This window comes from Ahaetulla prasina, chromosome 13 (assembly GCF_028640845.1).
Source record: "Ahaetulla prasina isolate Xishuangbanna chromosome 13, ASM2864084v1, whole genome shotgun sequence".
In the NCBI taxonomy this organism is placed as follows: domain Eukaryota; kingdom Metazoa; phylum Chordata; class Lepidosauria; order Squamata; family Colubridae; genus Ahaetulla; species Ahaetulla prasina.
In genome coordinates, this window is record NC_080551.1 from 25018881 (window position 1) to 25140776 (window position 121896).

Sequence of the window (121896 nt, forward strand, 5' to 3'; positions counted from 1 at the left end):
TCCACGTTGCACCTGCAGAGGGAGCTCTGGGATTCCTTCATGATTGGTAGGAAGGTCTTGCTAGCTGTTCAACCCCTTCTGAGATGTTCTTCCTTTTCATGTGGACATGAAGTCCACCACAAACGTCTTGCTTGAATTTGGAAAGAAAGAACAGGCACAGGCTTTAGTCTGCCTTTACTATTACAGTTTTCTAAGGCACATCCCCAAATCTCCATCCTATTATATGTCTGTTATGTGAATTTGGAGGGGTGGAGTGTGTCTTATCTCAGCCCTCCTGTTATGCAACCAGTGTTGACCAGGCCAACTGCACAATAAAGGGAGTGAACCCAAAAAAGGTTGCCAGACCAGGAAGAAATGCAATGTAGATATAGCTTCCTATCAGGGTGGACTAAACAGAAGGCCTTTCTCAGCAACTGTTGGGTTTCAGGCTTCCTTTGTGCATGAGTTCGATCCTGGCTTGGAGTGGCTAAAACCTCTGTAAGGAGTTAAGTTCTGTTGGGAGGAATTTTTGGTTCTGTTTCCAAACTCTGCTGGGGGATAAAAATAAGGGTGGTTTGTTTGTACAGTCCTCCCCATAGGAAAAAAATAGGAAAAAGTTTCTGTTTTTGAAACACACACACAGAACATGCATACACACACACACAAGCATTGGACAAATATTTGGAAAGTCAGAGAACGGGAGGGGTGCCAGATCAGTGCTGGAAAACACAGCCATGTGTGTTTTAGCACGCTGCCAGTTGGGCAGGAAAGCATTCCAGACCTGCCGGTAGGTTTTGGGTGGGAGAGGCTGTGAAGGTAACTGTGAGATGCTTCCAGCACAAGATTCATTGTTCGCACAGGGGAGCCACGGGGTGAGGAAGCCACGGCTTGTGAGCTTCTTCTCCGAATCCGTGGCGAGTGGTCTTCTCTCATGGTTCCTTTGACCACCATCGAAATGAGCCTCTTTCCCTAGCAGGCTAGGATGCCAACATTGTTTGTGTTCATTACGTTTAAATTCTAAGTTCTTCACCATTAAGGACAAACCGGCAGTGTAATAACCCACAGGAGTCTTAATGGAAATCTCCAGGATAAGCATAAGGTAATAGCTGTCTATTCAGAATAACAGAATCACAGAATAGAGTTGGAAAGGACCTTGGAGGTCTTCTAGTCCAACCCCCTGCTTAGGCAGGAAACTCTACACCACCTTCAGACAAATGGTCATCCAACATCTTCTTAAAAACTTCCAGTGTTGGAGCATTCACAACTTCTGCAGGCAAGTCGTCCCACTGATTAATTGTTCTAACTGTCAGGAAATTTCTCCTCAGTTCTAAGTTGCTTCTCTCCTTGATTAGTTTCCACCCATTGCTTCTTGTCCTGCCTTCAGGTGATTTGGAGAATAGCTTGACTTCTTTGTGGCAGCCCCTGAGATATTGGAACACTATCATGTCTCTCCTAGTCCTTCTTTTCATTAAATTTGACGTACCCAGTTCCAGCAACTGTTCTTTATATGTTTTAGCCTCCAGTCCCCTAATTTGTAATTTGTCCCTCATTGCTGCCTTCCCCTGTGGAGTTAAGCCACAACCTGCTTAACTCTGGCTTATTGAATAAGCCACAATGGGCTGGAATTGTACAAGGTGTGCAATGCGGTCGTTGGGTCTACCAAGACAGAAGGTTGCAAGGAAACTACACCCATAAAGCTCGCAAAGTTTTCTGTTTGACTTCAACACCTTGAGAGAAACGTGTAATTCTTCACCCACCATCATCCTTCAGGGTGCACTTCCTTCTTAGAAGCTCAGGGCTTTCACCTTTTTTAAAATCCATTTAATTCTTTTGTCTTTTCCTGAAGAGGGAGGTTCTTCCTTCCAGTTACCCCAGCCAGAAACACCAGCTGGGCTGAAAGAGAGCGACCGGTCCAAAATGAACCAAGGGAGACCTTGCGGTTGAGAAGGACTTCAACTTCCAACTTCCCTCAAGTTCAACAACTCAACAGCTCTGCCACCTGGCTCTCTTTTTGTAGCAACAAGGCTCCTATTCTAGCCATCCCTTGCTCTGAGTTCAAGAGCGTACCTGTCACGCCTCCCATATTAAAGGAAATTCAGTTTGCAAGAAAATAAAATAGGACCAGGCTTGATTTCAGTGGTTGGCCACGTGACACCCACTCCCTGAAGTCAAGAATCAAGTGAATTAGAAAACTGAGTAACAATGCAGTAAACATTATATATTAGTTAAATATGAAGGCTGCAAAGTGCTTGTTTTCAAGTGAAATATGTGGATATCCAAAAGTGTGTGTGCCTTTCTCTCTCTATTCTTTCTCTGTCTGTCTCTCTGTCACTCTCCCCCCCCTCTTTCTCTGTGTCTCTCTTTCTCTCTCCTCCCTCCCCCCTGTCTGTCTGTCTCTTTCTCTCTCTCTCTCCCTCTCCCTCTCTTTTTATCCCTCCCTCCCTCCCTCTCTCTCTCTCTCTGTCTATCTGTCTTTTTCTTTCTCTCTCTCTCTCTCCCTCTCTTTCTCTCTCTTTTATCTCTCCTCTCTCTCCCTCCCTTTCTCTCCCCCCCTCCTTCCCCCACCTCTCTCTGTCTCTTTCCCTCTCTCTCTCTCTCTCCCTCCCTCCCTCCCTTCCTCTTTCTCTCTCCTCTCTCTCTCCCTCCCCCCCCACACTCTCTGTTATTCCAGGGCACAGCTTCTGATTAAGTCATATGTTCTTGTCTTGTTTTTTCCCCCTTAAGCTGATGTGCTTAAGCATTCTTTGTACTTTTAGCAGCTGACAAGAGATCCTGTTTGTTTTCAGCCAAATTATCTACTTCTGTAAGGTGTGTGTGTGTGAGAGTATGTGTGTGTGTGTGTTAGTAATCACACAGCCCAAGGAAACTCAGGTTCCCCCCCCCCCGCCCCACGGAAAACAAGAACTTTCCAACAAAGGGAAAACTTTTTCTCACGAGAATCTTTGTCATCACCAGGCGCTGTAGACCTGTATTAATTTTCCAAGATCCTTCCCCCCCTCCCCATCCCCCGCTTTCTGATTATTCGTTTTGGTTGTGGTGAGCTGAACCACAAAGGTGACAGGGTTCTGCTCCCTCGGTGTCCCCTCTAGATTGTTGAATTTGGGGGTAAATGTGGTGTGATTTGCCCCTTCCTCCCCCATCAGGGAAATCCCCATTAGAGAGCGGATGCTTGTGCATGCCTGCCCAAACACAAAAACACACACACACACACATACACCCTGCTGCAGAGGAGCCTTTCCAAAACAGGAACCAGTCAAAGCAGGAGTTGTAGAGTTGCCATCTCAGTACGCCTGGGGGCAGCAAGCCACTCTGGACTCTCGCTTGGTCTGCTCTGGATAGGAAGCAACCGAGCAAGGAATGCAACCCCCAAAGAGAAAGCAAATTCGATTTGCTTGGTGTGGTAGCTGCTCAGTGGAGTAAGATACATACATACATACATACATACATACATACATACATACATACGCGTAAGTTGGTGGGCGTCCATTGGCTTCAACCATGCATCGGGCAACACAAAGAAAATGTACATCCTGGTTTTGTTTTGTTTTTTTGTCACAACAGTATACATAAGCATAAAACAACCATACAACATATAAGCGTATATATAATGAAAGGAAACAAGAGGACAGGAACGGTAGACACTTTTGTGCTCGTATGCATGCCCCTTGAAGGGTTTTTTTTTGGCCCAAAGGTTTTTTTGGGGCGGGGGGGAGGGGGAAGGGGTTGCAAAGCAACTCATCCATTCCTCCCAAGCAAGTAGGAAACATGGCTGAAAGTTAGTCCAAGTGCGAAGTTCATCCTCTGACCAGGAGGGCGACGGAGCATTGCTCAAGCCTATTCTTGTGTGTGTGTGTCCATCCATCCCCAGAGGCAGGAAGAGAAAGAGGTGAAAATAAAGGAAGATGGCTCCTGCACTGTTAAGTTCGGGAAGTAACGAGGCTGGAGACCAGGGTAGTGACAACAGCTCTTTAATATAGGGTGAACCCAGCAACAGGCTGGGGGAAAAACCTCTCCTTTTATACAGTTCTGCTGGAGGCTTCGTCCAATCAGCAACGTGCTGATTTCCCGCCCAAATATTTAAAGGCACAACTGTTAATACATAACACTCCTCCCCTCCCAGAAAACACTTGGTCTTATTTACATATCTATTTACATGTTATTTTTCGACGTAGTCACGCAAATAACCTGGGCGTCTCCTAGTTCTTTCTGACCTGCGCGGTTCAGTTCTGGGTGGTGTTTTGAGCTGGTCGGAGGGGCTGTTTTCTCCTCCCAGCTCTTTTTCTGGGCCATCGGGCTCTGGATTATTGGCCGACTCTTTTTCTTGGCCATCCGGCCTTGGATTAATTTTGGAATTTTCCTTGCTGTTTCCCTCGGGAACCTGATGGCGTCGCTGGAACTCTGGGACCTCAGCTAAGTCTTGCGCCTCCCCCGGGTCATTGTCAGCTGTGGATTCAAAGTGGTATTGGTCATTACCTGTCTCTGTTGGTGTGGTTTGGTCAGTTATTCGTTTCCTTAACTGATCTATGTGGCGTCGCCACATTCGGTTGTCTGGTAGCTCTACCACATACGATTTTGGCCCTGTTACTTTTGTTACTTGTCCTGCGAGCCAACTAGGGCCGTCCCCATAGTTTCGGGCCCACACCCGGTCGCCTATGCTCATTTCCCTTGTTTTTTCTAGCTCCCCCTTGTAACCCTCGGGTGTGTAATGGGGGTTCAAACGGTCAAGTGGGCACCGGAGTTTTCGTCCCATTAGCAATTCGGCTGGGCTTTTCCCAGTGGCTGTGCTTGGGGTTCTGTGCTGGACGGCTAGGAAAAAGTCTATTTTTGTTTGCCAGTCACCTGGCTTGAGCCTGGACAATGCCTCCTTAGCGCTCCGGACGGAACGCTCTGCAAGGCCATTCGACGCAGGGTGGAAAGGTGCAGAGAGGGCATGTCGGATGCCTTCCTCTGCCAGGTACTCTTCAAACTGGGCTGCCGTGAATTGGGGCCCATTGTCGGACACCAGAGTGTCCGGCAACCCGTGAGTTGCGAATAGGTGGCGCAGGGTTGCGATTACTGCTTCGGCTGTGGTGGACTTCATAAGTATGATCTCTAACCATTTGGAAAATGCGTCCACCACCACTAGGAACGTTTGGCGTGAAAGGGCCAGCAAAATCAATGTGGATTCTTGACCAAGGCCCTTGGGGCTTTTCCCATTCTCTGACTGGGGCTGTTGGGGGTAGCGGTCTGGACTCTTGGCAAGCTTGGCATTTCCCTACCCTCTCAGCAATCTCTGCGTCCATGAGTGGCCACCATACATAGCTTCTAGCTAACCCTTTCATCCTTACGATGCCTGGGTGACCCTCGTGGAGGAGGTCCAATACCTTGCCCCTTAACTTAACAGGAATTATTACACGATCACCCCATAACAGGCACCCCCCTTGAGCCGAGAGCTCATCACGTTTCTTAACAAATTCTTTGAACCGTTCGCCCGGCGCAGCGGGCCACCCTCTCTGTACCCAACCGAGTACAGTCCTTAACACAATGTCGGTATGATGCCCGAGCCACTTCCTTTGATGTGACTGGGCCAGAGTCCAACGAGTCAATAAGGAGGATGGGTGTCCCGGGTGGGGTCTTGATCGCCCCTGGCAGTGGGCATCGGCTCAATGCGTCTGCATGCCCCACTTCTTTTCCGGTCGATGCTGCAGCTTGTATGAGTAAGCGGCTAAAATATAGTCCATCGAGTCAAACGTGGCGAAAGTGCCACAGGCGTTGGCCGGTCGCCAGCCAGTAATCCCAGTAACGGTCTGTGGTCAGTCACGATTTCAAAATTCCGCCCAAAGACATACTCATGGAATTTTTTGACCCCTGATACAATGGCTAATGCTTCTTTGTCTAATTGGCTGTAGTTCCTCTCTGGGGAGGACATCGTTCTAGAGTAGAACGCTATAGGGGCTTCTGTGCCGTTTGAAGTCTATGGCTGAGTACAGCCCCACCCCATAAGGGGACGATCGCAAACCAGCACTAGGGGTAGTGAGTCGTGATATTGGATGAGCAGGCTATCACTTGAGAGCAGGTTCTTTACTGCTTCAAAAGCCCTATTTTCTGACTTTCCCCAAGACCAAACAGTATTTTTCCCTAAGAGCCTATGCAGCGGTTCCAAGAACGGTTGCTTTGTTCTTTAAAAGACCGCGTAAAATTAACCAATCCCAGGAATGCCTGCAGCTCTGCTTTGTTTTTGGGCGCTGGAGCCTTCCTAATTGCCTTAACTTGCTCTCAGTAGGGTGAATTCCTTTCTTGTCTATCCGGTAGCCCAAGAAATCGACCGATTCGACCCCTATCTGACATTTATTTGTCTTGACTTTTAATCCGGCTGTCCGGAAAATGCTCAAGACCTTTCTTAACCGCTCCCCCAATTCCTCCATGTTTTCCCCTGAAATTAGGACATCATCAAGTAGGAACTACCCTGGGAGCCCTTGCAGTAGTCGTTCCATCAGGTTTTGGAACAGCCCTGGTGCCACACTAACCCCAAATTGCAATCGGTGCACTTGAATGCCCCCTGTGCGTCACAATCGCTTGGGCTTCGCTGTGCGGGCGTCTACTGGCAGTTGTTGGTAGGCTTGGGCCAAGTCTAACTTTGCAAAGACTTGCCCTTGCCCCAAGGAGTGCAATAAATGTTGCACCACGGAACCGGTACGCTTTTCTGTAAGGCTTTGTTAAGCGTCGCCTTGTAGTCAGCGCAAATTCTAATTGACCCGTCCGATTTGATGGGGTGACGATTGGCGTCTCCCACTTTGCGTGATCGACTGGCACCAAAACCCCTGATTTATGAGCTTGTCCAGCTCCTTATCAATTTTGGTTTTAGGGCAAAGGACTCTCCTCGCCTTAAGCCTAATGGGGGCTACCTGGGGTCTAAGTTGAAGGAAATAGGGGTCCCTTGTACTTGCCCAGGCAGTCCTTGAAGACATCTTGAACTCGTTAAAGAGAATGTCTTTCAAATTGCAGTCACTTCTGTAGATGCCAGTCACTCCCATGCCCAGGGCACGAAACCAGTCTAGTCCCAACAGACTGGGCAGAGTTCCTTCGACGATCGTGATGGGCAGGGTCTTTTGTGAGGGCCGTACTCGACTCGGACGGAGGTGGTCCCTCGAACAGGGATGCGATTCCCTGGTAGTCGTGGCACTCGTAGCCGCTGTGCTTGCAGATGGCGCCGCGACGGACGGCAGCGACTTCGCCAGGGTGTCCCAGGACATGATGGTGATCGCTGATCCGTGTCTACTTCAAGCCTGCACCGTACTCCCTCGATCTTGGGCTTTGTGAAAATCTTCTTTCCACTTTGGTTGAGGCGCGCCTATAATGACAGTCGTTTGGTTAGACTTCGCGCCTTTCTTGTTTGAACCAATCGCGGGCCGCCTTTCCGGTTCCGCTTTGATTGGCCGATTTGAATTTTCGGCGGAAGGTTGGGCGCTCTGCAAACCTGAGCTAAGTGTCCTTTCTTCCCACACCGCCGCATGTTGCGTCTTTAAACCTGCAGCGTTGGCGCTGATGCTGCCCTCCGCAGCTTCCGTGACTCGCCACGGTCCTCAGTGTCGCGTTTCTCGGTCCGGCAGACCCTTCCTCATCCTCGCCTCACCTTGATTCGGACTGAATCTCCTCCTGGTGTACTGGCGTTGGCTTTGCGCCGCCTTGGATTGAAGAGGCTTTTGCAGAGTCTCTGCTGCTTTAGTAGACATTTCGTGTGCTCTGGCCTCGCCCAGAGCGGTGGCTAGTGTCAGGTTGCTCCTGGCTAGCAGTCGTCGCCGTGGCGGATGTCCTTGACCCTCGGATGAGTTGCTCGAGTAGCACTGCCTAAGTCTCGGTATCCGCAGTCCTTGGGCGCTCTTCTTAAGGCGGCCATGTAGTCACCGATGGACTCGCCCTCCATCTGTCTACGTTCTCCGAATTCAAACCGTTGCACGTATTTGGACGGCGTCGGTGCGAAATGGTTCTTCAGTAAAGTCTGCAGAGTCGGCCACGATACCGATTGTATCGGCGTTGGCTCTGCCAGGGCTTCCGCAATCTCGATTACCTCCGGCCCGCAATGGCTTAGGAAATAAGCCCGTTTGCGGTTATCGGGGATCCCCTGTAGTTCGTTGGCTTCTAGAAAGCTTTCGAAACGGGTCATATATGTTCCCCATTTCTCCTTGCCCGGGTTGTACGGTGCGGGTGGCGTGTTTGCCATTTCCGCGTTTCTGCCCTGAGTTTGCTGGGTTCGGGACTAGCGTGCTTCAGCTCGGTTCTGGTTCTCCTTAGCCTCGGTATCCCACCTTCGTCGCCAATGTTAAGTTCGGGAAGTAACGAGGCTGGAGACCAGGGTAGTGACAACAGCTCTTTAATATAGGGTGAACCCAGCAACAGGCTGGGGGAAAAACCTCTCCTTTTATACAGTTCTGCTGGAGGCTTCGTCCAATCAGCAACGTGCTGATTTCCCGCCCAAATATTTAAAGGCACAACTGTTAATACATAACATGCACCATCTGGCCAGGCGAGGGAGCCCCTCCACAGACTGCTGGTTAGGGAGCAAAGAGGAAGAACTGAAAGCCACAGATAATTTTTATTTATTATTTGTATTGTTGTTGTTTTTTACAAATAACTCAAGGCGGTGAATACACACAACTTTCCTTTCCTCCTCCTCTTTTCCCCACAACAACAACCCTGTGAGGTGGGTTGGGCTTAGAAAGAGGGGGACTGGCCCAAAGACACCTATGGATTTTCATACCTTAAGGCGGGACTAGAACTCCCGATCTCCGGTTGATTGGCCCAAATGCACACAGCTGGCTTTCGTGGGACTAGAATTCACAGTCTCCCTCTTTCTAGCCACTCTGTAACTGTTTTGCAAAAACGAAAAAAATGGACGGTGATTTAGTTGTGTGGTTTGGAAAGAGAAGTTGAGGGAAAGCCAAGGAAAGGAGGGGACTGGGGTTTGGGAGGCCAGAAGAACAGGGAGATCTTTGGTGACCCAGATGGGGTGGGGTGGGGGGCCCTAACCCAGGCTCCCCCATGAAGCAAACACATGCAGCTGGCTGTAGCTGGACATTTGCCTGGGTCTCTTTTTTTGTCAAAAACCAGGAACTTCCTTCCCCTTGCCTTTAGTCAAGAGCAGCCAAACAATAGTACCCGAAAACAGCTTCCTGGATATTGTTCGTTTGCAAAGATGCTAAGAAGAGCTGCCTTTCTGGAACACCTCGAGGTGGAAGAGAAGAGTCGAACCTGGGGCGGAGGGCTGAGAGGAAGGACTCGAGCACATCTGGCTGTGGAGTTTTGCTCCGGTTTGCCGGGTGGTGAGTGCCACAGGCTCCGCCATGCCTTCTCCGGACCCTTTTGCTCTTCCTTCTCTGCTGGGCCATTTCTCCCAAGGGGTCCTGCTTGGTCCTGCCCTGCCAGCTCACTCGGATGGCCTCGTTGCTGGCGCTTAATGGGCCAAGCCAGTTTTCAAATCGCTTTTTAAAAGGTTTGTCTTTGAGGAAGTTGTGCGGCTGTCCCGAGTATCGGCATCCTGTCTCTTGCCGGGAAGGGAGGAGTTGCTGCAAGAATGAAATAATTAGATAGGCAAGGCTCCGGGTAATTAGAAGAGGAAGTGAAGAAGATCCTTCTGGAGAAAATGTCTTTTTTTCCCTAGGGTTTAGTCCTCTTTGCCTCCTGGGTCTTCTCCCCAGGGACAAAGCCTCTTCCTCTGCATTTATGGCCAGGATCCTGTGATCACAAGATCATCCGGGGTTTCCAGCAAACAATAAACGAAAACCCTATTGTGGAAAATAGGTTCACTTAATGACTGCAGCATTTGTTTAACGAATAAAAAAGGACATAAAATCAGGCAGGATTCAGCAGTGACCACTTAACACCTGACCTGTGACAATAATTTGGAGCTCAACTGTAGGCATAAGTTGAGTAATACTTTTGTTATGTTGTGTAACATTTCCTCTTATACCCACTCACACAAACACACACACACACACACAGAGAAACACGCACCCCATATCCAAACTGATATTTCCCCAAATCCCAAACTCCTCCAGACGGGAGTTGCAATAAATCACGGATTTGCTGACACGGCAGAGCATTCGCTAACATATAGCATCTTCCTTGAGGTTGACACCCCATTAATCTTACTCTGCTTTCTTCTGGAAGAAGGAGAAGGAAAAAAAGCTGGCTCTCTGGGCCCCGCCTGGCTCATTGGCCATCGTGAGGGAGCGTGTCAGCCTCGGCTAGTGTGGAATTTGAGGGGGAGGAACTGTAGGTTAAGGCCAGTCGGGGCACTTGGTGACTTTTGACACCCAAGAGTCCATCTTTTGATCGAGGGTGTAGCCCAGTGATGCCGAGGGCGCGAGAATGCATACTCGGGTACCTGAACCCCAAAATGCAATGTGAGTGCCCAACCACGCATGTGCACTGGCCCCGCGCATGTGTGCGTGTCCCTGCACATGTGCCCTGGGCCCTCCTGCGCATGCGCTCTGCCCCCGTGCCCTGTTTTGGCTTCCAGGTTGGTACAGGGTGTGGGGGGGGCCCTCAAACGCGCAAACCCCCCAAATGCAATGCGAGCGTCCCCCGTGCATGCGGCCCCCACACACACGTGTGGCAGAGACCCAAAGAGCAGCTGGTTGGTGGGAGGCGCACACACATGCACGGTGGAGCTGGGCTGGGGCGACAGCTGGGGTGCCCACGGAGAAGGCTCTGAGTCCACCTGTGGTACACGTAGTCACCATCATGGGTGTAGCCCAAGGCTGTTCCTGCTTAGTGTACCATTGCAAGGAGATGTCCGATCAGGATGAGATCCAGGGAGGAAAATGAGGCATCCCCAAAAAATGACCAGGAAGAGGAGGAGCAAATTCTGATTTCCTGAACGATCCGGCAGAGATCTCAAACACGCTGCGTGTGGAACATAACAGAAGCGCCTGACACAGCAGCATTTCCTGATGGTACACGCAACAACTTAGAAGAAAATCTTGCGAATTCCTTAGCAGAGGTTGGCCTACTCAACGTTCAAGCTCCCAGATGGGGCAGGCAGGGGCTAATTCATGCAAGATCACCTTGGGGAGCCCTTTCTGTTTTTCTACATTCCCAGCACCCGGCCCTCCTCCAACTCTGGAGAGATTCAAAAGAAGCCCAGTAGCCCAGAATTACACACACACACACACACACACACACACACACACACACACACACACACACCAAGGCCCACCAGGACTCGTGATTCCCACGGCTTTGCTAGCAGCCAAGTGGGGTTGTCTAAAAATAGATGCTTTGGTTTTTTGACAAAAAACAAGCAGGCTTAAAAAGAGGCAGAAATAAATGAGGCACTTGCGGGCGAGTGTGTGTGTGTGTGTGTGCGTGCATTGCACAACAAAGAACAATATAACACATCCTGGAAAGGTTAGCTTTAAGCACAGTATCAGAGAATCTGATGAGTCCTCAGGAAAAAGAGGGGCAAGCGAGCAGAGGGATAAAACCTCTCTTAGAAAATGAGTCATTCTTAAAACAATAGAAGGCTGGGATGACACATCACCCATCTGTCAGGGGAGCCAGGCGGACAAATGGCCATTGTTCTCCCAAGATGCATGGAACAGGACGATTTGATGCTCTGTCTTTCTGAAATGCCTTTATGGCAGCTTCTTGGGGTGGTTTTTCTTCAAGGGTGTTCACCAGACATCAGCAAGCAACCATTCGTGGTCATGAAGCATCCCCATGGCATTGGGGAGGGTTATGTTTAAGGGGTGTCTGCGAATCGAGAGAATCCAGGTAAGAAGCACATTGAGATGAACTAATTCTGGTTTGCTGTAACCTTACATTAACACAATCTTGCAAGTGTGAAAGACTCTCTCTTCCCCCACCCCTCTCCTATACAGTCAAAGAAAGTAGAGAGGGTCCCTTCTGAGTTGTTTGCCATACTCACATCCTTTCTGTGGTCTCATCTGCCTCTTATCCCACCGTTCTGCTTTTGTGGCTTTGCTCCCCACCCCCCCAATCTCACAAGGTCATAATTTTGTAAGACATTTGTGTGAGATGGGCTGCTATGTAAACGACAACAGTCAATCAATCCACTGTCAGACTGGCCAGCATTTAGGGAGATATTGAGAACTGTGGTCCAAAACATCTGGAAAGATGCTGTTATAAAAAGGAGGTGTTGGAGCAACTCTGTTGCACCCCTGGAGCTCTCCAAGGTTCTGAAGCCTTGCTGACATGGGTCCCAGCCATCTTGTTAGCTCTGCTGTCTCATCACCTCAACTGAATGGTTCCATACCTGTAGCTTTTCATTTCCATTGTCCACCATCCCAGTACAACTTTATACCCATAGACTGTTCTTTCCTGTCTAGAATTGAGCAGGGGGCTAGGCTAGAAGACCTCTAAAGTCTCTTCTAGCTCTATTCTGAATCAGAATCTTGAATGAAATCCTTATTGTTTTCAGCACCAATTTAAGAATCATTTTGTAAATAAAAAATGCAAATTATATCCTACAGAATGGAAATACTTGTTCCAAGTATTGCTGTAAATGTGTGTGTGTGTGTGTATTGGGAGTCAGTTCCTGACCAAGTTTCTGATGTTGCAACTTGTGCTTACTATTTATTTTTATTTACTTTATTCAAAGCATGGCCTCCAATTTTATAACTGACTATTTATAAGAAATTTGCATGTCTGTTCTCCTATCTGTCTTTTTTGTCAAAGAATTTGCTCAAAGTCTCTGCAAAATATCCTGTTTGTCGATTTCTCCGGTCATCTCATGAATTGGGAGCACCAATCCTGATTTTTGTCTTTTTAAAGAACAGACGTACTGTTCTGCTCTACAGAGCAAGGGCAAGGGATGGGAAATTGTCTTTATCGATATATTCCCATTGTGCTCAGGTTAAGAAAGCAGTGGTGTCACTGGATTTTTGGATGTACCAGGACTAGATAAACAGCCCTAACCTCCTGTTCTTCCTATGGAAGAAGAGAAACTCAGAACTGGAGAAAAAGAATATTAGCTTTGAAAGATCAGGGCAGGAATGGCTCGCGGGGTTTATATCCGAGGACTTAATCTGAGAAGATACATGCCAACTTGTCTTTGTCTAATGTCCTGAATGAAAGCTAAGAGCTCAAGATTGCTGCTTGCCCAGAGGGTCTATCAGTCTCTAATTTTGGTTGCTTCAACAGAGAACTAGACAAATGCACGGAAGGGGATAAACTACGGAGTTACTATTTATACCAGATCTCCATACCTGTGAAATAGACCAGAACCAGGAATGGTTCTCCTGCTCAGCTTGGAAGCTTCTTAGATGCATGGAACTGGCCACTGTGGGACACCCATGCTGGGCCAGATGATCCACCTTTGGTTTGATCCAACAGGCCCCTTTCTATAGGGTAGCAGCTCAGAGAGGATGGCTAGGTGAACGGGGAGCTGAAGTCACTCCCTTTCATGAGTCCTCTGGGCTTAGACGGGGGTTGCTTGAGCAAGAAAAGAGCTGTGACTTCTCCAATATCTGCCCCATTGACACTTTATAGAAAAAGAAACGCTTTAGCAGCAGTGCCTGTGAAGACCAGGGTCGTGTTTATGCAGGAGTTCATCGGTGCACAACCTTGGGGAGGGGGTGTGTGAAGGTAGAATCTGTGTCTCATTTTGCCGATGGTTGTGGAGTGTAGCTGAGAGCAATTGCCTGCAGGAGCAAACCGTCTCCTTCTGCTGAGGAAAAAGTAGGACTGGACCCTTCCTAGAAGTGTCCTGCATTGAATGTTGCTTGGATGTCTCCCTTCCAGCCTTTTGTTGGTTAGTCAACTTTTCTCTCTCTTTTCCTGAACTTTGCTTGACCGGAGGATTGTAGTGGCAGCATAAGTCAATAGCCTTCCCACACGCATTCCTGATCCCGGGTGTGTGGGTGGGACACCTAATCCAAGAAGAATGTGGGTCTCTGGCCCAGCTCCAAGATTTGCATGGGCCAAACACAAGCCCCCACCCGAACCACACCAGCTGCCTTTGGCCACGTTTCACGCCTTCTTCAAATCCATGTTGGTCTTTGGGGGCTGGTGCTCATGGTTCTTTCTCTACTGGAAGGGGGCGGGGGGGAAAGGAGCATTAAAAAAAGGAGGAAAAAGTGTGAGCAAAGAGGAGGTTGGACATTTGATGTGGAAAAATAATGATTTACCGCAATGGGTATAATTTGCCCAAGCTGGTTGAAGGTAGCAGTCATTGAACATAGAGTGACTTGCTGCAATAAAATATTGGAATAAGAAGCTAGCTAATTTTCTTCTTGGTTGTAGTATGTAACAGCCTCTATTTTCAGAACATTTTTGTCAATGTTGTCGTTCACCCCAGTCCAAGCTCGCTCTTAAGAAGCCATCCTCCAATGGGTGGCCAAGGATGGTGTAGGATGTCTCTAATCCAGTTATCCCTAGCAGTCAGGTATAAACCAGGGCTGAATATGATCTACCGTTATTCTGATATCAGTAAGGTAAAGGTTCCCCTCGCACATACGTGCTAGTCGTTCCCAACTCTAGGGGGCGGTGCTCATCTCCGTTTCAAAGCCAAAGAGCCAGCGCTGTCCGAAGACGTCTCCGTGGTCATGTGGCCAGCATGACTCAATGCCAAAGGCACACGGAACGCTCTTACCTCCCACCAAAGGTGGTCCCTATTTTTCTACTTGCATTTTTTATGTGCTTTCGAACTGCTAGGTTGGCAGAAGCTGGGACAAGTAACGGGAGCTCACCCTGTTACGCAACACTAGGGATTCCAATTGCTGAATTGCCGACCTTTCGATTGACAAGCTCAGAGTCTTAGCCACTGAGCCACCGTGTCCCTACTGATATCAGTACTTTACTGATAATGATACTTCACAACCTGCCTGGTGTGAAGTCCGTCTTCCCATATCTTCCAAGGAAGTGGCTGCAAAGATCCAAGCATCTTTGCCCTAGCATGGCAGTTGACCACAAGTTGGCCTGAAGTTGGCTTGAATTGAGTGCTAAGTTCTGATTTGGCAGAAGGTAGCTTTGAACTATACCAGTAAAAGGCAGAGGTGAACAATTTCTCTAACATTGCCCTAGAGTTTGCATGAACATGGTTATGTGTCCATGAATTAACCCTCTCCTTCCCTCCCTCCCTCCCTCCCTCCCTCTTTCTTTCTTCTTTCTTTCTTTCTTTCTTTCTTTCTTTCTTTCTTTCTTTCTTTCTTTCTTTCTTTCTTTCTTTCATTTCTCTCTCCCTCCCTCTCCCCCCATTCTCTCAAGCATGTTTCTTTTCAAGGCTGGGATACAATAATAGGGTTTTTCAGAGAAATTGATCAACCGTCCAGTGTGCATTTTGGGGGGGGGATCTGCAGGTGGGCCTGCCCTGTCCCATCTGCCAAAAACATTATCTCTGCCTAAAAACCCGGGCCTTGAATTCAGGCTCAGCACTGAAGCTAGAAATATAAATAGCAGGCCCTGAATTTAAATATAAAAAAGCCGTCTATCTCTCTACACAATAGCAAGTTCATTGTGATTTCTTTGTCTTGTAAGAGCTGAAAGCTCATTCATTGCTGTTGGGGAAAAAACTCTGCTATTCAGGCTAAAGGCCTCACCAGACATTATGGGTCATAAAGCTTCCTGCATGGTTTGGCCTCCTGCATCTGTTTAACAAAATATGTATCACTAAGCAAAGAACAGAGAGATGGAAAGGAGGAAAATGTTAAATTATCTTGGCATCATACTAGAAAATACTGGGCAGAAAAGTTACTCAAAATATTTCACCCACCCAGCCTCTTTCCTCTCTCCACTGATGCATGAAAAATCACTGAAATCTGGGGAGTGGGTTTGTGGAGGGGATGAGGAGGAGGGGAAGGAGGACCGTGGGGTCCTTGGTGTTCTCTGAGCTTGGCTGCTTCCTTGCAGATGTTCCATGACCCAACTAAGTCACATCATCAGTCCTAGGAGGGAGTGGGGTTTTCCTAGGAGAGAGAGGGGTTTGTGGAATGGAGGAGAAGAAGTTGGTGTGGAGAAGGAGAAGGAGGAAGAGGAGGAGGACCATGGGGTCTTTGGTGCTCTCTGAGCTTGGCTGTTTCCTTGCAGACATTTCATGACCCAACTAAATAACATCATCCATGATTCAAGGGTCTCCTGCTTGGGTTGGACTTGAAGACCTCCATGGTCCCTTCCAGCTCTATTCTGATTGATTGATTGATTGATTGATTGATTCTGATTATATACAAGTGGCTTTGCCTGTCAGAGTTGTTGTTGGTGGTGGTGGGTGTTCTTGGTGGTTCCTTGATTAAGATGGGAAAGCCCCAATTTCCCCACCCTTCAACCTTGAATTACAGATATCCTCTTCTCTTGAGAGCCCTGAACCGTTGGCCATTATCCCAAGAGGAACCTCCATCAATGGGACAAGAATTCCAAGATGTTCCCAAGAAGTCTTGGGTTGTTGCCTGAGTTGACTTACTGCAAGGAGCAGGTGTGGTGGAAGGGAGGGTTTTCCATGTTGATCAGCCACTGATAAATCCACGGTTCCTTCTAAGTGGGTTTTTTTTATGACAGACTTCAGTGGCTGGTTGTCAGTGGCCCGAAAGCGAGGACTCCACAAAGAAACAAACCCAGCGAAGACATGCCTGCAGTTCTAATCCTGCTCATGCATGAGGAACATGATCCTTTCCTCCCCTCCAGCCATCAAATTAATTGCTCCTCAGACTGCCTGATCTTCTGGCCAGTCTCTCTCTCTCTCTCTTCTTCTTCTTCTTCTTCTTCTTCGTCTTCTTCTTCTTCCTCCTCCTCCTCCTTCTCCTCCTCCTCCTCTTCTTCTTCGGCTTAGAGCTGTAACTAACCTTCAGCAATATATATATATATATATTTTGCATTTATATCCCGCCCTTCTCCGAAGACTCAGGGCGGCTTACACTATGTCAAGCAATAGTCTTCATCCATTTGTATACTATATACAAAGTCAACTTATTGCCCCCCAACAATCTGGGTCCTCATTTTACCTACCTTATAAAGGATGGAAGGCTGAGTCAACCTTGGGCCTGGTGGGACTAGAACCTGCAATATTGCAAGCAGTTGCTGTTAATAATAGGCTGCATTAGCCTGTTGCGCCACCAGAGGCCCTCTGGTGGCGCAATATGGACTGTCAGGGGAAAAAAATGTCAAATTTGTGCTGATGGCCTGCAAGAAAAAAAAAGATGTATGCGGTAACAGCATGCAAAGCTCCCGGGACATGTCATGGAAAGAGGGCAGTTCTTGTGATCCTCCTGGGTCTCCTGAGGGGGTCTGCTTGGAGGTTCTCAACATCTCCTGAGGAAGTCCAGGTGAAGATCGCAAACTTTTCTTTCCCTTTCGTCTTCTTTTTTTTAACTTTCGGTTTCGGTTTGTATCCTTTTATCTAATCGGGGTTAACATTTTCAATAGGGGAAGGTTGCAAATGATACGCAGTTGTCGTAAGTCACTTTTTTCAGTGCCATTGTGACTGTGGATGGTAGACGAACGGTTGTACGTTGAGGTCTACCTTTGTAGCTCCCGGTCTTGCCTGAGAAGAAAGTTTGGTTCTGCAAGTTCTGGCAGATGCAGAATTCTTGTGTCTTTGTATGTTTTTCAGAGAAGTAGAAGAAGCTAAAGCACGGGTGGTCCAACCTTGGCAAATTTAAGACTCGGGGCTAGGAATTCTGGGAGTTGAAGTCCAGAGGTCTTAAAGTTACCAGGTTTGGACACCTCTGACCTAAACTGGCTGGAGAATGCTGGGAGTTGAAGTCCACAGATCTTAAAGTGGCCGAGATTGGACACCCCTAACTTAAAGAGTGGACAGCAAGAGAAGCTTGGGAGAATAGTAGATACTGTATGTAGCTTAGGAAGATAGTTGGATGGCTGAGTGGTCTTTGGCTGGCTAAGGCTGGCCTCACATTTCCAGCAGCAACCAGAGCAGTTGGTTGCAGATCTAGGGCCACCAGGTCTCCTTCTCCGGGAGATAAGTAAGAAGAAATTTCCTAACAGTGAGGACAATTAACCAGTGGAACGGCTTGCCACCAGAAGCTGTGGGTGCTCCACCACTAGAGGATTTCAGGAAGAGACTGGACAGCCACTTGTCTCAAATGGTATAGGGTCTCCTGCTTGGGTTGGACTAGAAGATCTCCAAGGTCCCTTCCAGCTCTATTCTGATTGATTTGAGATTCCTGAATTTCCTGGAGGAAGAGACGTGGTGGCCCCAGACACCTTTGCCTGCAGCAAAACTCATTGGGAGTGGGCTTAAGAAAGAGGACCATCCAAGGAGCCCCATGAGCCAGAAGCCCATGAAATTGCATCCTGTCGCTTCCCACACACAATGACAGACATTGGTGTCATCTCAGTGATGGTTTGGAGGAAGCATTTTCAGATTTTGGTGTCCAAGAGGGAGAAAACTTCCTCGCCCTGTCGGGAAATCAATTATGCACGGTGCCTCTGTGCTCTGGCTGTGCACTTTTCTGTTGGGTTTTATGATTTTCCTTCCCTTCCTCGGACCTATAAATAGCCATCACAAAACGCGGAAGCCACAGCTCCCTGCATTGATGCAGATTTATAGCACCTATTGGGGCCGGCCAGATCCAGAAGAGAGGCAACGTGGGGCTGATACATTTGGGCTTTGCCTGGGTGACTTTTATCTGATCGTTGGTCGGTCTCCATGTTTGCTTCTCCTTTGAAGTTTCCTGGAGGAAAAGGGGGATTTGGGGAGAGGAGGGGAGGGGAGGGCAACGAAAACAGGAGGAGAGATGCTTTGATAAGGAGATAAGGGCCCTGTTGGGCTTCCCTGCTTGATGAAAGCCAAAGGTATTTGTGTCTGGTTCAAATAAAAAGACAAGCCAGGCGTAATAGGAGCTGGTGGATCAAAGCAGATCATTCTGCAGGCACCGAAGCTTCTTTGCAAGTTGTCCACACATGCAACCATAGCTGGTGCCCATGGACCATGGCTGGCTGGGGAACTCTTGTCCTGGTTGACTGAGGATCTCCGTAGACATCTGTGGAGTTGAAGTCCACAGCTCTTAAATTCATCAAAATTGGACACCCTTGCTGGACAAGGGGGGTGGATTGTGTTGTCCCTCGTATCTGGCCTAAGGCATCTGAGAAAGGGTTACAAGAGTTGATGTTGGAGGGTTCTCTGTGAGACCCACTAAAAATTGAGCGCCATGGGCCTTGCGTCTCCTCCTGGCCTACAATCTTTGGGGCACTGCCTCAAGTAAAGGACCTCTGGCAGTCATTGGTTGAATTGCTCAGGGTTCAAATTTTAAATGCAGGCTGCTTCAATATTTGCATTATCCTTTTTCAACGTCCTTTTTCATATTCACCCAAAAACTAACGGCCATGGCTGCATAATGATAGTTGTGTGTGATTGACTACAACAGTGGTTCCCAACCTTTTCTTGTTTGAGGCACAACCTTTTCTTGTTTGAGGCACCCTTGGAAAGCCTTTCAAAAGTTCCCGGCACCCTTATAAGGAAATAGATATTTAAAATCTCCGTAGCTCAAAAGTTCCCGGCACCCTCAAAAGATCTCACGGCACCCCTTAGTGCCGCGGCACACTGGTTGGGAACCACTGGACTACAAGTTCTGAGAACCTTCAGAGTTCTTCTGATGACTGATTTGAACTTGATTGGTGTAGTCTGCAGTATAAATACTCCAGCTGTGTTTTCTTAAGCTGGGTTTAGTTTTAGCCTCTCCTGTGAATGAATCCAGGTTTGTTTGTTTTTTTGGTGGTCTTTCTATTTGCTATCATCCACTACTCCAGCTGGAGTTTACCAGGAAAACGTTCCTTTTGATTCTCACTCTTTGTATTGTCTTGGATCTCTGGTTTTGTGCCCTGTTCCATGAAACGGAAGAATCAGAAAATTCAAAAGTAGTCCGGCAATTGAAAAATGGCATCTTGTCAGACAGAGAGACAGGAATTTATCTGGACAGATGAAACACAGCCATTCCTGATCATCGCTGCTTTTGATCTGGGTGGTGGTGGGAAAATAGGTATTCTAGATTTATTTAGTTGCTGTCTCCGTGTTTGGCTTTCTCTTTCAAAAGCTATTTCTATTTTCTATGAAGTCCCCCCCCACCCCTGCCAAACTCTAAGCTGATAGATGTGAAACTCATAAAACTTTGCCTGCAGTTTCAAACCCATTGGTAGCAATCCAGAATCATTAATTTCTCTTCCTGTAGCTCCCATCCTCCATAGCCTTGATCTTCCAAAGTTATTTTAAACTCCACGGGGCTTAAGCCCTGGCCTGCAGTTTGGGGGAGAAAGACTTCAAACAGAAAAGTCACATGCACAAAAGTGGAAGGAGGACGAGGGGGGAGGGGCGGGCTTGCCAAATCTTTGCTTAAACCAGCATGCTTGAGATGGAGGGGTGCCAAAACAGATGAAGTCAAGAGTCCAAAAGTGGGTTTATTTGTATAATAGGCATTACAAGTCGTGCTTGCTGCTTTTTCAAGGAGATAGATCTCCAAGCAGCAATTTCTCAGAGCTTGATTTATGAAACAGAACCAGACCAGCTATAACCAGCCTGTATATTTTGCACAAAAATGCAGCAGAATTCAACGTTGCGTTGGGTTGCAAACTCTTCAAAGCCAGAGAGGAACAAAAACAGTTTTCACAGTCTGTACTCTTTCTTTCTTTCTTTCTCTTTCTTTCTTTCTTTCTCTTTCTTCTTTCTTTCTTTCCTTCCTTCCTTCCTTCCTTCTTTCCTTCCTTCCTTCCTTCCTTCCTTCCTTCCTTCCTTCCTTCCTTCCTTCCTTCCTTCCTTCCTTCCTTCTTTCTCCCTTTCTCTCCCTCCCTCTCTCTCCCTCTCTCTCCACTTTTCTGACCCTTTCCTTCAGCACTCTTTCTGAGGAGGAAACACAGTTGCTGGGGCCAGAGATAAGAATTAGTCATGTGTGCAAATGAAAACCAAACAGAGATAGAAGGAGGCTTGTGTCAACCACGTGTATCCACCCAGTGCAAGCTATTTCAGCTTCTGGCTTAACAAGAAGGCATTCTTGACATTTTTTCCGCTGGAAAAGAACCACCAGATCCCAGAGTGTTTCCAGATTGCACCAGGCTCCTTCAAATGAGCCATTTCTCCAGATTTTGTCAACACCATTCCTTCAACCTTTAAGAAAGTTCGGCCCTCAGGTGTGGTAGAACTATGAAGGGCCACCATCCAAAATTTGCAGGGGAAGGTGAAGCTCTTTTCTGCTTGTCTCCTTCAAGAGCCCTAAGGTGGCACTTCCTAAATTCCTCCTAAATTCTTCCTTAGTTCTTCCCAAGTTCCTCCTAAGTTCCTCTTAAGCTCTTCTTAAGTTCCTCCTAAGTTCTTCTTAAGGTCCCTTCATTGACTCTGCTGGTCAGAAGGTCACCAAAAGGGGATTGCAGGACCCTGGGACACTGCGACCGTCATAAATACGAGTCAGTTGCCAAGCATTTGAATTTTGATCACATCGTAAGTGTGAAAAACAGTCATAAGTCACTTTTTTTCAGTTCTGTTGTAACTTTGAATAGTCATTAAGAGAACTGCTATACGTTGAGGACTAGCTGTAGCATCCAGGCTCTTTCTCTAGCTCTCTGGGGTCTGCTCAAGGAGGCCACGGAGGTGTTGGGCATCTCATTCATCTTTGGGATATGCCTGGAGAAAGCAAAGTCCAGGAAGGTAGCATCGTTTGCATTGTCATCCTCACTAAAACATATAAAGATCGGTTGCTGGAACTGGATGTGTCTAGTCCAGGGGTCTGCAAACTTGGCTCTTTTAAGACTTGTGGACTTCAACTCCCAGAGTTCCTCAGCCTGGCTGAGGAACTGTGGGAGTTGAAGTCCACAAGTCTTAAAAGAGCCAAGTTTGCAGACCCCTGGACTAGTCTAATGAAAAGAAGAACCAGGGGTGACATGATAGCAGGGTTCCAATATCTCAGGGGCTTCCCAAAGGAGAGGGAGTCAAGCTATTCTCTAAAGTACCTGAGGGCAAGGAGAGAAGCAACCTGGAATTAAAGGGAAACCTCCTGACAGTGAGAACAATTAATCAGTAGAACAGTTTATCTTCAGAAGTTTTAAATGCTCCAACAGTGGAAGTTTTTAAGAAGAGATTGGACAGCCATTTGTCTGAAATGGTGTAGGGTTTCCTGCCTAAGCAAGGGGTTGGACTGGAAGACCTCCAAGATCCCAACTCTATTATTCTATTCTATTCTATTCTATTCTATTCTATTCTATTCTATTCTATTCTATTCTATTCTATTCTATTCTATTCTATTCTATTCTATTCTATTCTGCCCAACCCTACCCTACCCTACCCTATCCAATCCTATTTTTAAATGCTGCCTGCCAGCAACAACTTTGGGCAGTTGTGAGTGATGGCACCAGCCAGTAAGTCAATAAATAGAAGAAACCTTTAATAAAAGCCTAAATGGTGTGCAGCAGGCGAGCAGGAATGTGCGGCCCAAGACAGACCTTTCTCCAACATTGGTGGGAGATCGGAGTAGCAAATATAGGTTGGCTTGGAGACAGAGGAAGGCTGGCGATCTTCGGAGAGAGCGAAGGCTGGCGTTTGTGCTGATGGCACCGGCCCAGGAAAGAGAAGGAGCTTCTTAGAAGAGAACACACGTTATGCCCACTCAGCAGATTGGCCCCATCTGCAGTGCCTACGGAGAAGAAAGAGGGAGCAGAGAGGGGAGAGTTTCCTTTCCCAAATACAGGATCTGCAAGCAGGTGGAAAGCCTGGAGCTCCACAGAGCTCACCTCGGTGGCTTTAACCGTTGGGTTGGGGTAGCAGCCAAGCGTAGCAAACAGAGGAAGGCAGGGAAACTTATCAAGGAGAGATCCGAGCTAGAACTAAGGAGGGATTTCCTGAGAGGATCATTGGAATGACTTCTCTCTAGAAGTTGTGGGCGCTCCATCACTGGAAGCCTTCAAGAAGAGATGGGATGCCCGTTTGTCCAGAATGGACCATTTCTGGAGAAGACCTGATTGGAAAGAGTCCCATTTTCATGGCCTCTGATGAAAGCAGCAGGATAATAAAGTATCTCAGACACAGCTGAAAAAATGTTGAACTCAGTAAAGTTAAAAATTAGTATTTGGAAATGGATTTGATATTTTTTAGCATGATTGGAATCCCATCAGTGGTGGGTTTCAAATTTTTTTACTACTGGTTCTGTGGGTGTGGCTTGGTGGGCGTGGCAGGGGAAGGATACTGTAAAATCTCCATTCCGTCCTCAATCCAGGGGAAGGTTACTGCAAAATCCCCATTTCCTCCCCATCAGCTGGGACTCGGGAGGCAGAGAATAGAGGGGGGCGGGGCCAGTCAGAATTTTTACTACCGGTTTTCCGAACTACTCAAAATTTCCACTACCGGTTCTCCAGAACTGGTCAGAACCTGCTGAAACCCACCTCTGAATCCCATGTGAAGAACTTTTGTGTAAATTCCAAAAACTTTTCCATAGGAAAGGCCAGCATAAATACTCTATTCTGGGAATTAAAAGAAATTCCCAGAATAGACTTGGAAGGGGCCATGGAGGTCTTCTAGTCCAACCTCCGCTCAGGCAGGAGACCTTGTACCATTTCAGACAAATGGCCATCCAGTCTTTTCTTAAAACCTCCAGTGATGAAGCACCCAAGACTTCTGAAAGTAAGCCATCCCATTGATCAACTGTTCTCACTAACAGGAAATTTGTCCTTCCTTCTTAGATTAAAAGTAGATTTAGATTTTTCTGTTACATCTACAACATCAATAGTCTGAGATACTATGACTTGTTCTTTCACAGATTCACTATTTATGGTATTTATTCCATTTTTGCACTGCTTTCTTGTTTTGTAAGGTGAAATCTTACTTCTTTTCCAAAGGAAAAAAAGAAAGAAAGTTTTCCAGATGCTTAGTTTTACACCTGAGCATTATTGATCATCCTCACTTTTTCAATGTTTCCTTTTTCTAAAAGTCTCTGATCTCTTATTCCACATGTTGTCCAAAGCCATCAGCTGCAAATAGATTTTACCCACTCTGAAATCCAATTCCACGGCCATTCAGCTTTGGACTCTGTAAAGAAAGTGACTTTAAAAGCAGGGAGAAGAGTGAATTGGGCAGGACAGAGAACCAGGCAATTAAAAAACCTAAAATAAAATGCAAAATTGGAAGACTATCCTATTATTGTCCATCTCTAAAGAATCCAGTTTCCCCCCCCATTTTCAAACCCAAGCCTGCGATCAGAGTGAAATTGACCCAACGGTGCATAAATAGCCTTTCGGGCCCCTTGAAAAAAATTGCAAGAAGGTTGGCATTTAAAGTTAAACGGCTTGAAAAACCACCGGAAATTATTTCCTTGGTTGTTGCGGTTGTGTGGCTTCCCCTTTCGCCTTCTGTTAGTGCTTGAAAAGAAGTCAAAGGAACACCATGAACCTCAAAAGAAGCTTCTGGTTCTTTCAGCCCAGAGGCAGGATCTGGACCGTTTGCAGCTGGAAATAAATTGCCACCGAGACAAGAGATGGTTTTGCAGGGAGGGAGGAGACAAAATTCCAGAGGAAACAGCCGCTTTACCGTTCTAAAACTGGAAAATTGTGTGCAAAAGTTCCTTTGCTCACTGAGGAGGGGGAGATAACTTATCCAGCACACCTAAGCTTAATAGGGTCTCCTTCCCCTTCCCCTCCCTCCCCAGTGCTAAATTTCAAGGTTGTTGGTCCTTGAGTTATGATTTCTGAATTGTTTGCGAACAAGGTCGAAGCTGTAACTGGCATGCAAACCTCCATCCATTTGGATACCTATATCCCCCATTCCTCGTTTGAGGTCACTTCCCTTCTTTCATTTCTGGTTTAAAATGATAATAAGCCACCTCCCAAACTCACTGACCCTCCTGTACAGGAAGCTCTTGGCTTACGATCATTTATTTAATGATCATTCAAAATTGGATGCAGTATTCCAAGTGTGGTCTTACCAAGGGATTATAAAGCGGTAGTATCACTTCTCGTGATCTTGAGTCTAATCCTTCTGTTGAGACTACCTAGGATTGTATGGGCTTTTTTGACAGCTGCAGCACATTGCTGGCTCATATTTAAGTAATTGTCCACTAGGACTCCAGGATCCCTCTCGCAGTTACTGCTGTTGAGCCGGGTTTCACTTAATCTGTAAGTGTACATTTGGTTTTTCTAGCCTAAGGGTAAAACCTTACTTTTTTTTCTACACCAAATTTCATTTTGTTAGATGGGGCTCGGTGAGAACTACCTGTAATTTTCCTGGAGGGATGAAAATTGGGATGTCCCTTTTGTGTGGGCGCTGCCTTAAAATCCTTCCCTTCCAGGTGGAGATTCTGAGCATCGAAGCTCGGCTGTTTGGCCTGCAAAACCGGGTTCAGGATCCAGAAAATTGCTTCCATCTTATCAATTGCTCAGACGATTATAGCCACCCTTAATAGGAGCAGAGCTTTAAACGCTAAATTACATTTGTGCTGCGTCTGCAAGGCAAGAATGAAAACTAGCACACCACGCTGCAGCTTCAGCGAGATTTTCTTCCCTGCCACAGAAAGCTCAAATGATCCGCTGAGATCCTGGTGGCTCTGCAATTTTCTGGGTTGTTTTTTTTTTCTTTTTAATTTCCTTCCTCCAGTGATCCTGTCCTTCCTTAGTATTACAGGGGAAACACACAATGTTTGCCTTGTGGAATAAAGATAATTGCAGTTCCTAGGAAATCTCCAGTTCGGGCCAACTGGGGGAACTTGGCTACTGCTAAGTGTCAAGGGCTGAACGAAGGCATCCTGCAGCTAAGCCGTTGTTTGGTTTAGCCACAATTGGCTCAGGAAACCAACATTGGGCCGAGTTTGTACAGCAGATTCTGTGGTGAACCGGGATTGAGAAAGCACAAACCACCATGAGTGGACAAATACAACACACCAAGAGTAAACACAAGACATGAGAGCAACGTTTCTCAACCTTGGCAGCTTGAAGATGGGTGGACTTCAACTCCCAGAATTTCCCATTTACTCATCTCCCAAAAGATGGGAGAATTCTGGGAGCTGAAGTCCACAAGTCTTAAAAAATTGCCAAGGTTGGACCTCCCTGGTGTACTGTAGATGCTAACTTCTCATTGGTTAATAGAATTCTGGGAGTTGAAGTCCACCCGTCTTCAAGCTGCCAAGGTTGAGAAACATTGCATTATAGTCTGTGGTGGGTTTCTACCAGTTCGCCCCGGTTTGGATGAACTGGTAGTGGCTCCGCCCACCTGCCCGGACGTCATCACGGACGCTCTGCGCATGCGCAGAAGAGCCACGGACGAGCGAAGCGAGCGCATGCGTGCTCCCGATTCCAAACCAGTAGCGAAGGTAAGTGGAACCCGCTACTGATTATAGTCGAACGTGGCTTAGCCTGGGTGAAAGGAGACGACTTCTTGTTGGATGACTTGGAGGCAGGAGTGAAATCCAGCAGGTTCTGGAGAAGAGATAGCAGAAATTTTGAGTAGTTCAGAGAACGGGCAAATACCACCTCTGGCTGGCCCCAGAGTGGGGAGGGAATGGAGATTTTGCAGTATCCTTTCCCTGCCACGCCCAGCAAGCCACGCCCACAGAACCGGTAGTAAAAAACTTTGGATTTCCCCACTGCTTGGAGGGTCTGCCCCACAATCCTAGGGGGGGGCATCTTTTGCAGGTCTCTCATTTTAATATTAGCTGCTTATTTTAATGTTGATAGACTGGCCTCAATACGGAAACGCTGGTCCTGAATACGGAAATGCTGGTCCTGAAGCCGATTCCCCCTTAGCAGAGTTCAGGAGTGGCCCCAAACATTTTCTTTTCTTTTTTTTTACAGTTTTTTATTTTTATAGACAAACATACATTTAAAACATCAGTAATTCCTTCTGTGTGACGTCTCGGTATTTTCTTCCTGGCTCCATCATTTTATTGTTTCTTCTTTCTTCACTTCAATTTAAACTATTACCATTTTTCCACAAATACATTATTATTATTTTCTTACATACCGGTAATTATCCATTGCTTATCTGTACCTTTCTTCTAACCAATGGTAAAATTTATCCCATATCTTAAAATATTCTGAATCCTCTCTTTCTTCAATCATCAAAGTTAGTCTGTTCATTTCTGCACAATCTAAAATTTTTCTAATAATTTCTCCTTCCAGGGGTATTTTCTCTGTTTTCCAATTTTGCGCAAAAACAATTCTTGCTGCTGTAATTACATGTATAATTAAATATTTTCTTTACTAAGTTTCTCTGATAGGATGTCCAATAAAAACAACTTTGGTTTTAAATCAATATGTTGTTGGGGCCCCCAAACATTTTCATTTAACTTGTTTTAATCAATTCTTGTAAAACTGAATTCTAAGAATTTTTCAATGCATTCCAATACATGACATCATTTAGAGCCACCAGGAGAATGGGTGACTTATCTTTTTTTTTTTTTTAAATGATAAATACAATTGAAGAATGGAAGAGAACTTTATTAAGGGATTCCAATTCTGGAATAGGTTGAAAAGTCTGTTTTCTGGGGAGAAAGTTTTGCAAATTGGAGCCACTCTTGCATCAAAGGAGATTGTTCCTTGGATGTTTGTGTTTCAAGGCATGCCAGCGGCTTCTCTTGCAAAGGACGCTGCATCAAATATTAAACCCGGGAACATGATCCCGGGGAACAGAAGGCGATCCGATTACGTTACTCTGAGCCCGGAGTGGCCTTTATTCAGAAGAAAAGCCAAATGTTAAGACCAGGTCTAAAGGGATGTGGTCCAAAGTGCGTGGGAGAGATGGGACTTACTGCAAGCAAGCTCAGGAACTCCATCCTGAGGGTCACCGTGGATCAGGAAAGGCCAATCAGAAATAACGAAGGAACAGAATGCGATACTGGGCTGTTATATCTGAGCTTTGGAAATCATCTTAACGGCATTTAAACCTCCTGTCTTCAGGTCTGGGCAGATGGGCCGAGTTCAGATAGCCTGCTGGGATAGGCAGAGCTGACTCATTTCTGGCTCGGGATACGGTGCAAAAAAAGAATCTAGGTTCAGAAAATTCAGTGTGTTTGTTGATTCAGTACAGCAAGCCATGATTAAATGCACCACGGATGAGCGTGTGGTGCAACCTAGCAATTAGCCTGCATTCAAAACAATCTCAGTTTTGTTGGTGGACTTCAGCTCCCAGAATTCCCCAGCTGGCATGCTTTAAGATGCATGGACTTCAATTCCCAGAATTCCCTAGCCAGCGACTTCTAAGAGATGAACTTCGACTCCCAGAATTTCCCAATCAACAAACTTTAAAAGGGGTAAGACTTCCAGAATTCCCCAGCTAGCATGGTTGAAAAACACTTGCTTTAAGGCAGTGGTGAAATCCAAATTTTTTTACTACCGGTTCTGTGGGTGTGGCTTGGTGGGTGTGGCAGGTGAAGGATACTGCAAAATCCCCATTCCCACCACCCCCACTCCTGGGGGAAGGATATTGCAAAATCCCCATTCCCTCTCCACTCTGGGGCCAGCCCGAGGTGGTATTTGCCGGTTCTCCAAACTGCTCAAAATTTCTGCTACCGGTTCTCCAGAACCTGTCAGAACCTGTTGGATTTCACCCCTGCTTTAAGGCTTATCTAAGTGTCTCCTCAAATGATTAAAAATAAAAACAAAATGGAAACATTTTGTCCCCCCCCCCCCAAATTTACCATTTTGGAAACAGGAACAGCCCTGGATAAATAAATAAAGACCGTTAGGTAAACATGTAGGGCCGGCAAAAGATACCATGAAATATATACACCTCCAGCTGTGTTTTTGAATCAGGAATGTTCATTTTCGGATCGGAACACTCCTGGAAAATAAAGTGAATTCTGGAAAGGTTTTGAAGCCGGGGGCCTCTTGTACTTCCTGAGCTCCGAAGCAGGTTTCCTGTTGTGGCCCCAGCCCTTTCCTTCCCGGCAATTCACACCGAGCCAGCAGATGCAAACAATAGAGGCATAAAGTTTGCTGCCTTTTGTTCACAATATGGATTAATAGTGTGTCTAGGCTTGCATGTAAAGCTATGCCAAAATTCAATGCTGTTCTAACTTCAAACGGGTCCCCAATGGACCGTTTTAAATCAAGGACTACCTCTATCTAATAATCAGGCAATATTACTCTTACCTTATGGGAGAAAGGTGGTATTTTGTATTTTTCATGCGTTCAAGCCTTATTCTTTTATTTCCTTTCTATCCAAGCCTTTATTTCTCAGGGCTCACAAGAGAAGGGGGAAAAAAAAACCCTGGTATGTGACTAAAACTCCAGCAATTGTAATAACAGAAGAAAAGCCGCTAGGTCTGCTTTAATTTAGCATGACCTAAATTTGCTCCCGGAATGGGTAATTTAGCTGCAAGACGATCTCCGCAGGATTATTTGAAAGTTAGGCCTATTGAGTTCGGGCGTGATGAACTGCCTGGCAACCCTATATTAATCACAACTGGGCTCTTCTTCCCCATGGGTTTGTCCAGAAGGCTTTTGAGTTGGGCCGGGTCAGGCCGGGCATCCGTGCCCGGTTGGCAAAGTTTCCATCCTGTATTTTTGCTTTCGGCTGCCAGCCTCTTTTTTTTGCAAAAGAATCCGTATCTTAATCTGAATTTGGGGGCAGCGTAAGACTGTGGGTCGGTTGATGTATTTGGAGTTTGGTGCTAGGAGGTGGGGCAGGGTTTGGGGCCTTGGAGAGCAGCCCTGGAGAGTTTGTGGGAAGTTGGAGGTAGGAAGGCTGGCAGAAAAGCATTATTCAGACTTCCTCGGAAAGGAAGTTGTAGTTAGCAACTGCAAAAGAAATGGCTCCTTTAGGAGACATCTGTTGTTAAGGCCTGGGGAGGGGAGGGGGGCCATTGAGGAGGCAGGCATTGGACGCTTTAGCAAAGTACAAAAATTCGTTTAGTGACCGTCGGAAGTTACAACGGAAAAAAGTGACTTGGGACCATTTTTCCCATTTATGACTGTTGCGGAATCCTCAGGGTCACGTGATCAAAATCCAGCTGCTTGGCAAGCGATTCATACTTATGACCGTTGCAGCGTCCCGGGGTCACACGATCCCCTTTGGCGACCTTCCGGCAGGTAAACTCAATGGGAGAAGCCGGATTCACTTAACAGCCGTGTGACTAATTTTAACAGCTGCAGCGATTCACTTAATGCCCGTGGCAGGACAGGCCGTAAAATGGGTGTGGAGGGGGGGGGATGTCAAGATTCATTGAACAACCGTCTCGGTTAATGACAGAAACGTTGGACTCTCTAGTAGTAGGGCTTAATCCCTCGGGAGGTTTGGATTCCCTGCCTCTAAGCGGCCATCGGGAGGGGTTGGGGGGGCTTCTTCTGCCCATCCCGGTTAAGGAAAGCGCAGCTCCAGCGCTTTGCAAGAGCAGCTTCGGCGGAGGCTGGCCGGCAGAGGGAGGGAGGGAGGGGGCGGGCGGGCGGGTGGGCCGGACAAGCGCTGGGGCTCCGCTCCTGCCCAGCCTCCTCCTCCCTCCCTCCCCACTCCCCCGTGGCCGCTGATAGGCTCGCCTGCCCAGGAAACTCTCTGCCCCAGTCCGTGCCAGCTCCGCGGCCGGAACCAAAGCGCCCGCGAGGAAGGGGGCGGGGGCGGCGCGACCCCAGCGGAGCCCAGGTGGGTCTGGGGAGCGGCGCGGATGGGGGGGGTGAAGGGGGGGGAGATTTCATTGGAAGCTGAGCTCGGTTGGCAAAGCGCGCGATGCCTCCTCCCTCCTCCCTCCCTCCTTCCCTTTGGGGAGGGGGGCAGAGCCATGCCAGCTGGGGAGGGGTCAGCGCCTGGGGAAGGGGCCATCGCAGGCAGGCAGGGAGGGAGGGAGGGAAAGAGGCGCTTCCGTGCCCGCCCGACCCCAACTCTCTCCCCGGCCCCCGCGGGTGGAGAAGCGCCGCCGACCTCTCCAGCCCGGCCCCAAGCGGGGCCTCGGCGTCAAAGAGCCTCCGCTGGGCCGGCCCGGGTCGGGCTCGGCGGGGCTGGGCTGGGCGGCTGCGCGCAGGGCGGCGGGGGCGGGGGCGGGGAGGAGGAGGGAGGCGGCGCCGGGGGAGGGGCTGCAGCGGCAGAGCCCCCCCCCCCCGTCCACCTTCCAGCCCTCCGGCCAGGCCCCTCCGCGCTCCCGCTGCTGCTGCTGCCGCTGCCGGACCGGGCGCAAAGTTGGTGGCCGCCTCCTGCTCGTCCTCTGCGCCCGCGTGCCGGGGATGGCGCCGGGCGCCGCGGCCTGAGATCCGGCGGGCAGCAGCAGAAGCGACCGGAGGGAGGCCGGCCGGCCGGGGAGACCCCCGGAGCCCCTGCGCGGGGGCAGGAGGAGGAGGAGGAGGAGGGGGCAAGATGTCCGCCCGAGTCGTCGCCGCCTCCAAGGTGAGCCGCGCCGCTTCCCTCCCGGCCCCGAGGGAGACCCCCGCCCCCCCCCGCCCCTCCCCGCCAGTGGAGCCCCGTTGCCGAGCCCGCCGGATGCCCGGAGAGGAGGGGGGCGCCGGGTTGGCGGGGGCACCTGTGGGGGGGCTATTGGGGGGAGGGGCTGCAGAGGCGGGACCCCCTTAGACTGCCCCCCCTCCAGACCCCGGCGAGGGGGAGCTCTGGGCTTTCTTTGGGGGGGAGGGTCTCTGCGGGTCTCCTCCTCCTCCCTCCCTCCTCCTCCTCCTCTCTCTGACTCCGCTGGGAAAGTTTTGCAAGAAGCGGCGGGGCGGGCGAGGCTGTGGCTGCCCTGCCCGCGCCAGCCAGCCATGCCTGCCCAGCCTCCCCTCCCCTCCCCTCCCCACTCCCCCCCCGTGGCCGCTGATAGGCTCGCCCGCTCCAGGAAACTCTCTGCCCCAGTCCGTGCCAGCTCCGCGGCCGGAACCAAAGCGGCCCGGGGGAAGGGGGGGCGGGGGCGGCGCGACCCCAGCGGAGCCCGGGTGGGTCTGGGGAGGGGCGCGGTTTGGGGGGGGGGCTGAAGGGGGGGGGAGATTTCATTGGAAGCTGAGCTCGGTTGGCAAAGCGCCCCCTCCCTCCTCCCCTCCCTCCTTCCCTTTGGGGAGGGGGGCAGAGCCATGCCAGCTGGGGGGGGGTCAGCGCCTGGGGAAGGGGCCATCGCAGGCAGCCAGGGAGGGAGGGAGGGAAAGACGCGCTTCCGTGCCCGCCCGCCCCCAACTCTCCCCCCCCGGCCCCCCCGCGGGTGGGAGAAGCGCCGCCGACCCTCTCCAGCCCGGCCCCAAGCGGGGGCTCCTCGGCGCGTCAAAGAGCCTCCGCTGGGCCGGCCCGGGTCGGGCTCGGCGGGGCTGGGCTGGGCGGCTGCGCGCGCAGGGCGGCGGGGGGCGGGGGAGGAGGAAGGAGGGAGGCGGCGCCGGGGAGGGGCTGCAGCGGCAGAGCCCCAGTCAACCTTCCAGCCCTCCGGCCAGGCCCCCCCGCGCCCCCGCTGCTGCTGCTGCCGCTGCCGGACCGGGCGCAAAGTTGGTGGCCGCCTCCTGCTCGTCCTCTGCGCCCGCGTGCCGGGGATGGCGCCGGGCGCCGCGGCCTGAGATCCGGCGGGCAGCAGCAGAAGCGACCGGAGGGGCGCCGGCCGGCCGGGGGGACCCCCCGAGCCCCTGCGCGGGGGCAGGAGGGGGAGGGGGAGGGGGGGGGAAGGTGTCCGCCCGAGTCGTCGCCGCCTCCAAGGTGAGCCGCGCCGCTTCCCTCCCGGCCCCGAGGGAGACCCCCGCCCCCCCCCGCCCGCCAGTGGAGCCCCGTTGCCGAGCCCGCCGGATGCCCGGAGAGGAGGAGGGGGCGCCGGGTTGGCGGGGGCACCTGTGGGGGGGCTATTGGGGGGAGGGGCTGCAGAGGCGGGACCCCCTTAGACTGCCCCCCCCTCCAGACCCCGGCGAGGGGGAGCTCTGGGCTTTCTTTGGGGGGGAGGGTCTCTGCGGGTCTCCCCCCCCCTCCTCTCTCTCTCCTTCCCTCCGGGACTCCGCTGGGAAAGTTTTTGCAAGAAGCGGCGGGCGGGCGAGGCTGTGGCTGCCCCGCTTGGAGGCTCCGGGCGCCCTGCTGGCTTTGCGAGGAGGGAGGTTTGGGGGAAACGGGGTGGGGTATCAAATCTCCCGGCTGCCTCCTTGGCGGCGGGGGAGGGGGAGGCCGCTTCCTCCGAAGGAAAAGCCCCCCCACCACTTTTCTTGAATTCCCAGCCACTTTGTTTTCCTAGGGGAAGGAAGGAAGGAAGTCGTGGTGGGCTTTGTTGGCCAATCTGGCCTGGGGTGGTGGGGAGGGATTTAAGATCTGAGCCCCGCCCCGGCCTTAATCTTCCCCACCCTGACCCCCTCTTCTCCCCCAGCAGGGAAGGGCTGGGTTTCCTCTGGGCTCCGTCCTGTGAAATCTGGGCAGAATCAGCTCCCCCCCCCCTTATTTGAAATATGCACGCATGTCTTTGCAAATTGGGTTTATCAAGGCAGGTGCCCACCCTGGGTCCTCTCTCCACAAATAGGCCTGGGACTGATGCCACCCCCCCCCAGAAAAGCTGTTGGGAGACTTTGCCCCCCCCCCAACACCATTGAAACCAACACAGAATAACAAGAGTTGGAAGGGTGCTTGGAGGTCTTCTAGTCTCCTTCCAGCGTTGTGATCTGGGCTGTGAATGGAAATAGTGTGGTAGCACGTGGGCGGGGGGTGGGTGGGTGTTGTGTTGTTGTGGGCCCACAGGACGTGTCCTTTCTCTGGAATTCCACAGTGGCAATTCCTGAAACCCAACCAACAGGTTTGCAAAAGTCTTGACAGACGGGAACTTGACAACCCCGGGCTCTGAATCAGCCACTTCGCAGACCTGTTTGGGGTGGTTTCCTTGGGGAAACACCTGCTGGGGCTCCGAAACAGGTGCCTCCTGCAATGCGCCGAGGAGGACATTCATGCTTAGCAGCGGGTTTGCGTGCCTGGTACATGCCAGGGAAGAAAAGGATTCCGAAAGACATCCATCCACCTGTTGGATGTGCAGCCTGGCTCTTCGGCTTGGCAGAGGGTGGGAAAGTGGAGGGGGGGTGTTCCTCCTTTATAGACCTGTGGAATGGCAGCCTTAATTCTGGGACTCTCTGACAGAGGGAAGCATGAATCAATCTCCCTGGAGAGTCGGAGTGGCAGCTCCGGGGCGAAACTCTGCAGTTTCGGTGTGATCTCATTGCTGTGCCTCTGTTCCCAATGCAGCAGCCTCCGTGTTTGCAATCTGGCAGTCCTTCTTGGCACCTGACAGGGGCGGGGGGGGGTATTTGGTGGCAGTCGCCGAGACTCCTTCGCCAATAAATTATTGGATCGGCTTTCCGGAGCTTATTTTTAACCTCCATTCATTGGGTGGTGCCTGCAAAGGCCCTGGGATGGCCCCCCTTTGCAGAAAAAGTCAAATTTAGTCCTCGGTGGGGCTGTGGGGTGTGTGTCTCTGTGTATCACTCTGTCCTGTACCCCTTTCTTTTTAATTACTAAGACAATCACTTTCTGCTCCCTTTGCCAACATTTGCCAACTCTTCAGGAGAAGTGGGGGGGGGGGTTTGGTCCAGAATCTAAGCATTCATATTCCTGATTTTTTTCCTATGGAAGTCCATGCATTTATATTCCTGAGTGGAACCGGTTGTAGATCAGAAACAAAATCGCAGATCCTTTAAAAGGGGGAAGTGTTTTGTAAATCTAAAACTCTTACAAACTCTGCCGGATAGATCAGGGGTGTCCAACCGTGTCAGCTTCTGGATTTCAACTCCCAAAATCCTGGAATTCTGTGAGTTGAAAGTCCGCAATTTGAAAAGTTGCCACGGTTGGACACTCCTGACTTAAATAATAAAAGCTGGTATTTTAATGACCGTCCATTGTTTGGCCTGCAAGAATGCAGAGACTTGGTAGCTAAGGGTTTGCTCCGGAAATATGTGTGTGTGTGTAAGAGGACCTAGGCCCTGCTTTGTAGCTTATTATTTTTGGCAAAACAATGTTGTTAGGCCTCCTTTTCCATTGTGCAGTGAGAGAACCGGGTTTATTAAACCTGCCCAAGGAAGGAAAGCAATTCGAGCCAACTCTCTTTAAAGCTCTTTACGACATTTTACTCTGCTTTGTGGCACACACCCTGGTGTGGTGTGTTGGTTTAAGCACTGCATGTTGACCGTTTACCAGGAATGCTTTGGGTCAGAGATGGGAAAAGCAGACTTCAAATGTCCAGAGACGAAGGAAACATTTACAAAGGTTTGTATGGGTTCAAGTCGTGGTGCAAAATGACTCCCCCCCCCTTTTTTAAGGACACATCATAAGCAATTTGGAAGCCTTGAACATTTGGTGCACAGAAAAATTGGTGAGGAACACACCTGCACACACACACACACACACACACACACACACACACACACACACTATTTGTGTAGCAAATAGAATAGAATAGAATTTTTTAGTGGCCAAGTGTGATTGGACACACAAGGAATTTGTCTTGGTTCATCTGCTCTCAGTGTACATAAAAGAAAAGATACCTTCGTCAAGAATTCTAATGTGTTCCATACTAGAGGTGGTTAGTGGACCAGGATGAAAATCCCACAACCAACCAGTGTTATTCCTTTTCTGGCTTTTAACTCCTTTAATTTTGGGCTTGTTTAATGTTTTATACCTCCGTTTTGATGATGCTTGCAAGTCGCGCAGTGTGTCTTGTCAGTGAGATGGGAGGCCTATAAAATGTAATCAATTAATCATGGAGTGGAATTACTTCTTTCTAGCGCTGTCTTCTTGGTTACAACAGTGTCTGTCTGAGTAAATTCATGCATTGTGTTGAATTTGAGCTGGGGGTTTACACAGTCGAAGCAAGAAGCCGTAAAGTCTTAGGAGCTGGGTTCTTTTAGCTTGCCTTCTTTATATTTTGGTTTTTCTGTTTGTTTGTGTTTTTGTTAGTGCCATTGTCTGCATTGTGGATGGCCAATTTGCTTACTTCATTCCCACTCACTTTGGAGAAATATTAACCAACGTTGTCTTGATGTTCTTGAGATAAGGAAAAAAAAGTCCTGGTTTTCTGTTGCTGCATTTTGGAGCTCAAACGGGACCCGGCTCAGTAGGAGTGAAAGTCACTAATTAATGCTTCGTTTACAAGGGATGAGTCGGAAGTTCATCTAATTATCTGTTGTTTTTTTTCTGCAGACTTGAGACGTAAGCAATCTTTATTTGGGAGCAACCTTGGAATCAATCTGTCATTGCGAGGCTTAATATAGTAGTTTTGTTGTTTGCCTATTGTGGAAACACAATTCAGTTATTTATCATGGGACATGCTAATCCCGTGGGGTTTTAATAGCCTGTTGGATTGGGATAGTCTCCAGGGTTGTTGTTTTTTTATTCTGATATCAAGCTTGCAAACTACACCTCTCTCAGCAAGGAGCAGTTACACCTTAGGCTCCAAAAGGCACACATATAAATATATATTTAAGGATTTCTTCCCCACGGCCGTAAGTAAGACGGTCATAACTCAGCTTTTTTCGGGGCCGCTGTAACTTCGAACAGTCACTAAATGAACGGCTGTAAGTTAAGGACCCCCTGTAGTAGATGGCTTCTTCCATTGCTCTTTCCTCTATTGTCTAGAACTTTGGCCTGTCTAAGTGGGGAGGGTGGTTGAACCGTGTATGCATAACATTTGCTTTTGGCCATAACGGGTGACTGTAAAGGAAATTAGCTCATGCAATATTGTCAATGTAGTATTTTGAGTTGGGAGGGAACGTTCAGTTGGCTCTGGTCCTACAACTGTGTGTAATAATCCATGGCTAGACGCAGAGCATCGATTGAGCCTTCATGTATTGCCCCTCCGGGCTAACCCTCATGTCACGTTAACATCCTTTCCGTTTCTTTCTGTCAGTGGATTCCCACCCAGGCCAGGCCAGGAAGAACCCCAGGAGGATCTATGATGATTGTAGAAATGACTCAGGCCATTTTGAGACCCTGCCCAGAGAACCTACTCATCCGTTTCTGGTTTGCAAACTTGCAGCTCTGAATTTCCGGGTGGATAGACTTGGGCGAGGAACAAAAATAAACAGAAGGAGACTGCTCAATCAAAGGGGAGGGGTTGTTTTCGTGGGATTGGATTTGTGGAACCAGTTGAGAAAGAAGGACAACATTGCAGTAGGTGTTGGCTTCTCTAGCCTGATACACCTGTGCCTCAGGTTTCTGTCAGGTGGGGGTGGGGTCACCTGAAACATCATCAGTGAAGAACCACACACTTCCTCCTGGGAGTTGGCAAAGGCCTAGAACAGGGGTGTCCAAACTCAGCAAAGCTGGCTGAGGAACTCTGGGAGTTGAAGTCCAAAAGTCTTAAAGGGACCAAGTTTGGACACCCCTGGCCTAGAAAGTCTACCACCCTTCTTTTCTCCCCCAGCTTCAAAAGTGAATTTGGTAGAGGAGAATGCAATGGAAACCCTAGGCTGGAAGGGTTGGGTTGCATATCTTTTGTACGGGGAGTGGCCCTCAAGGTACAGGTTGTCCTTGACTTAACCACAATTCATTTAGTGACTGTTCAAAGTTAACAATGGCGCTGAAAAGGTGACAGGATTGTTTTTCACACAACCGTTGTAGCATCCCCATAGTCGGTCACGAGATCAAACTTCTGATATTTAGCAACTGGCTCATATTTATGATCGTTGCAGCACCCCCATGGTCAACTGACTTATAGTTATGACCTCTGCAGTGTCCTGGGATCATGTGATTACCTTTTGTGACCTTCTGACAAGCCAAGTCAATGGGGAAGCCAGATTCACTTAACAACTGTGTTACTTACTTAACAACCTGCATTAATTCACTGAACAGTTGTAGCAAGAAAAGTTGTAAAATGGGTCAAAAGTCCTTTAGCAAGCGTCGTGTTTAGCAACAGAAATTTTGGGCTCAGTGGTGGCTCACGATAGTACAGGTAGCCCTCAAAAGTTGAGAACTACCTGTACTTCCTTGATTCTAGATGGAACCCCTGAAGACTTAGGGTTGTGGCAGTCAACCGATAACTTTTAAGCTGTTGGTTCTGCAATTTCTACCTCCTCAGAAGTAAAATCTCTTGGCATCTAACAAGCCTTAGCACTCAACTTCATGAGATATGCAAGAATTGGCTCAGGTGAGGGACTCCATCTTGGGAGTTTGGCAATTGGTGTACTTGTATCAAAGGGAAAGAGCTTAAAATGTCCATTTTATGGGGCACCAGAATTGTTGGAATATTTCTGCTTACCACTGTAATTGGTGAGAATCTGTAGCTTGCTACAGCTTTTAATTTTTTAAATACAGTTTTTCAATGGTTTTCACTTCGGGGTGCTGATGTGTCTTTTTTACTGGCGTGATGAATGGCCGTAATAATTCTTGTGCTTACAGTGGATTAGACTAATAGGTTATTGCTTTTTCAGTGGGCATTTCATAAATTTAAGAGAGGTAGGCCAAGATGCTACTGTTGTAGCAATTGGACTTGAATTCTTACGACTACCAAAACAGGGGCTTGTTTTGAAAGAAAGGATTTTAATTAGCAGGGTGTGCAATTTCTAAGAAATAAACGCGATATGGATGAAAGCATAGGATTTAAGGAGAGTGTGATGTTTGTTTTTAAACATTAGTTAATTTGTGCAAATCAGATTTTGTTTGAATTATTGAGTAATTGCAGCAAATCATATTCTCTACTCTTCAGACAGATTTTTGCTTACCGTCCTTAATTTACTGATGATAGTGCTGAGTATGCACAAAGCAACAACTTTATCTTCTTCTTCTTCACCAAATCTGATCAATTTCATATTTCCTGCGGTTTACATTTTACATCAGGCAATCAAGAATGTTTTGGCTACCTTGCCTTAAATGTCCCAGGTTCCAACTTTTATCCTTGCTGTCTCCTTTCATTTCCATCGATTCTTAGAGATTGGCAGGCAGAGATTCAAGACAATTCTCACTAAGTTAATTTTATTATAGATACTAAAAAAGATACAATGCAGGATGGAAGCTTTCTCAGACTCAAGCTGTAGAAAGAGTAAACCCAAAGTACGTGTCCTAATAACCCTTCTTCTGCCATTAGATTCCTGTGGACCGAAGGATGGTCCTTTCTGATTGGAAAGAGCCAATTGGCCTTTTTTTGCATAGTCTTCTTCATGGACCAATGTAGTCTACAGCTCTTTGTTCTTCCCTTCATTGTATTGTCCCTGTCTTGGACATGATGGAACCTGGACAAAGCTGATAATGCATGAGATGCCACCAGAAAAAACTTCTGCTGGTTGAGAAGAGTTGCTTTTGAAAGTGACTTCAGATTTTGAGAATTTGTCGGACTTTGAAACCTGGAGATATGGGTAGAATGAAAACTCCCATCCCCACGTCTTACACCCATGTTGAGAATGATAGAATAATGGGGAGAAACTTGGGTTTGTTTTTTTTCATGCTGTATCAAAGTTTTGATCCTATGCTGGCTTCAGTTCTGAACAAAATTAGGAAGGAAACACGTTATCTGGATGGGTTGAGAATGTAAGGCAGGTGGAATTTGGAGATTTTCAGCGCCTTCTGTTAATCGAAGTTCATGGTGTTTTGCTTTGTTTCACATTTTTGTTGTCGGGAAACAGGGAAATCTGGAAAAGTTCTCCTGATCAGGTGCAAAATAGACTTAGCCATTTTCTCTTGATCTTCGATGTCACATCACCCAAAGCCATGATAGATATTTTGATTTGAGTGGAAAGTGGAGTATAAACCCAGCTATTGTGGTTTCCAAAACCTTCTTGTGAGGATCCAACCAAAGCTATGTGTGTTTGTGTAGACGTGTGTTTAAGAGCCTTTGAGATTAACTTCTTAATGTAACTGGATCTAGGGTTTCTTCTGGGCACTTTCCAAACTGTGGGAAAGTCTTTTTCCAAGATTTTTTTTTTGGGGTCTCTTTTAATCATATGTTTCGTCACATTTACAAGAAACTCCCCCTGCCAGTTAAAATATGACCTTTATTATCCCTTATACTGGAAAGATTAGAATACATTTCATCTTAGTCACCATCATTAGTGCCTGGTTCTCAAGCACGCAGCAACCTCACTCACTTAACATTCCCCAAATCCTTCCCGTTGCCCGTGGGAATAAAAACTTTGGATTTGAAAAGCTCTCCCTGAGATATGGTCATAAAATCAACTCCAGTGGTAAATAAAAAGGCCCATTGCCTGTTGCAGGTTTTACCAAGTAGGGTATCTGGTTGAAGTAAACTTGGCATTTTTATGGAGCAAATTGATTTAATAACCAGCATGAATATTTTCAACCAGATGCCAACAGGGAGAGATTAAAGCAGGGCTCTCCAACCTTGGCAACTTTAAGACTTGTGGACTTCAACTCCCAGAGTTCCTCAGCCAGCAAAGCTGGCTGAGGAACTCTGGGAATTGAAGTCCACAAGTCTTAAAGTTCCCACAAGGTTGGAGAGCCCTGGATTAAAGGACTCCCATCCCCACGTCTTACACCCATGTTGAGAATGATAGAATAATGGGGAGAAACTTGGGTTTGTTTTTTTTCATGCTGTATCAAAGTTTTGATCCTATGCTGACTTCAGTTCTGAACAAAATTAGGAAGGAAACACGTTATCTGGATGGGTTGAGAATGTAAGGCAGGTGGAATTTGGAGATTTTCAGCGCCTTCTGTTAATCGAAGTTCATGGTGTTTTGCTTTGTTTCACATTTTTGTTGTCGGTGTTACTGAGTTCTCCTGCCAGTTTCACTATCGCAAAGGTCGGAGTTCAGTAGAACAGAACTACGTTTTAAGGCAGTGGATTGGCATTTAATTGCTGGTGGCCTAGATAAGCGATGGCAGAACTTGGAAAACTAAGCAGGGTTCAACTCCCTGTCTACCTCTTGGAAGTCCCAAGGTTGTACGGTGACAAAACAAACCAACAAACCCGAAATAAACAAGGAACAATCCACATCAGTATTGTGGTTGTAGAAATGATGTGACATGATCCTTGGGAGTTAAGATTCATCCCAGAGTAGACTTTATCTTCAATGCTTAAAAGATGGTTTTGTAGCATTCTTGGGTGGATGTATCAGTGATTTGCAATCACCATGGCAATTTATGGAACACTTCGACACCTGTTTACCCAGAAGTAAACCCACAAAGCCCAGTGGGACTGACTTACAGGTAAGTGTATGTAGAACAGAGGCCTTGGAGAATACAGCAGTTATTTTAATGTTCTGCAACTAATAGCAAGAAAAAGATTTAACCAGCAACTCAACGGGTTGACTCCCATTGAGTTGAACAGCCCATGAAGCTGACCCCTTGCCCTGGGGGGGAGGGGGGCTGGAGGTCAGGAAAGTCAACCATACAACAAAATTAAATTCATCCGTCAGGAAAGCTTGGAAGAAGGTCTTAGGTTAAATTTCAAGGGAGTTTTGTTCAAACTCCATGAACGAACACTGCTCCTAATTTCCACAGAGCCTTGTTAGAGAGCTGTTAAAAATATTCCAATAATTTTATTCCTCAAGGGGTTTTGAGAATTTTAATAGGATGTTTTCCACAAGCACTAGGTACAGATGTGATCTGTCTCAAGCAGAAGCTTCGCTGGCTGAGGAATTCTGGGAGTTGAAGTCCACAAGTCTTAAAACTTGCCAAGTTTGGACACCCCTGCTCTAGAGGCATGTTGCAAAAAAAAAAAACAGGGTGAAAAAATCTATCGATGGCTATAAGGGAATGAAAACACCCTTAAAAGCAGGAGGGTAGAAGCCCATCCAAGTGGGGGGAAAAACACCCTCCAAAATTATTGGTTGTAAATTCAGGTCTATTGTAGTATTGATGGTGGGGGGGTAGAGCAGTTATATATTTTTTTAATGTTTGTAATTGCAGTTGTGTAAGATGGGCTTGTCTTTAGCTGCAGACGGTTGGGTGAGAGATTAGCTGTTCCTTGTAGAGTCTCTTCTGAGTCATGAATGAATGTAGATTCATGTCTGGGGCCACCAGGCAGTGCAAATCTTGTAGATCAAACCGAGTGGGTCATTGTTTTGGATGTTGGATCAGGTGGTCCTGAGTCCGTGTGAGATAAAGCTTAAGGATAAACTCAGCTTTATTCAGCATCGGACCTAGCCAGGAATTCTGATTTTTCCCACCCAAGTATCAGAGAAGTTTTCAGGAAATGGCTGTGTGCTGAACTCAGGAGTAGGAAGTAAAACAGGAACGCAAAAGAAATATCTGTTGCAACATTGTCTGAATATATTTATTTTGTGGTGCCTTGCAGTACATGTTTATTTGTTTTGTTGTGTGTTTGCTAAAGTAGCCACAAGCGACTCATTGCCACTAGTAGTACTGTAGTGAAAGAAAGGTGCTTGAGGCTCGTCAAAGGCTGTGTGAAACAAGACAAAGTCCTTGTTAGTATAAGAAATTCCTCAAATACTTGTCCAGTGTATTCAGCTCTGTGGAATCAGAACTTGCTTTCTAAAAGATTCTGCCTGGGTCATTGTTTCCTTGCTTAATTTTCATTGGTTTTGGGCAATCCCAGCTGGTTTCATCACAAAAGAGGCAATTGTCACAAAAGAGGCAATTGACAATGGAAAGCTATGATGCACAAACTTTATCAAACTGTTGCAAAGTAGAGATAAGGATTTCTTACAACTTGGAACCAGAACTTTAGCCAAAAATGTTAAATACTTTTTTAAAAAGTCTTTAAAAAAACCAGGTTTCATCTGGAGAAGATTTTACATTGCACAACTTAAAAGTTATAAAATTCCAGTTAAGGGCTGCATTTTTAATATCTCAGGAGAACCTGTGCAGCCTCAGTGTAGTCCTGTACTTATCGCTGTTTGTTTAATGACCATTTGAAGGTACGGTGGTCTTGAGAAAAGTGACTTACGACCTGTGCTTGCACCTGTGACCATCACACCACTGTCAGCATGACTGGACCTTTGGCGACCAGCTCACATTTATAATTGGTTGTATGGGTTGTACAATCCATTGCAATTTGTGGCCTTTATTGTTTTCCAGCCCCCCCCCCCAAAAAAAACCATTGGGGACGCTGGATTCACTTAATGTCCATGCAGTCTGCATAACTGACCATCGTAAAAATTGTCATATAGAATAGAATAGAATAGAATAGAATAGAATTTTATTGGCCAAGTGTGATTGGACACACAAGGAATTTGTCTTGGTGCAGATGCTCTCAGTGTACATAAAAGAAAAGATACGTTCATCAAGGTACAACATTTACAACACAATTGATGATCAATATATCAATATAAATCATAAGGATTGCCAGCAACAAGTTAGAGTCATACAGTCATAAGTGGAAAGAGATAATTGGGTCAGACTCAACTTATGACTGCAATCACTTAATGATTAAAATTCTGGATAGAATTGCGAGGCAGGTGAGCTTCTAGCAACTAAGGTGCCCGCTGGTGCCAAGTCAGAAGAAACTAGCAGTCGTTCCGTCAACCTTAATTAACAGAGTTGGAAGGGACTTTGTAGATCATCCAGTCCACCCCCTACCCCCTCCAAGCAGGAGACCCTACACCATTTCTGACTGATGGCAGTCCAGTCCCTTCTTGAAAGCCTCCAATGAGGAAGCTCCCACAACTTCTGAAGGCAACTTCTGTTCCATGGGTTGATTCTTCTCCCTGTCAGAAAAAATTCTCCTTATTCCCAGGTTGAATCTCTCCTTGATCAGCTTCCATCCCTTATTCCTTGTCTGGCCTTCAGGTGCTTTGGAGAATAGCTTGACCCCCTTCCTCCTCTCTGTGGCAGCCCCTCAAATATTGGAAGACTGCTATCCTGTCTCCCCTGGTCCTTCTCTTCACTAGACTAGCCATGCTTCTGCGGGATCCTTGCAAGCAACTGAAGGCATCTGGAAGCTTCCAGAAGCAGGAGAAAGACGGACTCTCATCCCGGGTCTCCTAAGAAGCATTTAACGGAAGCAAGGCTCCCGTTGGATAATGTATGTGAAGTGCTTCAGACACTTGAAAACAATGTCCAAATGTTTACACTGCAATTCTTAAAACTAAAGAAAAGGCTTTTCTTTTCAGTGCAGGGAGTTGAGTCTTGTTATAAGGAAGGGGCGATCCAGACATGTGTTTCCTGCCCATTTTTTTTTTTTTAATTGTTCAAGGATTTTTCTGCCTTAGAGATTTCTTTTAGCAAAGAATGGGTTGGGCTCTCCAAAGTGGTCAACATCGTCCTTCAAGATGCTGGGAAGGTCGAAGTTGTTGTTATGCTCTTATTATTCGTCGTATTATTAAAAAGTCATATCTATTAAGTTATTTTCCTCAGATCAGGGTTTGGGGAGGGGCTGATGAACCGCCTGAAACTTCTTGAAGGGGATGGAGAGCTCTAACGCCTGATCTAGAAGGTTCTCCTTGTCTTTGCTCTTAAGTCCATCCTCCTGGATTCCTACTCTTCCTCTTCCTCCTCCCTGTAAACCCCAATCCCTTCTACCACGGGTGATGTTGCATAGTTGGGTCAATAAATGTCTGCAGCAAAATCAGGTTCAGAGAGCATCAGGAACCCCCACAGTTGCCTCCTCCTTTTCCTCCTCCTCCTCCTCCCCAATTGATTCACTGCATTTGCTTCTCTTTCAATCTCTTGCAAACTTTTTTTTTTAAATATTTCTTCCAAGCTTCCACTGCTGTAATTACAGATCTGGAAATAACATGGCGTCCCGCTGGGCAGAACTGCAAAAAATAAATTAAAAAATGGCGTTTCTCCCTGGCACAAGAGACCCTATCTTCACGTGTCATCTCAGAGCATTGCACCACTAGTTGAGTTTTTGGTCCTCACCAGCCTGGAGAGGCTGAACTAGCCTTATATCTCTCTTTCCTTCGACTCCCCTCCTTCCGAAAAGACCCTGTAACACCCCCCCCCCAAACAACCCTGGGATGGCTTATCTCTGGTAGCTGCAACATTGTCAGTGTGTGCTGAGCAAAAAACCCAAAACCTTGAAGTGTTGATTCTATTGTCTCAAATTCTTATTTTTTTCCCCCCCAAGGTTGGAAGGCCCAGCGGGTGGGCAGGGGGGCTATTTGCAGAGGAGGCTGAACTGTGTTCCATTGTTTTGAAATTGGGGTTAACTGGGCCAGGAAAGAGAGAGAGACACACACAACACAAACACACACACACACACAACACACGCCTGCACACAGACAAACCCCTTTTACAGGAAGTGTGGCTTCCTGCAAACAACACAAACTGCCTTTTTGCTCCTAAGCGGGCAAACAAAGGAAAATGGTTTAAAATTCAAGGTGGAGAACCAAGCCTCAAAAACATTTTCTTTCTTTCAATAAATAAAAGAGTTGTTTTGCTTAGCACAGGGGTCTCCAGATTGATTCTGGGAGTTTTAAATCCACAAGTCTTAAAGCGACCCAGTTTGGAGACACACACACCGGCGCTTCAAGTGTTGGATCTAAGCTCCCTTCCCTGCTGTTTTAATCTGCAGAAGATGGGCTGCAGAAGATGGGCCTTGTAGTCCCAAAAGTCCAGCATGCAGGAGGGTGGCTGCCCCGGGGATGTAAGGAGTTGGGGGTGTGTGGGCGTGGTTTGGGATTAAAGCTTAATCTGATGCCAGACGGGAAAACCTGGTCTGGGAGATGTGGATCAAGCTAATTCCACCAAGCCTGCGTTTTGCTTTGTTAGAAAAATCTGATGTCATTTCACCCAAAAAGCTGATTTAAGAGAGAATTCCAGCATTTAAGCAAATTCTGGATTCTGAGACTGCAAGCTTTATTATTATTATTATTTACGGTATTCATTAAACATGAAACTCCGGCAACTGAACATTCAAAAATGCATCACAGATACCATTGACTGGTGCTAATGGTTGATAGGGGTTGCTACCAGCATCCTAGGTATCAACCGAGGACCTTCTTAAGATCTACGATGTTCCGAGTAGCGCAGTTTTTTGCAGTTCCACTGGTGGTATTGCAGGGACCTGCAATTTTTTGATGTTTGTGTTCATGTTGTTGTTGTTGTTGTTGTTGTTATTTACACAAAATGACAGTATACACGTGATTAAAATTCAGACGCTCACAACTCGTATTTGTGACAGTTGCCATGTCCTGGGGTCACGTGAGCCCCTTTTGCGACCTTCGATGGGGAAAGCCAGTTTTGTTTAACAGCTGTGTTACTGATTTAACACCTGCAGTGATTCACTTAACAACCGTGGTAAAAACTGGAGCAAAACTCACTTAACGACCATCTCACTTAACAGTAACTTGGGGCTCAGTTGTGGTCGTAACTCGAGGCTCACCTGTATATTGTGGATTGTGCTGGTCAGGGAGAACTTTGGCCTTACAATGTTTAACTGATAACCTCATTTTTGTATCACTTAGCAACAGAAAGTTTTGGCTCGATTGTGGTTGTAAGTCGAGGACTACCTGTAGCAGGAGACGGCCCATTTGGGGGTAGAAAGACATGGATTAGCCAGATGAAGAGTAGACTAATCAAGTCGCCTTTAAAATCTTTCCTTTTTCATCCTCTTCCCACTTTCTCCTCTTTTCTCCTCCATCCATCTCAATTCTGCACCCCCTCCTGAGCTGCTTCTGCTTCATAACTAGCCCATTTTAGCAAGGAAACAATGGCGGCTTATGTCTTCGCTCTCCCCCTGACGTTGCACATTTTGGTTGACAAAAGGGTGCATTCTCCCCCTACTTCAAATGGAAGTATTTTGACTGGCATTCAATTTCTGCCTAGGGAAAGGGGCACAGGGCACCGTGTGCCAGGTGAAAGCCATCAAAGATCTTGGCTCCGTTAGGAGCAGACCTGAGGCATCTATCAGCTGGTCTCTTGAAGCTTGGAAGATAGAAAAAAATTGGAATTGATCAGCTGGGACCACTGTTTCTCCACCTTGAGAAGTTTAAGAGGAGTGGAGATTTCTTGGAATTGAAGTCCACACCTCTTGAAGTTCTCAAGGTTGAGAAACAGGGCCTCTGGTGGCTCCACAGGCTAATGCAGCCTGTTATTAACAGCAACTGCTTGCAATATTGCAGGTTCAAGTCCCACCAGGCCCAAGGTTGACTCAGCCTTCCATCCTTTATAAGGTAGGTAAAATGAGGACCCAGATTGTTGTGGGGCAATAAGTTGACTTTGTATATAGTATACAAAATGGATGAAGACTATTGCCTGACATAGTGTAAGCCGCCCTGAGTCTTTGGAGAAGGGCGGGATATAAATGCAAATAAAATAAAATAAAATAAAATAAAATAAACATATTTTTCTCATCAGAACCCATAACTTTCCCAAAGTGTAGACTTTGGGCTTTCTGAGCTCATGTTTGAGGTCTAAACAGCAGGAGGAAAAGATGAACTCCTAAGGTTGGATCTGGAGAAGGAAGAAAAGGCCACCCCCATGGTAGGTGGGCACATAGCCAGCCACTCCAAAAACACCTGGTCCTAATAGGAGAAAATATTTGTAGCTCAGAGTTGAACTCCGGGGCCCTTGGTGCTCTCTGAGCTTGGTGGTTTTCTTGTGGACGTTTCATGACCCAATTAGGCAACATCATCAATGCTGGGAGGGAACAGGGTTGCAGAGAAGAGGAGGAGAACAACTATGGGTCCTTGATACTCTCTGAGCTGGGTTCATTTCTTTCAGACATTTCATGACCCAACTAGGTAATATCATCAGTGCTAGAAGGGAGAGGGGTTTGCTCTCTGTTTATAAATTCCACTCCCTTCTAGCACGGATGATGTCGTTTATTTTAGTCATGAAACATAGGATGATATTACCTATTTCAGTTTGGGTTGTGGGAGGTCTATTTTTGTAATAAATTGGCTCCATTGAGCCCCAGAAATATTTCAAAAAAAGTTTTATAGGTTTATTATTTTCTCTTGTACATGCTGGGCTGGAACTGAACAGTAGAACCGTAAATTGTTCTAATCAAATTTTCTCAACTGTTTTTTTAAGAGGTCTCCTTTCCTGTATTTGTGATGATCTTTTAAAACCTAATCCCAACTCCCATCTGTTGATATTTACCAAACAGAGACAGATTTTATTTTCGAGTCAGGCTGGAGAGTTGGGTCTGCTAGTAATAGACTTTATTTATCTCGGGATCTGCTGATCCTGGCAAAAAAAAAAATATTGCAAACCATCCCTGATTGTAGCAACTTGGGGTCCTGCTTGTGCTTGAAGCAAAACCTTTCAGAGGGGAATTAAATGGAAATATCAGAGCAGCCAACGGTTTCTAATTAATCGAGTGTTTAGGTTGGAAGCTTGTGTCTTACCTTCATTTCATCCAGGACCACCAATGGTTTCTCCTTTGCCGCAGAGTCCAGGGCGTGCCTTAAAAAGAGACATTTTTCTCTCTTGCTTTGATTTTGCAGGTACAGAACCCTTCCCATGAGAAGGAGAGGGGTGGACCTTATCAGCCGAGGAAATGACACTGAGCAGAATTTCTGCACAGGTAGTCCTCAACTTACAGCCACAATTCAGTCCAACATTTCTGTTGCTAAGCGAAACATTTGTTAAGTGAAATTTTGCCCCGTTTTGCGACCTTTCCTGCTACAGCTGTTAAGCGAGTCACTGCGGTTGTTATTATTATTATTATTATTATTATTATTATTATTATTATTATTATTATTATTCGAATTTATATACCGCCCTATCTCCCAAAGGACTCGGCGGTTCACAGGCATATAAAACATCAATATACAAATTAAAATAATCATTAAAAAACTTATTCTAATGCCCAATTATTAAAAATAGAAATATAAATATTAAAATCAATTTAAAACCCCTATAAATTTAAAATCTAAGCCAGTCCTGCACAGATGAATAAATGTGTCTTGAGCTCGCGACGGAAGGTTTGGAGGTCCGGAAGTTGACGGAGTCCTGGGGGGAGTTCGTTCCAGAGGGTGGGAGCCCCCACAGAGAAGGCCCTTCCCCTGGGCGTCGCTAGACGACACTGCCTAGCTGACGGCACCCTGAGGAGTCCCTCTCTGTGAGAGCGCACGGGTCGGTGAGAGGTATCTGGTCGCAGTAGGCGGTCCCGTAGATAACCCGGCCCTATGCCATGGAGCGCTTTAAAGGTGGTCACCAAAACCTTGAAGCGCACCCGGAAGGCCACAGGTAGCCAGTGCAGCCTGCGCAGGATAGGTGTCATACGGGAGCCACGAGGGGCTCCCTCTATCACCCGCGCAGCCGCATTCTGGACTAACTGGAGCCTCCAGATGCCCCTCAAGGGGAGCCCCATGTAGAGAGCGTTGCAGTAATCCAGGCGAGATGTCACGAGAGCGTGAGTGACCGTGCATAGGTTAAGTTAGGGTCATGGGATGGTTAAGGGAATCTGGTTTTCCCGCTGACTTTGCTTGTCAGAAGGTCACATGACCCCAGGGCGCTGCAACCGTCATAAATATGAGTCAATTGCCAAGTGTCCGAATTTGGATCATGGGACCATGGGGATGCTGCAGTGGTCATAAGTACAAAACACGGTCGTAAGTGACCTTTTTTCAGTGCCATCGTAACTCTGAACTGTCACTAAATGAACTGTTGTAAGTCAAGGATTACTTCTGGATTGAAGCTCAACTGCTTCTGTTTTCTGCCACCGTAGTTTCCTTCCAGGCTAGGAAGGGTGGCTGTTTTGAAAGCTTGCTATGTCCGTCAAACCAAGGAATGTCGGTTTAATTTGTATGACTTTATCACACACACAACTTCCAGTGTCCTTCAGCCTTAGCTACTTTAAGAAATCTGGACTTCAACTCCCAGAATTCCCCAGCTGGCGTGTTCTCGAAGTCCATGCAGTAGAGTAGAGTAGAGTAGACAAGAGGAAAAATAAGAGGAGAAGAGAAGAGAAGAATTGGAAGGGATCTTGAAGGTCTTCTAATCTAACCCGCTGCTCAGGCAGGAAACTACACCACTTCAGACAAATGGCTGTCCAATCTCTTCTTAAAAGCCTCCAGTGATGGAGCATTCACAATTTCTGGAGGCAAGCTGTTCCACCGATTAATTGTTCTAACTCTCAGGAAATGTCTCCTTAGTTCTAGGTTGCTTCTCTCCTTGGTTAGTTTCCCACCTTTGCTTCTTGTTCTACCTTCAGATGCTTTGGAGAATAGCTTGACTCCCTCTTCTTTGGGGCAGCCCCTGGGATATTGGAACACATCACAACTTAACTAATTTTAGGGTAGCTTTTTTTTTTTTTTGCAGCCGTCTTGAAAAAAGCTCTCTATGGCTGAGTTATCAGAGACTTCTGGCTTTCAATCTTTTTTGGGCCGGGTTTTTCCACCCAATAATTTCTCATCGCCCTCCTTCCCTGTTGTTTACACCCTGCGGTTCTTTGGCAACCCTGTTTGTGCAGGAGAACCTTCAAAACATGTTTGTGACTTTTTTTTTTTATGGGGTGGGTGTTTGTTTTTCTTGGGCTCTGCTTTGCGAGACAAAGGTAAGGATAGGGAATAAACTAAAAGAACCAAATATTGTTTTTTATTGACCTAGGTAGGAGCAGAGGGTTTCAGACGGAGGTTCCCTGTGCAAACTCTTGAGTCAGTTTCCAAGGTAGTTTGTGGATTCTCCCAGAAGGGTTCCAATGTACACACCGAAGTGTTTGTCATCTGTAGCACAAGACGACTGCCCGTGTGAACACCTGCTAGGCAACAAGCCTGTGGAACCTCTGGAAGATTAGGTGGGGAAAGGAAGCAGCGGAGGTGGCACCAAAGACATGGCTGCGTGTTATGGATGAATGAAGAGAAAGTGAGTTGATAGCCTCCAGTGGATCTGGCTGGATTTGATAACTCCCATCACTGTGGTTGATGCACCACTATGTAGGGCTTAAGCAATTCCCAGTGCTGATGGAACCAGGTTTGTTTCTTTGCTGCACATCTCGATGGTTTTGCAGTCTAGGAATCTTGGTTTTTGTTGTTGCTTATCTGGAACTAGTAAGGAACCATGATACGTTGCTTACATGTTCTTGAAAACAGTCTGGTGCAGTTGTCTCTCAATGTCGGCCGCTTGAAGATGAGTAGACCTCAATTCCCAAAATTGAAGTCCTTGCGGAGGTCTCCAAATTTGGCAACTGGGGAATTGCGCTGGCTGAGGAATTCTGGGAATTGAAGTCTACCCGTCTTCCAGCGGCTAAGGTTGAAAAACACTCGCTCTGGAGCAGAGGCCTTCAAACTTGGCAGCTTTAAGACTTATGGACTTCAACTCCCAGAATTCTGCTCTAGAGAAACAGAAGGGCTTTGTGCCCTGAACTCCTCCTCCTTACTTTTGCACGGAGTGTTTGGTTTTCTTGGCCACCTTCAGCAGGATAAACAGGGACACCAGGAGCGGGGTGGGGGGGAACCTTCCCTCCTCATCCCCCCCCCCTGATATTGGCCGGTTCTCCCTCTGCATCTAGGAACAGCCGACATCCGAGCCAAGAGGCTGAAGCATTTATTTGAAATGCGCTTTGCTGCTGGCGTGAGAACATGCTGGCCTGCCGTTGTCATCTCGCCAAGGCAGGAATGTGAGCTGCAGCAGGTGCCGTGCCGAAGCTGCAGGGACGCCATCCGAGCGGGTATCCCCATGGACCAGCCTGGAATTCGCGGCTTGATTCAGGGAAGCGAGGAAAGGAGGAGGGGAGCTGGAGATTCCTGAGTTAATTTTGGCAGGGGGACCTCTTGGCCGTTGCCCTTGCTGCCATAGCAAAGAGGAGAAGTGGTGTCTCTCCTGGACATCAGGGAACTGGAATTACTGTACGGTCTCCCATCACGCTAGCTAGATAGTCAGATTTTGAGGCTCATCCTTCATTCCTCTAGCTATACTCCTTGCTGCACTTTCCCTCAAGAGAGGCAGAAATATTGCAGCACCCAAGATAAATTTGCTTTCTTGAGAGGCTCAAAATGCAGAGCAAGAAGGTCTTTCTGTAGAATAGGATGGGACGCTTTGGTGCCCCAGAATTTTGAAACGTTGAGCAGGTTCTCACAAGCCAGAAGGAACCACAGGACGATGAGGTCAACGTGGGAAGCAGATCCGGCCACAAAACTCATTGGTCTGTTGTGCTTCCGTATCTACAACCGCAGTGCTGCCTTCACAAGCCCCAAGAAGCGCAGGACCAAGATAAGAGGTGCCTTCACAGCCGCTTTTTTTTATCGCTAAGGTTGAGAAACTGGTAGTGTTTGGCAACTCTTAAGAAGATTCGTGGACTTCACCTCCCAGAATTCCCCAGCCAGCATGGGAGTTGAAGTCTTAAAGTTGCCAAGCTTGGAGACCTCTGTGGCCGTCATCTGCCAACTGTTGTCCTTCTGCATTCCAGCTGGAAGCGAATGGAACAAACTTTGAAAGTGAAGAATTGATGGACCCCAGTTTGACATTTAGACCTCCGGACAAATAGGCTCCAAAGCTCTTTACTCTTCACAGCAAACCTCAAAAATGACCGTTTTGGAGAAACGGGACTTTTAACAATACAACAGAGAGGCAGGTTGCAAACCACAAAAGGTTTCGGGCAGTGATGAAATGTAAAATTTGTTACTACCGGTTCTGTGGGCGTGGCTTGGGAGTAATGTGACTGGGTGGGCATGGCCAACTTTTTTTTTTTTTTACTTTTAAAAGCATTTTCGGCCGAAGAGGTTGTAAAAAAATGCTTTTAAAAGATTCTGGCGATCCCAGCTGAGTTGCCTGATCGTCATTTTTTTTGCCTTTAAAAGAAAACAAAAGCCTCCGATGATCAGGCAACTCAGCTGGGATCGCCAGAACCTTTTAAAAGCATTTTTTTACAACCTCTTCAGCCGAAGAGGTTGTAGAAACAATGCTTTTAAAAGGCTCTGATGATCACATTAGAGGCTTTTTTTTTTACTTTTAAAAGCATTTTTTAGGCTGAAGAAAAAATGCTATTAAAAGTAAAAAAAACAAAACCTCTGATGATCGTGTGGCTCAGCTGGGCATGGGGGCGGGCAGGGATTTTTGCTACTGGTTCTCCGAACCACCCGCCGCCATCACTACTGGATTGGGCAATCCGGTCCGAACCAGCAGCATTTCACCCCTGGTTTCGGGCCACCTCAGGAGGTCTCAACACACACAATAGGCTTTTGGCACATTGCAGTTGTCAACTGATAAGGAACTGGTAGTCTGTCTTGCACTTAACACCCGGCAGAATAAGGTTTTAATATTCTGGAAAGCATGGAGACAAGATGCCCAGAATCTGCCTGGGGCATTCAGATGCCAAGTGCCAACAATTCAGTTATACAATTATGACCCGTCTTTGCACACCAGGCTCGTTTCAAATGAGTTCACAGAAGCTTTGTGAAATAAACTTTTCTGCGGAGCTTCAAAAGTGGGTTTTCTTTAACGCGAAGCAAATGGATTTCTACTTCCAGATGGTTTCGTAAGTAACACTCGATCTATTATGTCCTCCTTATCTACTCAGATTTGTCCAATTTTTCTTTTGGAAACTCTGACCCAGATGAACTGCGAAATGAACAAGCAGACTTTTGATTAAAAGGCTACACTTAACAGCAAAAGAGAAAAGAACATTTTGAAAAGCTGTTTCTTGAGTCAAACATTTTGAGCTCTTTGGCCCCTGGGCTTCGTATCTGATTGGTTCGGATGCGGCTATTTTCAATGACGTAGATTTTAAATTTCGCTTTTCCTTCGTAAGCCACACAGAGAAGAAACGGTTTAAGAAGGGACTTGGAAGAAAGAAAGGAATGCAATATTTGGCAGTTGCTGCATTGTGTAGCTCAAAATGTTTGCTCAGAGTTGCGGATGATGTAGCATTGAGTGGCAGAATTAACGCAAAAAATGAAAAAAAAAAAATAGCAAAATGAATTTAATCGAGCATTTCCGTAACATTGCTAATCCTTTCGATTCAGAAGATTCAGATAGCCAAAAGAAGCCTTCTGTCTGAGATGCTTTCGTTAGTATTTTTGGAGGGGGGAGGATGGTCTTGATGATCTCAAGAGTGTCTTCCAATCCCAGTTCTGCATTAAAAATACTTTGCAAGATTCTTCTACCCACGATGGAAATCCCTCTTTCTGGTCAACGTTGCCACGTTTTGATTTTTCCTCTTCTCTGAAATAAATACCCTTATTAATTCACTCTCTCTAAAAATATAAGCGTCCCTAATCCGGATCACGTTCCCCCCCCCCCTTCTGTGCAGCACCTACTTCTGGGCCATCATTCATTTTGGGAGAAAAGCTTCTATTTATGCCGTTCTTTTTCTTTCCTCCATGGCATGTCAAACAGGCATAATATATGAGGTTTCCAGATTACTCCCTGGAGAGAGAGAGAAAGCAATAACCATCTCTCTGCCTAGTTAGCTCCAGAAGAAGGGGGCATTTCATTGCAATTACACAGTTCTGACGTATGTGGAACCAGCATGCGGGAGCCCATCCGTTGGAGGGTTATTTATTTATTTTTATTTTGCAAAAGCTGGCTGCACGGCTTAGAGGGGACTGGGGATTTCCCCCCCTCAAAAAAAAAACTCCATGAGGAAAAAAAGAGACGGATAGGGCACTAAAATAAAGAATAACGGAACAATAGAGCTGCCACAAAGAAGAGGGGGTCAAATTATTCTCCAAAGCGCCAGAGGGCAGGACAAGAAACCATGGATGGAAACTAATCAAGGAGAGAAGCAACCTGGAATTAAGGAGAAACTTCCTAACAGTGAGGAAAATTAACCAGTGGAATAGCTTTGCCTCCAGAAGTTGTGGCTGCTCCATCACTGGAAGTTTTTAAGAAGAGACTGGACAGCCATTTGTCCCAAATTGTATAAGGCAGTGATGGCTAACCTTTTTGCTGTCGCGTGCCAAAAGTGGGGGAAGTGGGGGGGGGGTTGCGCACGCGTGTGCCCACAACCATAATTCAATGTGCTCCGCGTATGTGTGCATGACCCCCTTGCACTCCCTCTGCTTTTGACACGTGATGGCCTGGTGGGCCCAGTAGGCCTGTTTTTCGGCCTCCACGGGGGTGGGGAATGCCATTTTCACTCTCCCCAGGCTCCTAGAAAGGCTCTGGAGCCTGGGGAGAGTGAAAAATGAGCCTTCTAGTCCCACTGGAGGCCGGAAACAGCCTGTTTCCCGATTGCCGGTGGACCCGGAAGGCCCGAAAATCAGCCGGCTGGCGCATGCCTGCGTGCTGGAGCTGAACTATGGCAACGCTCGTGTGCCCACTGATATGGCTCTGTGTGCCACCTGTGGCACGTGTGCCATAGGTTCGCCATCACGGGTATAGGGCCTCCTGCTTGAGTAGGGGGTTGGACTACAAGATCTCCAAGGTCCCTTCCAGCTCTATTCTGATTGAAGGGACCTTGGAGGTCTTCTGTTCCAGCCCCCTGCTCAAGCAGGAGACCCTATACAATTTGGGACAAATGGCCGTCCAGTCTCTCCCGTGATGGAGCACCCACAACTTCTGGAGGCAAAGCTGTTCCACTGGTTAATTGTCCTCACTGTTAGGAAGTTTCTCCTTAATTCCAGGTTGCTTCTCTCCGTGATTAGTTGACATCCGTTGCTTCTTGTCCTGCCCTCGGGTGCTTTGGAAAAATAGGTTTTCTTCTTATTTGTGCCATCCTCTTAAAAGCTGAGCATTGCAATACCCTACATTGCAATGCTCACATTAGAAAATGGCGTTTTGAGGCATTTTACTTGGAGAAAGTGTCTTCAGAAAAAATACATGCCTTTCAGCCTACAGGTGGTCTTCATTTTATGACTGGTCATTTAGGGATCATTGGAAGTTTAGGACAGCCCCCTCAAATGGGCATCTATGGCTCCTTTACAGCCTGTGGACTTCAACTCCCAGAATTCCTGAGTCAACCATGCTGGCTCAGGAATTCTGGGAGTTGAAGTCCACAGGTCAGAAAGGGGCTAGTTTTGCCCTCTTCCTGCCCCAAAAGCTACTTAGGCCCAGTTTCAAAGTTTGACACCCTCCCATTAAAAGCAAAAGTTTGCGGTTCTCCATCAGAAGATCAATTTCACGACTTAAAATAATGGCGCAGGAGCGATGCGTGAAAACCTTGGATGGGAAAGCTGAAAAATGCAAACCTGTCCTTGTAGCAAATAAATGACAGGCAGCTTGGCATCCACAAACTGATTTTCTTTCTTTTTTCCCAAATGTGGTATGCATATTTAGCACCGGCCAAAGGAAACCCACTTTTCAGAGCCTGGGTTTTGCCATTCACCATAAAACAGCTGACGGGGGAGGTTTCTAAGGGGTTTATATCCCTACCGTGTGACCAGAGGACAACTGAGAGATTAAATTTGTGCGACTTCTGGATTACTGGCATTTTTTGTGTGTGTTTTTTTTGTTTTCAGAGCTGTGAATTCGGACGCTTTTTTGCCCTTGTGGGAAGGACTCCAAGCTCAGCAGAATTATCGTTGAACTCTGCACAATTGAGGAAGTTGCTCTGCCTGGATTCCACATTGGGGCCCCCAAAACTGGTTGTTTTGGGGGATTGAAGAGTTGGAAAAATATAGGGCCAAAGGGGCAGGGGAAAAGGAAATGCAACCCCCCCTCCCCCCTCCCCCCCATGATCAGCCTGCTGGAAAGAGAAATTATTCCAATTCTTTGCTCTCGTGGGTTGCGGAGTAGCCTTGGAATAGGGAAGCCAGTCTAATCCATGTTTGTTTGAGGAGCAAGTAAGCAACCAGGTTTCCTTCCCCCTCCCCAAAATTTGAGGTTATCAGTTAAACATCGTAAGGCCAAAGTTCTCCCTGACCAGCATAACCCACAACAGACAGCAAATCCTCCAGTTACGACCATAATTGAGTCCAAAGTTATAGGTTGCTAAGCCAGGCAGTCGTTAAGTGGGTTTTTGCTCCGTTGTCATGACCTTTCTGGCCACAGTTGTTAAGTGAATCACAGCAGGTATTAGCAACACGGTTGTTAAGTGAATCTGGCTTCTCTTATTGACTTCGCTGGTCAGAAGGTTGTAAAAAAAGGGGATCGCGTAACTCGGGGATGATGCAACTGTCATAAGTATGAGTCAGTTGCCAAGCGTCTGAATTTTGATCACGTGACCACGGGGGATGTGCAGCTGTCATTAAGTGTGAAAAACGGCCGTAAGCCACTTTTTTCGGTGCCATTGTAACACCGAATGGTCGCTAAACGGACTGTCGTAATTCAAGGACCACCTGGAACTGCTAGGACCCCAGGAGTGGTTCCAAACCAGAAGTCTCCAGGCAGAGACAAATGCTCTGCCTGGAGCCATTTGATGTCTCTTCCCCCACTCCCCAAAAAGGCTTTCCTGTGGGGGGAGGGGTTTCATCTTGAAATGCTGCTTTTAAAACCCCCGTGGAGGTTTGGTTCCCGCCATGTTCGGGGATGCCCCACCCTGGATATTTCTCGGCGTTTTCGAAGGTCAGTCGGCGACTTTACTTAGAAAAGCTGCAGGCGAGATTTCAACCTTTCAAAACATTCCAGAAGGAAACGGTGGCAATTCACTTTGGTGTTGCTGCCCAAAAAAAAGCCACAAAAACACATGTCACCAAGAATGAAACTTTGAGTGCAAAAGGAGGATTTTATTCCTCTGAATGCAGATTTCTTGCTGGGGTTTAACTGGTGGGTTTGGGGTCCCATGCCTGACCTGCCATCTTACAGCTGATCCTGGGTACATTTGGGGGTCCATCTGTATTGTGCCATTTCATCCAAATTTCAGGATTTTGAACATCTTTAACAGGTTTAGCAGACTGACAGAGTTGGAAGGGACCTTGTTGGTCATCTAGTCTAACCCCCCCTCCCCCCAGCAGGAGACCCTACACCATTTCCAACAGATGGCAGTCCAGTCTCTTCTTGAAAGTTTCCAGTGGTGAAGCTCCCGCAACTTCCGAAGGCAACTTCTGTTTCATGGGTGGATTGTTCTCACTGTCCGGAAATTCCTCCTTATTTCCAGGTTGAATCTCTCCTTGTTCAGTTTCCATCCATTACTCCTTTTCTTCTTGGGAGAATATCGGGTATCAAAAAAACCTGCACGCAACCAACTCATAAAAATTGAAAGCTTGTTGAGGATTCCTCTTGCTTGGAAATGCAAATGAAGCTTTTTTTGGGGGATGTTGAAAGTGTTGAAATAACCTGGTTTCCTTGTTAAAGTGCATCTTTCTTCTAGCAACAAAATGCCCACTTGGGTATTTATCGGCCCTGCGAATGCAGGCAAATCTTGTTGCACGTGGCACTTTTTGGAAGCTGCTAAAAGGGTATATATAGCTTGCGATGTTCAGACTTTGTGGGTTGTGTCTAACCTGCCATTACGGATCTCTTTGCAGGATTAATCTGTTCAGCTCGGTTGCCTAAACTAAGTGCTTGCTCATTAGGCCAATAATGTTGCTTAAACTGGAATGCATGAAATCTGAGCTCAACCGCTGGCTGCCCAAAGCCGTTGTGCGCTCCTGGTACAACCTATCAAGTCAAAATCCAGGCTTAACTTAGTCAGCCGTGAACCTCTGGCATCTCTGCTTTTAGTTGGACAGCTGTGTGTTCTCACAACTCCCAGAACAGAGGTCCTCCGCCCATTTGGAAAAGGCAGAATCCATGCTCAACTTTCTCACGTCTTGTACCTGGAGAAGTTTCTTCATGTAGACTTTTTCTTCATTAAGAGGCATTTCTTCGTTAGGTAAAGGCTGGTAGGCAGAGGGTGGCTCCTGAAGACGACCAAAAAAGGATTTCTAGATTTCGGGACAATTTTGTGCTAGCATGGTATGATTTCGGTGGTTGTGGCCCTCTCTCGCATGTTCACGGAGGACTAACAGACTGGATTTGAACATTTATTTATTAATCAAATTTATGAAGCTGCCCATTTCACCCAAAGCAACTCTGGGCTCCGATTAGGGGTCTGGAGGCTAAAAGATATGAAGAATGGTTGCAGGAACTGGGCACAGGGCTGTCTTAACTCATGGGCCTGATGGGCACTTGCCCGTGGGCCCCACGAGCATAGGGACCCCATACTAATCTGTCTATGCTAACCTTTCAGTGCACTTTGTATCATATAACTACAGCAACATATTTATTACATTTTACTCAACAGGGGGTTTCACATTGTTTTGCTACTGGTTTGCCCCAAGCTTGTGCGATTTCATTGGAAGTGCCAATAAAATAAATATATGTTTAGTTTTATCGACCATTTAAATTTTTATTCCTGTGAGTAGTTATCATAAGGGTCCCAAAACATTGCTTTGCCCGGGGCCCATAATGCTCTTAAGACAGCCCTGACTGGGCATGGCTAGTCTAGTGAAGAAAAGGACCAGGGGAGACATAATAGCCGTCTTCCAATATTTGAGGGGCTGCCACAGAAAGGAAGGGATCAAGCTGTTTTCCAAAGCACCCGAAGGCCAGACAAGGAATAATGGATGGAAGCTGATCAAGGAGAGATTCAACCTGGAAATAAGGAGGAATTTCCTGACAGTGAGAACAACCAACGAATGGAACAGAAGTTGCCTTTAGAAGTTGTGGGAGCTACATTACTGGAAGTTTTCAAGAAGAGACTGGACTGCCATAAGTCAGAAATGGTGTAGGGTCTCCTGCTTGGATGGGGGGAGGTTGGACTAAGTGACCTACAAGGTCCCTTCCAACTCTTAATAATCTGGGCTTTGTGTGAATCTTATGAAGTTTGTTTAACATGACAAAGCAGGATAAGATGTTGGTTTGCAGTTGAGTCAGCAGAGTTTGGGATTGAACCTCTACTGTTTGAACCTTGCATGGAGGAGGTGGTGGAACTCCAAAACATGTGGTCCTCAATTGGCATTGTGAAGAAGGAACGAGTTGGGCCAAGAGAGAGTAGCTGACTTAGAGTTGCCCATCGACGTTCCATAGCTGAAGAGAAACTTGAATCTGAGTTCTTCTAGTCCTTATCTGGCACTTTGACCACTGCACTGTCTTGTCTTCTGACTTGCACCAATTTATTTTTGGAATGGAGGGAGAGTGCATTGAAAAGATGTGATTAGGACCCCAAGTTTTCTAACAAAGCACCATGATTGTTTGAATCAAAGGAGTCTAACCTTGGCAACTTTTAAGACTGGTGGACTTCAAGTCCCAGAATTCCCCAGTCAGCTGGGCAGCTTCATAAATCCCCAGCTGGGGAATTCTGGGAGTTGAAGTCCACAAGTGGAAACAGACCATTTCCAAGAAAAGATCAAAGCAACGATAGCAATAAAGCAGGAGGCCTCCATCTTCTAAATATAAGCTTCTCTTCCCCCCCCCCCCCAACTTCTTGTTTGCAAACGAAATACCAGAGGCTGTAATTTAGCCTATAGTGGTTTGAGTTTGTACCATCCAGGCTATCATTAAGCTGCAAGACGGGGCTGTCAGTGTACATTTCTTCCTTAGTCCTGAAAATGTGCGTTGCCAAATTTCCTGCCTACACAATCTTTATGGAGGTTCAAACCTTCTATTAAGGGCCCGCGCTGCCAAGCTCCTTCAAATGTGCACGTTGTCAAAATGCGATGCATGTTTTCTTTTTCTTTTTTTAATCCAGAGGAAGGTTTCCAGCTTGTCTTTTGGGACGATCACATTTTTTGCTTGGTGGGATATCCGTCCCAAAGTGGTCAAGAATGCTCCCCTTGGATCAGTAAAGTAATGTTGGTTCCTTATTAACCAAAAAAGGCCATTTTCTTCTCTTCGCTCTTTCCTCCTCCTTCACTCCTTCCTCCTTCATTCCTTCTCCTCCTCCTATTTCCTCCTCCTTCCTCCCTTCTTACTATTTCCTCCTCCTTCACTCCTTCCACTTTCATTCCTTCCCTTCACTCTTTTGTCCTTCCTCCTTCTCTTCACTCCTTTCTCCTTCATTTCTTCCTCTTCTCATCATTCCTTCCTCCTCCTTTTCTCCTTTCTCCTTCACCCTTCCCTGCTCCTGCTCCTCCTCCTCCTCCATGAAATGCCACAGACTTGGTCAAGAATAACCCTTGGATCAGGAACGTAATATTGGTCCCTTATTAACCAAACAAGGCCATTTCCATCTCTTTGCTTCTTCCTCTTCCTTCACTCCTTCCTCCTTCATTCCTTCCTTCTCTTCACTCTACTATGAATTCAAAAATCCTGTGGCTGGTGGTTGATAGGAGGGCAACCTTGGTATAAAAAGAATTGTTCCAGATTGCCAATATGTTTTGTTTTTCCTTCCCTTGGGCACAGAGCACAACTTGCCCACTCCAGAACCTCTTTTTGTGCTGGGTTTTAAAATGTCAGATTCCTAAGGGTGCCCCCCCCCCCGTTTCATTGGCTGAGTTTTACCATCCTTTGGCAAGGGTGGAGCACTGTCTGTTTCTCTGCCCATCTGCCTGAGCACTGAATGATGACATGCAGGGCTGTTTGTAAGAGTGTAATATTTATTATTTCTTATGCAGGTGAGGAAGAGGTTTCCTTAGATTTTGCAGGAAATCAGGGCCAGAAAATGATTCGTGTTTGTTTAGTCCTTGGGATAAATTTGTACATTCCTTAAACGAACCACCATTTAAAGAGATTGTACTGGATCAGTTTGTTCATTGTAACCTGTACAGTGATAAAGTACGAAGGCCTTCAGTGGTAACCCCTTTTTGGCAATTTCCCATTCTGTTTTGAGAAATGACAGTACGTGTTCGCTGTCAACTGACCAATGGCCTGATAACAGAATAACAAAGAGCTGGAAGGGACCTTGGAGGTCTTCTAGTCCAGCCCCCTGCTGAAGCAGGAGACCCTGCACAATTTCAGACAAGTGGCTGTCCAGTTTCTTCTTAAAAGCCTCCAATGATGGAGCACCCACAACTTCTGGAGGCAAGTCGCTCCGCTGATACGACCAGTGCTCTGAAGTTGGGTTAAAGGTTAAGGCGAATTATTTTATGCATTCCAAGCAAATGAATGGTTTGGCCCAATGTATACAGAGAAGATGGCTTTCTTTGCTATTATGTGGTAAACTGAAGTTTAAAGATAGCTATTGTTTAAGTACACATTCTCCTTTACTCTGTCCTTGCCAGACTGGAATTTATGGTCGTATAACATAAATAGAAATCAGTTCTTTATCTCCGAGTTGGGAAGACAGATGTGTCTTAGCAAAGCCTGTTGCTGCTGCTTCTTCACTCAGCCACAAATGGCCAAGTGGAACCAGGATGGGATTTCATGTCCCACCATTGACTTGGAACTGAGATTTACTTCTCCTCTGAAGCGCTGGGATTTCCACGCTTGGCTCTGGAACTTGTTCCGACGGGATAAAGTAAAGGTTAAGGCGAATTATTTTATGCATTCCAAGCAAATGAATGGTTTGGCCCAATGTATACAGAGAAGATGGCTTTCTTTGCTATTATGTGGTAAACTGAAGTTTAAAGATAGCTATTGTTTAAGTACACATTCTCCTTTACTCTGTCCTTGCCAGACTGGAATTTATGGTCGTATAACATAAATAGAAATCAGTTCTTTATCTCCGAGTTGGGAAGACAGATGTGTCTTAGCAAAGCCTGTTGCTGCTGCTTCTCCTCTCGGCCACAAATGGCCAAGTGGAACCAGGATGGGATTTCATGTCCCACCATTGACTTGGAACTGAGACTTACTTCTCCTCTGAAGCGCTGGGATTTCCACGCTTGGCTCTGGAACTTGTTCCGACAGGATAAAGTAAAGGTTAAGGTTCCCCTCGCACATATGAGCTATAGTCGTTCCTGACTCTAGGGGGCGCTGCTCATCTCCGTTTCAAAGCTGAAGAGCCAGCGCTGTCCGAAGACGTCTCCGTGGTCATGTGGCCGGTATGACTCAACGCCAAAGGCGCACGGAACGCTGTTCCCTTCCCACCAAAGGTGGTCCCTATTTTTTCTACTTGCAGTTGCTTTCGAAACCGCTAGGTTGGCAGAAGCTGGGACAAGTCACGGGAGCTCACCCTGTTACACGGCAGCACTAGGGATTCGAACCGCTGAGCTGCTGACCTTTCGATTGACAAGCTCAACGTCCTAGCCCCTGAGCCATCCCTTTCTGATGGGATAGACCATATCTAAGTTCCATAGGTTTTCTATATGGATATAATTCTGTATAGTCATCATAAATGGGGACGTGGTGGCTCATTGGATAAGATGCTGAGCTTGTCAATTGAAAAGTCGCAGTTCAGCAGTTCGAATCCCTACTGCCGCATAATGGGGTGAGTTCCCATTCCTTGTCCCAGCTTCTGCCAACCTAGCAGTTTGAAAGCACGTAAAAAATGCAAGTAGAAAAAATAGGGATCACCTTTGGTGGGAAGGGAACAGCGTTCTGTGCGCCTTTGGCGTTGAGTCATGCCAGCCACATGACCACGGAGACGTCTTCGGACAGCGCTGGCTCTTCGGCTTTGAAACGGAGATGAGCACTGCCCCCTAGAGCTGGAAATGACTACACTCATGTGAGGGGGAACCTTTACCTTCACCTTGTGCCATCATAAATATGAATAATAAATAAATAAATAAATGGACCCAGACTCTAGGTTGCCTCCATTCTTATCTTGAAGAATCCATTGGTCATCTTCTACCAATATGTTGCAGGTCAGGGAATTATAAGATTAGCAGTTGGGGGAATCTACGTTTTCCTGATGCTGAGGAGCTCCACATCTGGAATTGTCTTCTGGAATTTGAAAAACATAAGCCAGTTAGGTCCTTGTGGAAGGATTGATGCATTATAAGCAGGGCCGAAGGTTGCGTGTGGGTGGGCATTTCAGCATAACTCTTTCGGGTGTGTGCGAATAAAAGGAAGAGGCAAGAGGTGTCAGAGAGTCTCCTTGAGAGTGGGCCTTGGCCCTCCCAGATTCCTCTCGTGTAAGCAGAAACTCTGGCACAATGCAAGTCAATAAAGATTAGAAAACTGCATCCTTCCAGGTCTGCTGGTTGCAATTCAAGGGTGTCTTGGTGTGTGGACTTCATTTCTAATTTGGCTATGTTTTGATCTTGGTCTGAACACCCCAGGGGAGGTTTAAACCCCCCTGCTGCCTTGCAAAATACAGGGGCAGCTTTTGTGGGGAAGACAAAGGGAGCTGTTCTGATATTTATTTAGAGGATATATTGGCTGCCCCCATGTTCATAGCGCGATACACACCCAGATGCCCTGCCCTGAATAGTTGCACAGTTAATGCTCATACGTGTCACACCTCTTCCTGTTGTTAGATAAAGCAACTTGAGTTCATTTAGCTCCCCTCCTGCCAGCAGGTTTCTTCCTTCGATTCTGCTCCGTCCAAGAAATGTGGACTTTGGCGTTGCTCCTTTGAATCAGGTTCTCTTTGAGTTGTGAAAAAGCGCCGCAACTTAGATGAATAGAAAGAAATGGGTTGGGTTGTGCTTCAGGCTGAAAATCCCAAAACTGCTTTGGAGGGTGCATGGGGTGTGCATGGAAGAAGCAACAGGAAGGCCCAACAGCTGCAGACAACAGCTGCTTGATCCAAGAAGAAGACCAAGCTGAGCTGAAGACAGGTGGTGGGATTCCGTAATGGGATCCCAACCAAGAGACGCCTTAGGAGCTATCTGAGGAATCCAGAAGGGGCATCTGCTGGCTTCGGGTTGCCTTCGCCCCACCAAAAGGAGGAGGATGGCCAATCCAGGCGGCCCTTCCCCACCGTGAGAAGCAGAGATGAACTGGGGACCCATGGAGGAGAAGACCCGACCTTCGTCTCAAGGGAAGCAAGAACTTCAAGCAAAGGGCAGATTCAGAAGAGGAGGAAGAGGGGACAGATAAAGGGGGGGGGGACAGACCCCACTGATCCAGAAGGCTAAAATTTTGGTGATCTGGTTGAAATAATCCAGATTTCTGTTGAACATCTGCAGTTGTGTTCTAAGATCAATATTTAGCCTCGTTGGCATTTTCCTTCGGCCTCTGTGTTGATCCTTCCGTGGAGGTCCGAAAGTCTTTTCTTCTTCTTCAGAGCAAAATTGCATTTTTGCCCAAATCCGATTCCTGCCTCTATGGCTCCATTGCCAACAGTCTGTTTATTTGCTCGCACGATTTCTAGTTTCTGCTCCATCAACCCAAAGAGACGCAACTCAAGTCAGAATAAACTTTTTCATGCAAACCCAAAGGAAGCAAAATTGAAGCCCCATAAAATCTCAGTAAACTCGTGAAAGTTAATTTCTATGTCTTTTGTAGGTTTCTTCTCTCCCCCCCACCCCACCCTTTAATGGTCAGTAAAGATTGAGAAAACCTTTTCTCTCTCCTGTTTTGGGCCGGGAGATAAGCCTTTGTTGATACAAAGCAGCCTGCACTCTTTTCAAAGTTCACAATACAACAGCAACATCCTGTTCATTTTGAAAACCGGCCGCTTCGGGCCTCGTCCTCCGGAAGCACAAAAAAGCTTGCTGAGAATTTCCAGCAAAAATAGGGAGCCTCTGTCTTGGAATCCAAGAAGAAACTTAAATTTTATTATTTATTATTTATTTTTTCCTGGGCTGCTGCTTCATGTCAATATTTTATCAACGCTCCCCCAAAATGGAGCCTTGCCTTTTCAGTTTAATCCTTGTGTCTCGCTTAATTTGGGGAATGGGGGTGTTTTCCCAGTGATCTTTCAAACAGTGCCGTTGTTTGTTTACAGAATATTTGAACTCTTTGTTCCCAAGTTTTGTAAGCATTGTTTTCTTCTGACTGCCTAAGATTGTCCAGGCCGTTCCAAGGAAACAGAAATACGACTTATATTTGTTCTTTCTTTTTGCAATCCCAAGACAAATGGAATGTATATTTTTTTATAACTTTAAAACTTTTAATCTTAAATTATTTGGCTTTTAATTTTATTGGTTAAATTGGAACACCATCCAGCACCCTTCTTGGGAGATGGGCAGTTAAAGAACTATAGGCAATACAAACAAACAAATTTCTGCAGTGTCCTGACAGAATTGGGATAAATCATTGGGTGTTTTTTTCCACACACACACACACACACCCAATTCTGTGTGAATTAATATTTAAGTGGGGCTTCCCTGGTGCCAAGCCTGGCATTTTTAAACTGGCAGAATGAGGACATCCAACATGGCAGTAGAATAGTTGTTTTACAGCATCAATGCTTTTGTTTCCTAATCAAAAGACTTTTCATAGGAATGACTTGCACACCTTGAAGTGAATAATAATAATAATAATAATAATAATAATAATAATAATAATAATAATAATAATAATAATAATAATAACTGGTACTTGCTAAATATTGGAAATAGGCAAAGGGAATGGGGAAGGACTTTTCTTGAAAGCAATCTGAAGAATTTTCAGAAGTGACATCTTTGACTTTTGCACCTGTCTGGATATTCAGATACCAGCAAGTGTTAAATCAAAATTCACCAGGTGCGTCTTTTTTACAAAAGTCAGTTTGGGAGAAAGATTTGTCTCTTGTCTCTTTTTTTAAAGTCACCCTTGCTTGTTGACAAAGGTTGTTACGCAAAGCCTGAAGTCACACAATCCTAACCTGGGTCCCTACAAAACACAGAATGAACACCCAATGTGGTGTTTTAGCCCATTAAAAGGTAAAGGTTCTCCTTGCACATATGCGCTAGTTGTTCCCGACTCTAGGGGGCGGTGCTCATCTCTGTTTCAAAGCTGAAGAGCCAGCGCTGTCCAAAGACGTCTCCGTGGTCATGTGGCCGGCATGACTCAATGCCAAAGGCGCATGGAACATTCTTACCTTCCCACCAAAGGTGGTCCCTATTTTTCTACTTGCATTTTTTATGTGCTTTCGAACTGCTAGGTTGGCAGAAGCTGGGACAAGGAACAGGAGCTCACCCCGTTATGCGGCACTAGGGATTCAAACCGCTGAACTGCCGACCTTAGCCACTGTGTCTTAGCCACTGAGCCACCGTGTCCCTTATTTTAGCCCACTGGGAGAGCCTAACACTGGCACACATCTGGTTGGCATGAAAGTACAATAATCAATAGTACAAAATTCTCCCAGCCCACGGTTTAGTTTGAACAATTTGGTAATTGTTCTTTTCTCTGTCTAAAGCTTCCGGGATATTCTTTGCATCCCTTTTCTCTTTGTTCCTCCTTACAAAATAGCTTTGGCAAGGTCACCTCTGAAAGATGCCAGGCTTAAAGACCGGGTGGCTTCTCACGAAGGGAAGATTTAGAGGTTTTAAAACTCTCTGGGTTTTTTTTTGACTCCTTCGTTTTCTTTCCTGCACCTCTGTTTTATCCCTTCTAAAATCAGAGCTACTTTCGCAGCCCTAAATTACAAGAGTCCCTCTGATCCAGCTGCCGTCTCACTTAAGAAAAAAAATAAATTAAAAATGGATGGGAACCTTTTTTTCTTTTTAATCCCTTGGCCTGACGGAGAAGCCCGTTGGGTTCTGCATTCACTAGAGATCAGATTAACTGCAGTGTCAGTTAAACGTGACTTTCCTGCACAGTGGCTCACGTGCTGTAATCCTCCTGGCTGGAGTAAAATCCGTGCCAGGTAGTATCCCCTCCCTCTTACAAAGCAGCCAGGGGGTGTGACACTTTCTAAAACAATGAGTGGAAAAGCACAGCAAGCCAAAAGCACCAGACCTTATAATTTTGGTAACTGGATCTGGTTGCTCCTTTTAGGTCGTTGAGATGATGTGAGCCATTCTTGAGATGAAGGTGGTGTAATTTTGCGCAGGGTGCAGATTCGTGCCTTTTGCTGCTTGGGTTGGGTCCCTCGAATTCCGATGCTTTTTATTTTTCACGGATTTTAGGAGCAGAGGCTGGAAACCCAGTTTGGAAGCAAATCTTTTAGTTGGGGTGGGAGATGAGGATGGGGGAAAGTTTTTTTCAGTATTATTGGCTCTGAAATACTTCGACTTAATGCAAAAATAATACTTTTTTGGAAGGGTTGCTGTGGTCAATCTTGCTTTGACCGGTTTTCGGTTATGTCCTGGGTCGGCATCTGGCACTGATAACCCTCCAAAAGTGTCTCTTGAGGTCGTAACTACTTTGTCAACAGGGCTGAACGAACATCTGCTATGACTTTTGCCATAATTAGGGATTTGCTATTTTTGCCTCCAGTATCAGAAAGGTGTTTCCAAACAAATGTACCTGCTCCAAAACTCCTTTTCCAGATTTAGAAAGGGAGCCAATTCTCTCTGCAGTACGTTCTTAAAAGATTGTGAGAAAAGTTGGAATGCCCACACATACTATTTTCATTGGGATTTTTCAATGCAGTAAAAGTATAACAGATTAAAAGAAGTATAAAGAAAAAGATAAAAAGAAAGAAAACATGACATTAGACTACTGCTCTTCTTTCTATCAAATAATTGACTTACTATTTTTTCCTCTCTCTCTTCAACCATTTTTAATCCGCAAATCCATAAAGCGTAAATTCAGTTGTTTCTTCTTTCAGCAAAAAAAAAAAAGTCCATATAAGGCTTCTAGCTTCTTAAATAATATGTATTTTATTGCTTATTCGTTCCCTGAGCAAACTGATCAGCTTCACAATTTCTGCAAGCTCAGTCAGTTTTATAATTCAGTCTTCTAATGTGGGTATTTCATTAACCTTCCATCTTTATGCTTCCAATGATTTTTATATACAGGAAGTAATTTTTTTTCTGATTTCTGCTATGTTTGGGTAACCTTTGGAGTTGCATGCCTTTTAAGAGCATTTAATATATGAGTTTTGCTGTGCTGGTTCACTATAATTTTTGGTTTTACAAAAATGAAAACATTCCATACATAATAGCCCTTTTAAGCTAAAAAAAGAGGACTGAATAGTAAGTACCATGATCATAATTTAAAAGCCATAAAACGCACGCTTGGTTTGACTTGGGCTTTGAAGCAGGGACCAAAAGTCATTTTGAAAAGGCCTTGCTCCATGTTTTGGATTACAGTTTTAGGAAAGTTTAATTAGTGAAATTAATTCTAATTTTTTCCTTCTTCCTTTTTTTTTTCTTTTAATCAGAGCACAACAATGGAAGAAACGGCCATATGGGAACAACACACGGTGACACTTCACAGGGTGAGTTTTCTACAATGGCAAAAATCCGAAATGTTCTTGAAAGGGCAAGAAAAATAAGGACTTTTTAGAAGGTAAAATCAGAGCAAAATTCCTTGCTCCTTTGCTTGAAATTGACCTCGTTGTAAGCAGCGTAGGATAATTTCTTTCCACGACTTGGAATTAGATGGGATTCCCCCCCCCACAACATCCCCAAGAATTGTCTTCTATAAACGTTAGCATTTTATTGTGTTTTATTGTGTGGTTCAATAAATGGGGCTTTGTGGTACAGCTCAATGCAAGATAAGCAAAAAATAGTCTTCAGCCCTGGAATATTTCTCGTTCATTTTATTTTGATTTCTCTTTCGCCTTTCTGCCAAAGAGATTTTGTGGTGCCCCAGAAGAAATCCCTGGATAGTCTTATGGAGGCAGTCCTTGACTTATGACCACAATTGAGTCCAAGATTTATGTTGCTAAGTGAGACAGTTGTTAAGTGAGTTTTGCCCCATTTTACAACCTCTCGCCACCATTGTTAGGCAAATCACTTACCGTCCTGACATTAGGAACATGGTCGTTAAGTGAATCCGGTTTCCCCATTGACTTTGCTGGTCAGAGGGTCGCAAAAGGGAATCATGTGACCTGGGACGCTGCAGCCGTCATAAATACGAATCAGTTGCCAAGCCTCTGAATTTTGATCACATGACCATGGGGACGCTGCAACGGTCATAAGTATGAAAAACAGTCGAAAGTCACTTTTTTCAGCATTATCGTAACTTTGAACGGTCACTAAATGAATGGTTGTAAGTCAAGGACTACCTGGAATAAGACACCCCCCCCCCAATCCAAAAGAGATTTAAAAAAGGAAAGAAGAAGAAGAAGAAGAACATGAAAATCTGAAAGGACCGACCAGCCAGCCAGTGGAGAAATTGCTCAGTTGCTCAAGGATTAAACAGCAGCCGAACCCGTTTGTACATGACTAGACATTACCCAGTGAGGTGCACACAACATGCACTTTAAGTGTGGTTAAACACCAGCCTAGTTGGATTACACCGTTGTGAGCTACTCCATAAAACTGTTGTAACATTAGAAATCTAGACTGTTGACTCAAGTGATGCCTTTGCCCGATAGCTGAGTTCATTCATCTCCTTATATTTCCGTGCGGCTAAAAAAAAAAATTAAATGCACAATTTATTCTGGGCACCTCCCTTTGTTACTTACTCTTCCACTCCTTCCCTCCCTCCTTCCTTCCTTTCTTTCTTTTCTTTTCTTTTCTTTCTTTCCCTCCCTCCCTCCCTCTCTTTCTTTTTCTTTCTTTCTTTCTTTCTTTCTTTCTTTCTTTCTTTCTTTCTTTCTTTCTTTCAAAAAATACTTGAAGATCATTTTGCAAAGCTAAAAGGATGGAATAAAGTAATTCTGTAAATTAAGTCAGGTAGCCCTTGACTTAACGTCCACAGTTCAGCTCAAAACTTCTGTGGCTGAATGAGACATTGAAGTGAGTTGTGCCTCGTTTTACAAGCTTTCTCGCCGCAGTGGTTAACACTGCAGTTCTTACGTTTCATAATGTGGTTGCTAAGTGAATCTGGCTCCCCCATTGGCTTGGCTTGTTGTTGTTGTTAGTTGCAAAGTCGTGTCCGACCCATCGCGACCCCATGGACAACTTGGCTTGTTAGAAGATCACAAAAGATGATCAAATTCATCCTTGGACACCACCATAAATACGAGTCAGATGCCAAGGATCCGAATTTTGACCACGTGCAACGGTCATAAGTCACTTTTTTCAGTGCCTTTGTAACTTTAACCAGTCACTAAAGGAACTGTTGTTAAGTCAAGAACTACCTGCACTAATATTCAGAGATGAACAGAGGTGGGGAAAAAATGGTTTACTTGTCTTCAATCCGTCACTGTTATACGAAGCGGAACTGCAGCCTGGAGCAGAAGTCCAACTGGGAGGGTTTCGGAGTTGTGCAGAAGATAAAAACCGCACCAGATGCTCTTCATTCCTGCTTGGAAAAACAGCTTTTCTGAAAACAGCCTTCAACACAAGGCATGTTTTCTCGACGGAAACAGAAGTCCTGTATGAGATTTCCATTTCCTCTCATTCTTGATTAAAACTTGGATTTGGCCGAAGCAAGATTACCTCTTCAGCTTGTTAGGAAGGGCATCTGCTTTCCGAATTAGAGCTGCAGGAAAGGAGATGACCTCGGTGGGGAGGAAGGGGGTTGCTCTTCTCCTCCTTGGACGGAGAGTGAGATTATGGCTGATTGAAACTTCCTACAAGCTATAAATAGTTCAAAGATTCAACAAGGGAGTTCTGAATCTGACAAGGCCCCTTGGAACATTCCAGCAACTTTCACACACACAACTTCTTACCAGACATATTCCCAGGATCTGGCCTTCAAAAGAACAACCTGAGATGGTCACGAGTCCTGAATCGGGTCCTTCAGTGTTTACTTGAAGATGGAAGGACTGCAACTCCCAGAATTCCCCCCAGCTGGGATTTGACGTCCGCAGCTCTTAAAAGTCACCAAAGTTGGGAAACACTTGACCGACTTCATAAACAAGAAGTAAACTCAAATGTTGATGCAACTGCCTCCTCTAATATTTCATTAAGGCAGAATTTGTCTGTTGTTCGTAGGATGGGTTGTGTTAATAAGCAAATGTGGATATTGGTCTGCATTTGGGAGACTCAACCCTGGTGCCACGTAGCCTGTAGACAAAGTTCACACAAGAAGGAAAGTTGTTTATATCTTTAGGCTCTTTAAGTTCTGGAGAAAGAGTTCTTCTAGTTGTCACCCCAATCCCAAGAAAGCTACTCTTCTTTCTGAACAGCCATTTCAGGGGGCTAAAAAGACACCTCGGAATATTTGCACGCTGTCCAGGTGCGAAAGAATAGGTCTCAGAAGGATAAAGGGAAAGGTTCCCCTCACATATGTGCTAGTCGTTCCCAACTCTAGGGGGCGGTGCTCATCTCTGTTTCAAAGCCGAAGAGCCAGTGCTGTCCGAAGATGTCTCCGTGGTCATGTGGCCGGCATGACCCAACACCAAAGGCGCACGAAATGCTGTTCTCTTCCCACCAAAGGTGGTCCATATTTTTCTACTTGCATTTTTTTTACGTGCTTTCGAACTGCTAGGTTGGCAGAAGCTGGGACAAGTAATGGGAGCTCACTCTGTTACGCGGTGCTAAGGATTCGAACCGCTGAACTGCCAACCTTTCGATCGACAAGCTCAGCGTCTTAGCCACTGAGCCACCACGTTCCTTACCACAAATGGAGGTCTGGTTAAATTGCTTTATTGGTGAAATCCTACGGACAGGAATCTTCCCAATTAATGGTCAGTCCCTGCTTGGAGTTAAGTAAAGTCAATGACAGTCAAGGAGGGTTGGACTTAGTTCATTTGTGACTATGTTGAGATTCTAGGTCGGTTCCTCTTTTGACTCCACCCCCAGGTTCTGTCACTGCTTTGGCTACACACAGCGTATGAAAATTTTAAGGGCAGATCAATTTTTGAGGGCTGGCTTCATGAAAAACCATCAAGTGTGTTGCATAAAAATGCAACAATTCTGAAGCAAGATGATTTGGGGGCCTTGCAACTCTACTCCAAAAACGATTGTCAAGGGAAGGGAAGGGAAGGAAGCGTAAAGGGATCTGCATTCTTCTTTCACCCGAGTAGAATTTGATCTTGGGATGGATTCTGGCAAGTCTTGCTTTTCATTATGAAAAAGAAAAGAAAAAATAGAACGCCTTCCCAACTGTGTGAGAAATAATCTTTATTCCCCTTGTGATGTTCTGTGCACAACGAGCCGAATCCCATCGAGGAAAAGAAAGCACTTACGTGGTTTTCATCTGATGCCTCCCCAGGCGCTAACCCAACCCCAGCCAATGTTTTTTTTCTTCTGTCCAAATTAGGAGGGGCTCCTTATTTTTATTCCTCGGTTATTTTATTCGCGTGGAAGAGGCTGTTCCCTTGGCCCCAGCTGTGCAATGGTGGTAGCCTTCCAATTCTCACCTCGCATTTTGAGCAAGGCCAGAGGGACTGCAGTAATACTATCAGCCTTAATAGGTTGGGTTTTCCGTATCCGTTTTTGCTTCTGGCTGCTCTGTTGATCGCATTTTAAAAATTAGGAGTTTAGGAACCCTTGGTGATGTCTATACTCGTGGTTGGCGTTTCCACAATTGCTACTTGGCTGGCTTAAAGGTCAGATGCTGGCGTGTCGGGTAAAATATTTGGGTATGGCTTGTAAAACTTATAACCAAAATGTTTATTGTTCTCACCACTCCGGCTCCTCTCCCGCCTTTTGGCAATTTATTTAGGAATTCGCTGGCTAACCTTCCAACCAGGATAGGATTGTTTGGGTTTTGTTCTTGACCAGAGACTTTTTAAACAGAAAACCAAAAGATCAGAGAAATTTGCTTCTTTGAGCCAACAGGAAGAAGATTGATCAAAGGAGATTCTTCTGATTCGCTCGATTTGCTGGTTATTTTGAATCTTTCACACTGGTTTTTTTTGGAGGGGAACACTGTGAAAAACAAATGTACAGTGTTTGCATTTCAGTGAGTTTTTGCCCTGCTTCAGCAGGGGGCTGGACTAGAAGACCTCCAAGGTCCCTTCCGGCTCTCTTCTATTCTAAATACTCTGCCTCCAGTACAGGCAGAGATGATCGGGAAAAATTTATACCACATCTTAATTTGTTTGTGATGTAGTGTACAATTGTGTGGGGAAGTGAAAGCAGGTCCTGATGGGATTAAAACATCCCAACTTTTAACAGAGAGATCCAGGTGGGTTACCACTGGGTTGGAACAGCAGTGGGATTGGGACACCTTTTGGTCTTCAAAATACGATGATTGTGAGTTGGAAAACATTTACAAACATTTAACACCTTGACTCATACAGGTGTAATTCAGAGTTCTTGTCTCATCGTGTCAATGTATGATTTCCACGAGGTCTAAGATGGGTTGGAGCCTCATGGAGAAGGAGATGTTGGAGAACATCTGAGATTGTGGTTCAGTAGATATCACCTTGCTTAGAATGATGATGTAGTGGAGGACTTCAACCTTCTTTCTGATCTTCTCAGGCGCCTGGCTTTGGCTTTGGCATCGCAATATCCGGTGGGAGAGACAATCCCCACTTCCAGAGCGGTGAAACCTCAATTGTCATATCAGATGTGCTCAAAGGAGGCCCAGCGGAAGGGCTGTTACAGTAAGTGCTGCCTTAACCTTGGCTTTGGGAAGTGGGTTTGGAGCCTCTCGAGAAGGGCTCTCTACTCTTGCTCCCGTTATCCAGCCGTTTCCACGAAGCGGTTACAAGAATCGCATCCGTTCTATCATAACTGCCATTGGAGTCATGGGTTTACAAGTGTTCCACAACTTCACAATTGCAGTTGGGACCCTAATGATGAGAGCTTCACCCGTTCTTCGCCTTGGGTGTGGGAGAACCTGCATGTTAAAAAACAAACAAACAAATAAGGAATAATGCAAAACTTTAAAGTGGTCTGAAGAATTGAAGAGTTTTGACTCTCAGTCTTACTGTGGATTTGAGGAAATTGTTCTCCTTCCTTTATGTATAGAGGGAGGGGTCTTCTTGACTTGCTGTTCTCTTATTTTCTTTCTCCCCACCCCCCACCTGCCTTTTCAGGGAGAATGATCGTGTCGCGATGGTTAATGGCGTTTCCATGGATAACGTGGAACATGCTTTCGCCGTCCAGCAGTTGAGAAAAAGTGGGAAAAATGCCAAAATTGTAAGTGGGGTCTTTTTTTCCCCCCCTCCATCTTTCCTGTCTTTCAGAAAAGCAGTTGCCATGTTGTGTTTGTATGTGATTTGGTGGGAAGTATATATCCTATGCTGGTTCAATCTCTTTGTGTGTTCTTTCGCTAAACGTTGGTAGCTCTCAACACCTTCTGAGATGGCTAGAGAAGAGAAGTTGGAACTAAGGGTTCTGGGTTTCTTCCATGAAACCGTGCCAGCCAGTGTGACCCATGCAGCATGCCTATTTTGTGGTGGCACCTGCCCCAAGGGACATCCCGTCACCCACTCCTTGCCAAGATTCAGTCGTTCCAACCTTCAGCCTAAAGGCCCCAAAGATCTGGTTCTTCTCCCAGGTGGTGGGAGAGGCAGCAAGGGAAACCCACCTTAGCTGCTTTGATTACAAGTAGATTGAGTTGCTTTTAATGTTACACAAAATCTCAAGTTGTTCTCTTCTTATTGGCTTTTCTGTTGTTGGTTAGCCAGTTGTGGGTTGAGTGAGCAGTCATACAAAAGATGGATGGATGGATATGGAGAGCATAGCCAAATGTGTAGAGAATGGTCCTCTCTTGAACCTGGCAACCCCAGGTGTGTGTGTGTGTGTGTGTGAGTGAGTGAGAGAGAGAGAGAGAGAGAGAGAGAGCGCTCTGGGGATTCTTCCTATTACAGCTATGTATGACTGGTTAGACCAGGGAGCTAATGGTGTGATCTAGATCAGTGGTCTCCAACCTTGGTCACTTTAAGCCTGGAGGACTTGGGAATTCTGGGAGTTGAAGTCCTCCAGGCTTAAAGTGGCCAAGGTTGGAGACCCCTGATCTAGAAAGACAATTCAACGGTAGAAAACTCATCCTAGCTAAGCCTTAAAACAGGGCTTAGTTCGTGGATATATTAGAAGTTCTCTTGAATATTAAATGGCATAAATATTAGCTACAGCACTCTGCAGGGGAAAGTTTGTTTTGGGTTTTTTTTTTGCTGACACAAAGGCCCATCTCTCTCTCTGAGCTTGGTAGGTGTGTGTATTTAATCTGCTTATCCACCCTTGTAAGGTTCAAAGCCAAAGCAGGCTTCAGATGTGTTGAAGGTTAAAACAAGGGAGTTGCAGACAGGAAAGGAATGCACTTTGCCCAAATGGTAGTGTGGAAGAAAAGGCAGACTAGCTTCCAATGGGTACACACGAGATCCTCTCGGAGTTAAAGAGTTAGGGGGTTGCGACTGTACAGAAGTAAGAAAGCCTCAGTTGGTGCCCTGGGCCCTCTTCTCAGCACTGGGCCTGCTTTGTAAACAAGGCAGCAATCTGGTGGGGAGGGTTGGGAATGCCACGCCTTCTCATCTCTAGAGTAGCTTGGTGTTAGTAACCGCTTTATTAAGGCCACACCTGGAACCTTCATCCAGTTTTGGTCACCACATTACAAAAAAGATACTGAGATTTTGGAACAAGTACAAAGAGGAGCAACTAAGATGATTAAAGGCCTGGAGATTAAAACACATGAAGAAAGGTGGCAGGATTTGAGTTTGGCTAGTCTAGAGACTAGGACGCGGTGGCTCAGGGGCTAGGGCGTTGAGCTTGTCGATCAAAAGGTTGGCAGTTCGGCAGTTCGAATCCCTAGTGCTGCTGTGTAACGGGGTGAGCTCCTATTACTTGTCCCAGCTCGTGCGCCTTTGGCGTTGAGTCATGCCGGCCACAGGACCATGGAGACGTCTTTGGACAGCGCTGGCTCTTCGGCTTTGAAACAGAGATGAGCACCGCCCCCTAGAGTTGGCAACGACTAGCACGTATGTGCGAGGGAAACCTTTATCTTTACCTTAGTCTAGAGAAAAGAAGGACTAGGGGAGACACGATAGCAGTCTTCCAGTATTTGAGGGGCTGCCACAAAGAGGAGGGGGTCAACTTATTCTCCAAAGCACCTGAAGGCAGGACAAGAAACAATGGATGGAAACTAATCAAAGAGAGAAGCAACCTGGAATGAAGGAGAAGAGACTGGACAGTCATATATCTGAAATGGTATAGGGCCGTGATGGCGAACCTATGGCACACATACCACAGGTGGCACGCAAAGCCATATCTGTGGGCATGTGAGTGTTACCCTAGCTCAGCTCCAGCTCACATGCACATGCTGGCCAGATGAGTTCCGGGCCTTCCGGGCCCACTGGAAGTTGGGAAATGGGCTGTTTCCGGCCACCGGGGAGGAGGCTGTTTTCTCCCTCCCCAGGCTCCTAGAAAGGCTCTGGAGCCTGGGGAGAGTGAAAAACGGGCCTACCAGGCCCCACGCAACTCCCGCCTTTTGCACGAGATGGCAAAAAGGTTAACCATCACTGGTCTAGGGTCTCCTGCTTGAGCAGGGGGTTGGACTAGAAGACCCCTAAGGTCCCTCCCAACTCTATTTTGATTGAACTAGAACTAGATGAAGAGGGTGATGGGACTTCCTTTTTAGCAGGCCCTGTCAAAGATCGGCCATATTTGGCTTTCCCTGTTTTACAAGCTGTTCGATGTGCTTTTGGCCAAGTGGGCTTCTTGTACTCTTTTTCATGGCCCACGTGGTTCTTAAATCTGTTTTGCAATAGAGTTCCTGTGGGCACCCTTGAATACAGGGCCTAAATACTACTTTGTCAGAAGGTCGCAAAAGAGGATCACGTGACCCCGGGACACTGCAACCGTCATAACTATGAACCAGTTGCCGAGCATCCGAATGTAAATCATGTGACCCTGAGGATGCTGCAGCGGTCATAAGTGTGAGAAATGGTCCTGAGTCACCTTTTTCAGTGCCGTGGTAACTTCCGTCACTAAATGAACTGTTGTAAGTCGAGGACTACCTGTACAAGACAGCAGCTGCTCACCTCAACAAAATTAATAATGTTTAAAAATCCATCATTATATCCAAAACATTATGCATGCCCTATTTGAGCCACGGTGGTGCAGTGGTTCTGCTGACTGCCAGCTGCCTGCAATTTGGCAGTTCAAATCTCATCAGGCTCAGGTTGAGTCAGCTTTCCGTCCTTCCAAGATGGGTAAAATGAGGACCCAGATTATTGGGGGCAACAAGCGGACTCTATAAACCACTTAGAGGGGGCTGGAAAGCACTATGAAGCGGTTTATAAGTCTAAGGGCTGTTGCTAGTCCTTCTTTCCCTTCCCGTCCCATCCCAGTGGTTAGAATGCAGAATTGCAGGCTAACTCTGCCCACAGCCAGGAGTTCAACCCTGACAGGCTCAAGGTTGACTCCGCCTTCCATCCTTCCGAGATGGATAAAATGAGGACCCAGATTGTTGGGGGGCAAGAGGTTGACTCTGTAAACCGCTTAGAGACGGCTGTAAAGCATGTGAAGCGGTATATAAGTCTAAAGGCTATTGCTATTGCTATGTGGCATTGACATCCCTACCAGAAATGATTGTTGCCTTGGATGTCTTCCAGACCATCCGAAGAATGAAGAAAGTCCAAATCCCAGTGACTCGGACAGATCCTGACCCCGTCTCTGAAAACGACGAGGACAGCTACGAAGAGGAACTGCATGACCCCAGAGGTTCCCACGGTGCTACAAGCAGAAGGCACGAGAAAAGTTGGACGAGGGATCGGAGCGCAAGTCGAGAAAGGAGCGTGTCGCCCAGGTCGGACCGGAGATCCATGGCTTCCAGTCAACCTGCAAAACCCACGAAAGTCACGTTGGTGAAATCAAGAAAGAACGAAGGTACTTTGACTGCCCCTTGGTTGAGTGGGTGGACCTCATTAAAGAATTAACCCCCTTCTGTTTTCACCCCATTTTGATCAAATTTGGGACAGAGGTAAGGGTTAGAGTTGTTGGGAACTGGTTCCCTTTAAGTTCTAGCTGAATTATTTGAAAATGGTTCAAGAACCTAAAAGAGCTGGAATCCATAGGGAATTAATCTTAATAAGTTCATCCATTGTTTGGAAAACATAATTCCATGTTGCCAAAAATTGCTTTCTCTAAGTACTCTTTTTACGAGTAGGACTTTCTCTGTGTAGCTGTTGTGGAGAGAATTGGAGGCTGAAGTTCATGACTTTGAGTTGGCCAAAACTGTATAAAAGATGGCATAGAAATCACCTTTCTCCTCCCCCTCCCTCTCCCCCTCCCCAACTCCTCCTCCTCCTCCTCCTCCTGCTGAGTGCTGGTGCCCAAACTTGTTGTGTGCTTTGTTCCTCACACAATTTTGCAGAGGTAGAACTCTGAAAATCCCTACGATGCATAAATTAAAAGTTTCATTAATAAAAGGGAGTGGTATCTTTGTTTCTTGTCTAATCCTAATCCTGGTGAAATCTTTCGCTTCATTCATGGGCGGGGAAAGGTGGTTGCACAAGTCCTTTTTATCTTTTGAGGGCATCACATCCTCACATCATTTGAAAACCACATGTTTAAGGAGAGAAGAAGGAAAAGAAATAAGGGATTGGTGGCCCAGCCCTCCCTGGCTGACAAATCTAGAATAGGTCCTATTGGGCTAGGACCAACAGCTGGGTTGAAAACTATGGATTTAATCCTTCTCTTCTACTTCTGTGAGGGTCAACACTTTCAAGTGGTTCACCTAAAACAATGTTTCCTAACCTTGGCCATTTTCAGAGGCCTGGACATGAACTTCCTAGAAATCCAGTGTCAATCCTAGGAGTTGAAAGTCCACACATCTTAAAATAGGTGATCTTGGGAAGTCCACACATCTTAAAATAGGTGATCTTGGGAAGTCCACACATCTTAAAATAGGTGATCTTGGGAAGTCCACACATCTTAAAATAGGTGATCTTGGGAAGTCCACACATCTTAATGGCCAGTGTTGAAGTACACTGAGCTAGGTGGGACAGAAGTCCAAGAAAATAAAGAGGGCTTTGGATATTGTTGGTAGAATATTATAACTTGGGGGGGGGGACCATCACTCAGAAGGTCTTCCCCTGCATAGCCTCTCATCTTACCCCAGGAGGAGACAGCAGCTGCTCACCTCAACAAAATTAATAATGTTTAAAAATCCATCATTATATCCAAAACATTATGCATGCCCTATTTGAGCCACGGTGGTGCAGTGGTTCTGCTGACTGCCAGCTGCCTGCAATTTGGCAGTTCAAATCTCATCAGGCTCAGGTTGAGTCAGCCTTCCATCTTTCCGAGGTGGGTAAAATGAGGACCCAGATGGTTGGGAGGCAATAGGCTGACTGTAAACCACTTAGAGAGGGCTGTAAAGCACTGTGAAGCAGTATATACGTCTAAGGGCTATTGCTAGTCCTCCCTTCCCTTCCCTTCCCTTCCCTTCCCAGTGGTTAGAATGCAGAATTGCAGGCTAACTCACTGCCCATAGCCAGGAGTTCAATTCTGAGTGGCTCAAGATTGACTCCGCCTTCCATCCTTCTGAGGTGGGTAAAATGAGGGCCCAGATTGTTGGGGGCAAGAGGCTGACTCTGTAAGCAGCTTAGAGAGGGCTGCAAAGCACTGTGAAGCGATATATAAGTCTAAGGGCTGTTGCTAGTCCTTCTTTCCCTTCCCGTCCCATCCCAGTGGTTAGAATGCAGAATTGCAGGCTAACTCTGCCCACAGCCTGGAGTTCAACCCTGACAGGCTCAAGGTTGACTCCACCTTCCATCCTTCCGAGATGGATAAAATGAGGACCCAGATTATTGGGGCAACAAGCGGACTCTATAAACCACTTAGAGGGGGCTGGAAAGCACTATGAAGCGGTTTATAAGTCTAAGGGCTGTTGCTAGTCCTTCTTTCCCTTCCCGTCCCATCCCAGTGGTTAGAATGCAGAATTGCAGGCTAACTCTGCCCACAGCCAGGAGTTCAACCCTGACAGGCTCAAGGTTGACTCCACCTTCCATCCTTCCGAGATGGATAAAATGAGGACCCAGATTGTTGGGGGGCAAGAGGTTGACTCTGTAAACCGCTTAGAGACGGCTGTAAAGCATGTGAAGCGGTATATAAATTTAAATAATAAATAAATAATAAATAAAAAAATCCTAGGAGTTGAAAGTCCACACATCTTAAAATAGGTGATCTTGGGAAGTCCACACATCTTAATGGCCAGTGTTGAAGTACACTGAGCTAGGTGGGACAGAAGTCCAAGAAAATAAAGAGGGCTTTGGATATTGTTGGTAGAATATTATAACTTGGGGGGGGGGACCATCACTCAGAAGGTCTTCCCCTGCATAGCCTCTCATCTTATCCCAGGAGGAGACAGCAGCTTCTCCAACTGTTAAAGAAAAAAAAAAAGAGAATCAAGCAAGGGTCAACTTTTCTCCCCCCCAAAATGTACTCGGCCATGCTCTGTGGGAATTGGTAGAGTCCAGGAAAGTGCAGTTTGCAGAGAAAGCAGGTTTATGGAAGTTGTTCTCGTTTCGTTTTTGTTTGGCACAGAATACGGGTTGCGCCTGGCCAGCCACATCTTTGTGAAAGAAATTTCTCAAGACAGTTTGGCAGCCAAAGATGGCAACATCCAGGAAGGAGATGTTGTGCTGAAGGTACGGCCCCTCTCTCTCTTCTTTCTCTCTCTCTCCTCTCTCTCTTCTCTCTCTCTCTCTTGTTTCTCTTCTCTCTCCTCTCTCTCTTCTCTTCTCTTCTCTTTCTCTCTCTCTCTCTCTCTCTCTCTCTTGTTTCTCTTCTCTCTCTCTCTCTCTCTCTCTCTTGTTTCTCTTCTCTCTCCTCTCTCTCTCTCCTCATGTTTGACCATCTCTTTTGTTTAAAGTACAAGTAATCCTCAAGATACGACCCTTCACTTAGCCACTGTCTGAAGTTGCTTTTCTTTATTTTGAAATGTCTGACTTTTTAATAAGCTATATTTTGGAGTATTAAAGAAAACAATTCAACTGTGTAAAGGGCAGAAAAGGTGGGATATTATTAATCTAGTTTGAGGAAACAGTAAACCTGCTTTCTCCCATCTTTTATCTGTCATAGTTGGCTGGAGGGAGCACTAGTTCCAGCAGATCCAGAAGGCTGCAGATTGGGAAAAGCTGGTCTACACAAAACCAGTGGCATTTTCCAGCTCACCCCACCCTTTTAATTCTTCAAAGATGCCATGAAGGTGTAGGGAGGTCCAACCTTGGCAGTTTTAAAACTTGTGAACATCAACTCCCAGAATTTCCCATCCAGCCATCTCCCAAAAGATGGGAGAGTTCTGGGAGTTGAAGTCCACAAGTCTTTAAAAACTTGCCAAGGTTGGACATCCCTAGTGTAGATGCTAACTTCTCATCGGTTACTCCTACCAGTCTTCCCTCTGTTCTCTTGCAGATCAACGGAACTGTCACAGAAAATATGTCCTTGACAGACGCCAAAACCCTGATAGAAAGGTCAAAGGGCAAGTTGAAAATGGTGGTTCAGAGGGATGAGAGAGCAACTCTGTTGAACGTCCCAGATCTTTCCGACAGCATCCACTCAGCCAATGCTTCAGAAAGAGACGGTGAGTATCTGTGTCTTTCTCTTGCCATGCTGTCGGTCGTTCCCCGTTGAGACCAAGAGTTGTGTTATGTCAGGTGGAACGGCAAGGCTTCTGGGATCTTCCGCAGGGGAAGGGCTGAAGAAACGCCTAAAAGAGTCCACCTTCCACTGACCAAATTGGGCAAACGGTGGAGTTCCTGTTTGGAAAGCCGGATGGCCCCTCCAAGTCCTGCCCAAGCTTGCGTTCATTCTTAGGGAAGGTCATGCCATCTTTTTACTTCTAAAATCATCTCATGAAAACCCCCACTTTTATTTAACAGACATTTCAGAAATTCAGTCGCTGGCATCTGATCATTCCAACCGATCCCATGACAGGCCCCGTCGCAGTCGTTCACGATCTCCTGACCAGAGGTCAGAACATTCTCCACAGCAGCCCAACAATGGCAGGTGATGGTCGCCTTGTGCTCTTTTGAAGTAGACTTTTTGATGAAAAGAAGGGATGGGAGGATGGCTGCTCGGGGTGAACGCAGGAACCATGGGTGGGGAGGCACCACCGGATATCGGTGAGGTGATGGACCAGTGGACCCATAGCTTTCAAAGATCTTCTCTTTGGAATTCTGATTGGGTCTTCTGGAGCAGGGGTCTCCAACCTTGGCAACTTTAAGACTTGTGGACTCCAACTCCCAGAGTTCCTCAGCCAGAAAGTTGCCAAGGTTGGAGATCCCTGTTCTGGAGGGTTCACTCTTGAGATGCCACCGAAGGGAAGGATGGATTTGGGAAATTAGCGGCAAGGCTACCCTGACGAATGGAGGCAAATGTACATGTCCTGGGATCATGTTGCAGGATCCAATCTGGATTTGTCACCGGGACCAGAGAATTGGTCTTCCATGCTTTTGGATTCATGCAGGAGACCATCCTCAGGGAACTTCTCTCTCTCTCTCTCCATCTCCCTCTCTCTCTCTCTTTCTCTCTCACCCTCCCCCTCCCTCCAGAATATATTCTGGAGATAATCAGATATTCTGGTAGAGAGAAGTTTCCTGTGGAGGGGCTCCAGCGCGAGTCTGAAAACTGGGAAGCCCAAATCTGACCGACCCAGATTGGACCCTGCAAGCTGTCCTGATTTCACTAAGTAAGAGTTTTGACTAGATTCAATCAAGGGGTTCTTGGAGAATTAGCATCTGGGAACATTAATATTTTTTTCTGCAATTGAGGAAGGCCCAGCCAGAAAAAAAGATTGGAACCATCAGTGATGTAGAATTGCTTTGCAGTCACTATGGCAGCGTTTCTCAACCTTAGTGGCTTGAAAATGAGTGGACTTCCAACTCCCGGCAAGGTTGGCTGGGGAATTCTGGGAGTTGAAGTCCACTCATCTTCAAGCCACCAAGGTTGAGAAAACGCCACTATGGAAAGGAAGAGGAAACAAGTCAAATATTATTTATATTTTTGGTTGATGGAGTTAGCTCTATTAAACGGGAGTCCTGCGTGATAGAAGTATTCATGTTTTGATGGGGAAAGTGGACATTGGAGAAGAACTGAAGGGCCTTAATGAAATCATCCTGTAGCTGACTTCCCTTGTTTTGTGACTGAAGGTTATTTTAGAATGTTGCCATGTTGAGCATCCTTTCATAAAGACCAAGATCCTTCCTGATGCGGAACAGATGTTAGAAGTCAAAGCTCTACTGCCAAAACACATATGCGGAGTGAAATCACACCTTGGGTGACTCATGGGAAACGTGGCTGTAATTTTTAACAACATTCTGTCATCCAGAAACAATGACAGTGTCAAGACACTTCCTGCAACCTCCTTGTTTTTTTTTGTTTTTTATAAAAGCAAAACGATTAAGTATTTACTAGAAAGTTCAAAACTTAGGATCAGTCCGGGAAGCATGATATTCTTCTCCATGTTCATGTCATTTGGTTCTCCTCATTCAGAATTTTTACAGGAGAATCTGTTTTATCCTCCATGGGTGGAGGTGCTTCCAGCGGGATGAGCATCTGGAATCCGATATAGTTCAGCTCCTTGATTGTTCTTAGCCAGGGGTTGTAAGAAATTGGATCTAAAAAAGATCTTCTTAAGCAAAGGGTGCTCAGGATTAGTGTGGGTAGAACCATTTGCAGGTGCTAGCAATCTGGGTTCTCGTTTGCTGGTCTGTTGGGCTGAATTGTGGGTAACTTGTGATATGGAAGGGAGGTTCCAGGTTCAACTATTGTGTGTCTTGAGCAAAGACCTAGGATGGATCCGGCAGCTTGCCCAGGACATGTCTTCTCCAACAAGGAGAGGAACGCTCTTATTTGACCTGCTGCAGTAGGTCCAGGTGAAGATCATCTCCCTGCCTCATCCTACCCAGGAAGGTTTCCTCCAGGTGAAAAGATGGAGTAACCCAGGATTTTTTCAAACTGGCTTCCATAGAACTTAACTTAAGGGTTCCATGTGAACTTTATGGGATTCTGTGAGAGATTAAGGACCAAGAAAACCCAAGTTTGCTATGGGAGAGATTTTTGGAACATGGACAGCTTTTATGTAGGCAACGGAGTTGTCATTGTCCAAATAAATTCCATGAAACAGGGGTCTCCAACCTTGGTCCCTTTAAGACTTGTGGACTTCAACTCTCAGAGTCCCTCAGCCAGCAAAGCTGGCTGAGGAACTCTGGGAGTTGAAGTCCACAAGTCTTAAAGGGACCAAGGTTGGAGACCCCTGCCATGAAAGAATAATTCACCTATTCAAGCAGAGGGGGTGGATGCAGCGAAGAGCAGGATAAGTTGAGCAAGGGCCACTTGAAGATGCAGGGTTCGAGTGTTGGCTTTTCAAGAAAACACTTCAGAACTGAAGAGTTGAAGGTTAGCAGTCCGTTTGCTGCCTTATGAGAAGCAAACTGAACACAACATACCAGAAGGCAGAAACTTTGAGGTGCCTGAACTCTCCAGCGATTGACCTTCCAACCTTGCTTCTAAGACTGAAGGAGCTTTTTTCCCTGAGGTGATTTTTTTCCTCAGCATCGTTCTCTGTTAAGGAATGGCTTTTGTACAAGCCATCCTAGGGCTGCAATCTTACTCATGGAGGAGATGTCAGAAGCCTCGTGGTGGTTCTGGAACACAACAAACCAGCCATTCTGGGTGGTTTGGTTTTTCTCTGGAACTTTGCAGGGTTCCAGGAACACTTGGAGGAGCCGGAGCATATCTGGAAGACTCCAACAGGCAGGTTGAATCTCCTCAGAAAGGACGGTTGCTAGATAGATGTTTGTAAGTCAAGGAATATCTGGATGTTCCTTGCTTCCTGTTGAAGGAATTGAGGAGAACGATGTTCATGTGTGCACATGGAGTTAAGCTCCCTCCAAAATTTCAATGTTGGGAGGAGATATCTTGCAGATGATCCTTGTTAGCCAATGCTACCCTTCTTCCCATGTTAGCTTTGTCTTTGGAGATATTTTTTGGGATGAACGTTCGCTTGTTTTTTGTTTATTCATTTGTATTCTGCCTTTATTATTTTTACAAATAATTCTAGGCAGTGAACATACGCTAATGCATCTTCCTCTTCCTGTTATCCCAATAACAACAACAAAAACTCTGTGAGGCAGGTTTGGCTGAAAGTGAGTGACTGGCACAAAGTCACCCAGTCAACTTTCACAGTTAAGGCAGGACTAGAACTCACCATCTCCTGGTGATTAGCCCAAAGTCACCCAGCCAGCTTTCATAGCTAAAGTGGGACTAGAACTCTCAGTCTCTGCTGATTGGCACAAAACCACATATTTGGCTTTTATGGCTGAGGCAGAACTAGAACTCACCATCTCCTGGTGATTGGCCCACAGTTACCCAGCCAGCTTTCATAGCTAAAGTGGGACTAGAACTAGCCTGGTGCCTTAGCCACTAGACCAAACTGGCTTTTGGTTTATCTGCAATATCATATTTGATGATACCTTTTTAAAATTGCAACATACATACCCTGTGATATGTTAACAGGAGGAGCAAATGCTTTAATTAAACAAAAATATTTATTTTAATGATGGCTGTAGATTCCAGAGTGATTAGAAGATGTTCTATCAAGCTGGGTTTTTCCTTATATTTATCATAAGCTACTCCTGCACGAAACTATGTGAAGCTTTTTTTCTGCCAGAAATTTAGTATTTCATATTTGCTTTGGGAACCATCAGGTTTTTCCATAAAAGCATCAGAACTTTCCCCCTATTTAGTCAGCAGTAAGGCAGGCACATGATCACACAATCAATAATTGTCATTGCAATGATAATCCTATCTTTGTAATGGTGATCATAAACATACTCATTCTTGTACCTTCTCAGTTCTTCAGTGTTGATGGCTTTTGGTACAGATCTCTTGACCTTTCAAGAAACTGTTGTGTTTGCCAGGCAACAGTTGAAGTCCTCATGCAAGGAAGTGTGTTGCATCCCATGGTCTCTCTAGAAGATCATGAGTTTGTAGAGGTGATGGTGCCACCTACTTGCAGGAAGTGGCTCCATCAGAGCTAAGCAAAGCTTTGGGCTGGGTTTTGTAGCCTCCTTGTTCATTTATGGAGAAAAGCAGCTGTTTAAACCAATCTCGCTTCGCATATTAATTATTTCACCAAGGATAAATTAGTATTGGCTTCTGGGTGCAGGAAAACAACCAAATTCAGAGAGAGTAACAGGGACATATCTGCTCAACCTCAAGGGTATTTTCTGCTGTTAGAATATGTGAGCGTATTAGCTGTGCTTGGGGGAGGAGAGTTAGAATAAATATAGCTTCATTTTTTTTTTATGTTGTACATCCTCAAGACTGTGTGTCTGGTTGCCTCTCTTCTGCTAGAGCTGGTCCAGAGTGGGAAGTCTGTCACTGATTCACATTAGGGGACTGGAGGCTAAAACATAAAACAGTGGTTGCTGGACTTGGACATGTCTAATTTAATGAAAAGAAGGTGTAGAGGAGACATGATAGCAATTTTCCAAAATTTGAGGGGCTGCCCCAAAGAAGAGGGAGTCAAGCTATTCTTCAAAGCACCTGAGGGTAGAACAAGAAGCAATGGGTGGAAACTAATCAAGGAGAGAAGCAACTTAGAACTAAGGAGGAATTTCCTGACAGTTAGAACAATTAATCAGTGGAACAGCTTGCCTCCAGAAGTTGTGGGTGCTTCAACACTGGAAGAGATTGGACAGCCTTTGTCTGAAATGGTATAGGGTCTCCTGTTGGAGCAGGGGGTTGGACTAGAAGACCTCCAAGGTCCCGTCCAACTCTGTTACTCTGTTATATTTTTTATTATTATTATTATTATTATTGTTATTGTTATTGTTATTTAAATTTCTATACTGCCCTTCTCCCAAAGGACTCAGGGCGGTTTACAGCCAGAATAAAACAATTGATACAAAAATTAAAAATTAAATATTAGCTTCATGGATCTGGAAGGACAATTAATTGCTGATTTGGTGAAGGTGCCATTGACTCTTTTACCGGTTCTTTATTTCCTCTCTCTCCATCTTTCAGACACTGAGATATTTGACATAGTTTTCATATTTTTGGAGTGGCATGGTCGGTGGGGCCCAATCAGCCAACAGGGCAAAGAGAAAGGCGGCACATTCTTTAAATGTTGGAGAAAGGATTGGCATTCCTTAAGTTGTAGGAGGTCATAAGTGTCTCATTTCTATCTGGAGGCTTAGGACCTTGGAAAACTTTGAGCCAGGATCTTCTAGAACTTCAATTTAACTTATGGACTTCAATTCCCAGAGGGAAGGCTAGGAGTTGAAGTCCACAGATCTTAAATTTGCCAAGGTTGGACACCCCTGTAGGCCATTCTGAGGTCCCTTTGACCAACCAGATGGAATAACAGAATAGGAAGGGACCTTGGAGGTCTTCTAGTCCAACCCCTTGCTCAAGCAGGAAACCCTATACCATTTCAGACAAATAGTTGTCCAAACTCTTACATATCTGGAAGGGCGAGTTCTTGGACGCCTTCAATGGATGCTTTTCCAGAAAAAGTGCCCAAGCAGGTTGCAGATTCCCCGTTTTGTGCCACATCCCGTATAGTAGATCTTTGTTATGAAATGTCTGGATTTCCTGGTTAGAGCCTATCATTACAGCTGCCAATTTGAAAAGGGAGTGTGTTGTTTCTCTTGATGTAGTCACCGGAATAGAGATGATGAAAGAATAACCAAGCCAGGAGCAGTTTCCACGCCTGTGAAGAATGCGGAAGAAACGTCTCTAGCCAAAGCCGTAGAAGAATCTGTAGCAGAAAAAAACGACAAACAGACTCCACCACTTCCAGGTAAGGATTAAGCTATCGCTTCATATTTTAATTTTTACACGGGCAGTCCTGAACCTAGGAGAGATGCGGTGGCCTAGAGGTGGAGTTCTCGCCTCACAATCAGGAGGCTTGAGTTCGATCCTAGGTGGAGGCAGATATGTCTTTCTCTGGGCACAATGAGGGTATATCTGTCGAACAAAACTCTGCATTGGCAAGAGGAAGGGCATCCGGCCATTAAAACACTCTGCTACTTCCATTCAGTTGCCCAGACTCCACCCCGCAAGGGATTATGGGGTCATTAAAAGAGGAAGATGACAGGCAGTCCTCAACTTGCGATCACAGTTGACCGACACCCCTCCCCCCAACATTTCTCTTGCGAAGTGAGAGATTTGTTAAGTGAGTTTTGCCCCGTCCTTTCCTGCCCCCATCATTAAGTGAATCATTAGCAACCCGGTTGTTAAGTGAATCCGGCTTCCCCGTGGGCTTTGCTGGTCAGAAGGGGCACTCCCAACCGTCATAAGTACGAGTCAGTTGCCAAGTGTCTAAATTTTGATCACGTGACTGTGGGGATGCCACGATGGTCGTAAGTATGAAAAAATGGTCACAAGTCAATTTTTGCAATGCCGTCGTATCTTCGAACGGTCATTAAATGAACGGTCGTAAGTGGAGGATTGCCTGTATACAGGTACATGGATGCATTTCTGGGTGAAAACACACACTAGGAAACTCCTCCTTGATTGGAACTGGCTAATTTCTAGCCCCAGATTAGCGTGTGTGTCTTAATTACGCCTAAGATGATCTCCTGGCACCCATCCAGACATTCCACCATATAATCACTCCTTATTTACCTTCCCGAATGGTTCCTATTATCTGCACTCCTACTATATTTATGTGGTCTCCCACACTCCAAATTAAGAGCCAGATGGTCATGGAGGAGCTTTGGAAGCAGCTGTTTGAACTCCCTCCTCATTTCGGTGTTAATATTTCTGAATTGTGCAACCACGTAATGAACTTGAGACGGGCCAAATGTTTTTGTTCCTGCTCCTGGTCTTCCGCCCTGTCTGTCTTCAGTCATTATCGTGATGTGGATGCAAGACTGTTTATTACTGACGTGATCTAGTATCTCGCCTTTTATTCAGCCGCTCAAGGGAAAGGTACATAATAGGCAACTGCCTCCTATTTTTGGGGGTCCTTGGTGCCCTCTGAGCTTGGTGGCTTTCCTGCAGGCATTTTATTACCCAACCAGGAAACATCATCAAGCCACCTGTACAGAAACAGAGAGCAAACCCCGCTCCCTCCTAGCACAGATGAGGTTACTTAGCTGGGTTATGAAACATGAGCAAGAAAAAGACCAAGCTAAAAGAACTCCACAGTCTGTCCTTCCTCCTCCTTTCCACAAAATCCTCTCCTCTGATAATGTTACCTAGTTGGGCCATGAAATGTCTGTAAGAAATCAACCAAGCTCAGAGAAGACCAGGGACCCCACAGGTTTTTTTGTTTGTTTGTTTTATTTGCATTTATATCCCGCCCTTCTCCGAAGACACAGGGCGGCTTACACTGTGTCAAGCAATAGTCTTCATCCATTTGTATATTTTATACAAAGTCAACTTATTGCCCCCAACAATCTGGGTCCTCCTTTTACCTACCTTATAAAGGATGGCAGGCTGAGTCGACCTTGGGCCTGGTGGGACTTGAACCTGCAGTAATTGCAAGCAGCTGCTGTTAATAACAGACTGTCTTAGCAGTTTGAGCCACCAGAGGCCCTCCTCCTCCTCTCCTCCCTTCTGGTACTGATGATGTCCCATAGTTGGGTGATGAAACATCTGCAAGGAAACCACCAAACTCGGAGAGCACCAAGGACCCCACCGTTCAATCCTGAGCTACAAATATTCTCTTTTATCGATGCCTCCTTCTTTTCTTCCAAAGTGAGAACCTGGCTGGGTAGTTGGGCTGAAAGGAGAAAGAGTCTTAGCTCAGAGTCAACCCACAAGGGGGAACTAGAATCTGGGGTCTCCCCTTTCCTGATCTAGCCCCTTAAACCCCACCCCACGTGGCATACATTCCTTACACTCCAGAGCCCAAGATGAAGCAGTTCCAGAGTTGAGGGTGAAGGTTCATTCTCTGAGCTGGTGGGGCCGGTTTCTGAATGTTTCATTACCAGGCTAGCAGAATTTAGGGAATGTCATCGTCAGTCAGGAGTGAAATTCATTTATCTTCCCTACCGGTTAGCAAACGTGCGTGCACCGTCGTCTGCGCATGCGCAAAGCCTTCTGCACATGCGCAGAGGCTTAAAATGTCACAAAAATGCGACGTCATGGCATCCGCGTGGATGGGCGGAGCCTCCCGTACTACCGCTACTACCGGTTTGCCCAAGCCGGATAGAAACAGCTGAATTTCACCCCTGCTGTCAGTAGAGCTTCAGTGTACAATGTGGGTGTATCTAGAGCAGCAAAGCTGGCTGAGGAATTCTGGGAGTTGAAGTCCGCAAGTCTTAAAGTTGACAAGGTTGGAGACCCCTGGACTAGAGTTCCAGAGCCTTTGTGAGTCCCAAAGGCATAAAAGGGTGGACTTAAAATCACAGCCACGTCCGAGCTTCCTTTTCATTAAAAGGGCATCTTTCAACCCATGCAACGTTTTGTCTTGTCCGAACAGAACCAAAGCCCGTCTATGCGCAAGCCGGACAGCCCGACGTGGATTTACCCGTTAGTCCCACAGATGGCCCTCTACCAAACTCAACGCATGAAGACGGGATGCTTCGGTAAGGGGATTTTCACCCATCCCGTGTCTCATACCAGCCCAGGTCCTGAACTTTTACTGATATGCCATCATCTTCATGGACCACGTACAGTGGACGATGGTTTCCTGGCCAACGATAAAGCTATTAGGACCACTACTCTCTGGGCCTCCAGGACTATATAATGTCACATAAGTGTTTTAAATCTAATTTTTATAGTTGCTATATAGTTATTGCAAGTCTTGTGCTAATTTAAATATTACTGTATTTTTTGGGGTATAAGATGCACCTTAGTTTTTGGGGAGGAAAATAAGAAAAAAGCTGATTGGCAGGTGGATGGGCCTCCCGGAATACCCCCAATCAGCTGTTCCCAGAGGTGAATTATAGCAACAGGTTCCTTGGTTGGGAGCTCTGTGTCTTGTTTTTTTAGCTTTTTTTTTCTGCCTCTGAAACTCTGTTTCAGAAAAAAAAAAAAAAATCTGCCTCTGAAAGCCTCCAAAACAGAACTTCAGAAAAAAAGCCTCTGAAGCTCTGTTTGGAGGCTTTTTTTCTGAAATTCTGTTTGGGGGCTTGTTTTCTGAAGCTTTTTTCAGTCTCTGAAACCTCCATTTGAGAAGCTGGGTGGGGCTACATTCGGAGTATAAGACGCACCCAGATTTTCACCCTCTTTTTGGGGGGAAAAAGGTGCGTCTTGTACTCCGAAAAATACGGTATATTCTCTCCTTTTAACGTAAGACATTCTGGACTTGGGGGAGGGGAAAATAAGGGGTATCCTTTATGGGGGGGGGTCCCCCTAGAAAACCAGTCTTCTTCAGAAGTAGATTCTGGTTGCCCGGCAGAGGGTCAGCCTCACAGTCAACCTTTTCCAAGCTGGATGGTCCTCAGTTTTATGCTGAAATTGCCGTGTTTGTCTTTCTGAGTGATGCTTGTGAGCCATTCAGGGGATCCTTCCAGACATTCTCTAATCCCAGGCCAAGAAAATGCCACCGGATCTGCCTGCCTGCTATGAGAGGTTGGGAGCAATCCAGACCCTCTTGGTCGTCCCCATCTCGCGTTTCTGTTTTGGCAATTCATTTGTGAAATAGGGACCAGGTGGGTCATCCGGGCCCTTTCCAATTGGAGGCGCAGAAGAAGCCTTCACTGGTCTCTTTTGCTAGTCTTTCTCCAAGACTGTATTAAGTATAGGCAATTGTGGGCATCGGTCAAGAGCCGTCGGTGGTGGAATTGTGGTTACGAAATCTCTTCTTGAAATGAGCAGGCATCTCTCTTAGCCGACTTCGTGGCTCTTCACAGTAACCCAGCTCGTCACCATATACAAAACGTAAGAGACGGCAAGACACCCTGGCTTAAAAATCCTGTTCTTCTAATTCTTGCAGGCCAAGCATGAAGCTCGTAAAATTCAAGAAGGGAGACAGTGTTGGGTTGAGGTTGGCTGGTGGCAACGACGTTGGCATATTTGTGGCTGGTGTTTTGGAGGACAGTCCTGCTGCCAAGGAAGGCTTGGAAGAAGGCGATCAGATTCTCAGGGTAGGTGGGCAGCCTTGCTTTTTAAAATTCCAATCCAGCTGCAACATCTGCAGCTGTTACGTTTGAAGGCCATCAAAGAAATACCTGGTTGTATCTGTAGAAGCAGAGAGAAGGAAATGGCAATAGAAGAAAAGTATTTGTAACTCAGGATCGAATTGTGAGGTCCTCAGTTCGCTCTGAGCTTGGATGTTTTCTTGCAGATGTTTCATCACCCAACTAGGTGACATTATCAGTGATAGAAGGGGAGGAGGGTTTGCAGAAGAGGCAGAGGAGGAAGGCGGGGAAGTCCTTGGTGCTCTCTGAGCTTGGTGGTTTTCTTGCAGATGTTTCATGACCCAACTAGGTAACCTCATCAGTGATAGAAGAGAGTGGTGTTTGCAGAGTGGAGGAGGAGGAAAGTGGAGGAGGAGGAGGGGGCCTTGGTGCTCTCTGAGCTTGGTGGTTTTCTTGCACTGATGATGTTCCCTAGCTGGGTAATGAAACTTCTGCAAAAAAATAAGTTCAGAGAGCACTAAGGACCTCAAAGTTCTCTTCATCCTCTACTCCACAAACCCCACTCTCTTCAAGCACTGATGACATTACCTAGTTGGGTCATGAAACATCTGCAAGCAAACAACCAAGTTCAGAGAGTCCCATCCATCAGGAAATGTTGGAGATTAGCGAAGAAGTTTACAATAAGAAGGCTAAGAATGTGCCCTGGGGAGACATCTGCAGGTGGCTGTGAAAGGCACTGTCCAATAAGAGAACATCCGAAACATGACTCAACGTGACATAAACTCAGTGGAGCTGTTTCAGAATAATAGATGGCTACCTCCTTGGATTCGTGGCTTTTTAAATTTATTCTTGTAACATTGATGTTCCTTTCGGGGCATCAGGTAAATAACGTCGACTTCACCAACATCATCCGGGAAGAAGCGGTTCTCTTCTTGCTTGACCTTCCCAAAGGAGAAGAAGTCACCATTTTGGCACAGAAGAAGAAAGATGGTGAGTCAAGGGCCTTCGGTGGCCTTGGTGGACTCGCTGGACTGACGACGGGAGCCTTCATCCTCCTCTTCTTCTATCTCTCTCAACAGTTTATCGGCGCATCGTGGAATCCGACGTGGGAGATTCTTTCTACATCCGAACCCACTTTGAGTACGAGAAAGAGTCTCCCTACGGGCTGAGCTTCAACAAAGGGGAAGTCTTCCGCGTGGTGGACACACTATACAATGGCAAGCTGGGCTCCTGGCTGGCGATCCGGATTGGCAAGAATCACAAGGAAGTGGAAAGGGGGATCATACCCAACAAAAACAGGTATATTTAAGTGTTGTTCCTCAAGCCAACCTCTGACTAGACAGCTTAAGTTGTAATTAGAACCCTGTTTTGTTATTCAATCGCTAAGTTGTGCCCGACTCTTTGCAACCCCATGGGCCACAGCCCACCTGTCATCCCGTCCCGACCCGTCCCCCCCTCCCCGCCCGTCTTCCGCTGTCTCCTGGAATTCGCCCAGACTCATGTTTGTTGTGTTGACCCTATCTAACCATCTCATTGTCTGCCGTCTCGTTCTCCTCTTGCCTTCCATCTTTCCCAATGCCAGAGTCTTCTCCAAGGAGTCTTCTCTTCTCATTAGGTGGCCCACGTATTTGAGCTTCAGCTTCAATCTCTGTCGTTGCGTCCAACGAACAGTCAGGGTTGGTTTCCTTTAGAGATGATCAGTTGGATCTCCTTGCAGTCCAGGGGGATTCTCAAAAGAGTTTTCTCCCACCTCATTTTTCATTTTGATTACATTAGAATTGGGCAACCGTCCTTCTTGATGTTGTCGGCCCCTCTCCATTGTTTTGTCTTCTTGTCTGTTTCACCCAGAGCTGAACAGCTGGCCAGTGTCCAGTACACCCTTCCAAAGACTGCAGGGGGGGATCGGGCGGATTTCTGGAGATTTCGAGGGCTGCGCAGCTCCAAGCGAAACCTGAGAAAAAGCAGAGAGGATCTGTCTGCCCAACCAGTTCAGACCAAGTTTCCTGCCTACGAGAGGGTGGTCCTCCGAGAAGGTGGGTTTCAAGAAGAAACAACAGAATAACAAGAGTTGGGGAATCCTTGAGGTCATCTAGTCCGAACCCCTGCTCAAGCAGGAGGCCCTTGTGAAATCTCAGAATAGCAGAGTTGGAAGGGACCTTGGAGGTCATCTAGTCCGACCCCCTGCTCAAGCAGGAAAGATGCTCCTCTAGGAACAATGATGAGGAGAAGCTTGTGTTCACACAGAGGTCTTCTTCTCAATCCTTTTCAGATACTTATTTTTCATCCTGAAAGGTTCTTGGGGAAAGTCAAGGTCAGAAGTTTGATCTCCAATCTTGATAGGACAGGAAGATTGTGACTGTGTATCTGAGTCCGGTCTGTTCCTCTGCTTGATGTTCTCCAAAAGGAGTTTGGGACTCCAGATTCCTCCCATTCTCAACCAGGAAGAGTCTAGGCCCCAACCTTTCTCGCAAACTCAAGGTTTTTCAGGAGACAACTTACCTCTGGTGTCTCTTTCTCATTCTAGCTGGATTTCTCAGGCCGGTGACCATCTTTGGACCAATTGCCGACGTTGCACGAGAAAAGCTGGCTCGTGAGGAGCCCGACATTTATCAGATTGCCAGTAAGCATCTTCCTACTCAACTAACTAGGAGGAGGACTTAGAAATAGCACTTAGACTTACATACTGTTTCACAGTGCTTTCCAGCCCTTTCTAAGAGGTTTACAGAGCCAGCCTCTTGACCCCAACAATCTGGGTCCTCATTTTTCTGACCTTGGAAGGATAGAAGGCTGAGTCAACCTTGAGCCGGTCAGGATTGAACTGTTGGCAGTCCGCAGAATTATCCTGCAATGCTGCATTCTAACCACTGCACCACCACAGAGTGGGGAAGGATGATACAAATAGCCAGGCCAACTGTGACTGCCTGGCAAACACAACTTTTTAATGAAAGGCGTTGACATCTAGAAGAGGTTTTTTTTGCACCCAGTGTTTGGCCTTTTCTCCAGAGCCAGTGGCCACCGAAAAGGAGTATCAGATACCTGTTAAAATGTAGGGTGAATAATGAATAATGTGCATCTGTTTTTTCCAACAGAAAGTGAGCCCAGGGATGCTGGAACTGACCAACGTAGCTCAGGCATCATTCGCCTTCACACAATAAAACAGATAATTGACAGAGTAAGTAATTGGGATGCTCCTGTTCCAGGGGTGAAATCCAGAAGGTTCTGACAGGTTCTGGAGAACCGGTAGCAGAAATTTTGAGTAGTTCGGAGAACCAGCAAATACCACTTCCGGCTGGTGCCAGAGTGGAGAGGGAATGGGAATTTTGCAGTATCCTTCCCCTGGAGTGCGGAGGGAATGGGGATTTTGCAGTATCCTTCCCCTGACACGCCCACCAAGCCACATCCACCAAGCCACACCATGACCACCAAGCCACGCCCACAGAACTGGTAGTAAAAAAAAATTGGATTTCACCACTGTCCTGTTCCCCAGACAAACGTTATCCTATTCAAGAGAATAATTGTACTTTTGACTCTCCTTCCCCAATCTGGAAACTCCCAAAAATGCAGGATCACAGCTTTCATCAACCTGAATTTATTTATTTATTTTCTCAATAGCAGGCTTTTTGCAATTTTGGTGCCTTCTAGTTCTGGGTACAGTGCTCCCTCGGTACTCATCATTCATTGGTTCCAAAAGATGTGATGAATATAAAAAACGATTGAGCACCAAACAATTTTTTCCCCATAAAGAATAGAGTAGTGAGTCACAAAGCAGCCGACTACGACAACTCCTAGCTTGTGCATTGAGTATCAAACAAACGATGAGTACCGGGACAAACTTTTCGCATCAGAATGCATTGAGTACCAAATTGGATGAGTTTCAAAGCAGCTGAGTACTAAGTGCCGCTGTACTTCAACTCCCAGAATTCTCAGCAAAAGTCAAAGTGGTTGTGAGAGTTGAAGTCCATGGGTCTTACAGGGACCAAGGTTGGACATCCATGCCCTGCACAATCCTCATCTCGATGCTGTGTTTTTTGTCAACTGACGGACACGCATGCGAATCGCCTTTCTTATCCATGTTCTTATTTCTCAGGACAAACACGCCCTCTTAGACGTCACCCCAAATGCAGTGGACCGCCTAAATTACGCCCAGTGGTATCCCATTGTGGTGTTCTTGAACCCGGACTCCAAGCAGGGGGTAAAGACCATGAGGACGAGACTCTGTCCAGAATCCCGGAAAAGTGCCAGGAAATTATATGAGAGGGCTCACAAGTTACGTAAAAACAACCATCACCTCTTTACGGGTGAGCATGCCAGGAAGAAGGGTTGGGTTGAATAAATAAAATTCCTTCCTTCCTTCCTTCCTTCCTTCCTTTCTTCCTTCCTTCCTTCCTTCACTCCTCCCTCCTTGTTTTCCTTCCCTCATTTCTCCTTTCCCTCCCTCCCTCCCTCCTTCTTCTTTCCTTCCTTCCTTCTCACTCTCCTCCTTCCTTGTTTTCCTTCCCTCATTTCTCCTTCCTCCCTTGCTTCCATCTTCCACGTCTTTTTCTCTATTTAAAAAAAAAAGGTGTCCCTGAAATAATTAAATAATGTCGAACAACCATGTCTGAAAAACATCACTGAAGGTTCTTAATCAGCTGCATTCTGCAAAGTCTCAGAAACTTGTTTGCTCTTAAAGCGAAACACCCTGGAATTCTACTGACATTTGCAAGATAGATGACAAACCCGGAATTTCTCCTCCAGTCTAACCTAACTTTGGAAGGGAGTTCTTTTGGGATTTCCAAATCCAAAGTCTAAACTCTCAAAATCACGCTCTTCTGTAGCTCCCGAGGCTTCTAGAATTGATGAAGACCATTGTGTACTCGGTACAAGCTGCAGCTTGACTTAATTTCAGCGCCTTGCCTCTCATTCTTGGTTTTTACTTCCCTTTTCTGTCTGCCTTTAGCTACCATTAACTTGAATTCCATGAACGACGGATGGTATGGAGCACTCAAGGAAGCGATTCAGCAACAACAAAATCAGCTAGTTTGGGTGTCAGAAGGAAAGGTATGTAGTTCTTCCTGTTTGTTAGCAGATGTCATGTTTAAGTTGTTCAGAATCACAACGGGTTCTAGGTGAAAGTCATCTTCCTATGGTTGCAAAAGATTTGAAGGCAGCCATGTCTGAAATCAGTCCGGGCCAATTGAAGAAGAATTAACTAGGAAGTAGATGCCCCAATCCAGGGATTTGAGATGAGGGATGTAGGGACTTAGTTGACCTTTATGTTTGCAAAGCTTTGGTTGATCCCTCTTGGGACTTCCATGCTTGATAGCCAAGGTTTGGGGGAATATGAACATCTGGTTAGGTGGGCTTCTGGCTGGTAGACCTCTTTCCCTCACGGCGAAGTTGGATGAAAGAAGCAGCAGCTTACAATGTCTCTGACTTCTGCTGCTGGACCTGTTCTAGGAGCCTGTCAACTGGTGTTAGGAAAAGGCTGTAGGAAGCATGAACCCAGCTGAACAAACACAACAATGTTGATGAGAGCAGTGGTTCTCCAGGTTTAGATAAAGAGATTTCTCTATCTTAGAAGAGAATATTTGTAACTCAAGGGTTGAGTTGCGTCCTCCTTGGTCCTCTCTGAGCTTTCTCTACGTTATTTTGAGAGATGGTCTGGAGGAAACTCAAGATCCTTTTGGGGTTAACTCTTGAGAGCATCTTCCCAAGGAGATGTAGAGTTCGGTCTCCTTTGCAGTCGAGACCAATGCAATTCCACCACCTCCCCATTCAACTGTCCAACTCTGATGTGTCTAAAACAGGCAGATGGTACTACAAGTGATGACCTTGATCTACATGATGACCGGCTCTCCTACCTGTCGGCTCCAGGTAGCGAGTACTCCATGTACAGCACCGACAGCCGGCACACCTCCGACTACGAGGACACGGATACGGAAGGCGGAGCCTACACAGACCAAGAGCTGGACGAGACGCTCAACGATGAGGTTGGGACTCCCCCAGAATCCGCCATTACCCGCTCCTCTGAACCCGTAAGAGAAGAAGCATCCGGGGTCCATCCAGAGAACCAAACCTGTCCTCCGTATGGGTCCCAAGGCCAGCCACAGCCAAATCACAGGATAGATTCTCCGGGTTTTAAAAACAATACTGCTCAACCGGTAAGAAAATGTTAGCAGAAGCCAAGACAAGCAAACCTCTCCAGTTCCCACCAACCCAGGACCCTGAATGGGCCCCCTTGGCTTATTTAAAATACGTCAATCCCTCAAAAGCATCCATGGGGGACCAACAATTTAAATGTATGTGTCCATTTTTCATTTTCAATCTTTACCAAGTCATCTCCCCCCAGTTCTTATCCTGACCTTGGTGGTGTTTTCGTAGTTACGACCGACCGGGATCCAAAGTTTTCATGGTCTCCTCTCTGCCGCCGCCCCTCCCCATAGTCACATGACCACGCCCCAGCAACACAACTCTATTTGGGCCGTTTGCAGTGTCCCACACCGACACCATCCTATTTTATGACGGTTTTTAGCAAAACCGCACCCCCTAGCAAACCATTGGCGCTTAGAGACCAAGGCAGAAAAGATTGTAAAATCGGATCGGTTAGGTGACCGACCCATTTTGCGCCCCTTACAATTTAAGGACTATAATGCGCAGGCTCCATTACAGCCGTAACTCGAGGACTTCCCATAGATCATGGTGAATTTAACAGGGGAATGAAGAGAACCGCTCCAGAATCGCTTAGCGAGAATCTAGTGGGTTCCTCTCCTTCTTCCCCCGTTTTTCTTCTCCCCACACGAACTCCATCAAAATGCCCTGTTTTTATTCGTGGCTAACTTTATTGTCCTTTTCAGGTAGGAATATTAATCAGTCCAGTTTCATAATCGAAAGGAAACACACACACACGCTGACTTACCGCACGTAGGGCACACCTCTGTAGGGACTGTGGGGTGATTATAACAAACAGCCCTAAGCCAACCAGAATCGCCTTATCGGTGAGACGGGGCGGCCTATAAATTTAATAAATAATAGTAAAGAATGTTTTTGATGTGCTGGGAAGAGTCTCCGCTTGACCGAAACCTATTATTTTAAACACTTCGCAGAAAGCAGAGGCTTCTTCACCCCCCTACCTTTCCCCGTCGCCAGAAACGGGCCCCCCGCCCTCTTCGACGTCTGCCGTTAACCCCTGTGTAAGCCTCGCCAATGTCAGGCTGGAGGAACCTGGGGCAGCCCCCTACAACTCGTACCAGCCACAAGCGGGGCCCCTAAGGATGGCCGGCCCCGAGGCGCCCCACATAGTGCTCAGAGACCAGGAGCTGCCTTTCTTACCACCGCACCTAGATTCAACCAAGGTACCCGTGGCTGCGCCGCCACCTCCGACGGCTCCGGGGGCTGCCCGTCAAAACAGCCGCTTGATCGTACCCACTTTGCTTGCGTATTAAAGGCTCTCGTTGCTGCTAAACTCTGCCTTTCCTTCCTGCAATCCAAAAGAACTTCTGGGGGAAAAAAACAAATACCTAATTTGGGGCCCTAATTTGGGTGGGTGGGTGGGTGAGTAGCGGTCATTGATTTGCATGCGTTGAAGGGTTGATCCTGATTTCTGCGGCAACTGAATCCAGAGGTGCCGCCCGGCATTTTGCATTTCGGAGCTTCACGCCTTGATCTTTTTTTTTGTTCCTTTGTTGTTTGTTTGCGTTGTGTTGTTTTACTAAGCGATGCTGCGTGGCTGACGCTTTCTCTCTTCCTTTGTTAATGCACTTTTCAGGAAATCGCAGCCTTGTTTCTCGATCGATAATAACCTGGGACTTTTTTGGGTATTAAATAAAAAATGGGTTCGGGTCACCCTTGTATTTTGATCCGCTGGGGGTGGGAATGGGGCTGTGGCACTGACCGTCTCAGGACTCTTTGCTTGGGAGCTTCCCTTGGGAAGAGCTAAATGTTTAGGAGGAGTGTCCGTTAGGCCGATTTTGACGGCCAATTTAATCGGCACTCCTTGTTTAGCAACCACAATTGGATCTGGCAATTCTGTCGTTGAGTGATTGCTGCGGTATGTAAAACCACAACCGTGCTTAAACCAACTGACTTCAGCTTTTCCTTGGCTTTAGAGGCCTGGGAGGATCATCAATGCGCTCCGTTGCTGAACGAGACAGTCACTAAGTGAGGGCTGCCTTTAGCCTTTTGAAACAGCTAAAGATTCGATGATCTGGGTGTGGTAAAGCCCTAATTTGATCCAAGTGTATTGGCTCTAGATCAGGAGCCTCCAACCTTGGTGACTTTTAAGGCTTGTGGACTTCAACTCCCAGAGATCATCAGCTGAGCAGGCAAAAATTAGCACAGGTTGTGGGAAACCGGTACAGAGTTGGACTGTCAGTCCTGAAGGAGAGTTGTATCAGGGCCTGACACCCCACAAATGCCTTTGAGAGGTCTACATGGCCCCCTCTAGGACAGGGGTCTCCAACCTTGGCGACTTTATGACTTGTGGACTCCAACTCCCAGAATTCCTCAGCCAGCGCATGAGGAACTCTGGGAGTTGGAGTCCATAAGTCTTAAAGTCACCAAGGTCGGAGACCCCTGTTCTAGGTGTTTGGCAATATCTGACTGCGCAAAACGCTCTTTTTTCCCCCCACAGATGTACCGGAAAGAGCCCTTTGTAAACGAAGATCTCCCTCGTCAAAACTTTGCCTTGAAGCAGCCAGGACAGAGACAAGAGAAAGACCCGAATCTGACCTATGAACTGCAGGGTCCGTATCCAGAGAAACCGGCCAACCGGGATTATGAGCCTCTGGCGTACCGCTACGACTCCTCCTCCAACTACGTGGACCCGTTCCCCCACGGCTACGATCCTCGCCTGCCCTACGAGGAGCGGGTGCCCCCTTACGAAGACCACTGGATGTACTACGAGGAGAAGCAGCCCTACCAGCCTCGGCCGCCCTACGAGAGCCAGCCTCCCCGGGATTTCGACCCACGGGCCAACGCAGAAGAGAGCGCAGTGCGCAGCGGCTACTTCACGGCCCAGCCTCACTTCGAAGAATCTCCCCCCGTGGCCTACGACAGCCGGCCCCACTACGAGCCTGGCCCCAAAGCCTTCAACCTCTCCCAGCTGAGGTATGAGGAGCCGCCTCCTCCCGGCTACGAAGTCCACGGGAGGTACAAGTCAGAGCCCCAGTCGTACTCCACCACGGTGCCACGGTCGCCCGAGCCGAAGCATTACTACGAGTCGCAACCGCGAAGCTACGAGCAAGCGCCTCCGCCAGGCTTCAGCGCCAAAGCAGCTCCCTACGATGCATCCCTCAGCACCGGGGGTCCGCATCCTGCCCTCCCTCCCCAGAGCAAGCCCGAAGCTATGCCTTGCAACAGTAAAGCACTGCCCACCCCGCCCGCCGAGGAGGAGGACGACCCGGCCATGAAGCCCCAGTCGGTGCTCACTCGGGTGAAGATGTTCGAGAACAAGCGCTCCTCATCGCTGGAAAAGATCAAGGACTCGAACGATCTCTCTGCGGTGAAGGTACAGCCTCCTGGGGGTGGGTGGGGGAGGTTGGGCAGCCTCCATCTCTTAAAGTGCCTGGTGGGATTTAGAAGGGCATTGGGGGATTTGAGAAATAACACGTGGGAGGCAGTTAAAGCTCTTCTCTCCCTCCCTCTCATTCCCATCTCCTTCCTTCCTTTCTCTCCTTCCTCTCTCCACCCTTCCTCCCTGTCTTCCTTTTCTCCCCTCCCTCCGTCCCTTCCTTCTTTTTTCCCCTCCCTCTTTTCTCCCTCCCTCCCTCTCCCTCCCTCCCTCCCTTCCTTCCTGCCTCCCTTCTTTTCTCCCTTCCTCCCTCCCTCCTTTCCTTCCTTCCTTCTTTTCTCCCTTCCCTCTTTCCTCCCTCCCTCCCTCCCTCCTTCTTTTCTTCCTTCCTTCCTGTCCTCTCTGCCTTCCTGCCACCCTTCTTTTCTCCCCTCCCTCCTTCTTTCCTTCCTTCCTCCCTACCCTCCCTCTCTCTCTCTCCCTCTCTCCCTTCCCAAGGACAGCAATTTTATACAAATATCAACTTAACATTTTTCACACTATAATAATTTGGGCAATGCCAATTTCCAAGGGTAGGCGGATTAGATCAACACCAAAAATGGATATAGCTGAAGTGGGGCCCCCTTTTTAAAGCACCCAGCTCTAGCTGGACCGGCTCCTCCTTACAGACAAGATGCTGGTTTGCCCCCCCAAACAGTCGTCAAATAAGCATCTCCATCTTGACTTTGATCTGTTTGCTTTTTAGCATCCTCCGGAACTTGCCCCTAAACCAAATGTGGCACCGCTGACCGGCCCTAAAGCAGCCTCTCAAAATCCGAGCGACAAATCAGCTTACAGGTAAATGCAGGCGGTGTGTGTGTGTAACCAACACAAAGTCAACACGCAAGTTGTCTGTGTAAACCTGGCAGCCCAATTTGGAGTTTGTTCCCTTGTGTGTAAAAGCACCAGGCAGGAATGGTTCCCTCTTGCCGTTCCCAAATCGTGCAGTTTTCCAAACGTCGTTGTTGTTGTGGGGAAAATGAGGAGGAAGAAGTTAGCCACCTTGAGTTATTTTATCAAACCAATAAAGGTGGGAAATAAATAAAATCCCTTTGAATTTCCCTGGTGCTGCTAGAGCCCCTGAACCGCAGAGACCTCAAGCCAAGCCTCCCGAGGACATCGTCCGAGCCAACCACTACGACCCTGAAGAAGACGAGGAATATTACCGCAAGCAGCTCTCCTATTTCGACCGCCGGAACTACGATAGCAAGCCCGCCGCCCAAGTCCCCAGCAGCCATCATGCGGAGCAAGGAAAAGCCGTTCACAATCAGCTGAATTACACCAATTACTCCTCAAAGTAAGCCCTTGTGCCTCTTTCTGCATGCCTCCCTGCTCCTCCTCCTTGAGCAGTGGGGTGGACTAGAACAGGGGTCTCCAGCCTTGGCCCCTTTAAGACTTGTGGACTTCAACTCCCAGGGTCCCTCAGCCAGCAAAGCTGGCTGAGGAACTCTGGGAGTTGAATTCCACAAGTCTTAAAGGGACCAAAGTTGGAGACCCCTGGACTAGAAGACCTCCAGGGTCCCTTACAAGCCTATCGTACTATGTTCTGTGTCTGTCGTTTCTGTAACAAAGCTTTTTCATCCTGTGAGTTTCTCTAGCCAGCCCCTTTTCCTTGCCTTCCTCCATTATTGTCCTTGTTTGGTTCCGTTATTTCTAAGATTGGAAGGGTGGGGGCCGGGGGCAGGACTTGGGGGCCTTTAAGGCCATTGAGAGTCTAAACCAGGGCTTTCCAAACTCAGCAACTTTTAAGACTTGTGGACTTCAACTTCCAGAATTCCCCAGCCAGCCGTGGAGAATTCTGTGAGTTGAAGTTCATAATATAGCTGAGGTTGAGAACCGTGTCTTTAAGGATTCTCCCAGGGCTGGCTGGGGAATTCTGGGAGTTGAAATCCACAGGTCTTGCCAAGTTTGGAGAGCCCCAGTCTAAAGCCGTGTTTCACAAGCTGAAGATGGGAGGGCGTCTATTCCAGAATGTCTCAGCCAAGAGGTGTGGAATGTCCCAGAATTCCCTGGCCAGGCCTGGAGAATTCTGGGAGTTGAAGTCCATAGAATTGATCCCAGAAATGAAATATTCTTGGTGGGTGGAGGTGTTAGGGAGTCTCCAGGAATTGAATCGGGGAAACCGAACGGCAGGAAGTTGTAGGGTTGATGTCTCTTTCTTGTGTCCTAACAGGGGGAAGTCAGTAGAGGTGGAGCCCCTGGAGAGGGGTCTTGGAGACAAGCGCTACGAGCCCCCTCCTCAAGTAACTCCCCCGGTGCCCTCCGTCCAGTATACCCAACCTCAGTCCATCAATAACCCCATCGTGTCTCTTCAACCCAAGTCGGTCCTGGCTGAAGGTGAGCCTCAGATTTGTCCTGCAGCTACTGAAATATCCGTTTGAGGCTTGAGGGTAGCAAAATGGACATGGGAACATGACAGTTTGCAACAAGGAAAACACAGGTCCAGGTCTCCTTGACTTACGACCACTATCCAGCCCCAAAATGTGGTAAATTTGCTAAGCAACCCGGTTCTTAAGTGAGTTTTGCCCTATTTTACAACTTTTCTTGCCGCCGCCATTAGGCAAGTCGTTGCAGTTAAGTTAGTTAAGTTCACGGTTTATTTATTATTTATTTATTTATTTATTATTCGTATTTGTATACCGCCCTATCTCCCGAAGGACTCAGGGCGGTTCACAGGCAAATAAAAAACATATATATACAAATTAAGAAAACCATTAAGAAACTTATTCAAAAAGCCAAATTATTAAAAATAGTATAAACACTAAAACCAATTAAAACCCCTATAAAATTTAAAAACTAGTCCAGTCCCGCACAGATAAATAGGTGTGTTTTAAGCTCGCGACGGAAGGTTCGGAGGTCTGGAAGTTGACGGAGTCCTGGGGGGAGTTTGTTCCAGAGGGTGGGAGCCCCCACAGAGAAGGCCCTTCCCCTGGGCGTCGCCAGACGACACTGCCTAGCTGACGGCACCCTGAGGAGTCCCTCTCTGTGAGAGCGCACGGGCCGGTTGTTAAGTGAATCTGGTTTTCCCATTAACATTGCTTGTCAGAAGGTCACACAAGGGGATCACATGACCCCGGGAAACTGCAGCCGTCTGTAAATACCTGCCAGTTGCCAAGCGTTTCAGTTTTGATCTCGTGATCATTGCAACGGCCGTGAATGCGAAAAACACTCGTAACAAATCACATTTTTCAGTGCTGTCGTAACTTGGAGCGGTCACTGAACAAACAGTTGTACATCGAGAGCTACCTGCAGATCTGATTTTAGCAGAAAGTCAAAAATCAAATCAAGTTTATTACAGTCAAAGACCGGAACAAATAAAAACAGGCGTTGAATATCCAGTTAGAAATTCTAGAACAAACAATAAGAAAAATTCTGGACTGTGCTGAGATTGATAAATTAACAAAGGAGATAAAACAAAAGGAAGATACAGAATATTACATAGTATGGAATAAATTGTATAATTGGGTAGAAATTAGAAATGGTAAATGACAAAAAAGGGGAAAAGATCACCCCAAAAAAGGTAGTGCATGAAAGAAAATGAATTGTTATAATGATAGGTATGATGGAATATATACAGAAATAAGGGATAATGGGACAAAAAGATAAGTATAATTAAAGAAAGTGAGAGGGGGAAAATGTAAATAATAGAGGAATACCGATACGAAGCTGATGTAAAGAAGGAATATATGTTTAATGTTAGTGATTGTTATGTCTTGTTGTTTTTTAAAAAAAATAAAAAGTATTTAACACAATCAAAAAGAAAGGTACGGGTTAGAGATGAAGTTTAAGGCTACATCCAGATTATTTGATATTAACTTCGTTGTTTAAGAGAAGTGTAGCATATACCATATATACTCTGTACAAATATAATGTAAGTTTTAATGTATCTAAGTAATAAAAAACTCTTTTTTGAAAGAAAAAAATAACGGCAACTTCTACCAGCAGATTTTAAAACATTGCTTTTTCCCTCCTCTTGTCAACATATTCTTATATATGTTATATCTATGCCAGACTTCCAGAATTCTCCCCTGTCCAAACCGGAGCTGCCTCCGCCCCCGCCTCAAAACAAACCAGCAGCTTTCAGGTCTTCCAGCCGAGAAGACACGGTGCAGGCTACTTATTACCCTCAGAAAAGCTTCCCCGACAAAGGACCCATCAACGGGATGGAACAGCTCCCCAAAACCACCACACCGGCCTACAACCGCTTCACCGCCTCTTCCAAACCCTACACCAGCGCGGCCCGGCCCTTCGAACGCAAGTTCGAGAGCCCCAAGTTCAACCACAACCTTTTGCCTGAGGAGACCCTCCCGAAGCCCTCTGAGATACCTTCAGCCAAGCCCCAACATTCTCCCCAGCCCCTTCTGAAAGCACACAGCTCCGCTCAGCCCGAGTTCGAGAGCAACCTGGAGAGTTTCTCCAGCCAAGGGGACAAACTCAAGTACCAACCAAATAACATCAGCGCTGTGCCGAAGGCCATCCCCGTCAGGTAAGGTGGCTCCCTCGGAGGATGTAGGGCTGTGTTTTTACGCCCGTCGTGTGCTCGCCGTTTGGGACTTTTCCAGACAGCTTCCAACCAGTCAGTGGGGGGGGAGCTGGATTCAATTAATGACGGTGTGATTCGCTTAATAACGGTAGTGATAATTGAGTGGTGCGGTCGCTTAAAGGTGGAGCTCTCGCCGCACAATCAGGAGGTTGTGAGTTCGATCCTAGGTAACAGCAGATATTTCTCTCTCTGGGCACAATGAATAAATATCAGCTGCGAACTCTGCACTGGCAACAGGAAGGGCATCTGGCCAGTAAACACTCAGCTCCATTCCTTTGCTCCAATGCGACCCTGATGCAAGGGGTCGTCAAAAGACATTTTTTTAAAACTTGCTTGATAATTGTACAAGACATGTTATAAAATTGGGCGTGACTCGCTTAGCGATGGCCTTGATTAGCAACAGAAATTCAGATCTCAGTTGTGATCGCAAGAGGATAAACGGGCAGCCAGCCCCACACTCTCACGCACTGATGAAGTTACATAGAATAGAATAGAATAGAATAGAATAGAATAGAATAGAATAGAATAGAATAGAATTTTATTGGCCAAGTGTGATTGGACACACAAGGAATTTGTCTTGGTGCAGATGCTCTCAGTGTACATAAAAGAAAAGATACCTTCATCAAGGTACAACATTTACAACACAATTGATGATAATATATCAATATAAATCATAAGGATTGCCAGCAACAAAGTTACAGTCATACAGTCATAAGTGGAAGGAGATGGGTGATAGGAACGATGAGAAGATTAATAGTAGTGCAGATTCAGTACATAGTTGGATAATAAAACGCCTGCGAGCAAATCACCAAACCCATCTCTCTCTCTCTCTCTCTCCCTCTTCAGTCCTTCTGCTTTGGACGATGATGAGGAAGAGGAAGGCCACACGGTCATCGCCACCGCGAGGGGCGTTTTTAACAGCAACGGGGGTGTCCTCAGCTCCATCGAGACTGGCGTCAGCATAATTATCCCGCAAGGAGCCATCCCGGAGGGAATAGAACAGGAGATCTATTTTAAGGTCTGCCGGGATAATAGTATCCTTCCGCCTCTCGACAAAGAGAAAGGTAAGAGGACAACGTTCCCCCTAAGCTTTCATTCCTTACCTGCCCCAAAGGTGCTTTTCTAAAAGGCAGCTGGACTTCCTTGTGTTTTCTTTCCTTGAAGACGTTTCGCTTCTCATCCAAGAAGCTTCTTTGGTTCTAACCAAATGCTGGGGAACGGAAGGATTTGTATTCCTTGCAGACATCCGGCCATCCGGTCACTCTGAGGGTCGGTCAGATGGCCGCAAAGAATATAAATCCTTCCGTTCCCCACCATTCGGTTAGAACCGAAGAAGTTAAACTAGCATAAACAGAAAGTAACCCTGTTCCTTTCTAGCACTGATGAATTTGTTACCTAGTTGGGTCATGAAATGTCTTGCCAGAAAACAGCCAAGCTCAGGGAGTACCGAAGACCCCACGATCCTCCTCCCCCTCCCCTTCCTCCGCTCCCTACTAGTACTGATGATGTTACTTCATTGGGTCATGAAATGTTTGCAAGAAAGCAGCAACACCAAGAATTCCACAATCCTCCTCTTCCTCCTGTCCCTTTTAGCACTGATAAGGTTACCTAGTTGGGCCGTGAAAGGTCTGCAAGAAGACAGCCAAGCTCAGAGGAGCCCACAATCCTCCTCCTTTCCACTCCCTATTAGTACTGATGATGTTAATAATAATAATAATAATAATAATAATAATAATTTTATTTTTATACCTCCCTTCTCCCGAAGGACTCAGGGCGGTGAACAGCCAGATAAAAACAATACAATATATTACAATAAAATCACTATTTAAAAAAACTTATTCAATATGGCCTAGATTAAATACAAAATACATAATATAAAATAAACCCCATTTAAAATCCAATTAAAAACCCCTGTTAAGCCAGTCCTGCTCGGAAGAATAGATACGTCTTCAGCTCACGGCGAAAGGTCCGGAGGTCAGGAAGTTGTCGAAGTCCTGGGGGAAGCTCATTCCAGAGGGTGGGTGCCCCCCCCATATTACTTAGTTGGGTCATGAAATGTTTGCAAGAAAGCAACCAAGCTCAGGGAACATCAAGAATTCCATAGTCCTCCCCCCTCCTCCTCCCTTCTAGCACTGATAAGGTTACCTAGTTGGGCCGTGAAACGTCTGCATGAAAACAGCCAAGCTCAGAGAGCCCCAAGGAGCCCGCTGAAGCTTCCAGATGCTCTTCAAGAGCGCCATTTTTCCCAGGCTGTCCCTTGAAGCGAGAGACGGTCCTTCCTCCCTGTTTTCCCGCCTCCTTCCCGCCAGCCGCTTAAGCGTATATCCAGACGTTCCGTGGCTCAGGTGAGAGCAGGTGCCTCCGTCCCTCCTAACGCCTTCTCCTTTTTCTCCGCAGGCGAGACGCTCCTGAGCCCCCTGGTCATGTGTGGGCCGCACGGACTCAAATTCCTGAAGCCCGTGGAGCTGCGTTTGCCACACTGTGCGTCTATGACCCCTGATGGTTGGTCTTTTGCTCTAAAATCCTCCGACTCCTCGTCGGGTATGCTGTCCTCCCTCTGTCCTTTGGGGGCTTATGGGTGCTATCGAATAATTTAAGCTCACCTGTCCCAGGTGGGCCCCCACTGTGGAATCTTGAGATGGGACTATATCTCTCTTGTCTTTTCGTCTCCGCTCTCCATTTCATGTGTCATTGCCAGTGTCTTCCTCACCCTTCCTCACGATGCAAAAAAAAACACCAACCAACCATTTGCACCAAATCGTGATGAGTCAATCAAAACCGACACGGTAGATAATCCAGGACGTTTTCACGGTCCGGTTTAACGATGCAATTATCTATCCGCTGTCTTGCCTTGCGCCATTTCCTCCCTCCCTCCTTCTCTCTCTCTCTCTCTCTCTCCTTTCTGGGGAGGCTGGCACAGCTGCCAAAACCTTCCAGGCGAGCGACCGATACTAATAGACGAGAAATCCGCTCCCTTTTCTTTCTGGTTTTTTTTTTGGGGGGGAGAGTTGTGGGTCAGTTGTGTCTCCGAGTTGTGTTCTTCATCGCTCGTCCAATGAGACGCTCAGTCTGCCGAACCCCCAAGTCACTGAACATCGATCGGCCCAGGGTTTCTAACGGAGCAGGTGGATTTGGCCGTCTGAAGAAAAGGCCCCTTTTACAAAACAAAGGAAAAAAAGTCCTCGCTTTCAATCCCCTGCCCCAATATAAACAGATAGTCCTCAATTTACGACCACAGTTGGACCCAAAATTTCTGTTATTGAGATGGCTATTGAGTTCCCCACCCTCCCTTGCCACAATTTTTAAGCGAATCGCTGCAGCTATTAAATTAGCCACACGGTTAAGGGAATCCGCCTTCCCCCATCGATTTTGCTTGTCAGAAGGTCACAAAAGGGGATCACGTGCCCCCCCACCCCCACCCCCTTGGGACACTGCGACCGTCATAACTATAAGCCAGTTGCCAATTTTGATTGCGCTGCCCTGGGGATGCTGCAGCGGTCACGAGTGTGAAAAACTGGCGTAAGTCAGGTTTTTCAGTGCCCGCCGTAACTTTGAGTGGTCACTAAGTGAACTGTTGTAAGTTGAGGACTGCCTGCATTTATGGTTCCTTCTAAATTCGGAGATGTTACGGAGAGATGGATGCTTTGCAAGGCATTTTAAGTTGGGAGAAATTCACCTGCAGGTGGGATGCTCCCGGGCTCCCCTAAAGCAGTAAGAACCAAAGCCTCCCCCCCCCTCACTCAGCCTGAAGAGGGGGCGTCTCCTTAGGTTGAAGTCCAACGTGTTCTTGGAGCACAGACGTCCCGGGGTAAATTTTAAGCAATTTTATGGTGGGGGCTGCAAACTAGGAACCTTGAGAAAGAACAGCAAGGCTGTTAGGGACGAAAAAAGAACGTTAAAAAAGTTTTTGAAAAGAGGTGTTTCCAGCCACGTAACTGTAAGATATTTGGCATCCTTCAATGTATACATATCTGCATATGGTATATATAGAAGCAATGTATTTATGTGTGCAGTATTTAAAGATGTATTCCTACTTGTTCACTCATGTATCTTTATCATTTTCAATGCCAATGTGTGTTGATGGAGGGGGAACCCAAAGCAGCACTGGGTAATTTTATGAGGAGATCCAGTTATGTAGCCAAGCCGTAACCGGGTGCATTTTACTGGAATTCAGTGCTTCGTTTGCATGCTGCTCCCCCCCCCCAAAAAAAAATATTTGGGAAATCTTTAGAAAAACGGACCTCTTGCAATCACGGGGCTCCAAAGTTCTCCCGTTCGTGTTAACTCACAGGACGCCTTCAGACCCTTCTTTTCAATCTCTCTTATTTTGTAACGAATTAACCTGCAAAGAAGGAAAAGAGGGTTTTATGGTGGCCCCGCCATGTTCTCCCTCTCTCCCCCCTCCCCTTCCTCTCCTGTGCTTCTGCGTTTGGGGTCTTTGTTGGGTGCTGCTGTGGTGTGTGAGGGTGTCGGTGTTAAAAGCATTTGCCTTTTCCTGTTTGTACTCGGGCATCTTTGCAGCTTAACCTTCATTCAGTGTGCTGTTGCGTTGCTCCACGGGACAATTTTCACTACTGGCCAACTCTGTCTTCTGATGTGTAAAGCCATACAATGTTTTAAATAAATACGTTTTCTTTTTCTTTTTTTCTAAACCAACTAACCAACCAACCAACCAATGAAAAAGAAAAAAGAAACTGCTTTCTCTTAATTGATTCCGGGATCTCTTTCTCGCTGTCTCTTTCTCCTGAGCTTCTCCTAACATGTTTTCCATGCTCTTCCTCTGTCTCGAAATGAACATTTTATGACGCATACTAACCTCTCGCAACACATCATGTTTACCAAAAAAAAAATGTTCAAAATGTGCTGGCCACATTATCCTTCCGATTATATTGTCCTTTTTTTGGTTTTCATCTCATCTCATGAAGCACAAGGGGGCAACTTCACACCTCACTTTAAATGACCTATATAGCACCCTGAATCCTTGAATGCCAGGGACCAAGCGGTTCTCGGAGGAGTTTTTTTCTGAACTAACCATGAATCTCCCGTGTTCACACTGCCATTTCCTTCCACCTTAAAAAATGGGGGGGAATCTGAATACTTGATTCCTTGGCCTCCAAGTCTCCACCAGCTTCCTCTCCTCCGTTGCCCCTGGGAGTTGGAGTTTGGTAGTCCTAACACTCTGGTGGACCTCATCTTCCAAAGATGACCTTCCCCGTTGGTTTCTCAACCAGCAGTTGGGTTGATCTAGCTAAGGTGCTGAATGTTTACTCGCTGTTAAAGTAGATGTTCAAAATGTAGTGTTCTATTTTAAAAAAAAACCTGAACAAACAAAAATATTTGGGGAGCTCAGAATTAACTCACCATTTGCCCCTTTTAAGAATTGGGAGCATTTTTTTTTTTGGAGACTCCTAAACGTGGGCTGGTTCTTGCAATTCCAAAGAGGTCGTAATCCAAGGGTCTCCCTTTCTATGTGTCGCTGTTTAACACCAGCACCTTGGTCATAGTGTGGATCCCTGATTGTTTCTGTGCATTCCTCACACAAGAACCGTGTGGTTTTGGAAGAACGTTCTTGTTTGCCTACATAATTGTGTTGTTCTGAGGGTCTGTTGGTGAAATTCCCAAGAGTTTCCGGAGTTGCACGTTCGTCAAAGATAAGGGAGCAAGTAGTGAAAATCGATACAGAGCCTAAATTAAACGGTAGATAATTGGGATCACTCCAAAATAGACCAGCTGGAAGAAACAGGTAGAAAGAAATCTGGCTAACTTTGGTTGCATCTTAATCACTGTGTGGGAACGCAGTGGTTAGAATGCAGTATGGCAGGATAACTCTGCCCATTGCCAGCAGTTCGATCCTGATGGGTTCAAGGTTGACTCAGCCTTCCATCCTTCCGAGGTCGGTAAAATGAGGACCAGATTTTTGGAGGTGATATGCTGACTCTGTAAACGGCTTAGAGAGGGCTATAAAGCCCCGTGAAGCAATATATAAGTCTTTAGTGCTATTGCTAAGTGCTATTAATCCAACATAAGGAGGTAGTAACTTAACCTGTTAGGTTGCCTTGGACATCACACCTTAGAAGTAAATCTTAGCTTTGTTCTAAACCAGGGGTCCCCAAACTTGGCAGCTTTAAGACTTGTGGACTTCAACTCCCAGCTATGCTGCCTGGAGAATTCTGGGCGTTGAAGTCCACAAGTCTTAAAGCTGCCAAGTTTGAAGACCTCTGTTCTAAACAATCTGATTTCCGTATGTTTGCAGAAAGATTGCAAGCTGGCCTAGAAAGTGAGGGTCAACATGGCTTAGAAACCAAGGTGCCATCATAACTTGGCTTGTATTTCAAGAGTTACATCAGATCTAAAATCAACACGGCATCCATTAAGAGCGTAGGGCTCTGTGATGGGACTCTATTATAGCTGGAGGAAAGAGTGGTGTGGAAAAGAGATAACAAAGTTGTGATCCTCAACGGCAATTCTTAGCAGCCACAGCTTATATGGTTAACAGAGACAGATGGTAAAAGATCATGGGGGAAAGTTGGTTTGAGTGGCCCCCTGTTTTAAACCCTTCACTGTTTTGCCCTTTGGAGGGGAGGTTGAGTTTCCATCCGTTGTCCTGGTGGATTTGTTTTGAGCAAAGCAAGCAGGCAAAAATTAGCACAGGTTGTGGGAAACCGGTACAGAGTTGGACTGTCAATCCTAAAGGAGAGTTGTATCAGGGCCTGACACCCCACAAATGCCTTTGAGAGGTCTACATGGCCCCCTCTAGGACAGGGGTCTCCAACTTTGGCGACTTTATGACTTGTGGACTTCAAGTCCCAGAATTTCTCAGCCAGCACATGCTGGCTGAGGAATTCTGAGAGTAGAAGTCCACAAATCGGAAAGTTGTCAAGGTTGGAGTCCCCTGCTCTGGGAGAAAAAGTCTTCTACAAGGCAGGTATGGACCCTTAGGATCCATTCCTTCTCTGAAAATGTCCTCGTCCATTTTGCCTGTTGAGAATTGTTGCATTAGGTTGATCTGATCTTCAGCTGGCCTCAGCGTGGTTCTCCAGGGCTTCAGGGGTCCATCCGAAGCCTCAGAGCCTCTCCAAAGTTGGCTACCATGCATACCCAGGGGAGGAATACTCACTGTGACCACCTTAATAAGTTGAAGCTGAGCTGAAGTTAGATTCCATAGAGAGCATCCCAACCTGTTTGAATTTCTGCATGTCGGGTTGCTGGATCTCACGGCTAAATCTGATGATTTAGACTTCTCCACCTTGGCCAACTTGAAGACTTAAACTGTGACTGGAGAATTGTGGGAGTTGAAGTCCACACATCTACTAAGGGCCAAGGTTGAAAAACACTACTCTAGAAATTTGAAGGTCAGGAGGTAACCCACACTGGAGGAAGTGTCCCATAGACAGGAATTTCTTGGAGTATGGGGTCCTTAGCGCTCTTTGAGCTTGGCTGTTTTCTTGCGGATATTTCATTACCCAACTAGGTAACATCATCAGTGATGGGTGATATCTGCAAGAAAACAGCCAACCTCCCAGAGCAACCCATACTTCAACCTGAGCTACCAAACTTCTCTTCTATCGATCCTTGAAGCATTCCCAGGGTGGCTGAGATCAGGTTAGCAATTTGAAAACCAAGCCCTTGTTACGTGTTCGCCTGTTTCTCTCTAAACCAGGAGCCGATTTTTACATTCTTGTTATCTATAACGGTACTGTTATCCAAGATGTTCCCCTGTTGATGATGGATACTAAACTACTACGTTGTTTTCCTCCCACAGGTGACCCCAAAACTTGGCAGAACAAGTCTCTTCCCGGAGATCCAAATTATCTTGTTGGAGCCAATTGTGTGTCAGTTCTAATAGATCACTTCTAACCCTTACCTTAGTGAGTGGATCTGAGTGTGAATACCAAGATTTTTTTAAAAAAGAAAATCAGACCAAAAAACAAACAAACAAAAAAACCAACCAACCAACCAACCAACACCTGCATAGAAACTGAACCACTTTTTTCAAGTATTAACCGTTCTCCTAGTATTAAGCAATCTGTGGTTTGACTAACAACAGCTAGTCAGAACGTTCTTGAACAGTGATCAGGGTACATGCGTTCGCAGCAACTAAACCGGTCAGCAGGGGCCACGCCACGTCCTGGCGGCCGAGCCTCTCACCTTGCTTAAAACGGGACACTTTTAACGCATCATAGCTTAAAACCTTAAACTACCACTGAAGCAATGCAATTTTACTGTTTCTCCCTCCCCCCCCCCCAGGTTCATAATTCACCGTTGAATTAGGGGTGATTTTTTTTTCCCAGTTGTTGTTCCTCTGTTTATTTGGTCTTGTTAAAAGTTTTCACCTCCTTTTCTTTTCTTTTTTTTTTCTTAATTAACACCAAACACCTTGAAGCATCCTTAGAATATGCAAAGATGACATCATTCCTTTGTTTTCGTTTTTTCCGGGATGAAAAAAACAACAACCCAGCAACCTGAGAATGGGGTTCCCTCCCCCTCTGTGTTTTTGCCCATTCCTTTGGAGGACAAAACAAACAAACAAAAAGATTTTGCTAGCACAACAGTGGGAAATTTGTCCTTCTCTTGCCCAGGATTAGTTTACCTGTTAGTTCACCTGTTTGTGTGGGAAACCCACTCTTTCCCACGGCTCCCTTTTGTTATTGAGAAAAGAGCAAACGCACGGGGTTGGACTGTGGTTCATGTGCCTCTCTTAAGTTCACACCTTCTGTGACAGACATATTTAGCGGTGTTGCCTTATCCTCCTGCTTTTAACGTCGTTTCCATCGTCATCGTAGCTCACCGTACTACTACTACTACTACCTTAGTAGGGCTTCCGTACTGACCTAGAGAAATTACCACTCGGGGGGAGAGCAATGGGTGGTTTGAGGGTTGTGTGAACACGTTCGCTGGGACAAGGCTCTCCAACCTTGGCAACTTTAATTCCGGGAGTTCTGGGAGTTGAAGTCCACAAGTCTTAAAGTTGCCAAGGTTGGAGACCCCTGCACTGGGAGACGGAAAGAGAGTTCGTAAAATCCCAGGGTTTTGCATTGTTCAAGCAGAGGGGAATTCCGAAGGAACAGGACGATGGTAATATTTTTCTTTTTTTTTCTTTTTTTAAATTTTTCTTTCTTTTTTTTTTATTAATTTTCATTTTGTTTCCTGCTGTGCATTTTGGGGAAAAAAATTTATAGATGTTCTAGATTGCTTGTATATAAAAACTTGTGCGTACCACTTTTGTTCTTGGTTTGTAAATTAACTTTTATAAGCTTTACCTTTTTTATATATATATAATATATACGAGGATATGTATTATATATATATAGATATATATATATAATACAAAATGGAAGTTTCTTAATACCTTTGTATTCTCAGACCTTTTGAGCCTTGAACTTTGAAATCTGGCAGCAATAACGCAGCATTTCTACCGTACACAAGAACAAGGACTTTTTTAAAATATATAAATATATATATATAAATATATATATATACACAAACAAACAAAAAACTGAAAATGCACAAAGTTGTTACCTTTTTAAAGTGCTGCATTTAAAGACTAACTTGGAATTCTCTAGTTTGATTATCTTCTTGGGGAAAAGAAAACGAAAAGAAAAGTATCCCTACTGTAATTTTGTGATAACGGATACTGTACCATGTGCCCTGAAATGTATTTTTTTACTAATAGACAATTTATTATGGCACATCCACACTCTTTCTGTTTAGATAATATACCACTGCATTCTGTTAATCGGTTCTTTAGCTATTCAGGTGTGGCTGATTTTTTTTTTCTTTGCCGTTATTAAAAATTACACATTTCTAAATATGCAGAATAAAAACTGTTTTTAAAATAGAAGATTCCCGCATCTCCTTGTTTCTGTCTGGCATGCCTGTCTAGGGATGCCCTGATTCCATAACCCTTCCTCCTTTTCCTTCAAAACGGCCTCTGTGGCTCAGACTGGTAAGACAGGCTGTTATTAACAGCAGCTGCCTGCAATTACTGCAGGTTCTAGTCCCACCAGGCCCAAGGTTGACTCAGCCTTCCATCCTTTATAAGGTAGGTAAAATGAGGACCCAGATTGTTGGGGGCAATAAGTTGACTTTGTATATAAATATACAAATAGGATGAAGACTATTGCTTGACATAGTGTAAGCCGCCCTGAGTCTTCGGAGAAGGGCGGGATATAAATGCAAATAAAAAAAAAAACTCCGTTGTCTTTTTTTTTTATTTATTTACATTTATTTCCCGCCCTTCTCCGAAGACTCAGGGCAGCTCAGGTCTTTGCTTCCAGGCGGAGCTGCCAGAAGCCCTGCGATGATTCCTCGGGTTGCGAAACTGCTTCTCAAACCATCAGGATATATTTCCCTTTTTTTTTTCTTCCAAAAGTTCTCCTCAGCACCATCCAATTGAAAAAACAAACAAACCCGGATGTAACCCAAGTTCGTGAGCCATCTTAGGTCTAATTCTACAGGTTTCTACTTCGGGCTTGGTGGAGTGTTTGTGTGTGTGTGGCGTTTTTTTCCAGGTCCCTCCCAAAAGAGCATTATTAGGTAAGTGAGAGAGAAAAAAATTACACATCGCAGCTCCATCGATTTTGACTACCATAACCATCTGCCTTTGCTCTCCAGTTTTGAGGTTAAAGGTCTTAAGGAGTCTTTGGAGTGGGGAGGGTCTGTTTGTGTCCTGCTGGCATCTCAAGGAAGGGCTGAGAGGCCCTGCTGTGAGATGACAGCATCTGCGTAAGGTCAACATCTGTGGAGTAAGGAGGTCAATCTGTTTGTAATGGCTGGTTCCCCCCCCCCACTCTGTTGCTGCTCATCAACCAGTGTGGCCTACAAGTCGGGATCCAAATAACCATAGTAGCTTTTCGTTGTGGTTTTTCTGTTGTTGCTTTGTCTCCCTCCAAGGACACCCGTAATATCAACGTGCCTGACCTTTTCCAACCCATCTCGCTGTTGTGGTCTCTAGGCAACCTCATAGCAGAGGTTCTCCCCAGCAGCATCTCTGGTGGGGAGGGGAGAAGGTTACTCTGTTCAACAGGAGATGAAGGTGGGCTTCTGCTTCCCAGGTGGCGTGTGGTGGAAGCTTCCATCATGCTTTCTCCTGCCATCGCGATCCCATCTGGGGATTTTGGCCAAAAGATGAGATGGTTTAGAACTGGAATGTGGACTGTCCACAGGGACTTAAACTTGGTTCTCAAGCTAAGCAAGGTCAGACCTGGTTGGTGTTTGGATGAGAGAAAATCCCAGGATCATAGGCTAGCCTGGGAAACCAAGAAGAACCCATCAGTCAACCCACATGGCTTTTGATGCCACGCTAACTGTGGAATCAAGTAGATTTGCAATTATTTGTGCTGCAGGAGAAGATGAGTGCCCACGTGGACTTAATTTTGTTCCTTGGTTAGCAGCAAGCTTGCCCCCCATCGGAACTTAATATAGCCTCCTTGAATGAGAAGGAGTGAAAACTAGGGCCATGACCAGCCTTCGGATGGAGGAAAGATCCACCTAAAGCCATCAAGAACGGCCCTCTCCTAACGCATAGAGAACTTTCTCAGTCCCTGCATGAGGATGAGGATTCCTCTCCTGGATAAAGAGAAGAAGACAATCTCCTTGAGTTTGGGGAGGAAGAGGAAGGCACATAGTTCAGGCAGTTCTGGGTCCTAAAGATTCCAGATTCTAAACCTTCTAGGGAAAGACCCCTGCCATCATTCTTGGAGACCTCCAGGCTGCTCGACCAAAACTTCAACTTGGGCAAAGTTTCATCGGTGTCCTGCACTTCATTGCAGTTGGAGCCCACCAAAGTTTTCTCCTCCACTTCCATATCCCACCTCCATCTTCTGGTGCTCCTTGTTCTCCTCCCTCGAACCTGGACAAGGAAGAAGACTGTTCTCATCCATTTGAGCTAAGTAGAAACCGCTCCCTCTTCCCCCTGAAATGTCCCAGCCTGCCACGCTCTCGCACAGATTTCCTTGCACACTCAACTGCTGCTTAGTACCACCAGGGGGTGGTAGACAACCATCAGTTGTGTCCACATTGCTTATTTCTCCCAATGAGAGATTCTCCCACCGCCCTAAAGGTTTCTGGGTGCATTATCAGTGATTAATTTTATATGAGAAGTACCAAATGCAGTTCTAATTGGAGAAAACAGCGTTTTCTTCCTCCCCCAACCCCCAACCTTCATTTCTCAGAATTGATTGATGACCCTCTCTGGTTCCCATCTGTCCGCTTCCTCCCACCAACCGTTTTGATTCACTTGAGTTTTCTCTGAAGCATCTTCCTTGCAAGGGATGGCTGAGTTCAGGAGGATAGAGATTGGGGGTGGGAGAACCTTTCTTAACCATTTTGAGGTGGGGTAGCAAACAGGCACCTGAGGGGCCCATACAGTCTTTCGGGGTAGCCTTGGTCAGGAATGAAGTGCCTGACTCCACCCCTGGGTCTCCAGAGGGCACGATAGAGAAGACCTTCCTCTTCTTGAGAGCTGCTGGCCTTGGTGTTGCAAGTGGTCAAGGCAAGTGTGAGCTGGACCAAGTTGGCCAACTGTACATGTCCTTCAAGAGCTTCCAAAATTCTCCGCCAGGAGCTTCAGTTCCAAGACGTCAGGAGACCCCGCCTTGCATCCTGCAGAAGACTTCAGGCCATCCAAGCCCCCTCCCCAAAAATGGAGACCGTCCGAAGAGAATTTTGCATGGCTAACTACTTCTTTCTAGAGAAAAAAAGAATATATTCGGGCTCTAAATACACAATTGTAGCAACCTGACGCTTATCAAAAACAAACACATTAGAAATCCTAGTTCATCGAAAGCCTTCGCCTTATCTTGAAACCTTTTAGAACAATTAAAAATCCCCCTTCTATGAATACTGTATAAATACCCCAGTCCCCACTAACATCATCTATTGCTTGTATCATAAAATAGAATAAAATGTTTTTCTAAAAAAAGAAAACCTCAAGAGATTTCTGCACGGCAACCTTCTCCTTCCCCAGAGAAAAATATATTCGGCTCCAAATGTACAATTGAAACAACCTGGTGGCCATCCACAGTAACATGTCAAGAAATCATAGTTAATATTTACAGAGTTTCCCCCCGTTGACCCCCAGTTATTTTTAAAGGTTGTAAACGATCTCGGTCATCATAGTAGATACTAAATAAACACCATTGTTCCCCAAATCTTGCATTACTTGCTTCTTATAATACAATAAAACATTTTTTTAAAAACACCACACACACACAAACACATACATACCCCAAAATAGAGAAAGCTCCAAAAGAATTCTGCAAGGCTGATTTTTCTAGAAAGGGGGGGGGGGGAAAACACACACAAACCAAAGCTACCTTTTGGGAACATTTCCACATCTGGCACAGAAAACCGGAGGTGTGTAACCGAGTGCTCTCTATGCATCTTTGCGCTCTGCAAACTCACTCGCCCTCCCACCCTCCTTTATTTTTTAATTTTCATTCATACAAGGCTGCAATTCTGCAGTGTCTGCCCTTTTTTTTTTATTTATGATGATGATGATTCCTGCCTGCAGAAAATCTGAGGCTTCCCTGCTTAAAGCGAAAGCCAGGAGGGGTTGAAATGGGGGACGATGCAGCAGTTTCCCTGCAAGGTCAGTTCAAGGTTAAAGAGGTTTCGTGCCATTTTTTTTTCCCCTGCTTGCCTGCCGTTTCTCCCAGCCTGGGGAGGTTTTTAAATCCGACAGTTTCGCAAACTGCCTTCCTTCCAGGTTGGGCAGGGATGCTGGGCTGGAGAAGTAGAGCTGGGGTAGCCTGCGGGTCGGTGAAAAGCAGGAGGGGTTTGGGAGCCTCTTTTCAGACTAACCAAGGACCAAACTTTTCCCGAACTTCCTCCAACGCACATTTTACCGAAAGGGTTAAGGTTTTGGGAAGCACAGCTCACTTCATCAGATGCATGTTTTTTAATGGAAAGGCATAAACATAAATGAATTGCAGTTCATGTCATCGGATGCAATTTTTTTTTTTTTGGAAAGGTGAAACCTTTCGGAAACCACAGCTCACTTCTTCAGATGCAACTTTTATTAAAAGGTGTACTAACTTTTTGGAAGCCACAGCTCACTTCATTGGATGCATTTATTGAACGTGCAAGGTGGCTGAAGGATGCTGGGAGTTGAAGTCCAGAAGTCATAAAGGGGCCATCATTCTCCACCTCTGGCTTAAGGGAAGTCAATCTGTCTGACTGATGGCCTAGGCTGGCCCTGTAAACAGGCCTTCCTGGTCCATGATGCATTTCTGCGCCAACTCAGGAAGCTCAAACTGCCCAAGGAGCTGCTGATTCAGTTCTACAGAGAAAATTATTGAGTCTGTCATCTGCATCTCTATAACTGGTTTGGTTCTGCAACCCAACAAGAAAAACACAAGACTTCAGAGGATAATTAGAACTACAGAAAAAATAATTGCTACCAACCTGCCTTCCGTTGAGGACCTGTATACTGCACGAATCAAGAAGAGGGCTGTGAAAATATTTACAGACCCCGCACATCCAGGACATAAACTGTTTCAACTCCTACCCTCAAAACGACGCTATAGAGCACTGCACACCAGAACAACTAGGCACAAGAACAGTTTCTTCCTGAACATCCTCACTCTGCTAAACAAATAATTCCCTCAAGACTGTCAAAGTATTGACTAAATCTGCACTACTATTAATCTTCTCATCGTTCCCATCACCCATCTCCTCCCACTTATGACTGTATGACTGTAACTTTGTTGCTTGTATCCTTACGATTTATATTGATATTGTTTCCTGATTGCTTATTTGTTCCCTAGGACTATCATTAAGTGTTGTACCTTATGATTCTTGATGATCTTTTCTTTTGTGTACACTGAGAGCATATACAACAAGACAAATTCCTTTTGTGTCCAATCACACTTGGCCAAGAAAAAATTCTATTCTATAATGGATGGTGCATCCCCCATTCCGCATTCCCTACCTGTGTGCCTAGACTGAACTGACACATCTGGAAGGCACCATTGGAGGAAAAGATGCTTTTGAGACCCCATTAATTGTAGGAACAGGATAAACACTCAAACAGATTTCTTCAGCAAGCCTGAGAGTGCATCTTAAGAGATGGGTAGGTGGGGGGGAGAGACATTTATTATCTTTATGGGACAAAATAGAAGCCCTGCTTCCCTCCCCCCACTCCTTTCTCAGTGCCATTATTTTCTCTGTCTCCAGACCGGCCATTAAAAAAAGACTCTTAATTAAGTAACGGGTGGCTGATTAACAGACATCCTTCTGTCTGCCTTGAAATTCCAAAGCTTTGTCATTAATGTGGCCCCTCTGTCCCTCTTCTCCTCCCTAACTTTGCTATCTCAGCATTTACAGAAGATAAAATCATTTAGTGTCCCAAAAGCAGGACAAACAAAATTGACCTGATGCAATCCTGGAAGAAGGTTAGGGTGGGGGGGAGAAAGAAAACCCCCCCATCTGTCATCTTTCCAAGCTGAGAGTGTTTAGACCAGGGCTCTCCAACCTTGGTCCCTTTAAGACTTGTGGACTTCAACTCCCAGAGTTCCTCAGCCAGCTTTGCTGGGAGTTGAAGTCCACAAGTCTTAAGGGGACCAAGGTTGGAGAGCCCTGGTTTAGACATTCCTTTTATTTTTGTGTTTTGGGTTTTTTTGAGCCAATTATTTGAATTAAAAGAGTGATGTGCGTAAGCCATAGAAATGTCCTATTCTGTATCCGGACATCTGATCTTGCATGTTCCTTTGGTACAATTTTCACTAAAAGTGTCTTTCAGGGAACAGGGAGCTTTGGCTTTTAAGATATGTTGCAAGGCTGTTGTGAAA

General features: G+C 46.3%; 1 protein-coding gene across 12 annotated transcripts; it reads left to right on the forward strand.

Moving 5' to 3' along the window:
- Positions 1 to 11600: 11600 nt before the first annotated feature.
- Positions 11601 to 115946, forward strand: TJP1 (tight junction protein 1). Of its 12 annotated transcripts, none has more exons than XM_058155901.1 (28): positions 11601 to 11733; positions 68421 to 68477; positions 73525 to 73649; positions 74085 to 74187; positions 77601 to 77874; positions 80536 to 80639; positions 81406 to 81574; positions 81873 to 81999; positions 87657 to 87799; positions 90431 to 90536; positions 91889 to 92039; positions 92915 to 93023; positions 93113 to 93332; positions 93882 to 94066; positions 94558 to 94653; positions 95123 to 95205; positions 96121 to 96331; positions 96973 to 97073; positions 97823 to 98176; positions 99119 to 99367; positions 100645 to 101520; positions 102269 to 102360; positions 102638 to 102859; positions 103736 to 103899; positions 105574 to 106048; positions 106952 to 107169; positions 108503 to 108646; positions 113868 to 115946. In XM_058155901.1, the coding sequence occupies exons 1-28, from the start codon at positions 11680 to 11682 to the stop codon at positions 113960 to 113962; spliced, it is 5307 nt and encodes a 1768-aa protein (XP_058011884.1). In that variant the 5' UTR covers positions 11601 to 11679; the 3' UTR covers positions 113963 to 115946. The 12 variants fall into 12 exon arrangements, with proteins under 12 accessions (XP_058011884.1, XP_058011890.1, XP_058011886.1 ...); XM_058155907.1 differs by lacking the exon at positions 11601 to 11733 and adding an exon at positions 30419 to 30469; XM_058155903.1 differs by lacking the exon at positions 11601 to 11733 and adding an exon at positions 30946 to 31204.
- Positions 115947 to 121896: the final 5950 nt, after the last annotated feature.

Excerpts from the sequence above, each read along its gene's own strand:
- TJP1 (XM_058155900.1), top strand. The coding sequence starts at position 34,919 with ATGTTGACCGTTTACCAGGAATGCTTTGGGTCAGAGATGGGAAAAGCA. Across the intron at positions 77,875-80,535 it reads GAAATCAAGAAAGAACGAAG|AATACGGGTTGCGCCTGGCC; the intron begins GTACTTTGACTG and ends TGTTTGGCACAG. Across the intron at positions 94,067-94,557 it reads GAGGGTGGTCCTCCGAGAAG|CTGGATTTCTCAGGCCGGTG; the intron begins GTGGGTTTCAAG and ends TTCTCATTCTAG.